Source organism: Metopolophium dirhodum, chromosome 1 (assembly GCF_019925205.1).
Source record: "Metopolophium dirhodum isolate CAU chromosome 1, ASM1992520v1, whole genome shotgun sequence".
In the NCBI taxonomy this organism is placed as follows: Eukaryota; Metazoa; Arthropoda; class Insecta; order Hemiptera; family Aphididae; genus Metopolophium; species Metopolophium dirhodum.
Window position 1 is genome coordinate 95,355,198 of NC_083560.1, and position 144,179 is coordinate 95,499,376.

General features: G+C 28.6%; 10 protein-coding genes across 20 annotated transcripts; 4 read left to right on the forward strand and 6 right to left on the reverse strand.

Annotated features, from left to right (window-relative positions):
• Window positions 1–25,816: 25,816 nt before the first annotated feature.
• Window positions 25,817–30,486, reverse strand: LOC132937549 (uncharacterized). The gene is made up of 3 exons (XM_061004373.1): window positions 30,300–30,486; window positions 28,120–28,258; window positions 25,817–26,151 (listed from the first exon to the last, which is right to left on the reverse strand). The coding sequence occupies exons 1-3, from the start codon at window positions 30,394–30,396 to the stop codon at window positions 25,938–25,940; spliced, it is 450 nt and encodes a 149-aa protein (XP_060860356.1). The 5' UTR covers window positions 30,397–30,486; the 3' UTR covers window positions 25,817–25,937.
• A 4,232-nt stretch (window positions 30,487–34,718) lies between these two features.
• On the reverse strand, window positions 34,719–38,051 carry LOC132946709 (uncharacterized). Its single transcript, XM_061016769.1, has 3 exons — window positions 37,934–38,051; window positions 36,870–37,008; window positions 34,719–34,902 (listed from the first exon to the last, which is right to left on the reverse strand). Exons 1-3 carry the CDS (start codon window positions 38,028–38,030, stop codon window positions 34,719–34,721), a joined length of 420 nt encoding a protein of 139 aa, XP_060872752.1. The 5' UTR covers window positions 38,031–38,051.
• A 3,811-nt stretch (window positions 38,052–41,862) lies between these two features.
• LOC132946719 (uncharacterized) lies at window positions 41,863–44,881 on the forward strand. The gene is made up of 2 exons (XM_061016780.1): window positions 41,863–42,043; window positions 44,553–44,881. The coding sequence occupies exons 1-2, from the start codon at window positions 41,863–41,865 to the stop codon at window positions 44,879–44,881; spliced, it is 510 nt and encodes a 169-aa protein (XP_060872763.1).
• Window positions 44,882–46,304: 1,423 nt separating this feature from the next.
• Window positions 46,305–48,647, reverse strand: LOC132934478 (uncharacterized). The gene is made up of 2 exons (XM_061000777.1): window positions 48,372–48,647; window positions 46,305–46,424 (listed from the first exon to the last, which is right to left on the reverse strand). The coding sequence occupies exons 1-2, from the start codon at window positions 48,645–48,647 to the stop codon at window positions 46,305–46,307; spliced, it is 396 nt and encodes a 131-aa protein (XP_060856760.1).
• Window positions 48,648–53,083: 4,436 nt separating this feature from the next.
• LOC132946728 (zinc finger protein 436-like) lies at window positions 53,084–57,038 on the forward strand. Its single transcript, XM_061016790.1, has 2 exons — window positions 53,084–53,284; window positions 56,556–57,038. The coding sequence occupies exons 1-2, from the start codon at window positions 53,084–53,086 to the stop codon at window positions 57,036–57,038; spliced, it is 684 nt and encodes a 227-aa protein (XP_060872773.1).
• A 2,618-nt stretch (window positions 57,039–59,656) lies between these two features.
• On the reverse strand, window positions 59,657–73,852 carry LOC132934330 (calcium channel flower). Of its 4 annotated transcripts, none has more exons than XR_009663014.1 (7): window positions 73,442–73,852; window positions 63,068–63,188; window positions 62,924–63,005; window positions 62,718–62,843; window positions 62,478–62,585; window positions 62,159–62,323; window positions 59,657–61,868 (listed from the first exon to the last, which is right to left on the reverse strand). XR_009663014.1 is itself a non-coding variant. In XM_061000627.1 (7 exons), the coding sequence occupies exons 1-6, from the start codon at window positions 73,442–73,444 to the stop codon at window positions 62,209–62,211; spliced, it is 555 nt and encodes a 184-aa protein (XP_060856610.1). In that variant the 5' UTR covers window positions 73,445–73,852; the 3' UTR covers window positions 59,657–61,868; window position 62,208. The 4 variants fall into 4 exon arrangements, 3 of the variants coding, with proteins under 3 accessions (XP_060856610.1, XP_060856611.1, XP_060856612.1); XM_061000627.1 differs by having other exon boundaries at window positions 62,208–62,323; XM_061000628.1 differs by having other exon boundaries at window positions 62,183–62,323.
• A 242-nt stretch (window positions 73,853–74,094) lies between these two features.
• Window positions 74,095–81,118, forward strand: LOC132934329 (macro domain-containing protein CT2219-like). Of its 2 annotated transcripts, XM_061000626.1 has the most exons (8): window positions 74,095–74,238; window positions 74,318–74,604; window positions 78,564–78,719; window positions 78,797–78,913; window positions 79,709–79,812; window positions 79,891–79,921; window positions 79,994–80,067; window positions 80,856–81,118. In XM_061000626.1, exons 2-8 carry the CDS (start codon window positions 74,535–74,537, stop codon window positions 80,940–80,942), a joined length of 639 nt encoding a protein of 212 aa, XP_060856609.1. In that variant the 5' UTR covers window positions 74,095–74,238; window positions 74,318–74,534; the 3' UTR covers window positions 80,943–81,118. The 2 variants fall into 2 exon arrangements, with proteins under 2 accessions (XP_060856609.1, XP_060856608.1); XM_061000625.1 differs by lacking the exon at window positions 74,095–74,238 and having other exon boundaries at window positions 74,257–74,604.
• A 4,693-nt stretch (window positions 81,119–85,811) lies between these two features.
• On the forward strand, window positions 85,812–93,710 carry LOC132936591 (BRCA1-A complex subunit Abraxas 1-like). The gene is made up of 6 exons (XM_061003341.1): window positions 85,812–86,380; window positions 88,750–88,840; window positions 88,923–89,038; window positions 89,127–89,332; window positions 89,707–89,856; window positions 93,339–93,710. The coding sequence occupies exons 1-6, from the start codon at window positions 86,288–86,290 to the stop codon at window positions 93,523–93,525; spliced, it is 843 nt and encodes a 280-aa protein (XP_060859324.1). The 5' UTR covers window positions 85,812–86,287; the 3' UTR covers window positions 93,526–93,710.
• A 132-nt stretch (window positions 93,711–93,842) lies between these two features.
• LOC132936590 (E3 SUMO-protein ligase PIAS2-like) lies at window positions 93,843–97,170 on the reverse strand. Its single transcript, XM_061003340.1, has 2 exons — window positions 96,411–97,170; window positions 93,843–96,345 (listed from the first exon to the last, which is right to left on the reverse strand). Exons 1-2 carry the CDS (start codon window positions 97,168–97,170, stop codon window positions 95,342–95,344), a joined length of 1,764 nt encoding a protein of 587 aa, XP_060859323.1. The 3' UTR covers window positions 93,843–95,341.
• A 12,920-nt stretch (window positions 97,171–110,090) lies between these two features.
• LOC132936800 (E3 ubiquitin-protein ligase RING2-like) lies at window positions 110,091–120,309 on the reverse strand. Of its 7 annotated transcripts, none has more exons than XM_061003566.1 (9): window positions 118,662–118,957; window positions 118,313–118,387; window positions 118,148–118,220; window positions 117,436–117,543; window positions 117,151–117,346; window positions 115,819–115,980; window positions 112,170–115,707; window positions 111,447–112,051; window positions 110,091–110,965 (listed from the first exon to the last, which is right to left on the reverse strand). In XM_061003566.1, exons 7-9 carry the CDS (start codon window positions 112,364–112,366, stop codon window positions 110,760–110,762), a joined length of 1,008 nt encoding a protein of 335 aa, XP_060859549.1. In that variant the 5' UTR covers window positions 112,367–115,707; window positions 115,819–115,980; window positions 117,151–117,346; window positions 117,436–117,543; window positions 118,148–118,220; window positions 118,313–118,387; window positions 118,662–118,957; the 3' UTR covers window positions 110,091–110,759. The 7 variants fall into 7 exon arrangements, with proteins under 7 accessions (XP_060859549.1, XP_060859550.1, XP_060859551.1 ...); XM_061003567.1 differs by having other exon boundaries at window positions 115,812–115,980; XM_061003568.1 differs by having other exon boundaries at window positions 111,447–111,641; window positions 111,714–112,051; window positions 112,170–115,980.
• Between the last annotated feature and the right edge of the window lie 23,870 nt (window positions 120,310–144,179).

The window sequence follows — 144,179 nt, forward strand, 5'->3', positions numbered from 1 at the left end:
GGTATTGAAGTGGAAAAACATTATTTTTTTTTTTTTAATCTAAATGTTTCAATTTTAAAACTAAATTGTACCTATGTCCTATAGTATTACAAAATAGAACTAACCTATATTGATTGTATAATGATAACTAATAAAATTACTGATGAAAAGAATGTGCTAAGATTAGTGCCGGGTACAGTGGCGTATACATACATTTTGTATATCAGAAAAAAATTTAAATCTAGGTATCTGCACATTAAAAGAATAAATAACAAAATATAGTTAATATATAATTAGGTACTTACAATAGCGTGTCTATAAATATTTAAATTTATATTATAATTTAAGTACACGCTTAGTATTATTAGGTATACTATATCCATAATATATTAGAATATTAGATATATAAAGATTCTAATTTCGAAGATTCAAAAAAATGTTTTAGTAATAATTAATAATATAATTTAATCAGAACCAAATGTACTATCTCAAAATATCAAATTATTCAGGATAGCCATTTTAAACTATTTTCCAATTGAAACTGCAGTAAAACATTTATACACGTATTATCTTTTGTTCGTAATGAATGATTTTTAATGATTCACATCCAAAAATTCACAAAGTTGTTCTACGTTAACAATAGCTATTTGTTTTTTTTTTAAATCTTAATGTAACGTAAAAAAAATAAAAATGTATAAATATACGATAAGAACCAAAAAAGTTCTTCAGATAGAACATTCTGGTTGTTAGTATAATTTTTTTTCACTTCATTATAACTTTTTCGTTCTGAATTAAATGTATATTTTTACTAAGACATTACCAACCTCAAAATAATAAATAATGTGACATTGGCTTTTCATTTAAATAGATCCCTATTTACAAGAAAGTACATTGGGAGGGGGTTAAGGATTAAGGGTTCAACATATAGCACCTTTTGGTTTTGAGCCCACGATATATTATATTGGTCTGCTGGACTTTTTTTTGGCCTGCCTACCAGCTATAGTCATACATTTCAAAAAGTTGAAATGTCTTTCATGTTTTCACGTCTGAATTAAACAATTATAGTATACAATTTTTTTTTGTTAATTTGTAACGGGCTAACACTAAGAACACTATTTTATAAAATGTAAATAAAAAGGTTTAAGAGGGGTTCTGACCCTCTTGTATACGCCCCTAGCTAGATAGGCAAGATACCGGCCCATAGAGTTTTTATCAGGAATTCCAAAGTTTGAGTAAGTTTGATTACGGGGTACAGCTACAGCTACAGCACGGTTTTATAATTCAATTAAATTATATTATTTTCTTCTAATTTATCATCATTCATTATTATATAAAAGTAAGAATCCGGGCCTGCAGGCTGAGATCAGTGCCTGATTATTACTGTGGATGCAAGGGATGGACCGTGGACATAGGCTCACAAGATTCTGCAGATACTAACCATATAGATTCCTAGAATTTACATTTTTAATCTGTTATAGGGTACCTAATTATTATTCCATTTTTATAAATTAAAGAAAACGACAAATAATTGTCAGACACAGAAAACAATGCAAAAAATGTTGAATTGCTTTGATCCGATTTTAAATTTAATATTTGAATGCAATTATAAAAAGGTGGTTAAGTGGATGTCGCTCTGCTGTACAGTAGGTTACAAGTGGGTCACTGTAATGGATGGTGTTAAATTTGAATTCAATGATATAATATCATTGTATAAGAAAAACGATTCTGAGCGAAAACGGACGGTCAGTCTATGACATTACCAAGTATATTTGATGATATTATTGTGAATAAAGTCATTTATATATAACCTATATTTACGTGGAGCCTTGTTTTAAATTTTCAATCCTTAGTCATAAAAGTTAAACATTTTATACATTTTTAACTACAAAATAATTAATAAATTATAAATTTGATAAATGTTGTCAAAATTTTAACTTTAACAACTTGACTGCTACACAGGTTTTTTCAAACTTGTCAATCTTGCCATGAGACCCAATTTTGGGTCTCATTAAACTTTCTTAGATTGCCATGATTGCTCTATTTATGCTCTATTGCTTATAAAAAAAAATTGTGCCCATGTATTTTTAATATTTTTTAACTGCTATTAGAACGATATATTAGGAGCCTTATATTAAATTTTCACGCTTTTTTACCCAACAAATAAAATTGTATTGATATTTATAGAAAAAAAAGCTAACAAATTTGAAAACTGACAATGTCCGTTAACAGCTCAAAAAGAGTCAAAATATTTTCAAAATTTTATGGTGTATAGAAAATGCTAATATAAACATTCAGTGACATTTTCAAGTATCTACAGTCATTTGTTTTTTAATTAAAATAAAATAAGAAAATTGTTACATGAGAAATCGAGTGAATATCAAATGATATAAAAATATAAAATTCAGACGCTCATAAAAATGTAATTTAAGTTTCTTGTAGACATTTTTTTTTTTTTGATAAAGGTAGACAAACTTATGAGTAATCTTATATTACATTTTAAAATCTTAGATTTAAAAAGAAAAATTTTTATGAATTCTCAACTAAAAATTATTTGCTAATTTTCGTGATTTTTCCGTATTTTGTCAACATATGAACTTTAAATGCTTATAAATAAAAACTGTGACTAAGGATTTTTAATTTTTTTCATCTGCCTTTGAAGCAATAACCTAGGAGCCTCCTATTAAATTTTCAAGCTTTTTTACTCAACAGATAAAATTGTATTGATATTTATAGAAAAAAAAAACTAAAAAAAATGGAAATTGACAATGTCCGTAAACAGCTCTAAATAAGTCAAAATATTTAGAAAATGTTATGGTGTATAGAAAATGCTAATATAAACATTCAGTCAAAATTTCATGTCCCTACGGTCATTTGTTTTAGAGTTACACCAAAAACCAAAATCGATTTTCTCAAAAACAGATTTTGCGTAAAAATTCCCGTTTTTCCTTAATTTTTCTTTTGTTTTTCACGTCGCTTGTGAAAACTACTGGGAAATTTTTACTTTCGACCCCCCAAAGCACCAACTATATTCACTTTCCTTTCAGAAAAGTTACTGTTGAAGAAAATCCAAGCACTTTTACCGTCCTAAAAGGTAATGACAGACACAAAAAAAAAATAAAAATTTTTTAAAAAAACGCTGTCTTTTTTGAGAAGAAATCTAAACCTTTTTCTTTTTTCTGAGTTCTCTTATCCCCATCACCCACGTAAGTCATAAGTGAGTACATTCGATAATGATGTTTTATGATTCATTCAGAAACTGGCCAAGTGTTAAACAATACAAATAAAAGAGGAGTGCTGCTTTTTAATGTAGGAGTGCAGTGAGGTTATGAATTAAAAAATAGCAGTCTTGGCCACAATGTAGATTTTACTATTTTGATAGACCGACTTTTTTGGGAGAGAGTTTGGAACTTGGCCTTTTTTACTGTTCGGTTTTTGTTGGGGATATCATTTATTTGTGCGGAATTCAGCATCGTGGACGACTTGTTATTTTTATATTTTTTTTATTTTTAAATTTTTTTTTCATATGTCATAGATTTTCTTTTGTAAGACCGTTCTGTTTCCCGCGTTTTTTGCTAATATTTATCGTTTTACAAATTTTATCATCAGATAACAAGGCAACTGGTATACGTGTTAAGGTGTTCTGATCGTATTTAAGGAGTTTAGTATATGCAATAGTATGTGCATGGTTGTAGTGTCAACATAATAGACCACTCATTCTACGATATTACAAAAAAAAAATCAACTTTTTTATGAAATTAATATAGCGTATTTATAATATAAATTGTTATAGCGATATCGGTGCTCAAGTTTGAAATAATATAGTATTGTTCCATTTTAGGTATGTTAAATATTAATGAACAGCCAGCAGTACCAGCAGCAGCAGCACCTGTAGTACCAACAACACCTATAGCTATAAGTAAGAATTATATATTTGTTTATAACCGAGTATTATAATATTTAATATTTTTCAGATTATATAACATTTGAAGACACCGATGATGAATTGTGCGTTCAATTTTTGGATGAGACTATGCAAACAAATACTAGGAATCAAATTGGTATGGTTTTATCAAATGCAAAATATTACCACCAATCAAATTATATCATCCCGTATTTCCAGTAAAATCTAACAAATTAGTATTCACACTTTGCAAACAATGTCAATTATCATATAGATAAAATTAGACAATGTACACACACAGCGAAGATCAGAAGGCACTTACAGGAACTTAGACCACAGACGAAATGCAAAAAGCTTTAGAGAAAGATTATAAATACATAAAAATGTATTAAGTGCAGCATTTAAAAAAAAATCTAATACGTTGTTTAAGGAGTATATAAAACGATTTTTAAAAATTAATCTAGAAACTACTTCATGGAAAAATTACTATCGAACCGTTAATGATTATATTTTAGCAGTAAAAAACGCAATAGGGATCAATTTTGATATAGAAAATATAAAAGAAAATCCCAGATTAAGAGCACTTGCTAAAATATGTCTAAATTTGTTTTGGGACAAGTTTGGACAATGACCATATCAAACAAAAACTGAGATAGTATCAAAACTGGATAGGTGGTATCAAGTATTATTGGACAATAAACTAGAAATTCAAAACATAGTGTTTTTATTTTAACTTTTTAACTTAACTAGTTACTTTTGGCTTTTCATTAACTTAACTGTTAACTTATTAAATTTCTTTCTTAATTAACGTGAAATTAACGAGTTAATTTTTCATTTTAAGAAGTAAGTTAAGTTAATTTATTTTGTTTTTAATTTTATAATATTTCACTATTTCAATATATTTCGTTTTCATGTCAAAAAATATGTATTGTAAATTGTTTAAAGTTAAAAATTTATATCATTCGAATCTTACTTATATGGAAATCTGTATGAAGTATTAACACTATATCCTATAATTTAGTTTTGGGTTGGAAAAAAAATAATTACGATAGCGTTGTATAAACACATTAACATTTTTTTAACTTAATAAAAAGTTAACAAAAAATGTGTATTAACTTTTAACTTAACTGAGTTAACCCATAGTTAAATTAACTTTTAACTTTTAACTATATGTTATTGGTGCATATTAACTTAACTTAACTGAGTTAAAAAAAATCATTAACTTGCCCAGCCTTGCATATAACCGACTGGGTGTCGGCAGGTCCTTAAAGTATAACACAAACACATAATAAAAACCAGCCGACCACAAAAATAAAAGGATTTACACTTAGTTATGAAAATTTAAAAAAATTAAATAATGACGGTATGAAAAAAATAATGAACGACGAAATAAAGGACATAGAACTGCAATTTCAACAAATAACACGAAATTTTAAAACTAAGCAATTAGCAACAATATTTACATCAAAAACTTTCAAAATGGAATACGATAAAGTATAGCTATGCATTTGGAAGGTGACAGAATAGAAACGTTACCATGGGGGTAATTGAACAACTAAATGTTAAAAAAGCGTGTAAGTGGATGTCGCTTTGCTGTACAGTAGGTTACAAGTGGGTCAACGTATAACGGATTATATTAAACTTGAATTCAATTATATAATATCATTGTATAAGAAAAACGATTCTGAGCGGAGACGGTTTGTCAGTCTGGATTTTTTATATTGTTATTATTTATTATAGCCTGTTAGTTAAATTCATATTATAATATTATTATTTTTATTCGGTGCTATGGTGATAAACAAAGCGTTAGAAATTAAAATCCCATTTTTAGTAATTTGTCGGTAGTTTTCCCGGCATTAATTGAGAAAATCGAAAAATGACCTCTCTAAAGTACCATATTGATCCAATTTGCTATGAGATAAGGTACTATAATATGTTGAAATCAAAGCTCTCCTTCTGGTAGAAATTTTTTATGCAGGATAAAAAAAAAAAATTAAAAAAAACACCATTGTAAAACCATTAGCTTCCTCGATCCGCTCAGAGTCTAAAATAGTTATACTGTATACAAAATACATAGTAAATAATTTATTTTTTATTATCATGTAAATATCCGAGTGATTTTGTTTTCAATAATAATACCATGTTATAAAACAAAAAAATACACCGATGTCAAAATATTATTATTATTATTGTTTTCTTAAAAAGTGGGTAAGTGGATGTCGCTCTGCTGTACAGTAGGTTACAAGTGGGTCAATGTATACAGGATTGTCTCAAACTTGAATTCAATGATATAATATCATTGTATAAGAACATCCAAGATAGCTGATGACATATTGTAAATGTATTAGTTTACTTAACGTACGGGATTTCGAAATAATAATTCGGTGTACCGAATAGATTCACTGGAACTATTTTTTATTATCATTCTTATGTATCCATGAATTATGAGAATTGTCAAATCCCACCCACTTAAAATATATATCTGATTTCCATTCTTTCGTAAATTTTTTTCAATTAATAAGTATTAGGATAATTTGTTTTAGATATTTCTTCAGTATAAAAACAACCTGCTATTGATCATTATAATCATGTAACTGATAAGTTGATGGTATTGTTTTGTTTATTTTTACTATTGTGAATATTTCTGTTGACCAATTAGATAAAAATCCTTTAGTAAATACTCAATTATACTCAGTGATTCTCTGAGCACTCTAACCAGCATCCAAAACTTCTTCCAACCAAATAGCCATGAAAATCCAGAACCAAATAAGTTCCCTCAAACTCAACGCACAGACCATCACCATGATTTGGATCCCAAATCACGCTGGAATCCTCGGAAATGATTTGGCTGATACATACGTTAAACAAGCAATAACCTCATCTGACTCACGCTATCTTCTTATGAGCTAATTTCAGGATATAAAATAGTCCACCAACACGTATATCCCGAATCAATGGCAACACTCATGATCAACACTACACACCAAACTTAATGAAATAAAATCAACGATCCTCCCATGGCCAACCTTCCCAACTATCCAGACGTCAAGAAGTAATCATAAATCGACTCCATGTAGGACACACATGGCTGAGCCACAGACATCTCATGACCAGAACGGAACCTGACCTATGCCCCACATGCAGTGTTGAGCAGTATCTAGATAATGTATCTAGATAAAACTACAGCATCTTTATCTCATCTAGATAAGTAAAATATTAGGTATCTGATTGTCATCTAAGATAAACTGTATACCTATCTAGATATATTTATCTAGATAAATAAATAATTTTTAGTTTCGATTGATTTGTTGGTAGTTTGGTACTTTTAATTTTTAATTTTATCTTATCATTGATCAAACAAAATATTATTACACTATTTCTGAATTAAACGTGAATATATTTATTTTTTTTCATAGCAGTAATTGTATTGATAATAACAATCTAATACTATAAAATCACAATATTATAATTTATAATAATATAATATTCATACGAATGTGTTTTGTCATTTATTATTACGTTTCTCATGTAATGTTGATTACTGTTTTATAGAAATGGTTTCAATGAAATAGTATCGTTCTTGTCTATTTATATAAAGCTAAATAATATTGTTATTACGTAAAAGTGTAAAACCCTCGTCCAGCAGTGCACATTATTTCGTGAACTCGTAATGGAAATATTCTATACTATAATTTATAATAATATATTATTATTATATATAGTATAGTATAGTCTTCGGAATTCGGCACTGTCCCGCTAGACGTTCACAACTTCGCGTTATAATAATAATATAATGTTGATTTTTGGATAGTGAGGCGGTGTCCGGAGAGTAAATCGGACATAAATAGCTCAGAACATAATAATATTTGGTATATCTCGAAAACAATAATAATATTATATTCTTATTCAATTGCTAACGTTCACTCGCGGTCGTCGCTCAACGTTGAACCTTCAACCTTGGACGTATTAATGTATACTTCCATATTGGCTGTAAAACATTTAAGAATGTTTTTACCAATATTGTTTTTTTATAATTTATTACAATATGTAATTCTATTTTGAAGTGGATGTCATCCTAATGATACTTGCATGCAATTATTATTTATTAAATTAGGATAATAATTGTGGGTATAGCGTTTGGAGTTTTGACTTCTTAAAAAATATAACATAAGTTACCAATTAGTAATGATTGAAAAAAATTAATAACTCTTACAGTATTTCCATATTCGGTTTGAGTTGAAGTAAAAAAGTAGGTACACAGAAATAAATCATTGTTTGGCAATTAAAATAAGGAATTGCATAGAAAAATTTGTTTATTAAAATTAATGGTCATAAAATAGTAAAATACTAAAAGGATTTGTATAAAATAATTAAGCAATATATTTATTTTTTGCGCATTTTAAACAAAAAATAAAAATATCTATTATGATATCTAGATAAAAAAAATATGTATCTTTATCTTTATCTAGATAAAAGTAAAAATGATCATCGGAATCTAAATCTAGATAATTGTTAACGAAATTATCTTTATCTTATCTAGATATTATTTTTGTTATCTGGGATCAACACTGCCTATACATGTGGTGAAATTCTCACAGTCAAACACATTATCTGCCACTGCCGAATCTACACAGACATCCGATCCAATCATCAAATTGCTGACAGCCTCCACAAAGCACTTGGTCCAGATCCAGACAACAAATAAATTCTCAAATATTTGAAATCAACCAGTCTATACAACCTTATATAATGCTATACTAAAATGTGAAACATTTAAACTACTTTTCTTTGTGTAATAATCATTGTTGTTGTGGCTTCTTTCAAATAAAAAAAAAGGGTTTTGGTTTTCTTGGACAGTTCATTGAAAGCATATTACTTTATTTTAATTTAAAATTGTATAGATACTTATTAAATTTGTAGCATACTGCATATTAAATGTAATATCAGCAGTTTTATCTAATTAATTAATCATTAGGTACATTAAATAATATCAATAGTAGAGAACTAGAGAGTTTTCCTCGTCTACATGGTTGGGATAGGTTAGGGGCTCACACTTGAAATGTTCAGTGTTTGTTATACATTTACTTATAAAACGACTTTTTTTTTAAAATAAATGTATTTTTTGACTCGAAAAAATAATCCTAAACACATTCCTGCATTTCAGGGGTTCTATACATTTTACCAACGTTCAGTGCTACATTATAATCATACATATTTTAGCATTAATAATAGCTTAATTGAAAACACATTTTCAAAAAATTCAGACAACCATATACAATAAACCCAGAGACAAACTCAAAGTAAGCTATCTCATTTCAGAAAGCTTTGGACCAAATCTAGAAAATGGTATAAACACTATTCAATTCTTCTAGCAAATCAAAATACTTGAAAATCTTGAAAATTTGCAAGTTATATTTTAGTTAAGAATTTTTAAAATTTTTAATTTTCGTAGCCAAGGACTATGAAAGGCATTTGAAAATGCTTGTTATTACTTTAACAGTTATACACTGGCTATATATAACCATTTACTAAAACCATTCACCGATTATTCCTGAAAATCGTTAAAACCGTACATTTTAAGAATCATAGACAGTTCACCAATTCTATTGGGCAGTTTAGAAATTGAATATCGGTGACCGATTATCAAAAGTCGTATACTGGAAAACTGCAATTAACAATATCTCTGAAAATCGTTCATTTAGCAACTATAGCAATTCCTACCCGTTAACCAGTATTATAAGAAAAATTGTTTTTTGTAGGTAGGTACATATAATTCTTATAAACTGAAAATGTTCCAATGATCATATAATGTACAGTGTTACTTTATTATAAGTTCAACATAGTGTTAAACTAGGTATCTACATCACTGTATTAATTAATGTATGCCTTATTATTTAAAGAAAACTGCGAAGTGCCGAAGTCTTCATTTAAAGCTTTTTTTCATAGTGTCGTATACGCACCTTTCGGTGATATACCTCTATCGACACTTGAGTTACCAAAAGATCATAAATTAACTGGTTACAGTTTGGCTCTCTAGAAATCGATATCGCTACCTTACTGTTTAGTCTTCCAATCTTCAACGACCATAAATTAACCGGTTACAGATTCAAGGAGTACGGTAGAATTGTGTGACTAGTCAAACAAAACATATAATTTTACAGATCGGTTAGGTTAGATCGGAAACACTTTTATTAAAATTGTAAAAACAAACATAAATAATTCACTAATTCAAAATACTTAGCCCGTACTATACGACTGTCGCTTCACACGTACACTCGTCGTACCTACGTTCTCGCCCGTGCCTGCGCGTACGGCGATGTTACATAGTAAAATATTATTGGTGCTTCAACACATTTTGCTTCAATGGCCTGACCTATGACTATAATTTACAGTTTAAAATATTCCCTCTTATATTATAATATATATGTTAAGAAACATAAGAAATTTTAATGGGTTTCTAACAAGCTTTAGTAGCTCTATCAAAAAGAAAAGTTGACCAGAAAGTCACGCTATTTATAGCCATGCAATATTTTCGTTCTTTGTAATTTTTTTTTTAAATATACAAGTACCTATGCTGCCAGACTCGACGTCTCTGCTCGGAATCGTTTTTCGGGGGTTTGGTAAGTTCCCACACGAAACATAGCAGGTAAGCGAGTACATATTATTATGTAAGTTCCCTCACGAAAAAAATACGCCCGTACGTAAGTTCCCACAGGAAAAAAATACGCCTGTACGTAAGTTCCCACACTGAAAAAATTACACCTGTACGTAAGTTAAGTTATTAAGACTTAGGAATGACAACTTAAACAAAATTGGTGTGGTTAAAATTTGTTTTGTTTTTGTATTGGATAAAAAAAATCCAATTCAATTTTTTTAGGTATAAAATAATAATAATAATAGAAAAAAAATCAAATTTTATTTGGTTTATTGCGAAAGCTCAAATACTTCACATAGTCATAGTGTCATACTGTGTATAATTATTTTTAAGTTATAATCTGATTTTTTATTTTGTTTTTCTTCTTCCACACATTATTTGTATAGGTATAAAATAAATAATAATAATAGAAAAAATCACATTTTGTTTGATCTAATAACACTTTACAATATAGTCATACTGTGTTAATAAAAATATACCAATATGTATTTTCCCACGTGGCGATAAAATTAAATGCATTACATTCTATCTACAATTATCTTTATTATCTGTTGGCTATGATAATATGAAATAGTATGGACAGTCCATTTTATTGATTTCAGTACTCGTTCATTATTAACAGAGTTAACATTTAAACAGTTTTTATTATAATTTATAAAAATGAACCTAATTATTAATTACATGTTGAGTGAAAAGCGAAAAATTCTTTTAGTCCTTAATAATTATAAATTTTATAAGAAACATACCGCTGAAACAAATATATGTACGTGGATGTGTGTAAATAATAAGTGCCGTGCTAAATGTTACACCGATAGTGAAAAATTAGTTGAAAATAAAAATACGTGGTTTGTACATACCCATGAAGAAGAAACTACTTTAAATAGGCAAAAAATAAATAATTCTTGTAAAAGAAAAGCAGTAGACAGCGTTGTTGAAAAACCTTCAAAAATTATCAGACGAGAACTTACACAACATGAAAGTGAAGGTAATTTGTTAATGTCTGATATTAAGCTTATTTCCAGAAATGTACAAAATGCTTGAGCCAGTTGTTATCCTAAAATACCAAAGTCAAGAAAAGAAGTTCATAATACTTTGAGTTCAATTAATGTAGAAACAAATATAGGTGAAGATTTTATTTTTGATAATGACAGTTTAAATGAGATAATAATATTTTCATGTGATACTAATATTGAATTTTTGAAAAAACTGGAAATAGTATACATGGATGGCACTTTTAATTATTATGATAAACATTTTACTCAACTATATACAGTTAATGGTTTAAAAAATAGTATTTATATTCCATTAATGTTTTGCTTTTTACCGGATAAAACATTGAAAACATATATTGAATTATTAAAAAAAATGAATGCAGTTGGAATAAACCCAAATAAATTTGTCTTAGACTTTGAGATATCAATGCACCAAGCAATAAATATTATATTTCCTACAGCACAAATACGGGGATGCCGTTTCCATTTGGGCCAAGCTTGGTACCGAAAAATTCAAAGCTTAGGGTTTGCACAAGACTTTAATTTGCAAATAATGAATTAAGAAAGTGGCTGGTACATTTATTTGGTTTACCATTTCTTAATCCAATAGAAGTTGAAGATTGTTTTGTAGATTGTTTCATGGCTGAAAAACCAGAAAATAATAAAATAAATGAATTTTGCGATTATTTAGTAACTCATTACATCGAAGATACCAGTACGTTCCCCCCTAGTATTTGGGCTAGTGCTAGTTCTGATACAAGCCTTACTACAAACGCTTGCGAAAGTTTCCATTCTGAATTCAATTCAAATTTTTATCATCATCATCCTAATATATTCAAAATAATAGAAGTTTTAAAAATGTTTTAAATAAATACATATATAAAGATAAAAACATCAGAATTAAATAGACCTCAAAAAAAAAGTAAAAAAACAAAAGAAAAACAAAACTATATAAATAATAAAATTTCAGATTATAACTTACAAAAAATTACACAGTATGACTATGTGAAGTGTTTGAGCTATCGCAATAAGCCTAATAAAATTTGATTTTTTTTATTATTATTTTTATTTTATACATATACAAATATTATACACATTATATTATTAATTTTTATTATATATTATACGGACTAGTTCAATTCAAAATTGAATTGGACTTTCTTTTATGCAATACAAAAACAAAACAAATTTTAACCACACCAACTACGTTTAAGTTGTCAGTCCTAAGTCTGAATAAATTGGGAAGGAAGTTTGTGTTTGGCAAGTCTGAGCATTAACGAATTAAAAGTTAAAATTATAAGCAATTTATATAAACATTATTATGTGTCTGAAATTTTTCATTTTGAAAATAAGAAAATTTTAACTTTAAATTAAGTTAAGTTACTTTTCTTTGCCCAGCCTTGGTGTTTAGTATAATTATTTTTCGTGTGGGAACTTACGTACAAGTGTAATTTTTTTTGAGTGGGAACTTACGTATGGATATCCAGGGGTAATTTTTACCTGCTATATCTCGTGTGGGAACTTACAGTCGCCCGTTTTTCATACCTATACAATAATTTATCATCAAACTCAAATATAACACATCCATTACACCTACATGCTTTACAACTTCCTACTGTACAACAGAACAGTAGGCACGTGTACACCTTTTTTTTAATAGGTATGTAAATAGCCAATAATATGGTTTAAAATAGAAAAAGTATTAATGTTCATGCTATTTATGCATCCTCATTTCCTCAATAATAATTTTATTATCTATATTTATTATTTAATTCTATATTAATTAACGTAACTTGAATTTAATTAAAAGTAACTCGTTATTTATTAAGTATAAAAATCAGTTAAGTCAAAAATTAAGTTACCTAATGAAAATTAAATTTTTAAAAGTTAAGTTAAAAAATGTTTATCATAATTTTAAATTTTTTAAACTTATTTATGTCCGAGCTTGCTATTACTATGCCTAAAACTAAAAATCATAATATTTTTCCTGGTAGATAGTAGATACCTTATTATTTTGTTTAGTGTTTCATAATAATATTATTATTATATTATAAATATTGAAGATTTTCATAGTTATAGCAAAGATGGTGTACCTATATAATTTAATTAAACATTACATCAAAGAATACTATTTCTACATTTTTTCATTTCGAAAACGTTATTTGAAAAATAACAATATTTTTTTATTTTTTGTATACTAATTATTAGGTAAAATTAGCCATTAGGACACCACGTACACAATTCGAAAAGGAATTTAGAGTATTGGTGGGTACCAAGATTAAAATATTTCTCTGCACCACCAAAAATTGAGGCCAATTTACGCCACTGCATAAAGTAAAACTTTGGAGGTAGGTGTCTACGTTGAAGTGTATATTTAACGATCTTTAAATTCTCGTCTACATTATTGTAATCGTAATGGTATACTTACCTACTGTAAAGATTTACGTACCTGTCGGTGAGTGTGTTGATCATCGGTTAGTTTTTCATGCACGGTTATAGTTCATTGAGCGGTTTATCGATAAAACAATTTTTGTGTAAGTTATAGATGCATAATAATAATATAATACATTCATTATATTGTATGTGTACATTATAAATCCCAAGCGGTTTATGGTATGCAAATAAGTCCAACGCTATTTATATATTATATATAGTTTTTTTTTTTAATATTATTATTATTAATTATTATATTATTCGAGTTTGTAATAAACTTCAGCTTTAAGTATAACTGGTAATCTGCTATTGACATTTTCCTGTTCCGTCTATCTTTATTTTTCCACATACACTCATATTATTATTATAATATATATATGAAGGCGCTATCAAGGTCGAATGAAGTAATGGGCGCGGGGATCTCTGGGCAAATGGATCTAATCGAATGAATACAATTTATCGAACTACGCAATATGATTTTAAATTATTTTGATTATTTGTTCCATATAAATTAAAAGAGAAACATTTAAGCGAATAATTATGATTGGTACCATTAGGTACAATATTACATAATATTATACTATAATACCTACCAATTATTTAGGCACATTGTTTAACACTTCCTTTTTTTATAAACAATTAAACAAAAAATATAATATTAATTATTTTAAAATAAATAAAAATGTATAAATGTAAAGTGATATCGAATGATTTCTTACATACAGAATAGTATATTGTGTGGCAAGGGCGGGAAGCCAGCTATTTCAGTCGTGGACTATTTCACCCAAGACTGAAATTGCCTTCTCGCTCGAGCCACACATACTATTTTTTGTCACGCCTCTGCATTACGATCAAAGGTAATGCAGGGATCTATGCAACAACTAGACTATAATTATACGACAACAATATATTTCATGAAAGAAACGATTTGGTTTTATTTATTTTAAGGGTCACGCATGGAGGTTATAATATGATTATGAGATGTAACCAAAAGTTTATAATTTGTAAGAAACCGACGCCGTGGTATAGATTTCAGTGACTGTGCAGGGTATACGCGCGTCGCGCGTGAAATGTGCACGTGCACTTTTGGGGATTTCCACTTTACCGTCCGGCACTTTTTGGGATTTCCACTTTACCGCCCGCTGGACGGGAAAAGGACGCTTTCCAATGCTTCAACTGCTATCGAAAACCATACTTTCGGTGCAAGCGTGACAAATAAACTATTAAAACACTAGGTACGTAAGGTATAAAAGTTTGATGAAGTACTAGAAAAAATTTTTAATGATTGCATTGTGCTTGCCGAATGAAACTTAATTGAGTTATATTTCCTATTGTATGTCCTTTTAGCAGGGCCAGCGTTAGGTAATATTTGTGAGAGGTTAGGTTAACTGGTTAACTATTAACTGGTGATGTTAATGCCCAACGACAAAGTTCATTAGACATAGGAATTATAGTCCTTAATTTATAGGCTAGGTACATCTATAACGTTAGCTAATGATTTACAGTTTGATTAACATTTTCAGTTTGTAGTCTTAATATATTTATCTTACATAATGCGCTATTGAAATCTGTTACATTAGACATGTCACAGTTTTTCGGAAATAAAGAAAATGCCTTTTTTACACCTTTTACTGTTATATTTGAACTTATAGGCACCGATTACATATTTTACGTTTATTTAGCCCGTATAATTCAATAAATGTGAAATGTCGGTATTAATTTTAGCTGCGGGAACACGTGAAAAAAATCATCACATTGGCACATTAAGCTTAAAATAGAACATATTTTTCCTGTTTATTCTATTTAATTAATTTTTTTTATACCTATTTTTTTTTGTATTTTTATATTTTATATATATATTTTTTGTATTTGACAGTTTGAATGTGCAGACTGAAATATTAGGTTAAATGAGTGAGGGGTCGTGAACCCCCCCCCCCCCTACCTCGGACCAGCCTATTAGTAAGTACCTATCTATTTTATTTTGCTGATTTTTGATATATTCACTGACCAGCTAGTTTATTAGCAATTCGTAAACTATATTTTTACAGTATTGTATTTCAACACTTGCGTGTATTTGCATTATTAATTTTACTGGTCGCATTTGATAAATTTATTTCGGAGTATTCATAATGTAGGTACCTATATATTATATACAAAAATATTTTGATGTCTCGAAAAAAAACATTTTGTATTTTTTCATAAGGCAAATTTCTTTGATTATATTATTCCTTTACCATATTTTTTATTCAATAAATTGATTACATACATTTTATGTAAGTTCTATAGCTCCAATTATAATGTAGTATATTTTTTTAATTGACTAACATAATTATATTTGTTTACTAATTGTCCGTTCTTAATTATTTCTAATATGTAACAGATTATATCACTAAACACAACGTACATTAAATAATCAACATATGTACTTGATTGAAAAGTATAGTAAACACTATTTATGTGGGAAATAGGAGAGCGAGCACGACAGCAATAAATTGGGCAATATTATCAAACAGGTACACTTCCAGGAAAAGAGAGACGGTCAGCCAAGCGCTCACATTCCATCAGACGTAGTATTTTAAAACGCAGTATGATTTTGCATTTTAACTTTAAATATAAAAAACCACATCATATATATAAATCACATATTATATATATGATGACAGAATATAGGTACTATATAACACATATGCATATACGACACAAAGGTTATAAGCAAGTACATAGTAACTGGCATTTCATCATGTATGTTGAAATATAGAGAAACGGCGATATGGCTCTTGACCCGACTAGGCGTGCAGGATACAGTTAATGGCTTTATGCATTTCCGTGTGCACAGAGGATAAGTCGATGGACCAGAGGGACGGTAGGAGATAGTATGGGGTCTTAAAAAACCAGACCTGAAACATCCTGTATCCAGACGTGATTTACCATCGTACATACGAGCACCTTCACGAGAGACAGTATAACGATTTTCTCATTCTGGACTTGGTTTATTTTCTGAAGAATATTTACAATAAACAACTTTAACTTTTTAACGAGTCTATATTTTATCAAACATCCTAATAATCCCTCACATCAACGGTCTTGCAGGTTGCAACCAATAAGCTAGGCAATTAAGGAAATTCCTAGATTATTACAACTACATAAGATACATCTGATATTTGTTTTATTATTTTAAACAGACCATTATACCTAACCTAACCTAACCTTTTTTTTTTTTTTTTTTTCAGTTTATAACCGACGACGCAGCGGGAACTGCTTTCGCATTACTTCCGCGGCGCCGCCATCGTTTATTAAATTAGATAAATGTAACATTTTATAAATTTAATATTCACACCTTTGTTTTGTTTTGTCCCTTAATGGGCGCACATTGAAGTTATTTTTACATTTTATTAAGAAATGACATTGTTGGCTTAAGGCCCGCTGGTAGCGTTTGTTGACTTCTCGACCCGGCTTTGCTGCCCACCAGTCTCGAAGTCACGTTCGTGGTCTTCCCGGCCCGGCTTGTTAGCCAGTCAGCCTCGAGTCTCGTGCCTCGCGGTTCTCCTTCCGTTGTACTGGAGTTCGCGTCTCACCGGTGATGGTTTGGTCAGTTTTCCTTCTGTTTCCTCCGTTCGTTGGATCTTTCGTGCTGCTCGGTGCGTCAAGTGACCGGTCGGCGGTATCTTGAGGCGTTCTGACTAGCGCCCTTTCTCATCAATCGCGATCGCCCGGACGGTGACGAATTGTGCTACGGGCGTCCTACTAATGCCCCGGCGCACGCCTGCGCTGCAGGGCAGTTTCGGATGATGATACTGGGGCGCTGAGTTTACTAGCCCCTGGGTCCCCGTCTAACCTTCCCGGTTGTCTTCGCATCGAGCCTTCGGTCTGTTGTCGGTGGTTGGAGGGCGATGTTGGCCCTCTCTGGTCGCTGTTGTTGACCCGCCGGTGTTCGGTTTTATACAGTTTGCCTTCTGTTTCCTCCGTGTCTAGTTTGCTGCGTGCTGCTCGGTGCGTCGACTGACCGGTCGGCGGTTTCTTGAGGCGTTCTGACTAGCGCCCTTTCTCATCAATCGCGATCGCCCGGACGGTGACGAATCGTGCTACGGGCGTCCTACTAATGCCCCGGCGCACGCCTGCGCTGCAGGGCAGTTTCGGATGATGATACTGGGGCGCTGAGTTTACTAGCCCCTGGGTACCCATCTAACCTTCCCGGTTGTCTTCGCATCGAGCCTTCGGTCTGTTGTCGGTGGTTGGAGGGCGATGTTGGCCCTCTCTGGTCGCTGGTGTTGACCCGCCGGTGTTCGGTTTTATACAGTTTGCATTCTGTGCCTCCCCCGTTGGCCGGAACCGGAATTCCGTTTCCAGTCGGCACCACGTGGAGGTGGGGGTAGGACTCTGCCGACCAACCTAACCTAACCTAACCTTTTTTTTTTTTTTTTGAATCGGCAATACACTCACCACCCGGAAACGCCGTAAAGCAATACTTCGGGTGGTGAGTCGCCATCGTTTATTTACAAACAAAAACAACGATTTACATACATGACCGTGATAACCAGGGGCGAGCATGAATGGGACAATACCCCACCCAGTGCCCTAACCCCCAGCAATCGCGTGTCTTATTATAGTGGGGCGGGGTCGGGACAATCCCCCGAACCCACCCCCTCACACAAGTAACAGCAACAATAGAATATAAAAATAATCATCTCCGACGCCTTGACGGAGCCACCCCCTGCCGGAACTGCCTGTCCCGCTCAGCGCCCTCCTTAAGGACCATCACATCCCTCGCGAAGCGGGCCACCGCCTCCCAGTTTGCAGGACTCTCCAGCATTCTGGATAACCTAACCTAACCTAACCTAACCTAACCTTTTTTTTTTTTTTTATGGCATCACTACATGGAGGCCGGACTGTTTTCACATTACTTAGCCCCCATGCAGCATCGTTTATTATCAAATCAAACAAATCAAATTTACACAAAAATGGTTTCGGCTCGCAAGGACTGGGTACACCTTCCTTAGCTATCGCTAGTATGTATGCGTGTACCCAGACCAAGATGCCTTACAACAGTTTACATGGCCGAAGCCGCAATGGCATTAGTAGGGACATGCCCCATACTAATGCCTCACATAGGTTATTAAGTATTACATTTGCCGGAGTCTTCACGGGTCGATCTGGATGTCGCGTTCCTTAGCCTCTTCGCGGACCGGTCTCACCAGTCCTCCTGGACGTCTCGTTCTGAGCCCTCTTCGCGAGCCGGCCAAGCCCGCCGCTCTGGATTCCCGTGCTAGTCCGCCTCTGCAGCCTGACGGGCCCTCTCCTCCGCCTCTTTGAGAGTTAGGATCTCTTCCACCATTTTGTAAAAGATCCTAAACGTCTCTTCGGCTTCGTTGAGGGCGATCACCTTTTCCCGAGGGTCCGCTGGGAGATCTTCGAAGACGGGAAGGAGATCTTCGAAGGCGGGGGATCTTCGAAGGCGGGGGATCTTCTTAGACGGGTGATCTTCGAAGACGGGGGATCTTCGAAGACGGGTGATCTTCGAAGACGGGAGATCTTCGAAGACGGGAGATCTTCGAAGACGGGGGATCTTCGAAGACGGGAGATCTTCGAAGACGGGAACCTAACCTAACCTAACCTAACCTAACCTGTAATTAAATTTTAGTTTTCTATTTTCATCTTTAATTAGCATTTTTTTGTTATATTTAAATTTTACACAAATACCTTATTTGAGTCATAATGTGTATTTTTTAAGTATCTGTCCGCTAATAATGTTGGGAGTTCGTCTCGAATATTTTTTAATTTTTCTAATTCCAGTAAAATTTCGGGGGATATTTCTGTACGTATAAAATTCTGGTCAAATTTAAATTTTGAATTATATCCGTGTATTAGGTAAAACGATGTATTTTAGTTGTATCATTATTTTATTGCTTTGTTATAAGCAAATAACGCATATTTTAAATATTAACTCCATTTTTTTGGTTGTTCCTGGATAAAGTTGCTAATCATATCTATCAAAGTCCAGTTAAACTTTTCTGTCTGACCTTGGATATGGGGACGGTATGCAATTGAATTTGTGTTATTTATGTTTAGGGATTTTATAATGTCTTTCACCAATTTATTTGCAAAATGTAAGCCTCGGTCAGAGTGTATTTCGCTTATTGCTCTTGAAATATTTTATAATAATATGAATCATTTAAAATTATTATTAGTGTGAGAGTGGTTTAACATGTAGGTGGACGTGGCGACTATATAATATGTTCTAATGTTATAATTAGTACTCGTACGTGAATAGATGCACATTGCACAAGTCATGGAAGGCACTCGAAAATATTTTTTTTACCTAAGTGACAATAAACAATCCCAGTAAGCTGGCAAAAATAATTTTACTTTCAAAAGTCCAATTTAAATTTTAAAAAATAATTTGTATTAGATAGCGTATTCTCTATGTTTTGTATAGGCAATAGATTTTCGACATGTTGGACAGTTTATAGAATATGGTTAAGGATAAAAACCGGTATGGTTTTTTTTAACAAACATTCATACATAATGTAATATTTATACATGAAAATGACCAATGCTAAATGTAGCAATTTAGTACTAAGAAACAATAACATGACAAAATTAACACATTAACAGTGCTCCCATAAAATGATAAACTGATTTATTTACGGTTTCTCGCCCGTGTGGGTTTGTCGGTGACTTGTCAATGAGCCACTTCCAGTAAACGATTTGCCACATACATCACATGCGTATGGTTTCTCGCCTGTGTGGGTCCGTCGATGTGTTGACAATTGGCCACTTTAACTGAACAACATGTCGCATACATTGCATATGTATGGTTTCTCACCCGTGTGGGTCCGGCGATGACTTGTCAATGAGCCACTTTGACTGAAAGATTTATCGCATACATCGCATATGTGTGGTTTCTCACCCGTGTGAGTACGTCGATGTGTTGTCAAATTGCCACTTAGACTGAACAACATATCGCATACATCGCATATGTATGGTTTCTCTCCTGTGTGGGTCCGGCGATGTGTTGTCAGTTGGCCACTTTTACTGGACAACATGTCGCATACATCACATATGTATGGTTTCTCTCCTGTGTGGGTCCGTCGATGACTTAGATGACAAAACCGTCTATATGTGTTTTCAAACATCGTCATCGAATGAAAATTGAAAATACTGCTGCACGATTCGTGATAGTTTGGCACGGATATCTACCTAATAATATTGCGCGATTACATAAGTAAATCCTACAGATTTTTTAATGGAGATTTAGGTAAGAAAAAATATATATTTTTCAAAATATTCTCATTACGTGTTTTTGCAACTTACCGATACGACCACAAAGACCCCCTCGGCCCCTCACCCATAACTAAATTGAACTTTCCTATCTCCCATAACATATTATGTTTTTACCCCCCTTCATTATTAAAGTCACCGTGCACATTAAGTTGCCTACCCACTCAGTTGTAGGCGTAGTAAGTGGAGTTGCCAAGTCGGTCTACAAGGCGCCAACAAATATATTATTGCTCTCGGATATTCCCAAATAGTCCTTCGGGTTCAATGGTCCATTTGTCCAGCTCCGCCTGGTTGCTGTAACAGATGCTTACTACAGTACATAAATTATGGTATCGTTAATAGTAGAAGATAAAAAACCTGCAGTTATTCTTGAACCAAACTCAATTAAGCTGCAATAACGAGAATAAAATACGAATTTATTAATGTTGTTGGTTCTTATAGCTATCTACCGAGAGTATTATTGTACGCCGCCAGAAAACCGCTCACTGAGCTTCCTATCTATAATATTTATATTATTATATTATCAATGATATTAGCATAGAACAACATAGAAGTGACTCTCATCCCTATACTTAAATTATTTTAACTTCGTGGTGGTAAAGTTGATGTTGTAAACCAGTAACCGGTAAGACAAAACGTAACGATGGGCGGAACACGATTCCGCACAATATACCTCATTAGTTATTACCTACCCTATTCCGCACATTTTCGTAACACAAAAAATTTTATTTATTTAACCCAAATTTAACACGACTTCGCAAAAAAATTGTTGCGACGTAGCCAGTTACGAGGAAAAATAATTATAATAATAATATTAAATAAAACAATTAATAATTAAAAATATATACTCTATTATTAGTCAAATTAGTTAAAATAATTAATTAATTCCAATATTTTCCCTTGATATCGAGGACCAACTTGTGATAAAAATTGAATAATAATTATAATAACAATATTTAAAACACAAAAAAAAGATAGCAATATATACGTACTATGGGGAATCTAACAGGTAACTGATGAGTCTAGATAAAACATATATGTAATACACTGTAAACTATTCAGATAAACTAGTATTTGGGGAAAAACCAAAATAATGTTATCATCTTAAATGACTTATATGTAATATTGATATCAACTATTTTTATGTTTAAAATCATTTTTATAATACAATCGGCAACGTCGCAAATTAGTATTGTGCGGAATCGTGTAAATGAAAAAGTATAATATGCGGAATCGTGAATTGCCGGTAACGATCTATTTAAAATCCTCGGCTTATTAACATTGGCCGCCCGAGAGTGTCGTTTCTATATTTGTCTATGATATTACTATATTAAGTAAGTATAATATTGTACTATTTGTTTTTAATTTTTTTGTTTATTTTTATATTGCATTTATTTTCATGTATAAATAATCTCACTATATTTTTATTTTAATCATATATAATAATACAGTAATATTCATTATAATTTAATATAATTTTTCAAAAAATTAAGAAGGTTTAGGTATATTTTATTAATATACCTACAATAACAGAGGTATGTTCCTGTTATAGCCTTAAAGGCAACTCATTTATTCTGACTTAAGTTTATACTTTTGAAAAATAAATTATTCGAATAACAAATAATATACATTTTGTTTTTTTTCCAATATACAAAATAGAAAGTAGAAAAATGCAGTTTTAACTTTTAAATTAAAAGTAAAATACTTACATACCTATAGTATCTTGAAAATTGAGGATCTTAATTAATGACTTGGTAATGTTGCACAGAACAGCAATATTCACTTTCACTAGTCATATACTTTTGTAAATACTAAACTGTAATATTTATTCAAGTAAGAAATAAAAATAATATAAATTATGTCAATTAAATATTTAAATATTGCATTAGGTATCTAATATAAAATTGTATAATATATGTATTACTTATCACAATTATAAATTAACTTATAACAAATATCAAAATTAATAAAACAAAATAAGGGGATTGAAGAGACAAACCATACTGAAATTGAGAGATATTGTTTCCCCAGATATACCAGAAGCTTCCTAATTATCTGACAGTTCACAACGAATCTTGAAAAATATCTATCATGGCTGCAATAGTTATAGTATGCCAGTATGGATATAAAGTATTTTGTAGATAAAAATTGCTTAAGCAATTCCGGCAGCGTCGTCAATGCCACAAAAAAAAAAAAAAGATAAACTAAGTTAAAATATAAGTTAAGTTCTTAAATTTACCGAATTTCTAACTTGGTTAGTTAGAAGTTATTTTTTTAGTTTAAAATATAAATTTAAAAAACCTTTTTTTCAAATGTAATGTATTACATAAATTAATTATTAAGTAGCTAGGTAGGCAACTAACTTGAATTAATAGTGATGAATGAAAAATTGAATAACTGTCAACTGATAATTTGATCAAATGTTTCAAATAAGTAGATAATAACCTTAATTTCTTGGAATAATAGTCATTAGAATATGGAAAGTTTAACAAAATTTGAATAGAAAAAGGTGGATAAGTGGATGTCGCTCTGCTGTACAGTAGATTACAAGTGGGTCACTGTAATGGATGGTGTTAAATTTGAATTCAATGATATAATATCATTGTATAAGAAAAACGATTCTGAGCGAAAACGGTCAGTCAGCCTATGATTTTACCAAGTATATTTGATGATATTATTGTGAATAAAGTAATTTATATATAACCTATTTACTCGGAGCCTTGTTTTAAATTTTCAATCTTTAGCCATAAAAGTTAAACATTTTATACATTTTAACCACAAAATAATTAATAAATTATAAATTTGATAAATGTTGTCAAAATTTGAACTTTAAATGCTTATAAAAAAAAATTGTGCATATGTTTTTTTAATATTTTTCAACTGCTATTAGAACGATATATCAGGAGCCTTATTGATATTTATAGAAAAAAAAACTAAAAAAATTGAAAACTGACAATGTCCGTAAACAGCTCAAAAAGAGTCAAAATATTTTCAACATTTTATGGTGTATAGAAAATATAGAAAATGCTAATATGAACATTCAGTGAAATTTTCAAGTATCTACAGTCATTCGTTTTTTAATTACAATAAAATAAGAAAATCGTTACATGAGAAATCGAGTAAATATCAAATGTTGTAAAAATATAAATTTCAGACGCTCATAAAAATGTAATTTAAGTTTCTTCTAGACATTTTTTTTTTTGATAAAGGTAGACAAACTTATGTGTAATCTTATATTACATTTTCAAATCTTAGATTTAAAAAGAAAAATTTTTATGAATTCTCATCAAAATAATTTGTTATTTTTCGTGATTTTTCCGTATTTTGTCAAAATTTGAACTTTAAATGCTTATAATTAAAAACTGTGACTAAGGATTTTTAATTTTTTTCATCTGCCTTTGAAACAATAACCTAGGAGCCTTCTATTAAATTTTCAAGCTTTTTTACTCAACAGATAAAATTTTATTGATATTTATAGAAAAAAAAACTAAAAAAATTGAAAACTGCAAATGTCGTAAACCGTTCAAAATAAGTCAAAATATTTGGAAAATGTTATGGTGTATAGAAAATGCTAATATAAACATTCAGTCAAAATTTCATGTCCCTACGGTCATTTGTTTTAGAGTTACACCAAAAACCAAAATCGATTTTCTCGAAAACAGATTTTGCGTAAAAATTCCCGTTTTTCCTTAATTTTTCTTTTGTTTTTCACGTCGCTTTTGAAAACTACTGGGAAATTTTTACTTTTGATCCCCCAAAGTACCAACTAGATTCACTTTCCTATCAGAAAAGTTACTATTGAAGAAAATCCAAGCACTTTTACTGTCCTAAAAGGTGATGGCAGACACAAAAATAAAAAAAAAATAAAAAAAAAAACACACATCATTGTAGAATCAATACATTCATCGCTTCGCTCAGAATCTAAAATTCAATAAATGAAGGGAAAAACTACAAAAATCACTAGTTTCTTATAAAAAGTAACTTTCTAAAGTTCTAACTTAACTTTAACTTTTTAACTAGTTAGTGCCCAGCTTTGTATATTATTATACTTTATACACACAATGACATTTTCAAATGAAATTTCTTGGTAAAAATGAAATAAACCAACTGTAGTACTAATGACTAATAGTAAAATAAATTACTTAAATCACAATAAGTTCATAAAATATATATTCAGACCGTCTTCGATCAGAATCATTTTTCGTATAGTGATTTTATGTCATTGAATTCAAATTTAATACATCCATTACTGCGACATCTCTAGACCTACTGTACAGCAGATCGGTACCCACTTGTCTGCTTTTTATATACAACCTGTATAAAATCATTTCATACAATGTATATAAAAATATATCATATGATACAATTTTTATACCACTGCATAATACAACATTTACTTAATACTCACATTTATAAAAAAAAATTAGGTAATAAAAATACTCAATCTTTTTATTTATAAGAATTGAATATATATTTTTTTTTTTATTAATTTCAAGAATAAAAAATAATACAAGTAGGTACATATTTAGGAATACATATATACCTAATACCTATTGTGTAATATCTTTAGGAAGGGTTTCTAATATAAGGATATAATAAGACTTTCAAAATATAATACTAATTCAACATAACGTCTATCGTGATTAACGATGAGATGTTTTTATTTGACGATATGTATATTTGCTTTTGAGAACGATCGTCAATTTCTGTTTTTTACATCGGATTTCTGGACCCGATTCATCATTTCAACCATCAGCTGTTGACGAATCCATTTTAATACCTCCATGTTGATCTTGGTATAGTCTACGACATCGCCATTAGGAAATCTTGGCACATTTAACAAATGTCTAAAACTAGTGAAAGACATGGCTGAATGAGGTCCGTTGTCTGCACATCTGGCTTGTCGTTGTTCCCTTTAAAGTTAAAAAAAAAAATTATTCCTAAAGTTAATGAAAACAGATACGCAATCAATGTTTTTTTTTTCAGTGGTTGTAAGTCACCACTCGCCACCACTTTAAAATATGTACAATATATAGTGCATTAGTGCGCAACAGATACCCCTCAACACAATACAAAAAAAATCTCGTTACTCTTATGCAAATTTAAGTCACCCCCAAGCCTGGATTAAGGGGGGCAAGGGATCACGGTCCCGGGGCCCATTGATTTTGGGGGCCCATCTTTATCCCCAAATCATATTTTTTTAACGCGTCCAATACAGTTCAAAAAAAAAAGTATTTAAGTAGGGATAGTACCTATAGTAAGTAAATTATTATTAATAATTATAAAATAAAATTGTTCTCATTTTATATCATGAAAAATTACTATAAATAATGAACTATGTTTGCCAAAAATTTTGTTTGTTATTTTTTTTTTTGAGCATTTTAGATTACTGATTTAATTATTTAAGTATAAAAAAAGGTAGTTATGAGAAAAAAATTATTTAGCTCTTGTAAATTAGGTTTTCAGTTAAAAGTATTAATGCATATTATACTAAACTTTAGAGGATCATGGTTAATAACCTAGCAAACCAAAATTGATAATTTGACTGTCAAAACGCTCTACTAGAATCTATCAAAAAATATAGTAGTTACCATTTTAAAAAATAAAGTCAATTTTATTATTGGTACAAATGAGTGTTTAAAAATGTTATGAAAAAATTGCCTGTTAAAAATAAAGAAACACGTCTTTTTTTTAACGAAATTCCATATCTTTGATCCATATAGACCACAATTGTTAAAAAAAAAAAACCTGAATACAATGACATAAGATACACCCTGTATTTTTTTGTATATTAAATAATTATACAATAATTTAAAGTCGTTAATAAATATGTAATGATACAATTATTTGAAGTTAAAGTTGAAAGGGGCCCACTAAGTGTATGGTGTCCCAGGGCCCAATTAATCTTTAATCCGGGCTTGGACTCACCCCATTATACGCTACCTATTTTTGTGATTTCAAATTATATATTTCAAATAACTATAAAAAAATTTTGTTTTTTCTGAACTAATATTAACCCGAATAATAATGGTTATTAACACCCAAACGTTTGTTTAAAATTTTTATTTTGTTATGATTCGGGTGCAAAGCCCTGAGTTATTTATTTAAATAAACCAATTTAGAACATTATATCTCAAGTGCAACTGATCACTCCGTCTTTATTCACAAAATGTGTAATTAATGTTTAAAACACAGGTTTGCATATTGCCGATTTCAGCCCTATTTTGGGATGTGCCAAATTCAACAATTAGAGGCCAATTATTGTTAAGCAAACATGAATTTATGGTCAAAATTAAATTAATTGATGGTCTAGGAGACGGAACCGAGATATTATTGCATGGGCTTAAACTACGATTACATTTCCAGTATAAAAACCAACCACTGCACATTTCCATAACCATAAATAGTAATATTTTAACAGTCACAAATCACAATTGATCATAATGATTGATTCTTATAAGATGTAATGATTATCCATACTTAAAACCATGCGATGACGTAAATCACCCTGTGGTTAATTAAATTTATCATGCATCGAATGTCAAAAATATAGAGAAAAGGAACTCCGAAGAATTCATAGGCGCAAATAGATGGGCATTAGAAAAGATAGATAAAAATAGATCACCACAAACAATTGAATGGACTCCCCCCCCCCTCCCAAACGTTTCCTCTTTTAAGCTTATTCAAGTTTGTTATAATACAGCTTCTGCATTACCCCACTCCAAATCACAAATGCTATTTGCGCCTATAAAAAAGATTACCTACACAATTTGGTGTAAAGGAAAGACTATATAATATTTTTGTTTTTAATCGATATTATTGAATGGAAGAGGGTGGGAACGTCGGTTCCATAACAACATGTAAAATCAGGATATATTTACTGCTGGTTTCCATGCTGGCTGACGATCGACTTGGTATTGGTAGTATCTGCCTTAGGTGATAGTGGTTCATCGTCTTCGGGGGCGATCAGCTCCAGGCGGGACAGCGTATCCAACAATTCGTCACGGTAGGAAACCCGAGCTGAAATTATGATGGTATAGATTATAATCAAACAACGAAATATAAATGAAATATTATTGATTAAATACCTACCTACCAACTTAAAACTTTCAACATGAAATTTAATGCAAATATATAAATTTCAAATAAGCAAAAAGTTTTCCGAAAAAATATTTCAGTTACAAAAATGTGTTCTTAAAAAATAACAATAATAATATTATCAATATAGTTCCAGTACCGGCAACGGTGGTGCGGCACACGATTCTGCACAATATACCTTATTGCCTACCCGATTCCGTACATTTTCGTAATATAAAATATTTTTTTATTTAACCCAAATTTAACACGATTCCACATAAAAATTGTTGTGACGTTGCCAATTATGAGGAAAAATAATCATAATGATAATATTAAATAAAACAATTAATAATTAAAAATATATATACTCTATTGTTGAAATAAAAATAAAATAATACAAAAATGGTCAAATTAATTAAAATAAACAATTAAAATAAGTAGTTAATTACAATTTTTTTCCTTGATATCGAGGACCAACTTGTGATAAAAATTGAATAGTAATTATTATAATAACGATATTTAAAACACAAAAATGCAATATATACGTACGAACGGGTATCTAACAGGTAACTGATGAGTCCAGATAAAACATATATGTAATACACTAACCACTGTGTGACGGGGAGTTATATGTAATACACTGTAGACTATTCAGATAAGCTAGTATTTGGGGAGAAACCAAAATAATGTTATCATCTTAAATGACTTATATGTAATATTGATATCAACTATTTTTATGTTTAAAATCATTTTTATAATACAATCGGCAACGTCACAAATTACATTTATACGGAATCGTGTAAATTAAAAGGTATAATATGCGGAATCGTGAATTGCCGAATCGGTGGAGGTAGCCGGGAAGAGTAGAAGAAATCCCTCATGACTTTTTTTTTCAATAGGTATTTTTAACATTTATCTCTATATATATAAAAATAAGTGTACATTTTGAATACATTTTATAACTCAAGATCCACCCAACCCATTTTGATAAAAATTTCAGGGCACATTAAGATTGATAAGTGAATGGTATCTGTGAAGTTTTTACGCTGTGCAATAAGTGGTTCCGGAGTTATGGCCTCTTAAGTGCACACCTGGTGATATCGCCAAAAAAACAACAACGTCTATTCCTTGGTCATTGCATCACGCGTGAACGGCTGGACCGATTTTGCTAATTCTTTTTTTGTTGTGTTAGTAATTGCCAGAAGAAGGTTCTTATGTAATACAATTTTAGGAAACTTAACTGGAAAAGTAGGAAATATGAATGAAAAAAACAACAACAGTAACGCCATATGTCCAGAAAAAAATTAATTAATTAATCTGATTTTAGTATGGTTAGGTTAGGATTTTGTATTAATTGATTATATAAATCCACCATAGGTAGAATATGACAAACTTGGTATAACTTTTATACTTTAGAGTTAAATCATACACTTACGTGCAAACAGCATGGTGTCCGCGATCTACCGCAGATAGATTGCCTACCTGATAATATACTGCTGCGAATCAGAATTTTTATTCTGAGCAATGGAAAAGTTAAGATTAATTTTGAACACCGAATATTAAATAACGAATTGAACAAAGTTTGAGTCATATAGAGTTAATACATTTAACGGGCTACGAAGTGCACGAGTTCAGCTAGTATTATATAATATTTAGGTATGCGTATATGTATACCTATCTATTATATTAATATTTTTAAACATTGGATGAACTAGCGAAAAAAAAGATTTAATAATTGCATACAAATATTGTGATCAATACGTTAATAAATAAAGTGTGTATTTACTATTTACTAACATTTGAAAATGATATAAGTTATAACCATAAATTATATTTGTAATTTTACTGTCGAATACTGCATAATATATTATGTTGAAAAATCAGCCACATCATCCCCCCCCCACCCCATGTAAAAATGACCGTTACTGGCAGACGGCAGTTCTTACTAATAACGAAATAAAAAAATAAAAATCTAGGTACTCACCGCTGGGCTGATCCGTATCGATAATGAAGTCAATAGTCTTCCCGCTGACGGCGGTGATCGTCGCGATCAAAATTAAAATTTTTGTTATGGACGTCATGACGTTGTAGTTGTAACTTGTACCTAGGTCTGTAAACTGATAGTTAGAGAGCCGTCGCGTTCCCTTTTATAACATACCCGGGGCGTGGCAATGATGAACAGCGTTTACAGAACTAAGGCATGATGATATGCGCACCTACCGGCTAACTAATAAACCACACACGAGCATATAATATTATAATATATTAGAGGTTGTCACACCCGCATGTGTTGTCTCCGTCTTACACACACGTACGAAATAAAGAAAACGCTTCGGTCTGAGCAGAACTCGCTGAATTTTGGTTCTAGAGTAAAAACACCTATTATACAATTGAATTGTGACAATATTTATGAGGGCGAGTCGTTGCGTTTTTTTTAAAAATGTTGACATTTTTGATAGGTACAAAAAACGAGAAAAAACTCAACGACTTGCCCTCAGAATTATGGTCACAATTAAATTTTATTATACCTAGGTATTTTTACTCTAGAACCAAAATTGAACGAGTTCTACTCAGACTGTGTAAATGCGTTTTGTCTATGTCGTACGTGTGTAAGACGATATTAGGAAAAAAGTTCACGGAAAAAGTCTCGGAAAAAAGTTCCTTGTAATTAAGTCCCCGGTAAGTAAGTCACACGAAAAAAAAGTCCCCTCGTAAATTAATTTAAAAAAAAAATATCTTATAATAATAGTATTTAAAATATAAAAATGCATTTATTCAGATATGTGGTTTACAAATTACTGACTAAATTATAGACTATAGTGTTTATACTTTATACAGTATTTCCATATAAGTTAAATTCGAATGATATAAACTTTTAACTTTATACAATTCTCGGTAAATATTTTTTGACATGAAAACGAAACTGTCTGAAATAGTGAAATATAATTAAATTAAAAACAAAATAAACTAACTCAACTCTTTAATGTGAAGTTACATTTTTATGGAAATATGAATAAGCAATAAAACAATTAAAATGATTAAAAATACTTGTTCTCGGAGAATATTTTTTTAGATACAACACTTATATTTTAATAATGTAAATTACGTTCAATAATATGTTCTTGTAGACTATTTGGTTTTATCGGGTTTAAACTACTTCTTTGATTACGAAGACTTCTTTTTATCGAATCTTTGGATGGTAATTCAATTAATATGTCTTTTGGCACATTTTGTATGGCTTGAGCAAAAATTTGTCCTGGATTGTTACAAGTCTGATGTAGTGATGTGAACATTCTTTAATAGTTTGTTTGATTTTCATGGCATGATTTTCAGCATGACAATGTCATTCTTTAAAACGTATGATTTTTCGTAATTTTCAAATCGGTAATTAATATTGCTGCACATTTCATTGATTATTTTTTTGAAAATTTCCATCGAATGATACTTTGGTATTTCTTTTTTATAGTATAAGTACACCCATGTAGTGCAATTTTATCATTTCCTTTATTTGATTTTAGAAGTTCCATGGTTAAACACTCGAAACTGGATACGTATGATATAGGTACTTGTATATTATGAACAGCGTGTGTGTAACTGTCAAACTACAGCTTATGTCAATAAATTGTCATGTAGGTATTATCTACGGATAAGATTTGTCAACCCAATTTATTTAATAAATAAAATAACAAGTAAAGTGGACATATCGTTTTATTTATACTGTAACGCAGCGGCGTATTTAAGAATTGTTATAGGGGAGGAATGAGCCATTGAAAAGTATACGTAAAAGTGAGGGGCTTTGCCCCCCACACACCCTTTAAGGTTTCTGAAATTGGATAACATTGGTGTAATTACAAGCTATTAATTACCTTACTTTTTTTACAAAACTGAAAATACATTAATCTAGTAAATACTAAACACTATTTAGTGTCTAGATATATTATATAGGTACTTATTTTCTAAAATCATAGCAAAAAAAAGACCAATAAGGACAGGGATTGATCCACCAAATCCCCCCCGTAAATATGCTGCTACTGCCCGTTAATATTCCGGCATAGGTATAAGTACTATGATTTTTTTTACCCATCATTTAAGATTACTTTGAAAATCAATAATTACGTTTTAAATCGGAAACTGTAATAATTTACAGATGAATTGGCTACAGTTTTAATATTGAATGCATATTTTAAAATATTTAGGTAAACCATAACTGTTTTTCTTACACTATTTTAACTATACCTATCTCTAAACTTGTATATTAGGTATAATTAATATTATTTCGTAGTGGTTAAAAAATGTGTGCAATGATAAATATTCCGATTCCATACAACAACGATTTAACAAACAAAAAAAGTGATACTGAATATATGATTGATCATTTAAAAGGTAAAGAAGACGCAGTATAGCTTTATGACGATAGGATAGGTTAATTAATTATAATTCATACCAGAATACGTATGAACTATGAATGTAAAACTATGAATGAATAAGATATTCGAAAAATAATAAACAAATAAAGAAACAAAAGATGCGTGATAATGTGAACAACTGTGTACCTAAATCTCTAAATATAATTACTTATCTACAAAAATTACAATAATTAATTGCATAAAACTATTTATTAAACAACAATGTACCTATGCAAATATTTTCTTATTTTCAAATTAATAATAATATATACACATACAATTATATTATTATAATATTTAATCATACTTATTTTCTAAAAAAAAAATAGACTTAGGGCCGATTTCACCAACACAGTTAATCACAGTTAAAGTTAACCGGAGTTTTAATCGGCCGAATTTGGCTGGTTAAATATCTGTTATCAGCCGATTACGCGTTAACAGTGATTAACTGTGTTGGTGAAATCGGCCCTCAGTGTGTTTTCATGCTTTGTGGTCATTATTAACATCTTGTTAACGATAGTATTATTACTAATATGCGTTGTAACTTGCAGTAATGACCATAGTTGTCTACTTATATAATTACCTTATTTACAGATATATAGTAATGGAACTAATAACCAGTGATTCAATAATAGTTTAGATAGGTAGGAATGTGCCTACGTGGTAAAAACCTATAGTTAGTATATGGCTATTTCAGAAATAAATGTAATATAATATTATAGTAGTACCTACCTACTATAGATAGTGATGTGCGATAGGTCTGTAGACATTGTGTATAGACTATAGATTGACGGTTTTTTTACACGAATTCCAAATCCATTAACCATGAGGGTTGGGTCAGAAACAGCCTATTGTTATAATAATATAATATACCTAATACCTATTTCTGCAGCAGTTACTATAATGCAGTGTAATCTTATATTTAAGCACCATGAAAAATATATATTTTTCGTAAAAACCAGAGAAATATTTTATTGAAAAATAAAACAAATAAATAATATGCAGTATGCAAATAACAGTATTTAAATGGATTTATATTATGTTTACCGGCTTCGTAAAAACGGTCTATGGCAGTGTGGCATCGGTAGGTAGAAAACACATATAGGCACGCTGGACTGGAGCCACTAAACTAAGTGTAAAAAAATGATTAAAACGACTAAACCTCGGATGGTCTCCGATTCTTAAAATCAACAATGAATCAAAACCGGTCGCAAACTCGTAAAAATGTGCTACAATGCACATATGGTAATACATTAACCACATATAGTCTCCGGGGAGATGACCGCCGCGCTCCACTCTGCAGTCGGCCAGCTGTCACTCCTACAGGGTACCATTTATTTTTTATTTTTGGCTATTGCTTTCTTTAAGATAAACAGCCTCGCCAAACATTATAGAATATAATATTAGGTGTAATAGTATTTACTGGACGAATAAACATAAAAATGACATACAAGATTTATTTTTAGCCACTCTCTGCCTCATTCTAAAATTCTAGTAATATCAAAGTAAAAATAGAAACGTAAAAAAAGATTTTACAAATTTTAATATAATGTGAATCTAAAATGTTTGAAATGCCCATGTGTGTCCATCTAGCTCACCAAATGACCAAACTCCAGGCACAATGATGGTTTTCACATGTTTTATTCAAATTATTATTAAATATTAAATGATTGTAAATATAACTATTGAAAAAGATGTAGTATAAAATATTTTCATCATAGAGATACAATAAAAAAATACAGGATAAATAACTACGATGGACCATACAGAATGTGCGATGATGCAATATACATATTCATAGGTAGGCATAAATATGCATAAATATACGTATTCCTTATAAATACGCGTCACATCACACATGCGTTCTATAACTGATTATTAGAATTGTGACGGAAATTCTCTGGACATTGTTCTTACATTCAAATTAGTAAAAATTATGTAATTAATAATAAATTAATTATTTTACGAAACTTTATTTTTATGTATCAAAACATAAACTACAAACATGTTATCCCGGTATTTGCACAAAAATACTGCCAAAACCATCTTAAACACTCCACTTTTCTCTTGTCTACGACATCGCCCTTAGGAATTTTTGGCACATTTAACAAATGTCTAAAACTAGTGAAAGACATGGCTGAATGAGGTCCGTTGTCTGCACATCTCGCTTGTCGTTGTTCCCTTTAAAGTTAAAAAAAAAAATTATTCCTAAAGTTAATGAAAACAGATACGCAATCAATGTTTTTTTTTTCAGTGGTTGTAAGTCACCACTCGCCACCACTTTAAAATATGTACAATATATAGTGCATTAGTGCGCAACAGATACCCCTCAACACAATACAAAAAAAATCTCGTTACTCTTATGCAAATTTAAGTCACCCCCAAGCCTGGATTAAGGGGGGCAAGGGATCACGGTCCCGGGGCCCATTGATTTTGGGGGCCCATCTTTATCCCCAAATCATATTTTTTTAACGCGTCCAATACAGTTCAAAAAAAAAAGTATTTAAGTAGGGATAGTACCTATAGTAAGTAAATTATTATTAATAATTATAAAATAAAATTGTTCTCATTTTATATCATGAAAAATTACTATAAATAATGAACTATGTTTGCCAAAAATTTTGTTTGTTATTTTTTTTTTTGAGCATTTTAGATTACTGATTTAATTATTTAAGTATAAAAAAAGGTAGTTATGAGAAAAAAATTATTTAGCTCTTGTAAATTAGGTTTTCAGTTAAAAGTATTAATGCATATTATACTAAACTTTAGAGGATCATGGTTAATAACCTAGCAAACCAAAATTGATAATTTGACTGTCAAAACGCTCTACTAGAATCTATCAAAAAATATAGTAGTTACCATTTTAAAAAATAAAGTCAATTTTATTATTGGTACAAATGAGTGTTTAAAAATGTTATGAAAAAATTGCCTGTTAAAAATAAAGAAACACGTCTTTTTTTTAACGAAATTCCATATCTTTGATCCATATAGACCACAATTGTTAAAAAAAAAAAACCTGAATACAATGACATAAGATACACCCTGTATTTTTTTGTATATTAAATAATTATACAATAATTTAAAGTCGTTAATAAATATGTAATGATACAATTATTTGAAGTTAAAGTTGAAAGGGGCCCACTAAGTGTATGGTGTCCCAGGGCCCAATTAATCTTTAATCCGGGCTTGGACTCACCCCATTATACGCTACCTATTTTTGTGATTTCAAATTATATATTTCAAATAACTATAAAAAAATTTTGTTTTTTCTGAACTAATATTAACCCGAATAATAATGGTTATTAACACCCAAACGTTTGTTTAAAATTTTTATTTTGTTATGATTCGGGTGCAAAGCCCTGAGTTATTTATTTAAATAAACCAATTTAGAACATTATATCTCAAGTGCAACTGATCACTCCGTCTTTATTCACAAAATGTGTAATTAATGTTTAAAACACAGGTTTGCATATTGCCGATTTCAGCCCTATTTTGGGATGTGCCAAATTCAACAATTAGAGGCCAATTATTGTTAAGCAAACATGAATTTATGGTCAAAATTAAATTAATTGATGGTCTAGGAGACGGAACCGAGATATTATTGCATGGGCTTAAACTACGATTACATTTCCAGTATAAAAACCAACCACTGCACATTTCCATAACCATAAATAGTAATATTTTAACAGTCACAAATCACAATTGATCATAATGATTGATTCTTATAAGATGTAATGATTATCCATACTTAAAACCATGCGATGACGTAAATCACCCTGTGGTTAATTAAATTTATCATGCATCGAATGTCAAAAATATAGAGAAAAGGAACTCCGAAGAATTCATAGGCGCAAATAGATGGGCATTAGAAAAGATAGATAAAAATAGATCACCACAAACAATTGAATGGACTCCCCCCCCCTCCCAAACGTTTCCTCTTTTAAGCTTATTCAAGTTTGTTATAATACAGCTTCTGCATTACCCCACTCCAAATCACAAATGCTATTTGCGCCTATAAAAAAGATTACCTACACAATTTGGTGTAAAGGAAAGACTATATAATATTTTTGTTTTTAATCGATATTATTGAATGGAAGAGGGTGGGAACGTCGGTTCCATAACAACATGTAAAATCAGGATATATTTACTGCTGGTTTCCATGCTGGCTGACGATCGACTTGGTATTGGTAGTATCTGCCTTAGGTGATAGTGGTTCATCGTCTTCGGGGGCGATCAGCTCCAGGCGGGACAGCGTATCCAACAATTCGTCACGGTAGGAAACCCGAGCTGAAATTATGATGGTATAGATTATAATCAAACAACGAAATATAAATGAAACATTATTGATTAAATACCTACCTACCAACTTAAAACTTTCAACATGAAATTTAATGCAAATATATAAATTTCAAATAAGCAAAAAGTTTTCCGAAAAAATATTTCAGTTACAAAAATGTGTTCTTAAAAAATAACAATAATAATATTATCAATATAGTTCCAGTACCGGCAACGGTGGTGCGGCACACGATTCTGCACAATATACCTTATTGCCTACCCGATTCCGTACATTTTCGTAATATAAAATATTTTTTTATTTAACCCAAATTTAACACGATTCCACATAAAAATTGTTGCGACGTTGCCAATTATGAGGAAAAATAATCATAACAATAATATTAAATAAAACAATTAATAATTAAAAATATATATACTCTATTGTTGAAATAAAAATAAAATAATACAAAAATGGTCAAATTAATTAAAATAAACAATTAAAATAAGTAGTTAATTACAATTTTTTTCCTTGATATCGAGGACCAACTTGTGATAAAAATTGAATAGTAATTATTATAATAACGATATTTAAAACACAAAAATGCAATATATACGTACGAACGGGTATCTAACAGGTAACTGATGAGTCCAGATAAAACATATATGTAATACACTAACCACTGTGTGACGGGGAGTTATATGTAATACACTGTAGACTATTCAGATAAGCTAGTATTTGGGGAGAAACTAACATTTAAAAATGATATAAGTTATAACCATAAATTATATTTGTAATTTTACTGTCGAATAATGCATAATATATTATGTTTAAAAATCAGCCACATCATCCCCCCCCCCCCATGTAAAAATGACCGTTACTGGCAGACGGCAGTTCTTACTAATAACGAAATAAAAAAATAAAAATCTAGGTACTCACCGCTGGGCTGATCCGTATCGATAATGAAGTCAATAGTCTTCCCGCTGATGGCGGTGATCGTCGCGATCAAAATTAAAATTTTTGTTATGGACGTCATGACGTTGTAGTTGTAACTTGTACCTAGGTCTGTAAACTGATAGTTAGAGAGCCGTCGCGTTCCCTTTTATAACATACCCGGGGCGTGGCAATGATGAACAGCGTTTACAGAACTAAGGCATGATGATATGCGCACCTACCGGCTAACTAATAAACCATACACGAGCATATAATATTATAATATATTAGAGGTTGTCTTAGAGGACTTCTTTTTATCGAATCTTTGGATGGTAATTCAATTAATATGTCTTTTGGCACATTTTGTATGGCTTGAGCAAAAATTTGTCCTGGATTGTTACAAGTCTGATGTAGTGATGTGAACATCCTTTAATAGTTTGTTAACTATACCTATCTGTAAACTTGTATATTAGGTATAATTAATATTATTTCGAAGTGGTTAAAAATTTGTGCAATGATAAATATTCCGATTCCATACAACAACGATTTAACAAACAAAAAAAGTGATACTGAATATTTGATTGATCATTTAATAGGTAAAGAAGACGCAGTATAGCTTTATGACGATAGGATAGGTTAATTAATTATAATTCATACCAGAATACGTATGAAGTATGAATGTAAAACTATGAATGAATAAGATATTCGTAAAAGATTAAACAAATAAAGAAACAAAAGATGAGTGATAATGTGAACAATTGTGTACCTAAATCTCTAAATATAATTACTTATCTACAGTCTTGGGTAGTATTCCGAATAAAGTATTCCGAATACAGTATTCGGAATACTATTTAGGTATTCAGAATACTTTTGAAAATACTTTTCCTAAAAGTATTTTATGCAGTATTCAGGATACCTTCGAAAGTATTCCAAATACTATATTCGGAATACTTTAATAGTATAACAGTATATTTTTTTTAGGATTTTGATTATACAATATAAAACGTATAATTTGTGTTGGCAATTTGTAGGTAATTGATAACATCTCTCAATATTTAATATCATACATTCATACAATAATAAAATTATGACCGGTATTGGTTCATATCATGTTTACTGATTAGTGGTTATCGATCAGCGATACCGATTGCAATAACAAGAATGCTATAAATAAATTTGTATATTAAAGACTAATGGGTATTTCCGTATTGGCTTATGGTGCTTATCTTATACATTTTATCCACTGTAACTGAACGTCTGTGTCTCTGACGTCTCTGTAGTCTGCACATCGTTGTACCCATACTAACTATGGTCTATGTTCTATGACAAGCCAATAAGCCATTTAGAAATGCAGAATAAAGTGCAACAGTCGGATAGTGACACATCACACATTATACTGAGTACTGACATAATATATTATTATTATATACTATTTTACGTATTTTTGTTTACAACGTGTTAAATCATTAATTTGCGAGTTCACAATTATGGCAGATAAAACTTTAAATAGTGTAAATAGTGACTACCGTCTTCCTTGGATTAAATATGAAAATCTTTAACAAAAAATATTTTAAAAGTATTTGGAATATTTTTATAGTATTCTAAATACTTTATTCAGAATACTATTTTTATGGTGTATTCGAATACACATTCGGAATACTATTTTTCATCAGTATTCGAGTATTTATTCCAAATACTTTTAAAAAGTATTTTACCCAAGACTGCTTATCTACAAAAATTACAATAATAAATTGTATAAAACTATTTATTAAACAATACCTAATGTTGTATGTGCCTATGCAAATATTTTCTTATTTTTAAATTAATAATAATGTATACATATACATTTATATAATTATATTTTATCATACTTATTTTCTAAAAAAAAAAATAGACTCAGTGTGTTTTCATGCTTTGTGGTCATTATTAACATTTTGTTAACGATAGTATTATTACTAATATGCGTTGTAACTTGCAGTAATGACCATAGTTGTCTACTTATATAATTACCTTATTTACAGATATATAGTAATGGAACTAATAACCAGTGATTCAATAATAGTTTAGATAGGTAGGAATGTGCCTACGTGGTAAAAAATAGTATGGATATTGGTTATAAAATAAAAGTAAAAAATGTCAAAATCGTCTGCTTTAATAAAAGTCCTGGAGTTTTATTTGTATTGATAAATATAAACTATATTATAAAATATCTAACACTCTGGAAGACATTACTACATAAAAAGTAAGCGTTTAGCTCGGCAGGCACTTAGTGACGCCATTTATAAAATAGGTACGGGAGACACAGTAGATACTATGTGTATAGGTTGACAGTTTTCTTATCCCAATTCCGAAACCATAAATCATGAAGGTCAGTCGGTCCGTTACCAAGTCTGAAACCTATAGTTAGTATATGGCTATTTCAGAAATAAATGTAATATAATATTATAGTAGTACCTACCTACTATAGATAGTGATGTGCGATAGGTCTGTAGACATTGTGTATAGACTATAGATTGACGGTTTTTTTACACGAATTCCAAATCCATTAATCATGAGGGTTGGGTCAGAAACAGCCTATTGTTATAATAATATAATATACCTAATACCTATTTCTGCAGCAGTTACTATAATGCAGTGTAATCTTATATTTAAGCACCATGAAAAATATATATTTTTCGTAAAAACCAGAGAAATATTTTATTGAAAAATAAAACAAATAAATAATATGCAGTATGCAAATAACAGTATTTAAATGGATTTATATTATGTTTACCGGCTTCGTAAAAACGGTCTATGGCAGTGTGGCATCGGTAGGTAGAAAACACATATAGGCACGCTGGACTGGAGCCACTAAACTAAGTGTAAAAAAATGATTAAAACGACTAAACCTCGGATGGTCTCCGATTCTTAAAATCAACAATGAATCAAAACCGGTCGCAAACTCGTAAATATGTGCTACAATGCACATATGGTAATACATTAACCACATATAGTCTCCGGGGAGATGACCGCCGCGCTCCACTCTGCAGTCGGCCAGCTGTCACTCCTACAGGGTACCATTTATTTTTTATTTTTGGCTATTGCTTTCTTTAAGATAAACAGCCTCGCCAAACATTATAGAATATAATATTAGGTGTAATAGTATTTACTGGACGAATAAACATAAAAATGACATACAAGATTTATTTTTAACCACTCTCTGCCTCATTCTAAAATTCTAGTAATATCAAAGTAAAAATAGAAACGTAAAAAAAGATTTTACAAATTTTAATATAATGTGAATCTAAAATGTTTGAAATGCCCATGTGTGTCCATCTAGCTCACCAAATGACCAAACTCCAGGCACAATGATGGTTTTCACATGTTTTATTCAAATTATTATTAAATATTAAATGATTGTAAATATAACTATTGAAAAAGATGTAGTATAAAATATTTTCATCATAGAGATACAATAAAAAAATACAGGATAAATAACTACGATGGACCATACAGAATGTGCGATGATGCAATATACATATTCATAGGTAGGCATAAATATGCATAAATATACGTATTCCTTATAAATACGCGTCACATCACACATGCGTTCTATAACTGAGTATTACAATTGCCACGGAAATTCTCTGGACATTGTTCTTACATTCAAATTGGTAAAAATTATGTAATTAATAATAAATAAATTATTTTACGAAACTTTATTTTTATGTATCAAAACTTAAACTACAAACATTTTGTCTCGGTTATTGTACAATAATACATCCAAATTTTTCTTATAATAATTTTCCGATTTCGTATCCGATTACTTTTATGCGGTACCCGTTATTTAGATTTTTTGGTAGTATTTTTAGTAATTAGTAGTCAATTTGTGTTCATCGTCATCGTGACTAGAAGCATATTTTTTATTAAAATTTTTTCTACAAAACAAAAAAAATATGTCTGAATCTGTGAATCTAGAACTTATGATCACTATTATCGAAGAACGGCCAGTAATTTGGGATATAACTCTAGACATTTACAAAGACAGAAACTTAACGAGGAATGCATGGAAGGAAATATGTTTGGCATTTGTTGAGGATTTTGATGATAAATCAGAAAAATACAAAGATGATATTAGTAGGTAAGTCTTAACAAATATTAAAATAGTTTTATATTCAAGACCAATTATAAGTACCATATATTTAGATTTTTATAATTTTGTAAAGAAAACAATTGTTAGGATCGTATTGTTTGTGTAACCTATATAAACTTAAATAAACTAATTGACTTATTTAATTATATTGTAATGTTATATACTTGAATTTTGCCATGGCACTGATCCTGCATCACTTACGAAGTATTCAGCATACTTATTTCGAATTTCATTGGCATGTCGTCCTCCTCGTACATAGTTTGCTTGATCAACCGCGTCTTCAAATCCCATTATAGGTAATTCATTAATTTCGTGTTCTTCGTAATGAAGTCCGTCTTTTTCGCGAGTATTATTATGTACAATACAAGCAGCTTTGACGATATTAACAGCAAAATCTGTGGCAACATTCAATGGCCGATGCAATACACGCCATTTATTACTAAGTATACCAAAGGCGCACTCTACGTATCGCCGTGCTCGGCTTAGCCGGTAATTAAAAACTTTTTTAGTTGTAGTTAAGTGATAGCCACCGAAAGGTCTTATTAAATTTGTTGTAAGTCCAACTGCTTCATCACCCAAAAAAACATAAGGAAAATCTTGATCTTGTAATTCATTTATCGGTTCTGGATCACAGTGGCGTAAACTGGGGGTCGCACGGGGTCGCACTTGCGACCCCTGAAAATATCATAGGGTCGCAAGAGTATCTTTTTGCGACTCCAAAAAATCACGATTTCAGTTTTCAAAAAGTTTAAATATCAATATAATAATAAATTAACAAATTTATATTTTGAGAACCAATGTTTAACTTTGTTTTGAAGCACTGGAATTATTATAATATTATATCCTTTCCACATTTCTTTATAGTTTTGTCATTAACCATTTTCTAATATTATTATACCAATATGTATATTTATATTTTATTGTGATCGGCCGACTCGAGTCTCAATGGCAGCTGATAGTAAAAACGTGTCATAGTTTAAAATTATTATTTATTTGTTTTATACATGCATTTATTTTTGACACTTGTATTATTTTATTTCTTATCCGCGAACGATTCAAAATTAAAAGTGTTTCGACAACTTGCTAAAATGGATAAATTTATTGTAAAAATATCGAAAAAGTCGAAGGTAAGTGTCTATTTTTTCTTTAAATTCGTATAATTGTTTAGTACATATACCTATTTAGTATGCACTAAGTTTAAAGTAGCCCTTAAAATATATTACTGATTTATATTATACTAAAACTACTATTTTGACAAATAAAAAAATATATATTTGATCTGTAAGTTAATTTTTAAATTAATTATTAAGATAATATTATATTATTGAGCAAATTAAATTTATTTTGGTATATATTTTTTGTATTATTTCGGTACTAATTGTTGTACCTGCTTAAGAAAAAATACTAATACAAATGCTCAGAAAAATGTTAGCTTATCTGAAGAAAACCTCCATTTCCCAGGAAAAACAATCAAAAATGATACCTAAATCTAGTGAATAATTAATTTCCTATCATATATTTAGTATTCGTATACAATTTATTGAAATTATATTTGTAATAATTTAATATCATTAAATATTTAAGGATATTTTGTTAAATACCTACTTCTACCAATTCAAAGTGAAAATTCTTTAACTAGTTACCTACGTAAAATAAATAATAGTAAATGTTTTGGTTAATTTGTGTAGTATAAAAGTGATAGATATGTATTTAAACATACAAATTCAAATACAAATATAAACAGTACATATTATAAAAATCTAAATAGCAGCTGTTATTTAAAATATTAATTTTATGAAATAAAATAATTGTTGTATTTTATGTATTCATATATTCTTTAAGAAAATTATACATATTTTATTGACGGTAGTCAGTAAGTAATTATTACCCTACTAATTATAGTGCATATTCATAATATATACCAAATACCAATAGATACAATATGACAATATGTGTTTTGTGTTTAAGGCGTTTAAGCTTTTAGGGTTAAAATAGTTTTGTTGAGCTTATATACTTGTAATATTAAATATAGAATAAAAGAAAACATTTTTGGGGAGGTGTGATGGGCTAAGCCCTCCCAAAAGTCTGTCCAACCTAGAAACTTATTGCAACCCAACAATTTAGACCAATTTACGCCACTGCTGGATCAGGTATATGTAATTCGTTTTTCTCCATTAATTTCCACAGTGACGATTCTTTAAATATTGTAGAATCACATTCTTTTCCATACGCTCCAATGTCTACGTACGAAAATCTATAATTTGAATCTGCTACAACAAACAGCACTATAGAAAATTAGTTTTTATAGTTGTAGTACATAGATATTTGCTGGCCATGTAAAAAATACTTCAATATTTAAATATAAGGTTGAACATAAGTTGATCTATGAGTGATTAAAAAATTATTAAAAACATAAACACAATTTGTTTAAGATTTTTTACCTTTTGTGGTGTGTACTGTGTATAATAATTAATAATAATAAAATATTTTTAGGGAAAATGTATCTCAATAAGTGGTCCAATATTAGGGACAATTGGGTTCGTTCATACAAACAATTTAAAAGTAATGAACGATCTGGATCTGGTGCAAATAAATCCAAAAAATATATATTTCACGAACAGTTAAGGTTTTTAGAAAAAGTAGTCGACCAAAGACCTACAATTTCCAGTTTGGCGAAAAAAAATGATAACTCTGAAGAGGACAATGACCGCAGTATAATTAACGAATGTTGTTATGCTATAGAAAATGAAAATACGGCTGAAGCAACTGTTTCAAAATCTCCTCGAAAATCTCTGAAAAGCTCCGACCAAAAAAAAAATTAAAATTTGCCTCGAATTCCAACCAACCGACCACCTCAATTAGGCATCGGATTGGAACTGATAAGGCCACTTTCAAATGAAAGGAGGGAGATAAAGTGGACAAACAAGAGCGGATACATATTGTTCTAACGCTCCTGACGACTTGAGTCCCCGAAATGGGACGAAATAAGTTACCTGACCAGTCAAATTTATACCTTTCATAGGTACGCAAGCAGTGGCGTGGTGAACGGGGTTTTATGACGCCCAGGCGTCGTGGTGGAATTTTTTTTGGGGGGGGATGGTTGGATACATTATGGTAACCAATAACATAAAACAAAAATCAAAATATTTACAGTCACATAATAATTATAATATTATGTACTATATATTATATTAAGAGCCAAGGGGGATAAAGAGTGGGTAGGTACTGAAATATATACTGGGGCATCATAGTTTATAAATGTTTACCACGCCACTGTACGCAAGTAATATGCAGCAGAGCTTGAAAAAAAAAATTTGGTTTTATGTTATTTATAATTAAAACGTCACATAATTTTTGAGTTTATCGGTATTTAAAATTACAACGTAATTCAACTTCTGCGTTTATCGTTTTTCAGAATTAAAACGTTATCCAAGTTATACGTTTATCGTTATTTAGAACTAAAACGTTATACAAGTTTTGCGTTTATCGTTATTTAAAATAGTGTTAATACTTATTAAATTTAAAAATAATAACTAATGCGGGTAGGTAATGGCCCGGATACGGAATATAATATAATCAATTCTTAAATTGTTTGCATGAAACAAATGTTTCTACGAAACCAATAGACACCTTTTAAATAAACACATTTTAAAATATTTCGTTTTCTGTTATTTTTCGTTCAATGATATTCTATAAATGGCCTACGTTTTGCGTTATTTTTCGTTTAATGATATTCTATAAATTACGTTTTGCATTATGTTTTGTTTAATGATGTATAATATATTTTGTTATGTCTTGTTTACGGTATTTAATTATTTTTGATTATCGCTTTCCTTTATAATAACAACGCTTACAATATTATAATCATAACGTTATTATAACATTTGCAAGCTCTGGTATGCAGTCAAAATGTATGATAATAATTAATTTAAAGAATAAAATTCAAATTGATTTATATGTAATATAAGTAATTTTTTATTGATAAAATTAAACAAAATTCCAGGAATTGCTTCCTTTTATTACATATTAAAACGTATCACACCTTCCACCGGTACTACTTCCGCGTTGTATGAAGTGACCTACACATTCGTTTTTGAAGCTGCACCTGTTTAAGCGTAGCTACACAAGATTCCGACGCTGTTTGTTCATATCCCTATATGGTTTCAAGTGTTTTTTTGACTTATAACAATTATCAGTACCGGGGCGGTTCAATCCGATATTTAATTTCTTCTAGATAATCGCTGACTAATCTAGTATTCTCCTATTATTTCTTATCCTCCCAGGTAATGGTCCAAGAGTTCCTGCTTTTGTTTGCTCCATCAATACGGCCACATATTTAGTTACAGCACCAGGTGTCCACTTTGTCTAAAAATGGTTAGAAGCATTTTATAGTAAGTTGTATAAATATTTTGTACACTGCAATACTCCATTACGACATTATAGCCACTAAGGGTTTCTGCAACTATGCAAGTACAATTATTGAGTTTGGAAAATAAATATATTATTTTTAAATTTTTTAATGTCAATGTAACAATAAATTAGGAGCCCTGTATTAAATGTTCAAGCTTTTTTACCCAACAAATAAAATTATATTGACATTTATAGAAAAAAAACTGAAAATGTCTGTAAACCGTTCAAAACAAATTTAAATATTTTGAAAATTGTATCGTGTATAGAAAATGCTGATATAAACATTCAATGAAAATGCCATGTATCTACGGTAATTTTTTTTAGAGTTACGCCAAAAACCAAAATCAATTTTGTCAAAAACCTATTTTGCGTAAAAATTCCCTGTTTTCCTTAATTTTTTTTTTCCCGGCACTTTTGAAAACTACTTGGAATTTTTACCTCCCCAATATACCAACTAGATTCACTTTCCCATCGACCAAGATACTGAAGTTTAAAATCGAAGCATTATTACGACTATTTAATATTAAAATTAAATTAAAATAAAAAAAAAACACATCATTATAACATCAATACATCGCTCATCTATCGACTGCGTATCGTGTGGACTGTGGACTAAAATAATTTTTCAAAATTTGGTTTTTATATGGCTTTCTGTAGAGCTGCAGTGTAACCAATTAATTGTATTCTTATAATGAATTTCATTATTATAATATTTTATATAGTTTTGGACCATTACGCAAACATATACATAAAAATATAATTTAATTCTTTTGTTTAGATTTAATCATTGGTTAAAGTACCTATATAAGTAGTAAGTACCAAAGTACAGTAGTTAATTTTAATATCTACAGTTATTTAAAAATTATAAAACATTTATTGAGTTACTTTGTTATTTGTTAGCTTTAAAAAAGGGTAGTTATAATATTATTAGTTTTATATGAAAAAAAAGTAACTAATTTTTAACTAAGTTAAGTTACATATATTTTCTAATTAACTTGTAACTTATCCAAGTTAAAAAAAATAAAGGTAACTTTTAACTTTAAACTTAACGTACATTTTTCTTTACTAACTTAACTTAACAGGTTAAAAAAAATAGTTAACTTGTCCAGCCTTGCCAATCACAACACTAGTGACAGCCTAGCATTATGTCATATCCGTGAAATAATATAATAAAGTTTTATTCTATTATATCTTTAATTAAATATAAACTAAATTTAGGGCAAGGTAATATGAACCTTAGAATTTATTAAAAGCAATTGTTTGGAATACTCAAATATTTCATTGGAAAGGTTTAGGAAGGTTATAAAATACCTGTACAAAACACCTCTCTCAGTGAAGTGGATATTGTATGTGGAATTGAGTCACTATAAAATAGGCGTTCAGCTATTTGAAGAAAAAACTTATCAATGTAATGGTATATTATAGTATATTCAGAATCAATAGAAATAAATAAGTGGAAACACTTTTCTTCATGGGAAAATCTCTAAAAAAAATGTCATTTTGAGCATGTGAAAATTTTTACAAATACTGACGGCCGCATAGGTTCAATAAGCTTACTAGACTTAGGGCGGCTATGCACCCCATTTTTTTTAAAACATTTTAGTTTGAAATATTTATTATCAGGTTTTGTACTGCTAGTACAATTTTAGCCCCCCTCCCAGAAAAATGTCTCTAGTTGTGACTATGACGAGTGGAGATGTTGGTTGCCAACATTTGGTGGATGTCAATCCCACCTTAGAATAACCTGTCTATTTAATCACAATTTTGGTCGTTTTAAATTTCTACTAAAAATCATACAGACATTTATAATTTATAATATTTTCAATAACTAACAGTTATTATGTACAATATTCCTGTGTAATAAGTAATAACTAGATAATAAGTTAATAACACTATAATTACACTATAACTTTCCATGTCTGACAAAAATCCCTTGTGCTTGGGTGTAGTCGTCGGAGATTGAATGCAGTTTTTGTGACCAAGGATGACTGGAGGGTGAACCGATGATAGGAATATCATTCTCTCATTAGCGACGATTTTTTCCAAAGATTCGTCAGGACGTAATATCCTCGAACAACATACACATTTTCTTTTCTTCTTCCGTTTGTTCTTAATAACATTCCTATTATTGTTCAATAGTTTGGCTTGGCTTAAATCAATCGATTGTTTCGACATCATTTTGTAATTTAATATATTATATAAAATTGTTATTTGTAAATTTAATTTTCTTTACATTTAATGTTAAAAAAAAATATTTAGGCGTTATTTACATTTATGATGGGTTGCTATATAGAACCGAGTCTAAGCTACATATTGTATAGTTGATCACAATAAATATTTTTAGTACCTATACCTACCGTAATATAAATAAAGGTAGGTATGAAAGTTAACCTAATATATTATTTGTATTACTTTTTCCTATAAGAGGAATCGTACTATTAAGAAGCTCGTGAATTCTGGACTAATTTCTATAACATAGGTAAATTATAACCACAGACTTTTCTATACCTACTACTATATAGAAATCTATGATTATAACTTGTCGATAGAAATAAATGGTTTGATGATTTAATTTCTTACCTGTCGCGAATTCTGAAACTCTTTGCTCGTTCTGAAATGTACCAAATATGAAGAACTTCATAGTTCCAGGAATATAAATGAAATAGGAATCATATAATCGTAATAAATTAACCCTTCTTTTTATCTTACAAAAGTTAAAGACGACGCGTAGAGACGACGATTTGAGCCCAGTGACGGCGTCAACTCTTTAATTTCATAAGACAAATATAGATGCTCGACAACTACCACCTAAAATTTATCACCCAGACTAGTGGGGGCTTTACCCCACGCCCCCGATTCACAATATACTTTGTAATGTTAGTATCAGAATATAATAAAATTACTTATGTTTATGTGCCTCGTATAGCTTTCGTTATTTTGCTATCCATGAATCCAGGTAAACAACTACAACAAACATTAAATACAGAGCCAAGTGATGTGATTAATTATCACACGAATGTAGGAGTCAGTGAGATTTTTTTAAATATAAATTTAGAAAATTTAAAAACGATCAATATTATTTTATCAAAAACGAAACGGGTGAAATTGAAAACATACCTCAGTAAATATTTAATCATAATAGGTATAATTACTGTGTTACATTACTTTTACTGTGTTTCAACCATTAGAGCCAATTTGGATATATCCAGTATACTGGAACCAACTTGGAATTAATTATAATTTTAAAAGTTCTATATTTTTACTTAATGCCTACTGCAGGTTACTCAATAAATACTAGTTGGATCGGTAATTTAACTTCCCGATTTTTCAAAGCAAGTTACCGGAATGTAACATTAATTTTTTATGAGTGTTTGAATTTAAAATTTTTACGGTAATGGATTTTCATTGGTAAATTAATTAAGTTTTATTATTTCGTGTAATTTAAAGTGTACATAAACGGAACGTTACCTAATTTTTTATGAGTGTTTTAACTTATGATTTTTACGATATATGATATTCAGTGGTAAGCTGAATAGCGGTATTCAGCTTATTCAATTGTCCACCTTTTTAATTTTAATTATTTTAAAAGACGATTTTTTTTTACCACAATAAATTGGTCACAATACATCAGTGCTTGAAACCGTTATTAATTTAATTTTTTGAATACCGATTACCGGTTTTATACCAGTCCTGTTATTAGCGGTAACCAATTACCGGTACTAGATTCAAAACTACAGGTTACCGTTAAGTGATAACCGCTTCCAAAAATTGTCGGTCATCGGTAACCGATTGAATACCGGTTTTCTAAAAAAAAATTGTATTACACCTTTGTACCCGTATACTTCATACATTATTCGTGTTGTTATAGGAATCAAGCTATTTTTAGATTTCTTAGTATAATATCCGGAGACCGGGACTATCGACTATCGAGTACCGTCATTACTCATTACCAACAAACGATATTTTATGTTATAGGTAGGTAGGAAATAGAAATGTAGAATACCAATTATTTGAATTATTATTACAAGAATTGAGACTAGGGAAAAAAACGAAGATATAATAGTATGATTTAAGAATAGTCTTAAGAAGTAATTATTTATTATATCATTAGTAGCTATACGAGCGTATAATCAGCTAAAATAAATTAAACATAATATTATTATAGTCCATACGTAACGGTGGTCAGTATTTATAAATACTGGTAATCGGTTCTTAATCGGTTAAAACATATTACGTTATTATAACGTTTTATGTTAGCTGAAAAATTGTCACGGTAACCGGTAACCGATAACCGGGAGTACAGATAGGTTTGTAATAACGGTAACCGAATATAGGTTCTCCAAAATTCCGAGAAATAACCGGTTTTCGGTAAAAACGGTAACCGGTTTCAAAGCCCTGCAATACACTTAATTTTGGTTTGTCAATATTTCATCTTTTCGTTATTTTCAAAGTCGGCATTTCAATCTGTCAATATTTCGTACTTTTCGATAATTTGACTACCTATCGACATTTTACTCTGTCGATATTTTGACTAGTTTTAACCGGATCCCTTTATTATACAGTAGGTATACAAAATATGTTAGTGTATTTCCAGTAACCGTGATATACAATGTTTTCTAATTATTCTAATATTAGTATAAATAGTTTTAGTTGATCATATTATGTGGTTTTTATATTCGTTCCCGTAAGGGCGTAAGGTATCACCACGTAATCGGTCGTGAGGCAATTGCTTCATGAAACACCCTATCATGCCATACCACTGTTTGATCCCATAGGCCAATATAGCTTATATAGTATGTTAAACATCTTTTGGCAAAAATAATGATGCATGTCTGAGTGGACAAGTGAAGACTCTGCGCTCCCGTTTGTAGGGGCGTTTTATGCTATTTTTTGGAGGTCGAAACGTCCCTAACGTGTTATATTTTTAGTAGGTATATTATTTTATTTTATAATTTTACAATCATTATTATAATTACATATTATCTTAGTGTACATATTACATTGATATGAAATTATATTATCATAGTAGGTACTTTGTACATAATATGTTATTTACCTACTTGATGGTGATATTTCTAATAGTATATCTAATGTTTAATAAGATTGTTTGTTTGACATTTCAAATATAACAATGTAAATATGTATAAATGTACAATATAATGGTAATTCATATTGTTATGATTAAAGATTATTAATTTAATGTAAATAGTACTTTGTACTTTGTACATTGTACCTACATAATGTTATTGGGTATTTTTAATATTATAACTTAATATCAAATAGAATAATAGTGTTGATATATTATACCTAAATGATATCGATATATCACATAATGTATTGACACTACCTTATTGTTTCCAATTATCTATTAAAAGTAATGTTAGGTTAGACATGTTTGTTTGTTAAATAAATGTCTATAGTTATAACTATAAGTTATTTAATTTGTTTTAAATTATTTTTGAGTCATGAATGTTTAAACTATTGAATTGTGAAATTTTTACCATATTACACAATTTAAAATGTATTTTAAAAGACCATATTTTCAAATTCCTGACAATTTTGTACTACTCAAAGAATGTTCTGTGGCGATCCAACTTCGATTTTTCAAATGAAAATCCCCCAATTTTTACTCTAAATTATTTAGGTTACATAATGATTAACCTTAACCTAGTTAATAGTTTTAATTTTAATATTTTAATATATTATGTGTGATACAACATTAGTTTTGACACACGGAATTACCAACTAGATTCACTAAATAAACACATCATTGTAAAATCAATAGGTTCTTTCGCTCCGCTTAAATTCTAAAATAGGAATTATATTCAGATAGAGTTTAAATAAAATCTTAAGACTCATAAAAATTATACATAATTACGAAATATCATCAAGCGTGGATTCAATGAGAGGAGGTATGGTGGCTAGTCAACCCTCCCGTTCATAAAAAAAATTAATTAAAAAAATCAGCATCGTAAAAATGTTTTTGTCACGCCTTCAACAAAACTTTAGTTAGTATAGATAGATGAAGCGTTGGAAAGCCATATTTTCCCGTACAGCGGGTGATAAAGTGGAAATCTCGAAAAGTAACCGGCGGTAAACTGGAAATCCCTAAAACTATGGTGCGTATACCTGCGCAACCGGACACTGATCAATGAACGTAGAGGAATGACAAAAAATAGTATGTGTGGATCGTGCGGGAAGGTAATTTAAGTCTTGGGCGAATGCGGCTCTCGCCTAGTTTCGGCTCATGCCCATTTGCCCACCCTTGCAGTTTTAATTTAAGTGCTCCCTCCGTACACAGATTTTAGATCCATCCTTGTATAATATATTGACATATTGTATTTTGAATTTATAATAAATTACTTTATACGATAAAACGATAAAAACTGGCTTAAATATCTGATGAAGTCAATAAATTCTAATTGATCATAATAACAGAATAATATAGTAACCAAGTAGTTTTACGAAAAACTAATACGTGTTGTTATAAGGACAAAACAATTGAGTGGTTTGTTCTACATATTAATATAACAACAGTATCTATAGTTTAGAAGCTTCCATTAAATATTTTTATGACAGTTCCATTTTAGTAATTTGGATTTAATGATTCTAAAATGAATGACCTATCTGGTTGTCATGGCAAGAGAGAGTACTCGTTTGATGTTTACAATAAATGCCTTACGACGAGTCATCGATGGACCCACACAGGAGGGAAACCATATGCATGCGATGTATGCGACATGTCATTCGGTCAAAGAGGCACACTGACGACTCATCGACGGACCCACACGGGTGATAAACCATACATATGCAATGTATGCGACATGTTGTTCAGTCAAAGTTGCAATTTGACAACACATCGACGAACCCACACGGGTGAGAAACAATACATATGCGATGTATTATGCGATGCATCTTTTAGTAAAAGTGGCACTTTGACGAGTCAGCGACGTACCCACACGGGCGAGAAACCATAAATAAATCAGGTTATCATATTAATATGGTAGTACTATTAATGTGTTAATTTTGTCATGTTATTGTATCTTAATACTAAATTGCTAATTTGTGGGTGAGCAATTTCCTTTTTAAATTAGTCTATGACACTCACAAAGAATGTGGCTTTCTATTGGTAAAAGAATTTTCGAAATCGGTTCAGTAGTTCCAGAGATAACCCTCAACAATGGTAACTAACAACTCCTCTTAGTATAATAGTATAGACTAGCTGATCCCGTGCACTTCGTTGCCCGTTAAATGTATCAACTCTATTTGACTCAAACTTTGTTCAATTCGTTATTTAATATTTGGTGTATAGTATTTAAAATTTATCTTAACTTTTCCGTTTCCCGGAATAAAAATTCTGATACGCAGCAGTACTTTTTCTGGTAGGCAATCTACCTGCGGTAGATGGCGGACCCTTTGCTGTTTGTACGTATGATTTAACTCCAAAGTATCAAAGTTATACCATGTTTGTCGTTTTTACTTAATATAATCAATTTATACGAAATCCTATGCTAACCTAACCGTACTAAAATCCGATAAATGAAATAAAAAACAAATTTAACCCTTTGTAAATATTAACCTATCTTCTTCACAGAGGTCTAATCTACCAACTAACTATATAAATACACAGACTATAACTATACAGAGTAAACTCTGGAACTACTTACCAGATCTTATATGTATACTGCAAAAGACAATAATACAAATCAACAAATATGCCCGATTAACCAATAGCAACCAATATATTATACACAGGTGGATTTTCCTAAAATTTTCTTTTATATAAACCTTCTCCGTGAAATACTCTTTCGTTTAAAAAAAAAAAATCAAGACATTTATAATATATACAAGAAGATCTGATAAGTAGTTCCAGAGTTTAGTCTGTACAGTTATAGTCTGTATATTTATATAGTTAGATATATATATATAAATTAATGTTTGTGGGTAGATTGGACCTCTGGGAAGAAGATAGATTAATTTACAAAGGGTTAAATTTGTTTTTCTTTTATTTATTGGATTTTAGTACGGTTAGGTTAGAATAGGATTTTGTATAAATTGATTATATTAATCCCCTGTAAGTGGAATTAAGTAAAAACGACAAACTTGGTATAACTTTAATATTTTAGAGTTATACACTATAATCATACAATTACGCACAAACAGCACGGGGTCCGCGATCTACCGCAGGTAGATTGCCTACCTGATAATGTACTGCTGTGCATCAGAATTTTTATTCTGGGCAACGGAAAATTTAAGATAAATTTTGAACACCATACACCGAATATTAAATAACGAATTGAACAAAGTTTGAGTCATATAGAGTTGATACATTTAACGGGCAACGCAGTGCTCGGGATCAGCTAGTTCATATATTATAAATATTTAATTTTTTTATGAATGTTTGTTAAAAAAACCATGGTGGTTTTTATGTGAAATATATGTTACATAAACTATCCAGAAAATCTATTGCCTATAAAATATAGAGAAGAAGCTATCGAATTCAAAATATTTTCAAAATTTAAATTAAACTTTTAGAAGCATAATTATTTTTTGCCAGCTTATTGAGATTGCTTATTGTCAAGTATTTAAAAAAAAAATTAGAATGCCTTACATGACTTGTATTTATTCGTGTACGAGTATAGAACATATTATATAGTCGTCACTCGCCACATCCACCAGCATACTAAACCACACTCACGCTAATAATCATTTACAACCCACTCAAATATTTTGCCGTTGAAAGTGATTCGAATATGATATCTGTGTATAAGTTATATCCAGTCGATCAATAAAAAGGTACGTGTTTATTTTAATTGCAAATCTATTTTAATAAGCATTTATAGTATGGATAGTTGGTTAAAAATGGGAAGTTTATTAGAAAGAAAAAGAAAATCGGAAAATAATAAAAATCCTTTGAATAAAATTAAAAAAACTAATGATATTATTTTACCAGAAATATCTAAAACCACCGATAATGTAACGTTATTGAGTCCTAGAAGTAGCAACACTATAACATCGAAACAAAAAATGACCAATGTTATGGATTGAGTCTCAATGGATCGAATTTAAAGAAAAATATCCGTTGATTATTAGTGCAGATGGAAAATTAGGATGTACCTAATATTAATTATTCATCTATAACATGCTAGGGGGCAGTCTTGGGTAAAATACTTTTTAAAAGTATTTGGAATAAATACTCGAATACTGATGAAAAATAGTATTCCGAATGTGTATTCGAATACACCATAAAAATAGTATTCTGAATAAAGTATTTAGAATACTATAAAAATATTCCAAATACTTTTAAAATATTTTTTGTTAAAGATTTTCATATTTAATCCAAGGAAGACGGTAGTCACTATTTACACTATTTAAAGTTTTATCTGCCATAATTGTGAACTCGCAAATTAATGATTTAACACGTTGTAAACAAAAATACGTAAAATAGTATATAATAATAATATATTATGTCAGTACTCAGTATAATGTGTGATGTGTCACTATCCGACTGTTGCACTTTATTCTGCATTTCTAAATGGCTTATTGGCTTGTCATAGAACATAGACCATAGTTAGTATGGGTACAACGATGTGCAGACTACAGAGACGTCAGAGACACAGACGTTCAGTTACAGTGGATAAAATGTATAAGATAAGCACCATAAGCCAATACGGAAATACCCATTAGTCTTTAATATACAAATTTATTTATAGCATTCTTGTTATTGCAATCGGTATCGCTGATCGATAACCACTAATCAGTAAACATGATATGAACCAATACCGGTCATAATTTTATTATTGTATGAATGTATGATATTAAATATTGAGAGATGTTATCAATTACCTACAAATTGCCAACACAAATTATACGTTTTATATTGTATAATCAAAATCCTAAAAAAAATATACTGTTATACTATTAAAGTATTCCGAATATAGTATTTGGAATACTTTCGAAGGTATCCTGAATACTGCATAAAATACTTTTAGGAAAAGTATTTTCAAAAGTATTCTGAATACCTAAATAGTATTCCGAATACTGTATTCGGAATACTTTATTCGGAATACTACCCAAGACTGCTAGGGGGCTTCAAAGAAAGAAATATTACGTATTTCTTATGAGTGGAGTAATGGTTTAATTGAGGCTTCTGGAAAAGATCGTACCAGCCAACTATCAAATCTTCGTACCAAAATTAAAAAACACTATGAATCTGTTCAAGGATTAAGAGCCTTTACAGAAAATAATGAACTGATACCAGATCATTTTGAACCCATTTTAAATACAATCACATCATTACCATGTTCGACAGCTGAGTGCGAAAGATGTTTTAGCCTTATGAATAATATTATTACAAATTTGAGGGCATCAGTTTTAATTTCAGACGTATCAATTTTAATGTTTATTAAAAGTAACGGACCACCTATTGAAGAGTTGAACCCAGAAATATACGTGAGGTCGTGGCTAAAAAACCATCGCTCAACTGATGATAACCAAACAAGATTGAGAAGAAATAATTTAACCAAATCGGAATCCAGACAACATTTATGGAATATTTTTCATGTTTAATGTGTATAAATCTAGTTTAGAGCTCACGTGAACTTTTCGATTTTTTTTGGAACGTAATTATATTTTATATGTAATTCAATGAGATAAGAAGAACTGAAGAACGATGGAGTAAAATGAAACTGGGGGAAAATCATTAGTTTTTAACTTACCAATAGCCTTACGAAGTTCGAAATTTTCAGTTTTTTACGCGTGCGCACAATACTTTTTAGTTTACCGAAACCTTAACGAAGGTTGTATATTTGTAAATTATCGTTGACTTATGCTGACAAATTATCGGTAATGGGTTGAAAAATAATTTCTAACAACCTACAGCCTACATAAAATTACCTGACTATTAAACTTACCTGCATTTGTATTCGTAAAATAAATATTAAATTATATTTAATATTATAATAATACTTTATTTATTAAATATTATTAATTTTGATAGTAAAAAGCAGAATTGTATGGCGATACGCCGATACAAGATACTGGTTACTTCATATAATTGTATAGAGATACAAGATACAATTGAAGATAATGCCCAACCCTGGTTACAGAGTAAGTCTTGAGTCGGTCACTGTAATGAATGTGTTTATTTTAAATTTGAATTCAATGATAAACAATGAATAATGATACAAAAAAGGATTTTGAGCGGAAACTGTCAGCCTATATTATGGGACCTCACTACCGCCGTCAATTTTAGCTAAAAGACCTAAAGTATTGATAAAATTAAATTTATCCGATTTTGATTCTGAAAAAAAAATTTTAACTCATCAGAAAATTGTCTATAGATCCCACGAAGCATTTTGTAAAAACTAAATTTTAAATTATTGTAAACTGTAATTAAAAACTTAAAATTTTTTCGAATCATAATAAATATTAAAATTAATATTAAAAACGGAAAATGTTTCGTACAATCTACAGACATTTTTCTGCCGAATTCAAATATTTTTTCAAAATCAAAATCAGAAAACGTTAACTAACTTTAATTTTGTCATAACAATAAGTATATTGTTGTGAAATTGGTGAAGTGAAATCTGTATGGTTATCGAGTTGTTGACATGTGCATCATTTACGTGAGGGGTTTGATTGTGTGGAAGGAAGCGATTTAATTTCACTCACACTAATAATCATTTACAACTAACACATGGATCCCGGGCGGCTATGACAAGATTAGAAATTGCCTAAACGTTGCCCCTTAAATAATGACCGTAGCGAGGCATATATTATTTAACATTGATATGAAACTAATAATTTATTTAGCTTTAATTCAATCTATTTTATGCTATGGTATTGTCTTTTGGGAACAAGCGTATGAGTCTCATATTTATTCTTTAAATATTACTTTAAATAATGTAATCAAATTTATATTCAATATACTAAGGCTTACCAATAATGAATTTGTATACAATGTTTTTAATCTACTTAATATTAAATGTTTATATTTTAAGAAATTATTACTGTTTTCATCAATTTAAAAATAATACTGTTTATGGTGATCATATTAAATATAATTATAAATTTCATAATACACGTTATAAGACGAATATTAATCTAAATGTACCTCTATACCACTAACAGTTTGGCTTGAAAATGTATATTTCAATTGCAATCAGATTAATGAATACCAACTTAAAATAAATATATATAATTTTAAAAATGTAAATGATTTGAAATTGTACTTAAAGAATGTTGATCTTACACAAATTGATTTATGATTATTGGTTAATAGCAGATGATGTAATTTTTAACTATATTTTAGAAATATATATTATTGTCAATAATTGAAGTAAAAAAATCACAAGCTATGCTTATAGGGAAGTTGTAAATCTTTGTATTTGATCTTATATATATACCATTTGTACATGTTGAATAATAAAATATATTACTTTAAAAGCAATGATATAAAATATACTTACGTATCTATAAATATAGATGGACAATCTTTACTCAGAAGAGTTTTTCTGATACAATGATTTTATATCTTTGAATTCAAATTTAACACATCCATTACAGCGATACTTCAACACACTGTCTATTAAGAGGACATCGCACCCTCATATGTTGTCTCTGTCTTAAACACGTCTTAAAAACAGTTGTGCACGGAAAAGAACAGAGAAGACTACAGTCATAACTTAGAAAAGATTTCACCACATAAAAAGGAGATCTTTGGCTGTGCAATATCGTTTATATTTCTTTGATATCACTTATACAAAAAAGTTCTTATTGTTTTAAAATCCATTTTTTGTTTTCAAACTTAAATAACTTATTTTGAAGTTTTGATATCAAAAAACGATATTGCACTGCAAATACCAAAAAAATTAATTGGTTATTCATTAAAAGAACAAATTAAATAATTTAAATTCAGCAACATTTGAGTTCAAAAAATTAATTAATGTAAAAATTACATACTTCATTTGTATATGTAATCTGAAAACTTTCGATTTTATCGATTATATTTCTATGATCTTCAACCTTTATATAGGTACACTTTACATAATATGTATTATGTATTATATATTATGCATTATATTATTTGTATAATTACATATATTATAGGTTAAAATGGATACAAAGTGTGTAAAATTATACAAACTTTAAGTTTGTATATTATGTTTTAATCGAATACAATTAAATATACTTCTAATTTTTTATTTTCGAAATAACTTTTTTAAATGTCATATTAAATAATACAATAGTTAATAATTTGTTTGAATACTGATGAAAATATTATTATAAAACCCATAAAATTGTAGTAAGGTATGCAAGTATAGTGATATATTATTATAATATTAATAAACTCTACTATTATGTGTATTAATTTAGTAGGTAACATATGTTTTGCCAATTATACAACAATTCATAACAATTATAAGTTTACAATGAATATTAAAATAATTTATAGTCTAAACTTATAATTAAAACTATAAATAATAATCAATGTTTAACTATGACATATTCAAAAGTCAAATTAATTAATAGATAATAAGTTTTTGCCTATATTTCATAAAAACAGTTAATATCTAAGGGCTAAATTCAATTAATATGGTTTATTAAAAATAAAAATATTTCTATAAAAAGGGACTTAAAAAGCTTCCATTCAATTTTTAGAATTTAAAGATATTATTATAATAATTTTATTAAGTAACTTACATATTATAGTACATTATTGTGAAGGAAAAAACCCAAATTGTCTATATATTTGTACTCACACAATTGATATAATTAAAAGTAAGAAAATGATAAGTACAAAAAAGACCGCTGACATTTTCGAAAACAATAAATATTAACAAATAATTCTTATACTTGGGAAGATGGGTTGCGCTTGGGTCAGAGAGAGAAAAGAAAAACTGCGCTTACATCCTCTTAACATTGTGAAAATACAATTATTATATTTTATTCAAAGATATTAAAGATATGGATAAGCTGCATGTTTATTAAACTGTCTTAAATTGTAAAAAATGTTTGTTTTGGAGAATGTTACCAACATTGTTAAAAAATAATAAAAGGGAATACATTTAAAATTCATAAAAAAATCATCAATTCAAGTCCTTATCATCTAAAAACCTGAATAACCTGAATGTATATTAGAATATACATGGATTATACATATCTGTAATATCAAATGATACATAATTGTATTTAAACACATTTATTTGCTTTAAATAATTTAATTTTAAATACATTTTAAATGTAAATAATTTTTAAATACATTTTATAAGTAAATAACAATGGTATGAAACATTGCGTTTTCATAATTTTTGTTACACTTTAATCTTTGAAGTTAAAATAACAGTAATGATGAACATAATTATTATTTGTGTTTTTATTTAATTAATTAATTTTAAGATAACAATTTTGTTGCTTTGAAAATTATTTTTTAATAGTGTCATTTAAAAAACACAATAGAAAATTTTGAATTTTATTCGATAATGTTTAATTATTAATTGATTTCTAGTATAAATTAAATAATATTACACTCATGTTAATAAATAATTATATAAATATTTGTTATTAAGGATGATATATATATATATATATATATATCATATAGTATATAAATTTGTTTTTATTATAATATGATAAATTGATAAATATTATAAATTAATTCCAGGAACATATTCAAGAGTTATAACGGTGCGAGTATGTTCTTTGGGATGATTAAAATAAGTTAAACTTAAGGGAAAATAGTAATAACAAAATATTTAAAAGTAGTTAATGTTACTTTATATGTGACCTAAAACTTATTCAACTAAGTAAATAGTTTTAAGATTACAAGTTAATAATATTGAATATAATTTATTATAAGAATGATTCAATAGAGATTCTGCAGTCACTTTCTAATTGTTATATTTATATTTTAGTTATAAAATTTCAATAATCCCATTAAAAATTGTTTTAAATCATGACAGCTAAATTAATGTATATTATATTAATGGCATGCAATAAGATTAAAATAGAATAAATATAAATATAATCTTATTCAAGGTTATTAGATATATATGTGAATCCCTATTATAAATTTGAATGGGGTGAAATGTAGAGGGATACTATTAATGGGCATCAAAAATATCTATAAAAAGATACATATTGAATCAATTTATTAATTTTGTTGAACTTGATTACCATAGATAAATGAGTATCATTAATTAGGAGACCATGGTATAATGGAATGCATTTGGATAGTGGTGGTAATAAAATCACTAGGGAACCAACACATTATTTTTAATTGGTTTTAGTGAATTCTAAAGTATTATACTGTATTATATTGTATATATGTCACTAATGTTGTATATGTCTCATGGCTCTAATGTGGATGCAGTTGTTTTCATTTGTTCTGCTGGTGCTCTATAACAAATATTATTAAATTATTATTAAAATAGTAAATATATATGCATTTATAAATCAATTTCACACATACAAATATGGAAATACAAAATAGCACATTTAACTTTGACGTGCAATTTTTTGAATTGAAGTTAAAAAAAAATATTTCTACTTTGATATTACTGTGGTAAAATAAATGTTGGGTCACTACAGTAATGAATTATGAAAACTAAAACTATAAGTATATCAAAATCCTATTTATCTATTTAAAGTGCATATTTTATATGGAATGATTGTAGTGGATGAACTACCAGTAACATAAGCAGCAATAATACACTTTAAAAATTTAGTTCAGTTTGCCTTAAGTGGGACGCCACACATCTGGATCTTCCATTAAAGTTGTGTGATGTCCGCCCATGGGTTGAGAGACGTTATCAACAGGAGAAGCAATAGCTCCCATGTCTTCCCTAGATCCTCTATTAAGTAGTAAGTATTGTAACAAACACAAAACAAAAAGCCAGTGTTTTTAGAACAATAACAATCAAACACAAAGTAAATAAATATTTGACATCAACTTAATTATATAGTCATTAAATAAAATGTATAGATACAACATAAATAAGAACTTACTTTTTCCCAACTGACATAAGACCATACAATAAACCAGTACAAAATACTAAAGCACTAGCTATTAATGTACTAGGGCCAAAACATAAAAGAATTGGTATTAACGATAGCCTGAAAAAAATTAATTCAAATGTAATTTAATGCTGGATTGACCAATATTTTATAATTTTAAAAAAGTTGTAATCATGTGTTCAAAAACAGTTAGTATTAAATTATTTAATAAATAAATTTCTTGATTCTTACCCAGCATATAAAATAGCTCTAGTCCAGTAGGGTTTATTTTCAGCAACATCACTAACTTTCTGCATATAATCAATAAACACACAAAGGAAAGGTGCTTCTAATGCAATTAGTAAAATACCAAGAAGTCTGAAATTACACATAACTCAGTTTATTATAGGTATTAATTTGTATATAAAAAATTAATAATTACTACTTGATATACATACAATTGTATAATTCCACCAAACAAACAATCTGTGTTTAAAAAAATCAATCCTAGTCCATTCCAAACACCAGTGAATAAATTAACTGAAAAAAATATGTTACAATTATTCAGAAATACACCATTTGCCATTTGTTATGATACATACCAATGCCTGCAAATGTCCCCAATGTTCTGCTACCATATTTTAGGTGCCAAGGAATTTCATCCCTATTTTCTCCTTCATCACTGGCCCTTTTCCAAAGATTTGTAACTTTATCTCCCATAGACTATTGGAAAAAAAATATTATTAAATATAGGTAATTAATTATTACATTGTACATAGATCAATAAAACATGTACCTACATGAAATTTAATATTATTTTTAATTAAATTAAAAAATTATAAACGTGTTTTTCGAGTTTGTTTAACCATTATGTAATGTACCTGTGTAATATAATAACAACACAGACCAATTCAAAAAAAAGAAGCAATCCTTGTATTATGATATTATATCACACTCTACTGACTTCAATAGATAGGTGTTATGTTACCTACATACATTTTTATGGCCAGATAAAATCAATATAGGTTCATAATTCTAATTGTTATGATTGTTGTAAAAAAATAAAATATTGAAGAACCAACAATGATATTTTTAACTAAATTAAATTGTATGATACCTACTAAAGTGTAATTATTTGTCAATTTGTCTTTAATAACTTCATATTTCATACAACATTGCAAAGTATTCTTTATTTCTTTATTCTTATTTAGAATATATATATTTATGCTATTTTGCTATAGATAAGATGTTAAAAGGAATAATGTATATAAAAAAATATAGTTATGTGTACCCAAATGAAGTAAATTTCAATACAAATATATTCAGAAAAAAGTTTCATACCCCCATGGTCTCACATATTTTGTAATTATGGATTTGAATCAATATGTATAGGTATTTTATTACTTATGTTTTCTAATTTGTATTCTATAATATAAGGACGTTATGCCCACATGTGTTGTCTCCATCTTACTAGCACACAGCAAATTGTATGTTAAAAAGAATCTGTTTTACTCTGTTATTTTTAATATTTAAGAGAATTTATCTATTCTACAATTTAAAGTTGGGAATATTATCCAGGGCACCTCAAAAGATTTTTTTTTATATTTTAATTTTAAAGCAAGTTATAAACATTTAAGATTGGAAATTGTATGATAAAATCAAAAACTATTTAAATAAAAATTACATAGAAATGTACAACAACTAAATTTTTACTTTTAACTGCATTATTAATACATTATTACATTTAACTACATATTGTTATGAAAATCTTCAACTTCTTAAAACGGAGGGTTCCCAAACTTTTTGTAACATATTGGAAAATTTTTAATTTTTGACAATTCACAATATACTAATGACCGTTTTTTTGTTGATTAATTGTTAATTAATGTATGTTATATTTGAGATAACACATTTAGTACAGCAGCATTGGTGACACTTCACTAGTACACTCGTTATCATCACAGATAATGATAAATCAATTCAATAATCACATGGAAACTAAGCTGCATTTATAGATTATACCAAAGTGAATAAATGTACAATATAGTTACATGGAAAATACTAAATTATATAATTGTATTTATACATACAATTTCCTTATTTTTAAATTGAATTGTGACCTAAATAGGTATAATACAAATATGGCAAAAATAAGAAAATTGTGTTTTTACTTGGTCTTTTGTTTAACATGTTAATAAACAATCATTAATGATTTGATTTCATATCTGTATTAAAATTTATTCTGATTAACCAAAATAAATATACCAAATTTGACATACATTATTTACCACTTTCACAGGATATTTTTGAAGTATTCCAACTAAAACAAATTATTAATTTGCTTTGTTTGAGTTTAATATATATTTGTGTGTAAAATAACAAAATGCACAAATATCTAAGACAGTTATTAATTATAAATAATTGAAATATATAGTTAATCTCAATTTAAGAAGTTATTCACCGCTTATCAGGTTGCAGAATAATTAAATGTATTTAATTGTACTCCAATTAGTAATAGAATTAATTGTCATTTATCAATATTGACACAGCTATTATAACTGTCTCAAATTAAACATTATAAAAGGTTATGAAAATACTACTATTCCAAATTGAATTATTGTTACAACCAGATAAAAATTTAGTAGATTTACAATATAAACATAGTTATAAAACTATTATATTGCATTGCCTATAAACTAAAGAGAAAACTAGTGAAAACTGAGAAGGCTTTCGAATATATTGAATGTTGATACAATTCTAACACTCTTAAATTGGTTATTTTTTATTTAGCATAAGGTTTGTAATTACATGCATTAGTCTTTTCGCACCATTTTATTTTTATTTTAAAAATTATTACATGGTCAAAATAAAAATTCGATTACTCTTATTATGTAGTTTGGTTTTACATATATTACCGAACGCGGTGGTACTCAAAAACCACAATGTTTTATCTGCAGAAAAATTCTTGCAAATGGAAGCATGAAACCAACTAAACATAAAGAACATCTTGCTTTGGTACATTCTCAACATGCTTCAGATAGTCTGGAAGTCTTTCAAACAAAAAAAGCACGTTTTGAAAAAGCTGGTATATTATCCAAACTTTGATTTGTACCTCCACAAAAACCTTGTCTCGAAGCATCTTACAAAGCAGCTTACTTCATTGCTAGAAGTAAAAAATTTTCTACAATAGTCACAATTAAAACTAAAGCAAGAAATCGATTGGACATTAAGGACAATATGCGTGTTGCTCTGTCCAATACTTTCCCAGATTTCAAGGCAATATTGCAATCAAAACAACAGCAAATGTCACATTAAAACTTGTTTTTGGGTATAAGAAAAAGTGATTATTCACAATAATTGAATGTAGTATTAAGTCTTAGATATATCATTAAAAAGTAATTGAATATTAAAATAAAAATTATATTTTTTTATTTTGGTGGAGAGGGGGTCCATGATTATATTTTATACTTCAAAGGGGTCCATAGCCCAGAAAAGGTTATGAATCTATGCATTACAATGATAACATAAATCAGTAAATTGAGTTAGTGTACAACAGATGAGTAAAAATACGAATACAAATACAAATAAATTGGTTATAATTCTGGTAAGTAGGTGATAATTACAGAACTATAATAATAGTAAGAAATGTAAACTATATTTATTAGTATTATAATTTACAAATACCATCTGACCATTCAATTTTAGTGTAGACTGATAAAAATTGTATTTAATAACATTGTTATACAATGTGTCCCATGGTTAAGTTACCAACCAGTCATATAATAGTATACCTAGTTTTTTAAAAAAACCCTATTAAACCCTTTAACCCACAGAGGTTTTAACTTTCTTATTTTTTTAGTTATGAGCAATTAACTTTTTTTAAACAAAACCATACAGCACATTTGCTGATGAATCTTCAAATCTTTTCAACTTTTTACCATAATTATTTTTAAATCAATATTTCTACAGAACACTTTAAACATTTTATTTCAGTGTCGTTCATTGATTTCTTTTTAAAAATGCTTATCTTTAGCTTGTTTTAATCCAATTAAAATGAATTGTACATTTCTGGATGTGACTGGTCATTGTATATACCACAATAAAATAGCTTTAAAATATAAAAAAATTAATATGATATAAAGCTTAAAAGTTTTGAAGATACATCAGCAAATGTGCAGTAGGTTTAGTTTTGTTTTAAAAAAAATTGAATCGCCCATAACTAAAAAAATTTAAACTTTCTTTAAAGGAGTTTTTTTTAATAACACAATGTACTTATTTTTATATGATACCTGCCGGTCACTTCCTATAGGACACATGGTCTATTAATTTTACATAGTATATTATGTTTAAAATTATATTTAAATAAAACTATTTTATATTTTATAGCAAAACACTGGTTAGTAAACCAATCTAAAATATTACTACCCCCTTAACATATTATTATTAGATTTTATAATGAAGCAATTTGTAAAGGCACTTTTTAAAAAAATGGTCTGTTTCCAAAAGCTCTGTAAGAAATTCACAATCTTATATTCTTATTTGACGCAAAGCTCAAAGAAGGCATATTTGATGGGACAAAAATTAGAATTTGCACAAAAGATAAAAGGTTTCAAAATTGTATGACCAATATTTAAAAATAAGGGTGTTAGTTTTAAGAATATAGTAAGTATCAACATTTTTATGCAATACATAAAAAATCCCTCAAAAGATCCCATACAAACAATTAGTGATAAATAATATATTAGAACATGTTGTAGAACTAAAATAATCATTAATTTCACTTTTTAAATTCACATATTGACTACTTTCCAGACAATTCGAATTCATTAAGAGGTTTGCGCACCATTTGTTTTCTCTCACTGAGCCACACTCAACATGACAAATATGCTTTCAACAACCAATCTTGTTTAGTTAATTTTAATAAAAGAGTGAATACACCTTTAATAACATCAGTATAAAAATTGAAAAATTGTAACGGCCAATGTACAAACACAACTAATATTCCTATCTTCGATAAATATGTCTATTCAGTCTAATATTAAGATTTATTCTGCTAAACAAAAGTTTGCTACGTTGGGTGTGAGTTGGAGAGAGAAAACAATTAATAGTGCTGACATAATCTGAAAAACGAGATTAACATTTGTATAAAGATATCAAACTATAAGACATTAGTATGATTACTGTTGGAATTAACAAAGGGAAGAATAAAAATATTTCCATAAATAAAAATTTATTAAGCTTCCAGCCTCCAGGAGCCATTTAACAAATATCTAATAACATAAATATTTTGTAAAAACTATATTAGTATTTAATTTAAATTTAGTTCCAAGAACAGAACATTTTAAAATGTAATATTTGTTAATACAACAATAACAAACTACGAGGTCATCCATTTAGCATAAGACACTCATTTCTGAAAACACTTAAGTTTTTAAAAATATATCTTTTACATCATTTTAATTTTTAGGTCTACATAACAACATATTTGGAAAAAAATTATCATTATCATTAAGTTTTTATTTCTCTGTAGAAATGTAGAATGACTACATACATTTGTAGTTTCATATTCTGCAGCACAATATTATCCGAAATATTTCAATCTATAAAATCAAATTTTGGACAAATAGTTTAAACTTTAAAGTATGTATAGACGAGTGGAGTAGTAGACCAACATTTTTCAGGGTACCTCTTAAAAAAGCATAACATTTAAAAAGCACCTAGTAAAAATATATTTGTTTTAGAAATATATTGTTTTCTAACTAATTAAAACTATATAAGAAAAATATTTTCAAAAACGTTATTAGTTTTTGAAATAAAGAGTTTCTTACGTTAAATGGATCACTCTGTAAAGACAATATTCCTATTTAAACTATACACCTTGTGGCCTGTATATCCAAGTTGCAAAAACATTACATGTGATAAAAAGAAACTGTTTTAATATTTTTAGGCATAACTGCAAGTTTGGAAATAATTTGGTATTTATATAGTAATTTTAATCATTTTATTTTGAACTCAATTAAATGCTGTGTCAATCAGATAAATAGGCAGCAACTAGTATTCATTAGTGATTACTGATTACCTACTGATTTAGTACCTATCATCAAAATATAATTTTATAAATACTAAATTAACCAAAAATATGCAGCAGTAGAATATCTATAAATAAAAGGTTATGGGCTATCATTAAATTGATTAATAGTAAACACAAGTAGGGAAAACTGTAATTCAAGCTTGAATTCCATGTTTATAGTATTGGATTTCTGTAACCTTTTTTTTCTTTTCTATAAACTACAGTTAAATTGTTAAACACATAATATGTTGTAAAACCTCAGATTAAATAAATAGTAAATACATACCTAAACGTTTTTAACACCTTTGAATACAATTTTAAAACTAATATGTTGGCTTGTATATTTCTGCATAATAAATCAATGTCTAGTGTAATATTTAAAACAACATTGCACAAGATTGCTTCTAAGTCTGTTCTGAAAGGCATGACCTATATTTGTTTTTATTATTGAAAATTGAGTTTCATAGAGATATGTCAATTTAAGAAGATTTAATCGGAATTAATAAAAATAAGGCAACACTCTTGTTGTCTTGACTAAAGTCTGTTAGTTCTTTTTCGTGAAATTCGGATTCAATAGTGGAATTTGCTCATCAAAAGTTTGATAAAATTCTTCCAAGTAATAATAATTGTATTGTTATTATTCTTCACCATACTACTGTTTTTTGAAGCAAAATAGACCTAACCACGTTTCAACATAATGACTTAAGTTTTATTCTGATAATAATTTTGACAACATATTTGAATTAATTTTAAATCCTTCAAAGAGTCAGATTTATAACAAATGAATACAATTTAAAACAATATTTTTTTTCCATTCGAGATTTTTTTAAGAATAATAAATCAAAATTATGGTTGTTTAAAAAATTATGAAGGTTTAAAAATTAAATTACAAAATAAAATCTGTTTTCAAAATTATTATCAGAGTAAAACTCAAGTCAGTACGTCGAAATACATATAGGTATAATTTTCTCCAAAAAATGGTAGTAGAATCCCCTTATAAATGGCCTATAAAATAAAATATATTTCAACCTCCTCCTTCCTTCAGATAAAAACAGCAAATTAAATAGAGTATTTTACTCAAGAGTTATGACTCGTGAATGGGTAAATAATATATGACCAAATACTGTAAAATCGTAAGTTCACCAAAATAAATTAAAATAAATTAGTATAAATACACAACATCTTTTAAACTTGGAAATGTATGTGTATTATATATGTCTACAATATTTGATTAAATAACAAAATGATACTTTCTAGTAACCATGTAACAATATGTTATATTTCAAATAAAAGTAATCATAACTCTAAGCATTAAAAAATGTGAATAATTTAAATATAATTACATTATGTTTAGGCTTAAAATTATTTAAGTAGGTATTAATTTATTAATTACAATATCTTTACTATAGAAAAAATTGTTGTTGCTAAGTAATTTTAGGATCATAAATCCTCAATGAATTTAAATAAAACATTACAATCATAAAGTGGTTGTGAACACTTAACATAAAAGTGTACCTATATTAATAATTCACGTTGTTAACATTATGACTAATTAACTAAAGGAAAAAAAAGACTAATATCTAGGCATCGTGTAAAATTATAGTAATAAAACGATCTTATATCTACATTTTCAGAAAATTTATCAAATCTTAAATTATTCCTGGCCTTTACAATGAGATAATATCATCCCGTCCCTACAATACACAAATGTCATACATATACAGGCATGTATTAAGTAGAGACAATGAAGACCTTTGATGTGGATCAGTGGTCTGTATGTGACTTGTAGGGTCATGGTTTGATTCATTAACAATGGCTTATTGCTGAATCAAATAATTATTTTAAACGAGATTTTAGAATAGATAAGCCAACAATTATTTTCAGTAATGTAAAAATTGATATTATGGTTTTCTAAGAACTATTCTAATCTTAGTACCTAGTCTTTTCAACTTTTATTTAAGGTGGTTCCAGTTAATAAAAAAAAAATTGTTTTTAGACCCTCTGCTGTGACAAGATTGTGAGACTTTAGATGGTTCGATTTTAATGCTGTAAAAATAATAACATTTCTTAACATCTCCTCTAGAGAACGGTCGGAGCTTTTTTTAAAGTTTGAACTTTTGACAATATTATAATATTATACAAATTTCAGTATTTACAACATTTATATGTATTGAAGAAATTAATATTTCCAAAAAATCCTTCGACCGTTCTTTAGAAGACGTGTTGATAATTGTTAGAACTGTTCCAGAATCAAAATCGCACCAACCCAAGTACCACAACAATCTTGTCACAGCCGAGGTATGTTTTAACTCGAAAAGTAACCGTTTACTTTTTCCTAATTTAATATACTGATATGTGCCTGCGAGTGCGAGAACACCAGTTCTTTGAATGTGGATACAGGTCGCGACTCGTTGATATACACTGCGGTGTGTGCACACACACACTAATGTTCATTTACACTCACACACATTGACATGGCTCGGTTGTACTTGCCACATAATTGCCTAATTCTTACTCCTTCGAAAATGACCGACTGGAACCCCTTAATATTTTATAGCAATAAGATACACATGTCTTAATAGAAGCAACAACTCCCTCGAACTACCAACATATTAATTATTATTTGTTTATTTCAGATCTGTGATTAAAAATATAAAATATATACTATTCAATTTACCTAATAAATTAATTATTTAAAAAAAAAAATTGGTTGGTTTCAAGGGATTTGGATCTTGTTTTTTATTTCACATATTATTAATTGGTATTTTGACATATTTAGGTACCTATATTAAAACAGTTTTAATTATTCTAATTGGAAATATTAATTTTATTATTGTAATGCCAACTTAAATCATTTTGATAACAGCTATACCGAACTGTACATAAGTTAAATTAATTAATCTACTAAAAGGCTATTGAGGTTATAAATAATTAAGTAAAGTATTCCGTTTTCATTTGCTTAAATTAAATGCTAAGTATGTCAAAAGTGTTATATAAAAAGCCCATTTTAAAATATAATGTTATTACATTTCTTGGAATATTATTAAAATAAGCTATTTGAAAAATCTGCCCAATTTTAATCATCCTTATTAACATAAGATCAATTTCACTTTACATATTTTGCATATATTTAACCTTTTTAATACATATTTATAATTTTATAGTGCATGCTCTAGATTAGGTATTATTATTAAATTTTGGAATAAGAACTATTTTAAAATCTCATGTAACAACATCCCAGATTATAATTAAGTGTACTTTATTTGCAGTTCACAATTAATATCAATACAATTATAATCAGATCATTATTATTCATTACTTTTGAAATATAAATTATTTTGATTGCATCGTTATTATTTATTACTTTGGAAATAGTAAATTATTAATAGTTGAATGTACCTACTTAAACTAATAGCAACCGCAATTTGTAACTTTTAAAATTCATTATGAGTATTTTTAAATTCTGTGTGCAAACCTACCTATTCATTTTTTTTAAAAATACATTAATATACATTTCTAATTTTATATCATATTGGGTATAATATTTTATAAATCATATTTTGAAAGTTTTTTTTAGCATATTAATGTATTTCCTAATCATCCATATCAAATAAATATAAAAATTAAATATTACCAGGCAGTATATAATTTTCTGGTTAAAATAATTATCAACATTGATTGAGTAAATTATAGAAAATACGACTTTTAGGTATCTAGGTAAAAGCCTAGGTGCAAGTTTAAAAATAATAAAAATTGGTTTTCCAGATGTTTAAAAACTGCATACTTATCAAAGATGCAAATGTCCATGATGAATATTATGATACATAATACAATATGTATCAATGTTTCATACACAATATAGGTACAGGCCGTGGCTTTCCCAGCAGGTAGACCTGGTAGACTAGTAAATAGTCATCATTATTATGTCATTACTACATTTTTATATTATTAATATTACATATAATAATACAAGCTATTTCATAATTAAACCAATTGGGACAAAATATATTTCTGTATTTTACTTTTGGCATTTGTCACGAATATATAATATATATTGCCAGAAAAGAATAGAATTTATTAAACTACCAACAAGCAATCTATGAATAACATAGTTCATAGTTGACAAGTGAGACGAGAGGTTTGTTGTTTTGAATTTGTTTGACGTTTGTGCCTTTGTGTTTTGTTAACAAAATGTATAATTATTGTTTATTTTATAAACAGCTTTTATTAAGCTCTCATAATCTTGTGGGTGCAACACAGTGTACTTAAACATTAGCTGAGCCAAATTATTGTCAAAAGACATTTTAAGGCAATGTTAAGGTATTCCCCAAACTATTTACCATAAGGGGGTTAGTAGTTTAATACATTTTTTCGACATTAAACGACTTGCCATCTGGTCACGTTGTCTATTCAATATGTCCAACATGTACCTATTCTATTAATAATTTTGAATTAATATAATTATAGTTAGACTATATACGTTGTACTATCCATATTGGACAATTATAGAAAATATTTAAGCATTAGTATCACAGTCTTGGGATGTAAAAGATCCTCGAGAAGGAATTGTACCGAAATAATCAGTACCTATTTATTTTATCTTTTTATTATTATTGGATACTACCCAGTCAATATTATTATAAATCTAGAAACCGTCGGGGAAATTCAAAAGTCTGTTTACCCACAGCTATAAAATTTCAACGAAATTACGCCTACCTATGCATGTTAGCCTACTTGGAACTTACAGAGGAGTGTCAAGTACTACACTCGAAAGAAAAATCAATAATTCGATGCAATAAAAAAAAATAATAATAATAATAATAATAATAATAATAATAATAATAATGATGAACAAGAACAATAAGAATCTAATGAACAAGCGTCGGCGACATTAATACGGACTCACCATGGTCGAAGAGCGCGGTCGTGCGTGGGCGGGTGGAGCTAGTAGTCGAGCTTAGGGGCGCGAGTGTGTGAGGGTCCGTCGTCAAACGGGATGAAAACGGATCTGGACCACCAAGGATGCTGTCGATTGATAATTTGTCTCCGCAGTCGTGCGTCGGTTGAAATAAAAGCAACGGTTATCGTCAGAAAATGATAAAACGAAATATTATTATTACTGCTATCGTGAGACGATGTCCGTGCGTGCAGTAAGTAAGACTGGCGACAAGCCGACAACTACAACGTTCCGTCCGCAACGGCAAAATATGTTGTGACTACTGAGTACAACTGACTCGTGATTGTGAACTGGAATACTGGACTGGGGTCGTCGTCATCGACGTTATCGCTTTTATCGTCCGAGATAAGACGTCCCCGACGACGGCGGCGGCGGCATTAGCAGTAGTCGTTGGTAGCACTAGTGGCCCGTCGGCCGGACAACAACAACACTAACGTGGAACATTTTCCACTCCTTCCCGCGACTGCATTTCGCGTCAACCACTACGACGCCGTCCGTTATCAGTGCGCTTACGCTCTGTTATCGGGAAATTTCACGTATTTAAAATAGTAATAATTACGATAAATTTTTCATACACCGTCGTCGTGTAAATACCCAAGTCTCTACGCATTACAATAATATTACATTATTATTATTATTATTATTATTATTATTATTATTCCGCGTTCGTTGTCGGTTCAATCCGCTTCGCGTCGCTTTTCTCGTGTCGTATCGGCTCGCGTCGACTCCATCCGTCCCGGCCGAAAGTAAATATAATAATAATAATAGTAACTGATTATTAAACATTATACTTTCGTGGAGGTATACCGCTGTGTATTATTACAGTTATTACGTCAATTTCGTCAGCTCCGCGGCGGTTCTGTTCCCACCCGACCACTACGGTTTCCGGTGTTACTTCTGTCACTGTTGCTGCTGCTACTGCCGCTGTCGTTGCCGCTCACATCGTGTGTTTGTCCGTTGGAGTTTGATCTGTTTCACTGCTGCGCTGGTGCTCGGCCGTCGTTTCGCCGCCAACAATTATTTTGTTCGGATTTCCCGTAAAATGGCTACGGTTAACTTGGAATCCATTTTACCATGGCCGGAATACTTTAGACAGGTCTTGAACAGCACGAGTAAGGATCACATCCGTATTTTTTCCAAAATGTCTGTCCCCGCCCCGGCCGCCCGTCCCTCGCGTTCCGTTATTGCGTCGTTTGTGCCGACGCGAAAATGATTGATCGCGAATCGCGGTTTCCGCAGTCTCTGTCCCCATCGCTTTACGATTGATTCTGAACTTTGGTTTTTCAGAAAAACTTGGATACCCGATCCGCGTCGGAAATTTTGGAGGTTAAGAGGCACGCGGGTTATTCTTTTAGTTTATTATTATTATTATTATTATTATTATTATTAATTATTATTATGGCTGTCGATATGTGGTTGTCATGATTCCGTGCTCGTTTACCGACAAAATATTTACGATGGGTTACAACCTACGTGTAGTTTTTTAAATGCCGAGTGTTCCTGATTTGCAATGAAACATATAAATAAGAATATTTGAGTTTTTACACAAACAATATTATTATCTCTATTTAATTGGTCTTATTAATATTATATAGTTAGTATCATCATATAAATGATAAATAGAGGAAACGAAATATACTTTTTAAATAATTCAATGGGAGCTCAGCAATAGTGCTTGTGATTTTTTAAGTACATTATATTTTTTTATTATTATTACGATTGGTAGTTGAATTTTAAAATATCAAAATTATTTTACAAAATTACTAGTAATTTCATAACTCAAGTAGGTATTTAATATAGGTATATTATAAAGAACAAGTCTCAAACAAACATGAATAATGATTTGTTATTGTACAGTTATAAAGCATATATAAGGAACCTCGACATGTACATCTAATAATATAAACTGTCATAATTTTTTATATAAGTTAGTTTATGTGTAATGCTAATTCTTTGCTACAGTGTTGGCCTGGCCTGGGCCGCAAACGCTGCCGGGGCCCCTCCGTTTTTTTAGGGTCTCGTACATTTTTTTATTTGCTTGGCGTGTGCCTATTCTGTTTAGGGAGTAAGGACCCCGTAAAGTATTTATCTATATATTTAACCGTACGCAATTTTTCTTTACAGAGCCCAGATGCTTGCCTATTATAGTGTGAGCAGGTCACTATAATAGTACAAGTGTCAAGTAATAAGTAGGAGGAGGTTTTTTTTGGATTAATTGTGCTACTGCAAGTTAAGATAGGTTTTATATCTCTCCTTAAAAACAATGGGCTCAGACGAATCCACGATGTCCCCGCTCATCCACCCTGCAGTGGCTCCGCTGTTGGATTCAGCGATCATGAAAATGTTGCATATAAAAATATATATGATTTATAATACTATACATCTACTTATACCTATATATACATAATTAAATATTAAAGAATGATGAAGATTTTACATTTACTTTTGAAAGTTTACGTGAATAATATCATTCATAATATTATATATAGCTTATGGATTTGTTTTAAAAGTTAAAATTCTATTGGTAATATAAATATAGTTTTAGTTTTCGTAATTTCGTTTCTGTGTAATTAATAATTATTATTTTGCAGTTTCAATTATTCAATAATTTCATGGTTTATTTTACTAAACAAATGATTCCCCCCTTTAGGCTTCGCGTTAATATTAAATGGAGTGATTTTGAAGTATACTCATCCTATATTTACTTTTAAAAAAATGAAAAAAAAAATGAATAAATTTAGATACATCTGCGTTTACTAGAACATCATCTGCTAAATGATTTGCAGTAAAAAATAAGATTCTCAAAAATAGAAGTTGGTATAGCCATCAGACACTCTTTAATAGTAGTACAAAAAATATCAGGAATTTGAATATAGTAAAAGGTGGTGGGCTTTTTTTCACCAAAATGTCAAGTAAATTTGTATTTCATGATAAGGCCCCATAAAAAAAACTGCCTTTTGTGTGCCAAGCCGACACTGTTTTGCTACAACCAGAATAGTCACCAAATGTTTCAACGCCTTTTAATAATGATAATAAATCGTAATCTCAGGACTTGGACTTATAAAAACATAAACATAAATCATAACAATGAATAATCATAATTTGTGACAAACTAAGTTTTTAAAAAATTAAATTTTGTACCATGTTATTATAAAATAAGATTTGCACTTGAGAGGTATTATCACTAATTATATTTTATTAGAAAAAACTAAGGTCGTATTTGTAAAAATTATTACAATTATTTCTAATAGTCATTAGTCACTATTAGGTTAATAATCGGGCATCGCATGGAATGCAATAAAATATGCTTATACATAATTTCAATAGTTTTATATGTGCGTATAATGTATGCCATAGGCATTAAAAAAAAATTTCATTTTTCATAAAAAATAGTCACTTTTCAATGAGGTATTAGTTATTACTTATTACAAATAAAGGTACCTAATAAAAAACAAATAAAATTTTTTTTTTTATTTCTATTGCCTTCCAATTAAAGAAAAGTTTGAGGTAGTTTTATTCATATTATTTCATAAATAGCATAAAACTGTAATATTAAATTCACAAAATACACCTGAAATAAAAGTCTGTACTTTTGACGTTATGGATTCACTGTGGATGACTCGAAATGGTATAATTTAACATTGCTTGCAAAATATGCTGAATGACACCAAATGTTATCATGTACCTTGTTTTATTAAATGCTCAATTTGAACAATTTGGTCAGCGTTTCATTCACATTTCAATTTGTTTTTTGTCAGCTCTCATTTAAATACTTATTATTTCTATAATTTCCAAGTCGTACATTAATGTTTTATTTATTCAGTGTCATTACAATAAGTAAGATACGCAGCAAACATGTTGATGGTTAACATATTTTCCATGTAATTTTTTGAACTGTATATTTTAATTATTTTAGTCGTTTTCAAAATGTGTAAAAAAAAATTAAATATACCTAAATGTTCATTTTGAGTAAATTTTATTTATTTTTATTAACTCAAGATTTGAACACTTCAGAAATTGTTTTTGGTTTTTCCTGGTCAGATATTGATTAAGATTGTGGTTTCATCCAAGTAACAAAATATCAATTTTATAGTAAATAATATAATATGATACAATATAAATCAAAAGGCCTAAACCCTATAACAACAATTATTTGTCTAACCTTTTTTAAATAAGATTACTATTCAACCACTTAAATGTAATACAATACACTATAGTCGGCGTCAAATAAACTGGCTGTTGGTGACTTCGCGCCGCGTGTCGTTCTTACACTTGGTACCATAATTTTATTTGGGGCGTTATACCTAAACCTATTTTTACAAATCCAGTTTCTTCATGTGCCCGTTACATAAAATATACAGTTTTGAATGGCTAGCGTTGACTGGGAGCAGGTTTACCAGCCGCCAGTTTTTAGACGCAGGCTCATTATATTACAATACACATTTCCAAGACCTTCAATAGAGTATATAATAATTAAATCAAACAATTGTTTAAAGTAAAACTAGAATTAGAATTTCTTTAATGATTTGACTGAAAAAGTACTTAAAAAGGTGATATTTTAAAAGTTTGTCAATTTTTTATTGATTACTTATATAAAAATAATATGTTTTATTTATTGTTATAAACATATTTTGTTGTTTTTCTGTAGATAGTTATCTTAGATTGTGAAATTTGAGTTTGTTTTAATTGAAGAATATAGAATAATATTGGTAATTAGACATTCATATTTCAATTTTGTTTGTACCAAATATTTTTAACTGACTGTCAAAAAAAAATTTTTAATTTTTTCCTTTTTGAGATTCGTTTTAAATATTTCAAATGGTTTCACACTTGTGTTACTTATTTGACCATAGAATTATACATCTTTTCTACATTTAATTACTTTTTTAACTACTCATTTGATTAATTAACTATTTTGATAGTTTGATAGATCATATTAAGTTTTATTTTTGATATGTTAAGATAAATAATTAATATATATATAATTAACTAACTAGTTGTAGCTATGCTTCAACTATATTTAAATAAATTATATATAAATTTGTTAGTAAGTTTATTCTTTCTTTTACAGATAAACCAGCCTTTTTGAAACCCATTGATGGTCCAAAACCAGAGTTTAATAAAGAGTTAAATGAAAAAGTATCTTTGTATCAAGGCGACCTTACAAAATTAGCAATAGATGTTATTGTTAATGCAGCCAACTCTAAGTTAGCTGGAGGAGGAGGAGGTAAAAATATATTTAAATTTTTATCTCATGCCAATATCTGTAATCAACTATCTAATAAATATTTAAATATTTCACAGTTGATGGCGCTATTCATAAGGCTGCTGGCCGAGAACTTCAGGTAGAATGTGCTGCGTTAAATGGTTGTAAAACCGGTTGTGCCAAAATCACCAAAGGGTATAAACTCCCTGCCAAGTGTAAGAGAAAAACCCCATTAATAGTATTATTACATGTATTTATATACAAGGTGTAACAGGAATACCTGAAAAAAAAATTTATGCTACATCACACTCATTATTCAAAAAGTATTAATATTTTTGAAAATATTTTTTTTTACATAGTTTCATGTCTTTACAAAATAATGTGTTTTGTTTGTTAAAACATTATATTTTAAATATTTTTATCCTTAAATATTTTCTGAATTAAAACAGTTTTAATTCATCTTTGAAAGCAAAATATTTTTCTGAGTTATTTTGATACATAACAATCAAATTTAAGATGAGTAGTTCATGAGTTATAAGTATTTAAAGTTTACAGTCGTTGAGTAGTGGACCAACATTTAAAGGTGGGCACGCACACTTGACGATTTCCTAAATTTTATTTTTATGAATCGAAATACTTGGAAAAATATTCTCTTTTGAAATATGAAACTAAAAAATTTGTCATTCAAAAGATAAAAAAACTTCAAAACTGTAAAATGGATAAAAAAATATTTAAAAAACTAAATACATTTTAAAAATGTTGTTTTAAAGACTATAAATAAATTTTTTTATAGATTATACTTTTTGAAATAATGAGTGTTAAATGATAACAGAATCCCCCACATACAGCCTACATATAATTTGGACAAGAAAACAGAAAGATCATTTTTCTGTTTTAATTGTATGATGTTAAGTCATTTATTTAGTGCTAATAATTTAAGAGAAAATAATAATTCCTTCCTTTGTTAATATTATTTAACGTCTATAAATAGTTTAAATTAATCGTTTTAGATATCATACACACAGTTGGACCAAAAGGAGAAAATTCCGAAGAACTGCAATCAGCTTATCAAAACAGTTTAGATTTGGCTGTTGAAAAGAAGTTAAGAACAATTGTAAGTATTTAATTACAAATTAAATTAATATTATTTTTATTTTTAAATTTTTTTTAATATCAATATTTTTAATTTCAGGCATTTCCGTGTATTTCTACTGGCGTTTATGGTAAATTGACATATTTTAAACTACATTACATAGTTTCAATTTTAAATATTAAATGTATGAAAACATGTTTAGGGTATCCGCAAGAAGAAGCATCCATTGTTGCCTTGAAAGCCATAAGAGACTTCTTAGAGCATGATCATAACTTGGTAATATATTAATTTTTACATTAATAATTGTATACATGTTTTTAAAACTATATTATCAACAAAAAAGCTAGTAAAAATAATTATTTTAGTTTAAGTCTAAAGTATATTTTATAAAGCATAATATGGATGCAATAAAATATTTAGATGATTTTTCTATTTCTGTCTATCAGGTGCACAATATACCAATTAATTATATTTAATAATATTTTTTACACAATAGTCCAAAACTGTGTTCTTGGTCTGTTATTATTTATAAATATTAAATATGAAAATTATCACTATTGTAAAATTGAGTTCATGACTTATATTATTTCAATTGTAAAATCTAATAGTATACTATTTCAGATACTTTCATAATCTTGTCTTTTAAATTTATAATAATACTTATTAAATCGTATACTCAGATCCTAAAGTGTTGTTCTTAAAATTATAATATACTATTTTACTTGTGTAATAGACAAATTTAAAAATAAGTTATACATTCATATTTTATCAAATTGTATTACCACAAATTGTTTTCTCAATTAAACATTCTCTTACTAAATACTGACTAAAAGATAAGCTCAAACTCAAATATCTGTTTTACATAAAGTCGTGCTATTAGTACCAAATATCTAAAAAAAAAAAAGTTTATTTTAATAATAATAAATATCTTTTTCCAGTATTATCAAAAAAATATTTTAATATTATTGAATTGAATTGAATTACAATTTGTGCCTACATGATGTTGAATTGATTATTTTTTGTTAACTCAATTTATGTATTTTGTATTAATATTTCTTTTTCAGATTGAACGCATAATATTCTGTGTATTTCTCGATACTGACAAAGAATATTATGAGAAATATCTACCATTATTTTTCCCTCTCGAGTAAGATTTATATTATGTATTGTAAAATATACTAACCTTTTTTACAGCATTAAAAATAATCATTTATACATTGTTTTAATTCGTTTTCATTTTTTTATATTATCAATATTGTAGTGTATTAATACAGTATGTTAATTGTTTAACTTTAAAAAACATTTAAATATATATCAATCTGATGAATTTTTTTTTTAAATTCTTATATATTAATATGTGTTCCATGTAACTTTTTCTATTTCCTAGCCCTATAACTGTTTGATAAATTATGTTGCAAGTATTTTAAAACAATTACCCATTTATACCTATAATATAAAAGTTCATACATAACATTACCATTGAGCTTATGTTGTGCATTATAATATTATGATGTATAGTAAACAATATACTCAATAATAATAAAAAATAACATTCTGTGTTATGTATTACACCTTTCAGAAATTAAAATAATATGTGTTAAAATGCATGTACGTACTTCTTAATATGTAATTTGAATTCATAAATATCTGAAAGATAATAAATATATTATACAAAAAAAAAAACTCATTATTTCTATGAATTATTTATCCATTCTATTATTATTTATTTTATTAAATCTCAATCTTCAATATGTTAGCAACCGTCTATCTTATGTATCTCCTGATAATAAAACTTTATTTAATCTAATATTTGTCACATGTTGTTTAAAATATAGGTTCCATAATAAACTAACATATTTTTAAAATATTGAACCATGCACACTATTTTGGCCATTACCATTTTCCTCCAATAAGGAATTAAGAATATAATAAATAGATTATTATATAAAACGGAAAAAAAAGAAAAATTCCTTTAATTTCTATTAATAATATTATAATATTATTGTTTTATCATATTATATTTACAAATAAAATAAATAAATATTAACAATAAATTATACACCAAATAAATGTGTATGTATTTCAATTAGGCTTAATCAAAGTTACTATGTTTTCAACTGTTACTCTCCTCCCTATTTATAATAAGGTACATTAGCTGTGTTCTAACACAATGCCTTTCTTAATATATAGTTAAGAAACACAGTCTTATTCAAATCAAAATAGCCAATCTTATACCTTAAATTGATCACATAAGTTAAGCGGGCTCCAAGTGCATCATGTTTTGAGGAGTAATATTTAGGCAATTTACACGACATGTACATTTGGGCTGTCTATGTGTTAGTAGTAAATGAACAATAGTGTGTTTCCGAGAATCGCGTCAAGTAACCACCCCGGATGGTACTCTCGCACTCGCACGCTATTGTCAATACTTCGCGAAAAATGAAATATATTTGTGTTTGCATAATTATAAAGATTACTAAAAGCGCTAGTATATTATATTATTATACACACTTCCTGAAGTTCGATTGTAATTTCGAAAAAAATGGTTGAATTTATAAGCTTCTAAACTATGCTCTTTATGAATCACTTTTTTTATTTAAAATCAGATGTGCACAAAATAAATACAAATGTAATGTAATTATTTCTTGGGATTTTTAAAACAAAATCTTAATTTCAGGTCCTTTAAAAATGAAAATTGAAAATCGATTTCTTAAAAAACCTGGATATTTTGTTAAAGAGTTGGTACATTTTTAAAAAATTAATATCAAATATTCCGAAATATGTGTAATTTACAGCCGTTTATCGGTCTAAAACGTGTGAAAAATATGTGTGCTGCGTTCCCCTAATGATACATCGGACATTTTACCAACTACTAAAACAATTTACCTTTGCCGTATAATTTAATTTTGACATTGTCCCTTGTTGCGCCAAGCCAAAAAATATTCATCCATGAATATCAAAATTAAAATATTTCATGATTTTATTTCATATAATATAAAAGATCAAACAAAGTTTTGTAAAATTAAATTTAAAAATATTCAGCAGCAAGACTGTTTATTGCTTTACAATGTTATATATATTATCACAACAGCCGTTAATCGCGTAAGTCAATGAATAAAGACGTTATCGAATTATCTAAATCAAATAGTACGATCGACAAAATATGATAAATTTTCGAAACAACACTTCTTGATCTAATATTTTGAAATACCATCATCAATACGGACCGTTTTTAAGGAGTTCAATATAGGCAATTTTTATGTTTATAGGCACATGGGTCGTGTAAATTTGTGCATAACTAGTAAGTGATCGTTTGCGTGAGTGAATGTATAAAATAAATATTGGAGAGCTTCTGCACGAGCACGTACAATAATATGCCAATAAAGCAGTACTTTACAGTTTACACTCTAATTACAAATGTAAATTTTAGTGAAACACTGAAACTTAGTTTCGTATTTCCAATAATAAGCTTACTGAGTGACATTATATAGTATGTTCACTTATTATACAAATTGGAGAGAAGACGTTTATCTATAGGCCTGTATAATATGAGTCGATTTTCGATATTTATTGTTTTCAATATCCAGTATTTAGCTCTAAACCTTGTGATATTTTACTATTAGAATTATCGAAAATTAACTTTCTTTCTACAATATTGGTATAATAGGTGTTTAAGTGTTTTTACTCACAAACCGCTCACGACTAACTGTATTTTTTTTGGAAATACAAAATTTAATTGTTATAAAATATGTCCATACTATTGATACCGCTTAAGCATAATTAATACATACAATTCAAACCAGAAGCTATAATAGGAATATTGTATATTAGTATTATAGCGATGAATGTATTGATTTTACAATGATACGTATATTTATTTTGCGCTTATTTATAAGTAGGTACCAGCTACTACCCAGTCTAAATAATGCTTCGATTTTAAACTTCAGTAGGTATCTTTACTGGTGGAAAAGTGAATCTAGTTGGTACATTAGAGTGGTAAAAATTGAAATTGTTCAGTAGTTATCTAAAGCATACTGCATATAGGGTACTGGGTAAAACAAAAACAAACATTAAAAAAAAACAGGAATTTTTACAGAAAAAAAATTTCTGGAGGTTATACGACAATGCATTTTAGATTCTAAGCGAAGCGATGAATATATATTGATTTTATAATAATGTGTTTTTTTTTTAATTTTAATTTTTTATTTTTGTGTCTGTCATCAACTTTTAATACAGTAAAAATGCTTGGATTTTCTTCAACAGTAACTTTTCTGATAGGAAAGTGAATCTAGATGGTACTTTGGGGGGTCAAAAGTAAACATTTCCCAGTAGTTTTTAAAAGCGACGTGTGAATAAAAGAAAATATTTATTTTTACAATATTGGATATTTACTCGATTTCTCATGTAGCGGTTTTGTTATTTTATTGTTATTTAAAAACGAATGGCTGTAGATACATGACATTTTGACTGAATGTTTATATTAGCATTTTCTATACTCCATAACATTTTCCAAATATTTTGACTTATTTTGAGCTGTTTACGGACATTTTCAGTTTCCATTTTTTTTAGTTTTTTTTCCTATAAATATCAATGAAATTTTATTTGTTGGTTAAAAAAAGCTTGACAATTTAATAGAAGGCTCCTAGGTTATTGTTTCAAAGGCAGATTAAAAAAATTAAAAATCCATAGTTTTTTTTATAAGCATTTAAAGTTTAAATATTGACAAAATACGTAAAAATGACGAAAATTTGCAAATTATTTTGAGTTAGAAATTCTTAAAAATTTTTCCTTTTAAATCTAAGATTTGAAAATGTAATACAAGATTGTCCATGAGTTTGTCTACCTTTATCAAAAAAAAAAAATGTCAACAAGAAAGTCAAATTAAATTTTTAGAAGCTTTTGAAATTCATATTTTTACAACATTTGATATTCACTCGATTTCTTATGTAACGAGTTCCTTATTTTGTTGTAATTAAAAAACAAATGACTATAGATACTTGAAAATTCCACTGAATGTTTATGTTAGCATTTTCTATACACGATAAAATTTTGAAAATAATTTGGCTCTTTTTGAGCTGTTTGCGGACATTCAATTTTTTTAGTTTTTTTTCTATAAATATCAATAAAATTTTATTTGTTGGGGAAAAAAACGTGAAAATGCAAGGCTCCTGATATAATGTTACAATAGCAGTTGAAAAATATTAAAAATACAAAATACATAGGCACAATTTTTTTTATAAGCATTTAAAGTTCGAATTTTGACAAAATTTATTAATTATTTTGTAGTTGAAAATTTATAAAATGTTCAACTTTTATAGCTAAGGATTTAAAATTTAAAACAAGGTTCCACGTAAATGGGTTATAATATATAAATTACTTTATTTACAATATTATCATTAAATATACTTGGTAATATCATAGGCTGACTGACCGTTTTCGCTCAGAATCGTTTTTCTTATACAATGATATTATATCATTGAATTCAAATTTAACTCCATCCATTATAGTGACCTACTTATTATCTACTGTACAGCAGAGCGACATCCACTTACCCACCTTTTTGTTTTTATATTTATTAGATTTACACGTCAATTGTCCGGTAGAGTACAAAATAAATGTAAATATTATAACTATACACATATAATGTGCATTTTAATAATTAAATATCGAATAGACCCAAAATCTGATGCTTCTTCGTGCATTTACGATTTCTTCGGTCTTCCTCCGTAGTCCGTACAAATTTAGAATTGTACAATAATGACTATGATTGATAATAACACTAATAAGCAATAGGTAATAGGTAATATACTAATATTATTAACGTTAAAACATCCTTTAAATGTGTCTAGAATACAGCTAAATAGAAAAATTATTGGTATTTGTTCTTTTTTATATTCCGAGTTCAGGCTTAATTATAATGTAAGACTAATTATTACCTATCGATTCGTGCCGTACTGCCGTCGTAAAGCAATGGCACGAACTTATCAGTTTGCTGGCTTAGAACTTAACTCTAGTTTTTAGTCAATAACACGATTATAAAGAACTAAAGTTTATACGGTATAAGTATATGTTAAACCGTGTAAAGAACTTTATAATCGTGGTCAATAGCCATAACATTATTATTAATTATGGCCAATGGCCATAGACAATATCACGGTCTTCAAATATAATAATATAATATAACACGTAAATGTTAATAATGTTATGTATATTGTCTATGAGTATAGCAACGTTATCTCCGTTGACAATATTATTGTTTTGTTATTTCTTATCATCACGTTGAATATAATAATATAATAATAATAATATTAAAACAAAATAATAAATATTATACAAATAACGCACTCCGTCCGACGTCCAGAATTGTCGGCAATCGCCAATCGGCATTCCGCCATTTGCCGATCGCCGTTCGTGTAGATCGAAAAGGCTGGTAACGACCAAACGGATTGTCTGGTAACCACTATAGCTTGCCTGCGATCGCAATTTCCCATCAGTCATGTCACGGGAATACTACAATTTGCGATTCGTCGTCACCACACCGACGCTGTCCATCACCGAGTACAACTGCCTAAAAGAACCTTGTAACCAGGTACGTGCAATTGTTGGAATTCTTTTTTGAAAAAATCTTGTACTTATGTATGAACGGTGAATGCTGTGCGCCGAGGCAACGAAACACGTTCCTTACAACACTGTTAGAGTTATTCTAATTTAAATTACATTTTTAACTACCCGCCAAAGTTGAAAATGTAAATCATTTCGGTTTGAGGTTTCCGTTGTTTAACTATCAACAAATTATAAAACTTTATTATGGACTTTTTTTTATTATCATAGGCCCAATTAGGTGGTGGCTCCTGGTTTCCCACCCCCCTGACTTAGCCCCCCAAATATTTACCAGACTCCACATAATAGGTACAAATATAAATTATGTTTAATACTATCATCAATATAAAAATTTTATTTACAAAGCAATTTATGGCAACAAGCTATTTTTCTTATCACCAAATATCATAATAAATAACCAAAAATTTTTTATGTCGACAAATTTGAAGTTTATTTTAATTTTAATTTTTTATTTGTTATAGGAATTGGGAAATTTCATTTTCAAATTAAAAAAAACCTCAAATTCGTTCACATTTTTTTTCTTAAAATTATTTTATCAACTTGTTATGAAATATAAATCTGTATTTTGGTGATAAGAAAAATAGCTTGTTGCCAATAATTGCCTGGTTAAAATTAAAGAAAATTTTAATATTGATGATATTAAACAAGTAGTTGCTGAAGATGTATATAAATTGCAACAAGTAGCTTTCACTATACCTGTTAGTTGCGCAACCTGCAAAAGTTCATTTTCTTCAATGCGGTGATTAAAAACTTGTCAGAGAACAACAATGAGACTAAAACGATTTAAAAAATGTATTAATATTGAATATCGAAAGAGATGTAACTAATAGTCTTGACACAAAAACAATTATTGATACATTTTCAGCAACTAATAGAAAATTAGTATTGATTTAATATTATTTTATGTGATTGATATTAATTTATATGCACATTTTGTATTTGAGTAAAAGTTGAGTTAAAAACGTGTTATGGTATATATCTATACTAATATTATCAAGAGGAAAGATTTGATTGTTTGTATTGAATAGGCTCCAAAACTACAGAACCGATTTAAATGAAATTTGGTACATAGATAATTTAGACACTGAGAAAAAACATAGGCTACTTTTTATTACTAAAAAAGGGCTGGTAGGGGCTGAAATGGGCTTAAAGGGGCTGTAAGGGGCTATACTGGTTCGAATTGAAAAATTATTTTTTTGTTGGATAGTCCATTCATTGAGGAAAGTCATAGGCTATATAACATCACGCTACATTCAATTAATAGAAATGCTCAAACAGGGATTTTGAGATTTATGATGGAAATATTTGTTTATAAATGATTGCTATTGGTTATAGGAGAAATAATTAATAGAAATAGTATTTATTTATTATTGGTTGCTATTGGTTAATCGGGCAGATCAGGTACAAGCATGCATCAAATCGAATTTTCACACATTGCGTACCAGGGTGGCTGAGTTGCACTTACTGCAGTGAGTTACACCAAAAAGGAGTTGAACAATCACAATTTGTTTAAAAGTTGTAATTTTTTAAGGGCCACAAAGTGTGCAGGATCAGCTATAGCCTATATTAAAATATATACGTTCGTGTGCAGATCTCTGTGAAGAAGATAGCCTAATTTAAAAAGAGTTAAATTTGGTTTTTATTCGTCGGAATTTAGTACGTTTAGGTTAGGTTAGGACTATGTATTAATTGATAACATTAATCCGCCGTATTATATCAAAATAAACTTGGTATAACTTTGATACTTTAGAGTTAAATCATACACTTATGTACAAATCGCACTGGGTCCGCGATCTACCGCTGGTAGATTGGCCTACCTGATAATATACTGCTGCGAATCAGAATTTTTATTCCAGGCATCAGAAAAGTTAAGATAAATTTTGAACACCGTACACCGAATATTAAATAACGAATTGAACAAAGTTTGAGTCATATAGAGTTGGTACATTTAACGGGCAACAAAGTGCACAGGATCAGCTAGTTTATTTATAATTTTAAATAAAAATTTTTAATTTACTACCTAGTTTTATATGAATTTATTTGTGTATTGTTAGTAGCCAGCCGGTATATTAGTTAGGCCTGTGCTGTTGATAAAAAGCCCCCCCCCCCCCAAAAAAAAAAAATTAACCCTAGTTGCGCCTAAGTCTATTATTTGATTACAAGTATGAATGTTGTAGGTATGTTTGCTTACGCCATAAAATTATTTTAACTGAAATATTTAAAATAAAACAACTTACCTACAATTGTACTTTTTTTGAAAATTGTGATTTAGCTATATGATTATTTATCAATAATTAATAATTATCTACATATCTATATTTCTATAATTGTTTTTAGATTGGATTCCTAATTGGCGATAAAAAAATTAAAGTATCAAATGTTATAACTGATGAATCGTTAAACAACACCATCACAGAAGAAACAATATGTAATCAACAGTACTTTATAAATACAAATATTATTGGATACTTTGTTCTAAAGAATTTTTATTATTTTATTTTTGATTCCAGGTGTCCATGCTTCATATCCACTACCAGATTTTTATGAACAACTATGTTCAAACCCATTACAAATAGACTACAAAAAATTGAAATACTTCTTACAGAAATGTCCAGCAAATTATGAAGTGAGTAAATAAACTATTTTATACCTTTGTCTAAATGTCTAGATTAGATTTTATGTTAAATTAATTATGTACACCTACTTTGTTTTAGAAATCTATTGTTGGTTGGTACAGATTTCGTAGAAATGCTGTATTATCTCCCAGTATTGCTGATATTCGTTTCCATGCACAACTCAGTAATATTTTTGATAAAATGAGCGTATCATCAAACAAATTTCTGTTTTGTATGTTGAACCATAACTATATTGGTTCCATGGATCATAAATTCAATCATATTTTTTACAGATGTGACACTGGGTAAATACTACAAAACATAATTAAATACCTAAATTGTAGACAAGCAATAATATATTATTATTTAAAGTAGTGTCGGCCTAGCCATGGGTCTCGTAAATTTATTTGCTTGGCGTGGTTCCTCTTGGTCTATATAGGGAGTAGGAGACTCCACAAAGTATTTATAAATATTTTTATCATTACGTAATTTTTAGTTGAAATTTTTCTTTACAGGGCCCGAGGCCAATTATTATGGGGCCTCTTAAAAAAAAACTGATCTGTGGGCCCTTGGTGTGCCAGGCCGACACTGGTTTCAAGTGTATTATACTATTATGAATACATCGTATATTAGTTTATTGTGAACATTTTAATTTGAAAAATTATTTTGTTTTCTTTAGAAAATGCTTGAACCCAGTTAAAGTTGATATTGTGAATTTGAGTACAAAACCTTTCATCGAAGATGATAATCTTGGATATAAGACCAACATTAATTTAATCGATAACTGCAAAGCATACACAGACACTATAAATAAAGTATTTGGAAATGGGTAAGTCAACAACTAAATACAATTAAAATAGTAGTAGGTAATATTATTATTTCCAGTGCAAAATCCATTTAAGATTAAATTATTGAAAAAGTAATGTTATGAGGAACTTATGAAATGACTTTATTATAAAATACCTGTTTAATCATAGCATCTTGTTAATTTGCATGATTCTCATTAGTAAAGAACAGACTTCAGTTCACTAAAAAGGTTTAATATAATATTAGACACAGGCTCTACAAAATATCAAAACATGCACTAAAAGGTTAAAAAAATATTATTTTTTTTTGTTTTGTTATACAAAATCAAATTTAATATGTTAACCTGATTAAGCTTTACTTGAGGTGAGGTTAATGAGTTAAAATTTCAAAAACAAATTAAAATTAGTACACAATATTTTATGCATACATGTACACTGTACTGTTATGAATATCTTATAAGATGATATCAATTATAATCGATAATTAAGCATATATACATTATTCTTGTTACTCTCACTATTTTAACAAATATAATAAGTTATAACTTTAATTTACATAACTATAAGAGTGAATCACACGTTCATTGATAGGTATAATATTAGGTACCATTTCTAATTAAATACGCAAAAAAAAATGTTTATTTTTTAATTCATTTCTACTTCATTTACCCTTAATTTTCCTTTAGTTTGTACAGTTTCTCATGTGTTACTATAGTGTAGTAAGCATGCATTGGCGTGCTGGGTCGAACTGTTTGAATCTTGAATCGAACCAAACCTTTGATGTTCGGTTCGGTTTGAAATTGAACTCTGTAAGACTTTTCGGCCCAAATAGTTCAAACACCAAATATTTGTAAAATTCTTCAAAAGTTATTTAAAAAAATGTATAATCACTATTTACTATTAAGAAATAATTAGACCATTAGAGATCACATACCTACATTAAATGCTATTTTAATCATATTTATTGTTACGGGACAAATCTATTTTGGGTTTACCCATGGTAATATTCCAATAGCGCGGCTGTGTTGATAAAAACATGTTCACAATTTACATTCTATACGTCTTCTATAATAGGTAATACGAATTACTAAAGTTCAAATATAATTGTTATTATGATTAATGGTTGATTTAATTTTCACATGGTAAAAAATGTTGAGTTTGAGTTTGAGTTTGACTTAAAATGATTCTATGTTTGTTTCGTTAGAAAATATTAAGGTCCGGCAACATTCTTTTTTTAAGGTATGTACATTTGTGGTATCAAAATTTGAAATGTTAGCTATGAAAGGAAAAACTTTTATGAATTCTTACTGACAAATAGTTTGAACATTTTCAAAATTTTGATTTTTTCTTTAAATATAAATGCATATAAAAAATAATTAAGCCTATTTATCTTTAATATTTTTGAACTTCCATTAATGAAATTTATAAAGAACCTAGTATCGAATTTTCCAGCTTTTTTTATCAAGTAAAAAAGTTTATATTGAGAATAATTTTAAATAAAAGGTAGGCAAGTGGGTGTTACTCTGCTGTATAGTAGGTTACAAGTAGGTCACTGTAATGGATGGTGTTAAATTTGAATTCAATTATATAATATTATCATTGTTTTAGAAAAACGAGTCTGAGCGAAAACGGTCAGTCAGCCTATGATATTACTAAGTATATTTGATGATATTATTGTGAATAAAGTAATTTATATATACCCTATTTACATGGAACCTTGTTTTAAATTTTTAATCCTTAGCTATAAAAGTTGAAAATTTTATAAATTTTTAACTAAAAAATAATTATTGCCAATGGATTTTTAATATATTTCAACTGCTATTGTAACAATATATCATAATTAAATTTTTACGCTTTTTTACCCAACAAATAAAGTTTTATTGATATCTATAGAAAAAAATTGAAAATTGAAAATATCTGTTAACAGCTCAAAAAGAGTCAAAATATTTTCAAAATTGTATGGTGTATATAAAATGAGAATATTAACATTCAGTGAAATTTTCGTGTATCTACAGTTATTCGTTTTTGAATTACAACAAAATAACAAATTCGCTACATGAGAATCGAGTGAATATCCAATATTGTAAAAATTTGAATTTCAAATGGTCATAAAAATCTAATTTGACATGCTTGTAAACATTTTTTTTTTTTTGAAAAAAGTAGATAAATTTATAAATAATCTTGTATTAAATTTTCAAACCTTGGATTTAAAAAGAAAAATTTTTATGAATTCTCAACTCAAAATAATTTTTTAATTTTTGTAACTTTTTCCGTGTTTTGTCAAGATATGAACTTTAAATGCTTATTAAAAAAAACTGTAACTAAGGATTTTTAATAATTTTTCTTGTAACATTATAGTAGGAGCCTTGCATTAAATTTTCAAGCTTTGTTATCGAACAAATAAAATTTTATTGACATCCATAGAAAAAAAGGCTAATAAAATTGGAAATGTTCCTAAACAGTTCAAAATATTTTTAAAATTTTATCGTGTATAGAAAATGTAAAATGAAAATGTTCATTTTTTTTAAAGTTACACCATAATCCAAAACTGATTTTGCGTAAAAATTCCTGCTTTTCCTTAACTTTTATGTTGTTTTTCCCAGTGCTTTTGATAACTATTGAGATTGTAGCATTTATACAGCCAAAATATTATTTAAAAATTTAAATTAAAATTATTTAAGGAGACACTGGAAAACAGATCAATATTATAATAATTAACTAGTTGCATTAATCTATTTATAGGAGCATTTTGACCATAGTTAATGGGTTACTATTGGGAATTTAAAAAAAATTTGACCTCCCGAATGCACCAACTAGATTCACTTTCCCATCAAACAAGATACTGTTGAAGAAAATCGAAGCAGTTTACTGCCCCAAACCATGATGATAGACACAAAAAAAAACACATCATTTTAATATCAATACATTCATCGCTCCGCTCAGTATCTAAAATAAAAAAAATAAAGAAAACACACATTATTGTAAAATCAATACATTCATCGTTCCACTCAAAATCTAAAATATAGAAAATTCAAATAATTTCTCTAGGCTTTAACTAGCTCAAAAAGAGCCAAAATAATTCAATAACGTTACCATTTATGGAATATTAATAGTGCTAATATAAATATTTGATTAAAATGTCATTAATATTTGAGTTAGTAAAAAAAAATAAAATCAATATTTTTCAAAAATTAGTTTTGTGTAAAAATTACCATTTTTTTTTTGTTTTTCTAAAATGTTGCTCACTGACAGAAAAACACACACACATACATCATTGTAAAATCAATACTACATTCTTTCCCTCTGCTCAGAATCTAACATGGGGAAATATATTATGTATATTAGATGATAATAAGAAAACTTTGTATTTAATTTAACCATTTTACAAAACAAATTTTTATCTTACCTAGAATATAGTACAACCACCACAATAATAATAATAATAAAAAAAAACAATAAATACAATTTTCAAATATTTATTAAATGGTCTTATTTACAATTACAGGAAAGAACAGTGTTCAAAAGTCTCTGTGTACAACATGAGAACTGCTTTGATTGAGGAGATGAATAAAATGGTTAAACGAATAGTAGAGAATGAACAAGAAGTTATCAAACTAAACACATCTATAGAAGCAAAAAAACAAGAGATAGAAATGAAAAAGAACGCTAAGCCTTGTATTCCTAAAATATAATGCTTTTATTAGAAAAAAAAATGAATATGTTTGTAATTTTTAATTACTACATACTTCCTTTATTTAAGGCTTACAATTTTTAAACGCTTATTATTATTATTATTATTATTATTATTATTGTGTACTTTAATGTTTCAATTCAGCAATTTTTGTTATAAAATAAAATAGAAGTTACCTTTATGTATGTATTTTTTTAAATTATGAATATAATAATACGCTTCATATTAATGTGATAAACTTGAATAATACAATTGTGAACTGTAATTAAAAACTTGAAAGTATGAACTTTTTCGAATCATAATTAAAATTAATATTAAAAACGGAAAATGTTTGGTACGATCTACAGACATTTTTTTTGCTGAATTCAAATATTTTTTCAGAATCAAAATCAGATAATGTTAACCAACTTTAATTTTGTCAAAACAATAAGTATGTTGTTGTAAAATTGGTGTATTGAAATACATGGTTATAGAGTTATTAATATGTACATGCGTGTACGAGATAGGTTTGATGATGTGGAAGGAAACGATACCCGCATTTAATTCCTCTCAAACTAATTTAAATAAATCATTTACAACTAACACATAGATCCCGGGTGGCTATGGCAAGATTAGAAATTGCCTAAATGTTGCCCCTTAAATAATGACCGTTGCGAGGCGCCTTAACTACAAAATGATTTGGACATTTTCGTTATATTGACTAATTTTGTCAAAATTTGAACTTCAAAAAAATTGCACCCATGTATTTAAATATTTTTTTACAGCTATTAAAAACATATGTGGGTCTTTACCTAACCTAGGATTACTTTACCAGGGTTTTATTATAATTACATTTTACAATTTTATAATCAAGTATAGTCATATTGACATATTATTGTAACAGAAACAATAAATAATAGTTCATAACACAACGAGTATACTGTATAAGTATATACTGGTATATAATTATAAACAATAATATAAAATTATGAATGAATTCAAAAAATGAATAGTTGTAAATAGCCACATAGGTAAAAATATGTTCAAATACAAAAAAAAACATTATTAATTAAGTTGGTTATAATTATTTTATAGGTACACATGAAAATATTATACGTACAGCGATCAATCAAAATAATAATATACTAATATGAAAGGTTCAAAATAAAAGTTGCCTAGATAGTTAAAATTAAAAAATACAAAAAGAGTATTTGATAAAAAAAAAATGCTAATCATACAAATTATATGTTAGGTTACATGTGAAAATATAAGTACATGTAAGTTACAAAAATAGTGAGGAATGAAAGATTGAACAAAATTAATCTGTTCACGGGTGAAAATGTGAAAAAAACATAAATAGATAATTGGGCGTATGAATATAAACAATAAGAAAAATTTGAATCATATAGTTATGAAAAAACTTAATAAAAATAAAATTACTAAAATAAAAAAATACCTACCCATTATCAGAGCACACATTTATATTGATTCGAGTAAATCGACGGTACAAGTTAGTAATAAGTAATAACCATGATTTAAAATTAATACATTGATTATGACCAAAATTATTATGACAGAAAGGATATTAAATATTTTTATCTTGTTTAAAATAATAGACCCTATCATCTTTTGAAAAGTTTGTGTCCAAAATTGTTTCACTTATAAATTATAATAATAATAAAAATAATAAAAATTAATATAAAAGTTAAGAGGCTTCAGTTGTAGTGGTAGGACTTGAAGGAAGGGACAAAATGTTTATTTTAATGTTTACTTGAAATTGTGGTTTTAGTTCATCTTTAGTAACTGGCTGTCTAGCATCTGCTGCCTGGGCCACATTTTCACAGTTTATCTTTTTGCTTTGATGGTTCTTCATCCTCATCCTTTGTCATACCGACAAGATGTGGTTTCAAGTTTTCAGATTTCTGGCATTCTGAACCTCCTGGCCTAGGTTCTTCTTTTGACTCAATGCATTTTTCATCGTCAATGTCATCTAAATCGATAAAATCAATAGGTTTTACTTTATTATCAATAGTTCTATTCATATTTTTTGTATCTTCATTTTCTTCAGGTATAATCCATGAACCATCTGCCAAAATTTCAATTACATTGATGTCGTCACTAAGTGTAGGACTTTTTATAATTTCCAAAAAATAATTTTCTATTTGTATGTCATCGTACAAACACGATTTATTACACGTTGGGCACATCCATTGTGGCTTTTTCTCGTTCATTAAAATGAATGTACCTGCATCAAAACACTGAATATGATCACAATGGATAGATTTTGCAGGTATCTTCATTCTAACTTTACTCAATGGACAGACCAAGGAAAAATTATAAGATGATGTAGCGGTCAAATCTGGATCAACATTTGTCAACTTTTTAATAATGTAATTTTTTGTTTCTTCTGAACTCCTCACTTTTTTATCATGAAGTTTTTTCATCAAAGTATCTAGACTTAATTGTTTTACAATATACATTGCCAAGGCGTATTTTTTCCCATCAGGAATCCAATTTATAGAGATAACATTTTTAATAAATGGACAAAGTTTTAAAAACTGAGTAATATTGATAGGTCTAGCAGCTCGTCTAGACTTCATTTCTGATCGTTCACGAGTAACAATAGGTGGCAATTCACAATAATAATTACAAACTCGAATATGAAGTCCAATGGGCAAATAATCAGTTACCTCATCATACACGTAATTTTCCAACTGACAAATCCTTATTTGGTACTGAATACCATAATATTCAGGTTTACCAGGGGAAATGTCCCGGTTCATTGAAATAAGCGTTGCTTGTTCGACTGACATAGTATGTTCAAATGTACATTCTCTCATACCTGAAATAAAATATATATTAAATATATAATAAATTTAAAAAGGGTAGTCATAAAAATGTTGCTACCTTTAGCAAAGTTTGATAATGTACATATTTCTGAACCATCTAGAAGAGTTGGCTTAATGATATCATCAATAACATCATAAAATGGTAGATTTTTAAACTTGTAATTGGCTACAATTTGAGGAGATGGGATGAGAGCATTATTGTTTCTACCAGTGGATGCATTCAAATCAAACCTCAATGTATTTTGTATCATTGCATACATATTTTGTTGATTTGAGGGCATTTGGGATGGACGAGGGGATAGTACAATAATTTGAGGTCTTACTGACTGATCATTGCCAGACACATACTGAATGTGATTGTTAGCCATAGTGTTTTTAGGAATAGTATTTGCACCAGTGAGGTTTCTATATATGCCTCCCTCTCTTTTGGTCATAAGATGTGGCAATCTAGCTTGGGGCATATACATTGATTGTTGATGATATTGTGGCGGTCGGTACATTCTTTGTTGTGGGCTTATAGGAATCATCTGACTTTGTCGAGGCCTTTTTTGAGTTTGCATGGAACTGTGCATCATATTATTATTAGAAAAACCAGATCGATTACATGGCAAGAGATGGTATATATCATATATTTTTGATAGATATGCTACATAGTTAAGGTCATTTGGTCTAGAACTTAACAATTCAAGTGCCCGTTCTCGTAATTCAGTTCTTTGTCCTACATTATTTCCTCCGAAAGCTTCCAATAATGCTCTCAAATCACTATGCCGGAAACATTTCAGCATTTTTCTATAATCTTCATCATGTAAATTATTCATCATCACTAAAACAAAATTAAATCTTTTTTATTAAAAGTATAGTATTAATGATAAAATATTAAAATAAAATCCACTTTAAAATATAATATGTAATATGGGTTAATGTGTTATTAATTTATTATCTCTGTAATATTTTAAGATTCATTTTAAATTAAAAATGTGGTAACTTGATAAAAAAAAAACCTGTAAAGTAGGACAAACATTTGAAAAATTATCCACAGACTATGAAAACAGATAGCTCACTCGGGATATAAACAAAAACTATAAGTATTATAACCACGATATATTATAATGCATAACCAAACACTCAATTTAAATATGTTTAAAGTATGCCAAAACTTTTTGTAGATTCTTAATTTTTGTTATGTTTTTTTTTTTAAAGCGTATGAAATTGCTGAAAAATTAACTATGTCTACAAGACACCATATTTAATTCCCATAATTTTATGTTGGGTTAAGATTGATTGATTATAATATTATAGGTTGATGATTTCGCGTTACTAACTATACCATCGCTACAAGAGAAACGTCTGACATAGTTTTAGAAAATCACTGGATACATAGTGACATATTATATTAACAATGAATAAATACAGTAACATAAGTATAAAAATATAATAAAAAGTATAGTAAATATAATAACAAAATTATACGAGTTACATTTGTATAATGACCAAAAAATTGATATCAATATTATATTATCAGGGAGATTCCCACTAATTTTTTTGGAGTAAAATAGACATTAATGCATTCCAACATACTGACTTGCCTTTTATTTCGATAATAATTTTGAAAACATATTTAAATTTTTTTGAATCTTTTGAGTCAGAATTATAAAAAAATTTAATTCCACATTTAGTATTTACTTGAAAATCCGTTTTTAATGAGTTATCAACCAACTTTCTAGCTGTCATAGTTAAGGAGAAAAGTTAAAAATAGTCAAAAGACATTTCGGGACTGTTCACGCTGACGTTTTTATGGATTCAAGTGGTTGTACCGATTGAGTGTGATATCAAATCTGTCATTAATATTTTATATTAAAGCTAGCTAAATTACCCACCTACTCATCATTACTGAGTTACATTTATATTATTTTTCTGTTTAACACAAATTCTTGAAGTTTTCAAAATTCAGACTTTTTTCATTTCAATTCCCATACTTACATGATTAAAAATCAAGAAAGTAAAAACCGGGATTTATATTTTTAAGATTTTTTGGTTACAGAATAACCTATTTACCTGGAACCATGTTGTAAGTTTTCAATCATTAGCTATAAAAGTTGAATATTATATAAAATTTTAACTACAAAATCATATTTTAAATTTAAATTTGATATATGTTGTCAAAATCAAACTTTAAATGTTTATAAAAAAAAACTGTTCCTTTGTATTTTTAATATTTTTCAACTGATATTTGAGCATTATATCACGAGTCTTGTATTAAATTTTTACACTTTTTGGCCAAACAAATAAAATTTTATTAATATTTATAGAAAACAACTAAAAAAAGGTGGGTAAGTGGATGTCGCTCTGCTGTACAGTAGGTGACAAGTGGGTCATTGTAATGGATGATGTTAAATTTGAATTCAATGATATAATATCATTATATAAGAAAAACGATTCTGAGCGAAAACAGTCAGTCAGCCTATGATATTACCAAGTATATTTAATAATATTATTGTAAATAAAGTAATTTATATATTATAACCTATTTACGTGGAACCTTGTTTTAAATTTTCAATCCTTATCTATAAAAGTTGAACATTTTATACATTTTCAACTACAAAATAATTTGATAAATTTTGTCAAAATTCGAACTTTAAATACTTATAAAAAAAATTGTGCCTATGTATTTTTAATATTTTTCAACTGCTATTGTAACAGTATATCAGGAGCCTTGCTTTAAATTTTCACGCTTTTTTACCCAACAAATATAATTTTATTGATAATTATAGAAAAAAAAAACTAAAAAAATTGAAAACTGACAATGTCCATAAACAGCTCAAAAAGAGTCAAATTATTTTCAAAATTGTACGGTGTACAGAAAATGAAAATATAAACATTCAATAAAATTTTCATGTACCTACAGTCATTCGTTTTTTAATTGCAACTAAATAAGAAAATCGTTACTTGAGAAATTGAGTGAATATCAAATGTTGTAAAAATATCAATTTCAAAAGCTCATAGAAATTTAATTTGACTTTCTTGTAGACATAATGTTCTTTGGTGATTCAGTAGGTATTTATATGTCTAACTGTTATATGATAATCTTTGTGCCGATTATATCAAAGTCTTTTCAATATCAATGTGTGTTAATACTTGCTACCTACTCTAATTGTATCTATTTATCAAATAATCAGAATTATATTAAAACATTTAAATAAAGCTAGACAATAATTACCAAGCCTGGGCAAGTTAATGATAATTTTTAACTAAGTTATGTTAAGTTGATGGAAAGCATTTTAAAAAGTTAAAGTGAACAGTTAACCTAATTCTTTTTTAACTCAGTTAAGTTAAAAGTTATATGAACATTTTCAATTAACTTATTATTTTTTTTTTTTTTAATTTATATATAAATACCCAGCAGTAATATTATGGTTTAAAACAATAAAAATCATAAATATTATTGAACACAGGAAATAGCTAATAGCTTTTCTATACATAGAATTAAATTATTAGGTACCTACTGAATTAACAGAATTATGCAGTAGGTACAAAAAGCATACAAAATTTAAAATGCCGAAATAAATACAATCTTTTGATTTATAAATAAATAAATAACTTATTTATGGCGAAAATATTTAATAGTATGTTCTTGAGAATTGTACATTTGTGATTTGTATCTATATCAATAAAATAAGATAATATAATTTAACTTATTTGTTATTAGTATTTATTGATTATTATTATTAAAATATGCCTGTTTGCCGCAGTATGGTATGGTATATATTTAATCTTAACATTTATGATATACGTATATATTATAATAAAATATTTACCTAAATGGCTTTGCTGTAATATGTATTTACTATTTAATTAAGTTATTTTTCTTGAAGAATTCTGGTCAATGGAACAAAAAATTAATTTAACTATATTTCTAATTTGCTATTCTAGTAAATGGTTATGTAATGTGCAACATCAATAATAATTTTATTTTTATTATACTTATTATTTAATTATTTATAAATTAACTGAACTTGAATTTGATTAAAAGTAACTCGTTATTTATTAAGTTTATATCAATTAAAATAAGTTAAATTAAAAATTAAGTTAATGAAAATTAAATTTTAAAAAGTTAAGCTAAAAAGTCAAAATTAACTTAACTTTAACTTTTTAACTCGTTTATACCCTGGCTTGATAATTACCTGTACTAGTATTTATTTTTTCTTCTTTAAACTTGACTGTACATCAATAATAATTTGATCAATGATTATTGTAATCTGCTTTAAGTTGCTGTCGTGTTTGTCGTTGGAATTTTAACGCATCCGTCAAAGCGTCAACTATGAAGTCGTTTCACAACTTTGGTTTTGGTATAATTTCGAAACACAAAGTATGGAAAACGGAAAAGCCTTAAAACACACATTTTGAAAAATAAGCATTTATTTCCTATGTATGATTGCAAAATTATATTAAGACATTTAAGATATTTGAAAAGAGCTACGCAATAATTACCTGTATTAATATTTCTATTTTCTTCTTTAAGTATGACTGTATGTCTGTACGTCAATAATAATTGGAACAACCTATACGGTATTATTACGGTCGTGTTTATCGTTTGTTTGTCAACGACCAACGTGTTTTCCAACTACGAAACTATGCGAACTGTGTAAAACCGCTGACATAAACATATACAAGGGCCCACGGGCCACAGGGAAAATCCTTTTTAGTTTTTCCCTATGGATCATGGGCCAATCAACTTTTGAATATGTACATAGATACACAGATATAGGACATTATGGTGGTAACACTGGTAAGGCGTGTGTCCGAAGTGAATAAATGTTACCGTACGGCCGCACGGATGTCTACTTGTTTACCATTCACTTTTTCACGTATGCCACGCACTCTATGGAGCGGTTTTCAAGGTCACAATCCCTGATTAGGCCAATTTGGACAGTGTCCCTCCCTTGATATTACGTATTATTTATTGTATACATAGATAATAAAAACATGGATAGATTATTTTCATTATGTGCATAACAAATTTATTAAATAGGTATGTCAGCGACTCGTGATCAGGGGCGTCATTTGGGGAGGGGAAGGGGTGCAGGGTGTACATTTGCACCAACTTTTTTTTAAAACGCCTTCTTTGGCCTGCGAACCATAAATAAAAGCGCCGATATACCTAAGTGTTTTATATTATATATATTTTATATTTTTTCAGTATTAAAAAAAAAAAATGTATTGCACTAATTTTTGTTTTCCAAGCTAGCTATATTATATTTTTTGAGTATGCAGGGAGAAAAAATGTGTATTGTCACTTTTATACCCATACATTTATTTACCAAGTGTAAAAACACTGTATTACACTGGTATCCACAACATAAAATAAATACATTATAAGTACTTAGTACCTACACAGGACACATAATTTGTCAAAAATAGTAACAATATTGTGATATTTTCATACTAATATAAGTGACATATCAAATTAATTATACAAATATTCTACAGTTCTTGTACCCACTTAACCCCCCACCCCCCCCCCAAAAAAAAAAATGTTTTCTATGTAGCCTGGTAATGATTTGAATGGCCTGCCAACATTTTGGCACCAACAAAAAATAAGTTGAAATGACGCCATTGCTTGTGATCACTGAAGAGTGAAGACTGAACTAAATTAATTAATTTAGTATTTAGTTCAGCGCTCGTGTTACTCATGTCTATGACGTAAGCATATTTTCTCCAAACGGGTGAGCGGTGTAGTGGTGGTGGTGGTGGTGGCGGCGGATCAATGAGAAACGGAGAAATGCCTACGTCGCAGTACTACGGCTGGGCGGAAGGTGGATGCGCGATTATACTCTGTTCCATCTAAGAGTGAATCACTCGGCTGACCAAAACACGTTTTTACGCGCACTCCCACCACAATCCGGAGATCGGCGAGAGTTAGACGACGGCCGGCCATGACTGTCCGCCAATCATAGAACGCATAGACATCGCATAGGGGGTCAGGCACTGTTCGGCGGCTATGTCTGCGCGCGCGAAAGCGGTTCACTTTTAGACGGAACAGAGTATAGTTTCAAAACCGATATATTGCTGATATGTCTATATTTAATTTATCATGAATATCAAGATTTTCAAGGAAGAATTTGGAGTTTAAGAGCGTTTAAGAAGTTACACGTGTAATGTACAAGCGATTATGTACCGAGCCCGTATCGGACTCCAGTGGCGGATATAGGGTTTAATTTTTTTTTTTTTTTTGGGGGGGGGGGCAAAGAGGGTCCTCTAATATCGGACTCAGATTTTGATACGAGTCGGTACGTAACTATTCCTGTCCGTACGTAACTATTCCGTATCGATACGTACCTAATTTTTATTCTTGAAAATCATCGCTGTGTTAGTTTTGCGGTCAACCATAGATAAAAATTGATGCTTTCTGTTTACATTTTTGTATAGTTTGATATTATATACTAAAATATTATGATTATAAACGATAATAATAGTAATAATACCATTTTTTTAAGTGTTTTTTTCTATTAATATCGATAATAAGAGCTAAAAAGCTTGAAAATTGAATTCATAAGTTCACAAGTTCCTCATAAGTTATTATTAAAGCTATTTAAAAATATTAAGATATAAGATATACAGTCATGATTTTGATAAGCATTTTAAATTCAAAATTGACAAAATTTGTAAAAACCACGGAATAATATCTAGGCATAAAACTATAACATTTTTCAAAACTGCATAATATCATATTTAATATTTAAAAAGAATTATTATGGAATCCGGTTTTTACCGGTAGCGTATGAATAGTAAATTGTTTAAACATAATATACAATAATATAATAATAAACCACATGTCTAGGTACATAAGTATTAGGTACTTTATCTTCAATTTTATGATATTATAAAAGTGGTAATTTTTAGAATTATTGTCATATTGTTCTAAACATACACTTCTATAGTTTTATTATGTGCTGTATATGCAGAACTGACGTGTGCTTTTGTCGATACGTTCGCTAATCGTTTCTGTCTGAATTTTTTAATTGTAGATATTTTTGAGAACCTGCAGAAGGACAAAGAAAAGCTATCAGCTTTCGAAGGGCATATGACGTGTGTTGTACACAATTTTATTTACTAATTTATTTATACAGTGGAAATGCTGCAAAAAAATGTCACAAATATCCATGCATTTTAAATAAATAAATTAAATACAAAATTAATTGTTTGCAGACCGTGAATAACTTGTTATCCAAAATAAAATAGGAGAATCAAAAACAAAATGTTTTACAGTTAAATTCAAATAAAATTGAAGTGAATAATATTCTTAATAAATTATTCATGAATCAGTATTCACATATCAATATTCTATATAAACATATTACTTTTCTGATATTTTTGAATGATATTTATAAAGGAAAATTATTTTTATTTTTATCTACTGTTTTTAGGGGAGAGGAGCTTGAAAGACTTTTGAGTGTGCTAATTCTCTATTACCTAGATATCCACCAACACTATATATAATGGACCATATATAAGGCCTAGAAAGACGTACTTTTTTATGAATTTAGTTAAAAAAATTTGTCAACGTTTACATAATTGTATATGGACATTTTATTAACTTGTATATAATAAACTGTCTGACTAATCGATACCTATATTACCTACGTACTTTCATTATTTTTATAATATTATTTAAATGTATGTAACATGTAATAAAAGTGTTTGTTTTACCGGTAGTGGCTATTATTGAAATAGATTTATGTAATAAAATAATAAAAAATACATTTGTTCAACAAATGTGTAGCAACAGGTGTGTGGTTTTCGAGCGAAACAAGTGACTTTGTGGGGTGTGGCTTTTTCATGTGCTATTTAAAGGCTTCCCGAGGTTTTTGAATGATGAATTGGATGATTGAGTGGCAGAACCTCAGCTAGAATATTGAAACACATTTTTTAATTGAATTCAGCGTCACTGCATAAAATGGCTATATATTAGACCCCAGCACTCAACGTATCGCAAGATTGTGTTATAGGTATTTTAGACTTTGTAAGAAAAATTACCTACACTCCATGCGCCCGATGCGCGAATATAATCGATAGCTAACTCATATTTTGATGACCTCTGATAGCTACTACCACTACGTCGTGCGTCACTCAGCAAAACGTTTTTTTCAGCAGCTGGTCTTTTTATACTATGGGACGGGACCACAGAGCTAATATAGTTAAAGCTGGGCCAAATCACATATAATAATATGTATTGCCATTATAAATTATAATCTATATTATTACATTACCTATTGGCAATTATATTATACGAAAAACACGTTCACACGGATTACACTTATATTATGCAATAACGTAACATAATATTATATATCATATATTCATATCATAAAATCATAATTATGTATTCTATAATGTATAGGCTGTTGGCATGACTACAACAAGATACATTTTTAAATAAATTATTTTTTAAATTATTTTATAGGAATAATAATATATTATTATACCACCCGTGGGGTGTGTTTGAAAGGGTCTAATAGGTATATGAATATACCTACACGGCTACACACATAGACGCAAATAGGTGGGGGGCTTCACCCTTTTGTGAATGGAAAATCACTCTGAGCTTCAATTGTAATAACAGGAAGTACCTAATCAGGAATCAGTATTACATATATAAATTATATTAGTAGTATTATTGTTATTTCTTCTATATTATTGCTATCCAAGTATAAATTTCATAAAGCCACTTTTGATTTTACAAGATCAAAGAGAACATCAGTAGTAACCTCGTACCTAGCATAAAATTCAATGAGTTTTCTAGTTTTTCTTTGTTAAATACAGGGATTGGAACCGAACCTATAAAAACCTTTTGCTTCAATATTTGCTAGTTTCTTTTGATAAATTTACACTTGATCATTTTTTTAACGCTTTGTTAATTTAGGGTTTTCAATTCTAAGTCGATATAATTCAAACTTCTATTAAGTTCCATTAAATATAATTTGTTAAACTACGTTTTTCACACAATCGAATTAATTTTTTTATCATGTATTTTACTGTCTAAATGTGGAACTATTTCAAAATTGTTGTTATAGTTGATATAAATATTATAAAATAAGTTTACATAGGTAGGTATATTTTATTATTATATTATTATGGATTAAATAAATAAAAAAAACTATCTTATAGCACTATGATATGTTTAAAAAGGTTTGTCAATCATCATTTTAAAATGTTTGACGATTAAACGTAGATGAAAATTATAAAATGATATTGTGTTTTATAAGTGCGTACCTTATTTTGAATCTATAATATTATAACTTTTCCCTCTATTCATAGATGAAATTATAATGTAATATAGTGTCGCGGAGAATAATATTAACGTTTACTCTCTATGTATAGAAAGTAGAAATGGGAGATCGATGGGAGGACCAAGTCCAGACTTCCAGAGTCATAGTAAGACGCTTAATCAGATTCACCAGAATTATATAGGTCATTGGCTTTTGCGAGCAGTAAAACGAAATTGAAACGAAACGAAAGTACAAGTAGCAAATAGTGGCCTATGGCAACGGATCACACGCTCATCCGTCGCCCAGCAACCGTGTCGTCGTCCGAAATCAATACAATCCCTCCCTAACTTTACCAACGAACCGATAGGTATATAGTGCAGTTTTTACACTAGTGGCAACATTGACGAAATATTGTTACATTTTAAATGGTTTGTGCTTTTTAAAATGCTCATAACTAGCTTTAAAATAAAAATATAAAAAACCCACGAGATTCACAAAAATACTAATTAAAATCGTTATTCTTCGTTTTAAATTTGAAATATCTAATTTTGTCCAAATTTGAACTTAAAATAACTAAAAAATACAGTATTTATACATTTTTAGATATTTTAGTTTTTGATTACAGAATGAAAAATTTAAGCGAAACCTTGTTTTAAATTTTCAATCCTTAGATATGGAAATTTAACATTTTATTCATTTTTAACTACAAAATAATTTGTAAATTTTTAATTTAATAAATGTTGTTAAAATATGGACTTTAAATGCTTAAAAAAATCTTGCCTATGTATTTTTAATATTTATTTAATAAACTAATATTGTAACAATGTGTGAGGAGCCTTGAATTAAGTTTTCATGCTTTTTGACCCAAGTACCCAACGAATAAAATTTTATTGACGTTTATAGAAAAAAAAATGAAAAAAAATTTTTAATTTAAAAAGTCCGTTAATCGCTCAAAACAAGTTAAAATATTTTGTGTACCTAAAGTATAGAAAATGATAAAATAAACATTTGGTGTAAATTTCTAGTATTTACAGTTATTTGTTTTTGAATTGCAACAAAATAAGAAAATCACTCCATAAGAAATATAATGAATACCTATCCAATTTTGTAAAAAAAACATCAAATTCTCATAAAAATGTAATTTGACTTTCCTGTAGACATTTTTTTTTTTGACGAAGGTAGACAAATTTTAAGTACTTTCGTGTGGCTCGTGTAAATGTGTGCGTAAAAACTAAAAAGTGATAATTATAGTGTGTAAAAGAAATAGCGGAGCACTCCCGAATTTGCACTCACATATAATAATAATTAATAACACATTAAACAAATATTAGTTAGTTTGTCTTAAGAACTTATCAATCTTTTACTAACTACATATTTAAATTCGTCACAGTTGAAAACGACTTTCCAACATTTTAAAATCATTTTCGCATAATTTAAAACTGAAATGTTGAAAGGTTTTAAACTTCAGTTTCAAAAAAATTAAAGTAATTTTCAAGTACCTACCCAAACTTTATGACCAATTTAAAATTGTTTTTAGAAGTTGTATTAGGATAGTTAACCAAACCTACCTACAGGCTACAGTGAGCATAAGATTGCTACACTTCAGTCACACTTAATAATTACATAGTTAATACGCATAAATTTACACTATACATGCATGCATGCATGCAATAAAAAAATTGCCTATATTGAACTCCTTAAAAACAGTCAGTATAACACAATAACAGTATAACCTAACGCTGCTAACCTATACGATGTCATCAATATAATATACAAATTACAAATGTTGTGTTGAATTATGATTTATGAACAAATAAAATGTTCTAATACTCGTATTACTGACATTACTATCTACCTATAACAAGCTATTTAGTATTGCATGTGGTCTTATAAGACTATGCATATCATTCAGAATAAATTGGTGGTAATGGATAATTTTGAAATCCCAAAGTGACTTTTGTAGTGTTCTGAGCACACAAAGGGGTACCTAGCTACCTACCTACCTTAAATAAGTATTTAAAAGTCTCACTATAAGATGAAATTTGGCAAGCTGATTTAAAAGATTATAGATATGCATTCCAGAAAGAAAAATGGTTTCAAATACCTACTATATTTTATTTTTTTTTAGATAGTGGCGCTAAATGAAATTAAAACCAGGGTTGAAACGTACAAATTTACAGTACAGTAAAGTATAAAATATATATAAAACTTACAATATAACTACTTAGCTTTACACGTTTTATACTGTAGTATACAATTTTTTTTTTATGACTGCACTAAACACTAATTATTAGGTAGGTATAATTCACTAAGTTTATGTGATTTGTTAATTTATTATATTAATTTATGAGTTTATACTTATTAAAATTTAAAATGTATTATAACTATTATAATAAATTATACATTTTAAAGGAAATTAATGTATGTTTAATATTCCTTTTGTCCAAGTTGTTATAAAGTATTGTACCTACACGTTTTAGTCATTTTATATGTCTTAAAAGTTAAAAGGGTATTATACGTGTAAGGTATAAAACATTTTATAAGCGTATATTACCAACCCTATTTAAATCTATTAGTTCAAATAATTTAATGACATTCGTGTGTTTAATAAAATTATAGCAGAAAGACTTTGCGTATACCTACTTTATTATTTTACCCATTCAATCGCCACTGTAGTTTAACTAAACTACCTGAAGTTTGTGTTCGGTGCCACTGGTTATAAGTAGTATACGTCATATAAATATATAATAAAAATATGTCAGGGCTGAAGCACGGAAAAATAAAACAGTAGAAGAGAGTACAAAAGTGCTTGTCCATAATTTTTGGCAGTATTCAGCAAACATTACAAACAGATAATGGTAGAGAATTTTAAAATTAAGAATTTTAATATAATGTAGCATACAATATTAAACATTCAACATACAGATGTAGTATAAGGCTGAATAGTTGAACATGTTATGAGAATAATAGAAAATACAATTTACATAACATAAACATTTTACATGAACATAAAAATGGAAATGGTATAATTCAATTTCAAAACATGTGTGTAATAACAACAATAAAATATACACCACGTCATGTAAGTCTATATCGGTCCTAACTTAAATAAGATAAAGTATACTATAAATAAACTTAAATTAGAAATGTATGATAAAGTTAGAATTTCTAAGTATAAAGATAATTTGGTGTATAATAATATATTTTGTAGTAATGAACACAATAATCAAATGCATAACATATTATTTATAATGTATTATATTATATCTTTTGAATCATTTGTTTCAAATAAATTGACCATTTCTAGACAAACTCTAGTTATTTCACTGTTATTAATCCAGTTGTATACTTTTAATTTTCTATGAACTCTTGTAAGTTGAAACCACTATTATAGTATATTATACACTCATTGCTCATTAATAAAGAATGTAGAATTTCAAGATATTTATTGTTTAATAAGAACAGTAAAAACACAAATTAATTTCACAATGCAACAAATTAAAATATTTTATCCCAAAACTGTACATTTTTTCTGATGATTGTGAACACAATAAAATAGGTAGATAATGATATAAGTCTTCATCATTTTTGAAATGATTAAATTACAGTTTATTTCTTATCACAAGTGAACCTATTGTATTACATTTTCAAATTTCTTTTTTTTCAATCTAATGGTAGCCTACTATTATATAATATTGTTGGTGCTAATAGGTTAGATCCAAGAAATATCCACTATCTACCCTATCATCCCTCTCCATCAAATACACACTTTGGATTGAATAGCTATATTGATGAAATGTACTGTGTTAATATTATACAATCTTTAAAAAAAAAATTTATACTGGCTATCAAATTTTTAATGTATCTACAATTTGTTCATTAAATCTATAGAATATTAATTTAATGCAATATATGTTTACATAACATGTATTTGTGTATATCAGTTTAACATAATAAAATAGCTACCACTTGATTTCTAATTAATCAACATAATTATTACAATTAAGTTCTACAATGTTGTCCATTACTGTATCAACAGTTGTACTTTTCTTTTTAATAATTAATTAAACACATATCTCTTACTATTTCTTAAAGAATTGTTATACCTTAATCCAAAAATATATTAAGTAATAATAATAAAAATATTCGCTATTTATTAAAAATAAATGTTAAATTTTGACAAAAAAAAATTAATACTGAGATATACAAACAATAAAAAAAACCATTCATTTATGGTACATAAAAGTAGAAATATAAATATTTTCAAAAAATGTAATTTATGTTTTTAATTATAAACTACATTACTTAAATTATTCATCTTATTTAAAAGGGTGAATTCCTAAAATAATTGTTATACCTTAATACAAGAATATAGTAAGTAATAATAACACAAATATTTACTATTAATTTTAAAAAAAAATGTTAAAATTGACAAAAAAAATTTGATACTGAGGTATACAAACAATAAAAAAACCTATTCATTTATGGTATATAAAAGTAAAATTATAAATATTTTTAAAAAATTTAATTTATGTTTTAATTATAAACTACATTACTTAAATTATTGAACTTATTTAAAAGAGTTATGTACCTAATTACCAAGTAAATTACATTATGTAAGGTATTATACATTTTTATTTTTATTAATTTTTGTTAGCAAATAAAAATATATTATATAGGTACTTATAAAATGTACTAGGCAGTTATAACTATTTATAAGCAAGACTGGACATTAACGGGTTATAATTGAGTTATATTTACGAGTTAATTTATTTCATTGTCATGTCAAGTTTATTTTATTCCTAAACCACTGATTAAAAATATATTCAATTTGTAAAAATAAATTTTATAAAAAAAAATAATAATAATCAGAAATATTACCTAATAAATAATAGTTATTATATTGCATATTCATAGAATATATTATATACCTATATTATAAACAGAAATGTTTTATGGGTAACTGCGTCATCAATAAAAGATAAATATAACTATTTACTTTCAGTATCTCAATCACGTTTGTATACCCATTACTATTAGTCATTACCTTATATTAACTTAACTTAACGAGTTAAAAAAAATAGTTAACTTGTCCAGCCTTCTTTATAATAAACTAAAGAAACCAATAATAAAAAAAAAATTTAAGTAAAAGAGTAGAACATTTCCAGCGGCTTGTTAACTTTCCAATACTTATCGTGTACATTTCGGAGTGTTTGATTGCCATTGAGAGGAACCAATTGATCAGCAGTTGATGCAACATAGATAAGAAAATTGAGAGTTTGTTCGGGAAGTTCTGAGCCAAGGTCTACCGTCAATCGCATAGCTAAATACTTACTCAAATGATCAACTGGAAAAAAAAAAAATCATGTAAATGTAATGATTATTTTGAATTTTGACTAGTGCTACTTTATTACACAGAATTATTGGTTATATTATTCATGGCATTAAATCTACACATTTAAAGTTCAAAGCTTTTGAACAACAACTTAGAATAATATACAATTTAAAATGTCATTAAAATACTATTTATGTTTTAACTTTTTGACTCATACATAAATAAGTGTTAATCCATGAACATTGATCGTTCATTTTAGATTTAGGCTGTACATGTAGCACTTGATTACAACTAAAACTCTTTAAAACACAATATGATATTCTTAAAATTATAATAACTTAGTTATTCATTGCAGTAATACGTTTTAATGTTTGGGTTATGCACAAAAAAAACCAAGTATGAAAAACATCTGCACCATAACAAAAGAATATCAAAGGACATTTAATTCTGTACTGTTTTATCGTAATAAACTAATTTAATTTAAAAGGCTTACCAGTTGCATTAGCCGTTGTTTTTATATAACGAACAGAGTTTTCTTTCAAAATTCTGATCAACTGATTATCATTGGCCATTTCTGTAGGATGAGGTTTAAACACTAGTTCTATTTCATCTGCTGACACACCTTTTGGTGTACCATCACATTCTGTTATATCTGAGGTGTCAACAGTTGCAGAGGGTCCTTCTTTTTCTGAAATCATAACAGACTTCATCTTCTTTGCCACTTTTGTTTGTACCATTGTTCTTGTTACATTATCTTGACCTGAACTATTTGAAGGTTTTGGAGTAGTTGATGAGTTACTCTCATTTAGTTCTTCATTTTGGTTTTTTTTGGTACGTTGTAGTCGATTTTGAGTTTGTAATTTAATACCTTCATTTATTGACTGAACTAAATTAGCCTGACTGTGACTATTATTTAACTTTTCCAACACTCTAGTTTGATGTGCTTCATATTCATCACGGTTAGGATAAATCTTAGATATAAGAAGATCAAAATTTGGATCAGGACGTAGCGATCGTTTAGATACTAGTTTCTTACGACAGGTAGGGCATTCTTTATTACCTGAACGGAGAGCAGTCACAATGCAGTCTGAACAGAATCTAAAAAAAATGTATTAATTATAATATTTTATACATTAAATAGGTAAAACATGTAATAATGTTACTAAGTAGCAATTTTTATAATTTTGTAAAATATATTAAAATGCACTATAATTACCTATGGAGACATTCTTTAGTAGTCATTGTTTTTTTCAACATATCCAAACATATTGGACACATTAGTTCACTATGTAGACTTCGTGGGGATACAGCAATTTCGGTGTTATCTGTAATAGCCTCTTGAGGAGATCTATGTAATTCGTATAGTGAAAGTTCCCAAGTTTTGGTAACACCCGTTGGATCCGCTGAAGCCATGATGAAAACAATTTTATTTTTTTACAATCAGTTAAAAATAATAATCAACTATGAATGTTACTGTATTACAACAAATTTATAATATTTAATAAAATACTCAATAATAGTAATAATAAAAATTAATTAATTATACTACACAAATAAATATCATAACTTTATAACTTAATGTTAACTTTATGTTTAATATACAACCAGCATAATTAAAAATTGACAAAAAAAATGTTTAGTGCATAGACAAGTAGACAAAGAAGTCAAGTGTTTACAAAAAATACTGTACTGTTGTCAGTTGTCATAATCAACATAATATTACAAAGACCATGGACTGAAGACGACTACTAGACTACATCACAGTAATACTACACATTACACAGTACCAAATACTATAGATTAGTAATATTATTTTGATTAATTGATTTTAGTAAACAGTATTACAGTATAAACAGTTTCCACATAAAATTATCATCAAAACGATTTTTTAGTATACAGTTTGTTTTCGGTAGGTACCTCCCATAAAACAAGCTTTATATTTGTGTGATAAACATATACATAGGTATCTTTTTTATCATATACAAAGATATAGTGTTGTTATTATTATTATTATTATTATTATTTACTTATATTTTATTTGGCAATTACGTCGTACCGGATTAAACAAACAAATTCCTAACACCAGTTTTTTTAAATTTATTAATGATTAATAAATGTAAAATACTTTTAATTGGATAGTAAGATTGAATAAAATAAATTTTTTACCCATAAAATAATATTAATAAATAAATGAATAATAAAATTGTGCAACATGATTTTTTTTTTTATACATATTAATTATTGAATTTTCGATTTTACAGGTTGTATATTAGGTATATTCGTTTAAAAAAAAATACGTCTTATAAAAAATTTGTTTTATTAGAATGATGCATAATAATCAAGAGATCAGTTGTTTATAATCATATGCAAAATTATGATTCTTGTCAAATAGTGGCACCATTGATTTTATGATATTGTATACCTAATAGTACATTATTTAATCAATGGTAGCACTGTATTAGTTCATCAAACGCCATTGCGGCAAAAAAGCGCTAAGGTCATTCTGGATCATTGAATTCTATATTATGAACTCTATGATGTTCTGGATTTTGGAAACATTTGTCTTCGCCATATAATCATTGAGCATCATGCTTACACTTTACTGACTTTAAGCCCTATTTCCGATTACAGTACCTTTATCGCTGTAAATTGTAATGTCATGTAATTATTTTATTGTACATATTTTTATTTTTTATCAATTCAAAATGAAACAATGACAAATCATATAGGTATTGTTTTGAATTTTTAAAATTAAAATTACGGCGATTTGGTTTACACTGACTTATACTTACTAATAGAGCGTTACACATCACAAGATTTTATGAGTGCATACTTCATGGCATTTTTTCACTAGGCGAAAGATTGAGCTCCATCGTGTTTTTATTCGTAATACCACAAAGAATGTTTTCTATATATTTAATGGTCTTCAGTCCCGAATTTTTATTTAAACCGTCGTTCATTTTTTCTTTAATAGTTTAGCTGTTGGACCCTCTAATTCATTATTTTTTTTAATTGATAAATCAATAATTTTTTAGCTTTCACTCAACGGAATCTTGGTATTTTCTAACTTTGATACTGATTCACCCAAAAAACTAAAATTAAACACAATATATAATAGAGTAGACTTTATATCAGGTCTCTGAAAAATTTCTTTTCCCTTGGAAATTCAGTATCAGGATCCAACATAGATATACTTTATTTTTAGTTTCATCATATTATTTGGAATAATAATTTGCGGTATGTCCCCCATCTTGTTATTATTGGCTCTAGAGGATGAGGGATGTATTTTGCCAAATAATTGTTGAACATAAAGTATAACCTCAATAGTCAATACCTCTAAGTCCTAAGATCATTAAAATATGGTTATCGAACAGAAACAGATACGATAAACTAAAGTCGAGTTATTCAAACAAAAAATATTATGACTATTGTCTATAAATATTAATAACTTAGTCTTATGGTCTGAAAATAATTGCCTTGCATCAAATATTAAAATGCATGCGTTACACCATAACAAAAAACCAGATTAATTTTAATTATTCTATTTCAGGAATAACACACAAACTTGTATATAATATTAAAGATCATGTAGTAATGTTCGACTCCAAATTGATTTTTTCAAATCACACCGGAATTATTAAAAATAATTATTTGTAAATAAATAAATAAATATCGTGCTACACAGTTATTAATTATTTTGCATTATTTTATGAATTTTATTATTTGCCAATTGTATTTATTTGTATTATATTTAATTGCACCTTTTTATCAGATAAAAATTTCTGAAAACATTTTAATTCGTTATGAATTAATTGAAACAAAGTTTACTTCAAAACTATTTATTAGTGTATTGGGTTGTGTTTCACAGACATACGTATCAGTCGACAATCACTTAAGTGTTAGTAGCTCAAATTTATAAACATTATCATTAGTATATGTCTTAAAGCAAGTACAATGTGATATATTATATATAAAAATTCGCAGTTTAAATTTAAATAATAGACACCAAGAAATATTATAAAAACAAAAATTTATAAGTTCAGTGATGACGGAATTTCAAAATAATGAAATCAATAGAATCATTAAATTTATATGTAGAAAAGTTGGCATACATAGCGTGCCAACAGCAAAATAAATAAAACAATACTTTTTTAAACGTTTAATATATTATGACATTGAATATGACAATATAGACATTAGACAATATTATACGTAATTCATTATTATTATTATTGTTGTTTTTTAATTTATTATTATTATTACATTTTAACCTCATTTTTCATTATAATTTAGGTCCCTAAATAATTTTAAAATATTTCCACATTAATATTAACCGTTTTACAAAATGAAATTTCTGATTACTATTTTATTATTCAAAAATATATAATGTGCCTGGTATTAGTATTATTAACATTATATATTTGCTATGTTGACATATTATTTTATTATTATGAATTACCTATCATCTTTATTATTCTATATTATATTGTATATTGAAATTGTAATATTCTATGCTTGAAAATGTCAAAAAACTCCACCAAATTTTACCGCGATGGTGTTGCGGTTGGTTGTCAGTAGTGGCGATAGCAGTTGTAACTTGTAGATACTCTAGATACTCTTTCAACAGCCATCACAATCACAGCCCCAAATTAGATATGTATCGTCATAGTTGGTTGTAATTTTTTTCAGTATGCACATCTGTTTCACCTCCAGCCCATGTCATAATTCTCCACTTCTGATTGGTTGATTTTTTTCTGTGTTATATAATTATACTTAAAATGCAATTATATTGTCTTAAGGAGTATCAATAGTATGGGAAAATTCTATGAAAATGAGGAAGCGCTCAGCTACCACTTACTACGCACACATTAACATAATTGTCTATATTGAACTATCTTATTTGTATTATTTAAATCACTCTTCAACCTCCGGGACCAATGGACGGTGGTCGTGTTTAAATTATTAGTCGGCCGAGTGTTTTGTGAGGACACCATGATGGTGCACCATAAAGAATCAACGTCGCAGAACTGGAACAAAGGCGAAGGTAATTGAATTAATGTTTGAAAATTAGAATCTGTTATTGAAAAGAAATGTTATTATAACCCGTTGTTGGTTGGCATAGGAGCAATTTCAGTTTTTGACTTAGAGGGGCTTTACGTATTTAAATGAAACAGGTTAGTGGGGTGCTCTCGAGTATCGACTATATTTTAAATATATTCTTCTCGTGCTCTTAAAAACCTTAAAATATGCATTTATTTATTCTCTAAAAAATCACTAAATATACCATTAAAATATGCCTTAAAACCTAAAATATTTTGACTACGCTATACACCAGAAAAATATTTTGATTGGTAATATTATTAATTTATTTTGTAAAAAATATACACTAATGTACGTTATATATAAATTTAATTTATTTATTAAATCGATATTAATAGGCCTGACGAGTCAAGCATATTTTCTATTTTTACTAAGGTTATGATTAGTGCTCAGGACTTCTAGGAGTTTGCATGTTTTTAAATAATTATTAAAAACATAGCTAAGTAATATGGAAATTTGTTTCATAGCAATACAAGCTTTTATTTAAAATTTATAGTTGCATATTTTGCATATTTGACCATTTTTCATTTATAAGTGCATATTTGACAATTATTTATATGAAGGAGTAAGTTTTTAGTTTTATAAAAAAAACTTAATTTTTAATAGATTTCCTAGAATATGGTATTATTTGTACAATATGAATATTTTAAAATTAGTGTTTAATAGTCCAATGTAATTCTCAAGGCAATTAGTACTATATTAAAAATAGAAAAAATGTATTCAATATAAGTTGGTTTTTAAAAAAATTTAAATTTTTTTGTTTTAGACACAAACTCGGTATATAATATAGCTAATATAGTATAAGATGAGAACAAATCTGAAAAAAAGAAAATAATTATCTCAGATTGTCATATCTAAAAATATTATTATTATTTATTACTAATTTAATTTTTTTAGTAAATTAATTATTACAAATATAATTTTTTTTTAATGCATAATTTAATAGCATATTTATTGATTCTTTAGGGCATTAATGCATGCATATTTTAAGGTTTTATAGGTTTTACTAGACCTTAGTTATGATGGTATAAGGTATGATGATAGTAAACAATTTTGATCATTATTTAAACTTGGTTCTTTAAACTTTTAATTCTTACAGGCTTAGCAGCTTCTACAGTTCTATACGTGGACACTATAGTCGTTGACTAAGTTGTTTTTGAATAAAATAATTTGTTTTTGCGTCATTATATTTAATTGACTATAAATATTTACATATTGAGGAACTGTATTTATCACAGAAACTTCTTCATTAGTATTGTTAGGAAGACTGCAATCTGTATGTTTAACAGCATTCTGTAAATAATAATCATGTAAATTATAACAATATAAATTAAATCTAATAAAACATTTGAATTTATTAAAAAATATTTATATAAAATTACTTTATTATTTGAAGAGCAAGTAGTACTTGATTTCCCATCAGAGTAATTATTTTGAATACAGACATAAACAGGAATAGATTGATTATTGTTTTTATGTTTAACAGTATTCTATAATAAATAAAATGAATTAATAAAAATAATATACTGATAACAAATGTTATGGATTTAATACTTTATTATTATCAATTTCTATCATATTGGTATTAGTTTTCAGTAAATATGTTCAATTCATTCATTAAATCGTTATACTCTTTACGAGTCACTTCACTGATTTATCAATACAAAATTTGTCTATATCAACTATGTAAATTACAATTCATTTAGTAATTAAATTTCACAATTTTTTTTAAAATTAGAGTGAATTGACCTCTTATAAAATTTAGCAGTAAGAATATTATCTAGTGAACCTCATAGGTTTTTTTTATATTATAATTTTAAGGCAAGTTGTAAGTATTTTAAAATTGTAACTTGTTTGTGCAATTTAAAATACTCATAACTTGCTTCAAAATTAAAATCTAAAAAAAATCTATGAGGTAATAATAATATTATAATATTAATACCTAATCTTACCTTTAAATTTTATAAGAGGTCAATTTGCTCTAATTTTTAAACCAACAAAGCTGAATGTGATGTGCTGAGCGTACAATTTAGTATGTTATGCGTTTATAAGACAGAGAGAATGCATGTGGGTGTAGCGCCTCTAAATAATTACCATTATTAAAATCATCATCAAAAAGAATATTACACACTGGACCATCCTTCATCATCATCATTTTGAACAGTCTCTAAAACAAAACAATAATACATGAACACATAAATAAGTACCTATAATGTAAAAATATATATTTTTTTTTTTAATGTTTATCAATATACTTACAATCCATACTAAGTAAATTTGAGAGAAGAATTAACAGTGACAGGACGTTGAAGAGGAAACTCACAGTAGAGCTACCTGTACATGAATAAAATATTAGTTATATGTCATTGAGAAGATAGTTACATTTAGAAACCAATATACATTTAGACATTTATTACTTAGGTACTATTGGAATATTATACCTAATCATTTTTTAAATTTATATTTGCATTATGTTATGTGTATATTAAATATAACAAAATATATACAATAAATACTAAATATAATATTTTTTACACAAGTGAATTTTGATTCCAAAAGTTAACAACTATATTAATCATAAGTAATATTTAACAAATATTAATCATACCTAAAGGCTTTGCAGATTCACTGAAAAACTTCACTAATTTATTATTTTCACAAGCTGAATCATACATAGTCTAGGGGTTATATCTGGTGATATAAAAACTTGTTAATAGATAGGTAAGTATACTGTATACCTTGAGCTTGTTCAGTAATTAATAATTAATAACGTCGAACGGACTGTTAGGTACAACTTTTTTTATCCCTTCATACACGAAAACGAAACATAAGATTAAATTGAGAAAAATTAGGTGAATTATCTTGAACTGTTGAACACAAAAAACCATGGACATAATATTATAATAGCTGATAATATTATTATATTATTATGTTATGTCTATGCAAAAAACGATAGATTGATATTCGAATTATGATAACATTAATGATAATAGTGTAACGTTTCGTTACGTTCTGCACATTATGAAAACAACAATTACGCTGCAACTAAACTTCTAGATTTTATACAAAAAATATATCGGGCGGTGGTAAACTCTCCCGAAGGTAAACTCTACCGGGTCAACATAATGTTTACCTGAACAAAATGTGTAAACTCTCCCTGGCCAACATTTGAGGGGTAATGTGTAAGCTCTCCCTAGTTGTTTTGAATGTTATTGGCAGGGCCGGCTTAAGCGAAAATAGTGGACTAGGCAAAATAAAATTTTGTCGCCCTTAACAATATAATATTATCAGTATTTTGAAAATTCCGCCCTCTTACTAAAGTGCCGCTTAAGTGTCGCCCTTGGCGTGGCCGCTAGGGCCTATGTCGCCTACCCTTTGAGACGGGCCTGGTTATTGGTTATTGCTACACTATGAATCAGTTATTTCTTTAGACCTTTATAGTAGGTACTCATCAATTTATATTTATATTTATTAATGCCCTAACAGATTTTCAAGTGAAGTGTACATAAAAATTATATGTTACAATAAACAACATTTTTTGAAATCTGTATGTTCGTACTATCATAAAAATTAAATTTAAATGTTTAGTATTAGGTATGCTATAATAATATTATATCTCACAGCAGGGCCGGATTTAGGAATGTGGGGGCCCTGGGCCCACCTTAGAAGTATATATTATTTTTCGATAACATATATTTAATATTTTAATATATTATTATAACTTTATAGGTGAATTTAATTTAATAATAGGTATATTAACATTTACCGAAAAACAATATTTAATTAGAAATAAAATTATGGTTTAAAAATATTTATATTATAATGCCAAAATAATAATAACAAAAAAAAATGTTATACCCGATTATACCCGTTAGTGTGGCAGTCCGTGCAGTGGCGGACTGTTTAATTTATTAATTCAATAAAAAAAATTAACGCACTACCATAGGTATAACCATGAGCCGCCACTGAAATTTAGTAGATATTCAATAATATAAAATAATTAATAACATAAAATAATAATAAATCTAAAAAATGCTCATATAATTATTCAGTGAATGTTTCAATCGGGTAGGAATATTATTTTAAAAATAACAATTAAAAAATAAAAATCAACTAATATCGTCGGAATAATAAATTTAATAGTGAGAAATAATACATTAAACTAACCTGGATACTCGGGTACTCGTGTGGACGTATGGTTGAAGATGAATAAAGAGGGTAATTTAGTGAGTTTGTGAGCTAGAGACAACGCAGCGAATGTACCGTCGTCAGCGAACCATTTCACTTTCTCCCTATTTCTCAGCATCTCTCTCTTTCACTCTCTCTCTCTCTCTCTCTCTCTCTCTCTCTCTCTCTCTCTCTCTCTCCCATTTACATTTACTAGAACCAGCCTTATGTTGTTACTTTTAATATCTGAGTGAATTCAACTACTATCAAACTTTAAGTTAAGAACATTACATGTGCCGCTACGTAGGAATTTTTACGATATTTAAATTTTTATGCAACTCATAAGTCATAAGCATTTTTAAATTATAATATTTTACACGTTCATCGCTTACATAAAAATTAAACAATATCATAAAATAATCTACGTAACGACACAGTAATGTTCTTAACTTTGAGTTTAAACTTAAGTTTGATAATATATAGCTGGTGAATTCACTCGAATATTAAAAGTAACAACATAGAATTGGTTCTACTGAACGTAAATTTATTATGTCGCGTATGGGGTCAGAGAGAGAAAAAAATAAATATTCTGCTGAAGTCCACTAATAAGCTGATTATATAAACATTATAAACACTGGTTATATACGAAATTTTAATTTTTAAGCAAGTTATAAAAATGTTATATACTTTAATATTTTACGTACCTACCACTCCGTACCCACTCACGATTACCTACCTATTAGCCTACTATTTTCTTATTTACCTCAAATGGAAAATAAGTAAGAATAAGTACTACCTACTCAATGGCAAATAAGTAAGAATTAGTTTATAATGAATTAATTGATTAGGTGATTATAACTATATTATTCAATATGGATGTTCACTTGTTAAATTAACAACAACATTTTATACATAAAGAAAATAGTTATATAGTTTTAAAGTATATTACAATCTTAAGGATCAATTTTTTTTATATTATAGTTAAAATATTTAAATATGGATCGAGTGGGTATATGTTGATGATGGGATGTTCAAAATTATATTATTACCTATATCATTTTATTACATACATTAACTTAATAAGATTTTATAATTGAAGACCTGGGGGTAACAACAAGACATCTCCATATTTTGTTTAAAATTAGTTTTTGATTGCACATTATCAAAAAAAAAAAAATTACGTTGTTTGGTGCAATAACCAGACAAATTCGACGGTTAAATACAGGGATATTATATAAATGGAGATGTCTGGTTTTATTTCGTGCAACAAGACACCTCCAAGTATTTAATTACGGAGCAACAACAAGATATATCCAAACAAGTTTTTATTGTTTCCTTAACTTATTATTAAAATTTAAGCAATATCTATAAGTATGCATATGTTGTATGTACCCTAAATCTAAAATCTACCATTTTTCAAAAAATTCTAAAAATTTTTTTTGGAATTTACCATGTTTTTGTTGTCTGTTGAACAATTTCAAAAAAGGGTATGTCTAGTTGTTGACCCTAGGTCTTCGATTTAAATTTGTACCTATCAAATGTAAAATATAGATATAAACATAAATAATAACATTAATATGTAATAAGTAATAACATATTATTAAAAATAAGAATTTGATGAACACAGCGGAAAAAATTAACTTCCAACAGTTACATGACAAAGTTAATGATACGTGGTCAAACATAGCGGTAAAGTACGTTTTACCTTTTTGGGAACTAGTATCCGTTCGATTTTGATCAAACAATGGATTGTCAAAATGACCACAAAAACAATACGATTACGTGAGATTTTCTGAGCATTGTGCAATGATGCCATTTATTATTTTCAATAATAATATAGAAATTCAAAATATTGTTTGTTCAATATTGGTTTTTATTTATAAAATATTATAGTGCCGTTGATAATGAATTGACCAGACATAGCATGATAATACAATTGCTGTGGTACTACCGGGAAATTTCACTCCAATGGTACCTAACATTAAAATTGTTGAATTTTTACCTACGCAATACGGATCTAATTTTGAAAGCGACACAACACATACATGGATAAGTGCTTGTATTTAAATCAATAAGGAATATTGTTGGGGGGGAGGGGGGCTAAATGGTAGTCAGGTGGGGCTAAGCCCCCCTAGCTCCCCTAGTTGCACCACTCGGTACCAAACGTATGGAATTGTGTTTTACACAAAAATAGTGGGGGCCCTAAGGTATTACCCCAGGGCCCGTGTTTCTCTCTTTACGGCACTGATTATTGACAATAAACATAATATTATATTTATAGACAATAATAATAATATAAATCAGTACGTTCTGTTTCTCTGGATTATGACGAAAATAGACAATAGAAATAATACAACTCAATAATTATTTATTTTATTTTATTTTATTTTATAGCGAGTTATGAGTTGTACAAGAAATTTAAAATTTTAAAATTCCCATTACTTGCTTTAAAATTAAAATATAATAAAAAGCTTTTTAAACTATAACGGAGCTGAACGTGATCTGCTGAACATAAAATTTGCAATGTTATGCACTTGTAGGACGGAGCAACACAGGCGGGGGCCACGTGCCAAGTTCGCGGCTATACGTCGTCTGTCGTGTCGTGTCCAAAAAATGACTAGGGCGTTAAGCCCAAGTGTCGAAATTTCCCGGTCGATCATGGTTAGTGAATGATAGTATGATACCATAATTACAACGGCCAATCAGAATTGGATAAAAGCAAAACGACACGACAGATGACGTATTGTAATTTATAGCTGCGTGAACTCGACTTTAACTCGCGTCAAAATTGGGAAGACACTTAGATTAGACGTTAATAATAATTAATATTATTGCTAAATATTATGCGGGCATATTGTTTTGAGTTTATTTAAAAATAAAGTAAGGCGCGTAAGGAAGTTAAAGGGTTCAATAAAATGTAATGGAGGGCCACTAAATCATATATAAGGGACCATTGACTCACTATTGATTCATTAAAATATGTTTAGTGATTGCTTACGAAACCCGCCATTAAACCAATTACCAATAAAACAGTTAAATATTACGAATGCTTAATAAATAATAATGCATCTTAATGTCTATGTCAATTTAAAAACAATAAATTAAATTACGATTTGTGATTTTTGTTCGGGATTAGTTTATATTTTTTCCGTGCGGATTTATCTAAACTTAGTAGGTACATATTTAGACATTTAGTACTTATAATTTAAAATTGGCGAAAACGACGGGTTGCTTAAAACCAAAGCTGGGCAAGTTAGTCACTTTTTCAACTAGTTAAATTTAAGTTAATTTAATATAAATAGTAACTAAGTTAAAATATAAATTATAGTTTCTGAAATATACCAAATGTATAACTAAGTTAGTTTGGTGAAAATAGTGACTAAAGTAAGAGTAGAAGTTAGACGTTATTTTTTTTTTAGTTTAAAATATAAATTTAAAAAACCGTTTTTTTTCAAATGTAATGTAGGTATTACATAAATTAATTATTAAGTAGGTAGGTTACTAATTTGAATTATTGGTGATAAATGAAAAATTTAATTGAACAAATGATAATTTGATCAAATGTTTCAAATATATAAGTAATAACCTTAATTTTTTGGAATATTAGTCATTAGAATATAGAATGTTTAAAAAATAAGAAATTAAAAAATTCAATAAATAAAAAGAAACTATAAACATAACTAGTTACTTAATACTTATTATTTTTAACGAGTTAGATTAGATTAGTTTACACATTGAATTCAACTTAATTTAAGTTACAAAGTTAATATGAATTAAAACTAACTAGATAGTATACTTATTAATGCCCAGCTTTACTTAAAACTATCCCTGGTGGGATGGCTGTAACACGTTTGAATAAATAAAGATATTTTTTACCCAAGAATTGGGTAGGTATGTACATTTTTTTCAGGCACAAAAAATTAATACAAAGTTTGAGTAAAAGTTTTAAAACAATTTTTTTCCGATTTTACTTTTTGTAGCTTATAATAGGCTCCAGGAGACACCACGAAGAGGTTGGCTCTTTTGTTACTCAAAAACTTTTTTTGCAACATTATGATCATCATGTATTCCGCGTATAATAAATCTATGAAAATCAAAAAACTTAAATTTTATCTTTTGCTTTTTTTTGATTAGTGGATAATACAATAATAGTATGTGTATTACGTATATATATTTATATATGTTATCGTTTATTTTATTGTTACTAAACGTGTCTTGTATATTATGTGTACAAATGTGTTGGATTTCCTTTTACTAATGTGTGGGATTTTAGGTCTATTTGTTCAAACGTTCACCGGCGGGGAATCGATGTAACTTTTCCCCCTATAAATAAAATAGGTCTGGCACTTAGCTATAGTCATAGGACTATGACTATCTGATGATTGATGAATGGTTCCAGAGAACATACGTGACAAATTAATATTTCCATTTTCACATTTATATTTATTATATACAGAGTGTTCCGTGATGATATACCCATTAGCCGTAAAGGGGACTCGCAGCCCGGACAAAAACCGGTTCCTTTGCTGTTTTACCTATAAACTAAAAAAATTATTAAAAATCATGAGATTAACGAAAATAAAATGTTGAAGAGACAAAATTTTCACTAAAATAAACTCTATAAAATGGCTATCTTCGATTGTTTCAAAAAAATATTTTTTTCAAACTTTTTAACCAAAAAAATTAATTTAATTAAAAAATAAAATGTGTGTAGTCCTTGTCTCTGTGAGTCTAATAATAAAAACAGATTTATGATATATATATATTATCTCAGGAGATATGGCAATGGGTAAATCCTCGCGGGACACTGTATATAAAAAACACTCTGTATAGATTTTAGATTTAACAAAATACAATAACACTATTATACATTACCTATATAATTATTTTACACACTTACACATAACAATTATTCAATTATACAAAATATATTATATTTACAATAATAAGTAGGTACAATAATAAAGTTAGATGAGCTCATTTAAAATGTCGTGGAGACGACCACGTTGGAGTCTGCGTCTTTTAGGACGGACATTCTGCCCGATATGTTGTGGACCGCTTGCTTTGTGTTAATTTTTGAAGAAGCTTACCGATAGGTGGTTGATGTAGTTTTTGGTTTTTGATATTTTGAAGACTGCGTGGAATGTATCATTTCGAACAAACCATGGAGCATTAGAAATCACACGCAGGACTTTGGATTATACAGGACTTGTATTCGATTTATGTGAGTTATAATTTGTAAGCACATTGACTCCAGAACGGGACATCATATTGTACCTAATTTATATCTGTATAGTTCTAGCGGACGAATAATTTGTTTGTATAACAATAATGAACACTTCCAGCTAAGTGAAGTTTGACGATTATAATTGGTGGATATAATATTTTTAAACGTTGGTATCCTTGCTGCCATTGGAAAAATCTTGTAAAATATGATTACTATGTAGACGATTTTTCCGAATTTTCGATATTTTTTTACCGGATTTTAACTTGCAGAGCTTATATTTAAACTCATTTTCTAGTATCACTGAAAAAACTATACTTACCTAAAATCTACTAACGTGGGTATATACTAAATAGACGTTTCGTCCCCCGCCCCGCCAAAAAACCAGTCCACGTCAATAATTATTAAGATAGGACATATTTTGGTACCATGGTATTTTAAATCGCTAATTATAAAAATCAAATTTGACTGATAAAAATTATAAATGTCTTCTATAAGCAATGAATTTAAATTTAATATTTTTGGAAAAAGAATAATCGATTTTAATGTAAATAATTATGGCATTGACTTCTGCTTTCGAGTACGTATGTTATAACTTATAAACTTACAACAAGTTGCCATATCGGCTCATGTTGAACCATACTCAAACTTATAATAATTTACATCAAACACAAAGAATACGGACAGTGACAACAAGATTAAAATTGCCTACATTTTACCCCTTAAAGGCTTAAACAATACGCTGGTTTGAAATGACTATTTAAGGAGATCGCAGCACACATATTTTCATAAGTTTTAGACCAATAAGCGGTGGTAAATTATACATATACTTAGGAATGTTCGATTTAATTTTTTTATACCATATGACCATATATATTTTATACCGTATGATCTCTTTGACAAAATATCTAGGCTTATTTTCAATTTTCAACTTTAAAGGACCAGTGACTTAATTTGGTCATTTTTATGGGAGGGGAGATTTGAAACATTTACACCCTCACCACCACCCATCAAAAAAAAAATTTGGTTTATACCTTAAAAACCTCTCAGTCCAATCATTGTGATCTGTAATCTGTATAATGTAAGTAGGGTTCATTTATAAATGCATGAATTAATGAAAATAAATAACTACATACTATTTAATAAAGTTTTAAATGTACTTTTTGGAGTAGATTCATGGAATAATCTGCATAGACGTTAATTACTCAAAATTGCAATCTTCAAAATGTTATATAACCTTGGAACTAAGTCCGACCAACAAATTCTGATTGTACCATTGTACTTAACTCGTTGAAATATACATATTTCCTATAACAGGTTCCCGAAAAAATTCCCAAAAATCTAGCTAAACTACATTATTTCAATAAATTTGTGTAATATTCAATTTGTGATTGTGATAAATGTTTATTACGAAGTAATATTATCTGAGTGACAGCTATCATAGGGGATTTTCATTTTAATTTGTTTCTATAAAAATATATACTAAACATACCAATAAATAATAAGTACATAAATAATATGGTTCACCAGTTAAAAAAAAGTGATGGGGGTTACAAAACTCAAATCCCTCCCCCCCGTAATTATGCCACTGTAAATTACCTTAAAATTAAGATTTTTTTTCAAAAATCCCATGAAATAATTGCATTAAATTTGTATTTTTTTGGAGCACATCTGATTTTACGTCAAAAAAGCGATTCCTAAAAAACATAGTCTAGAAGCTTATAAATTCAACCATTTTTTCGAAATTACAAACTTCAGGATATATTATGTTAAATTTACTTCCGCTTTTAGTAGTTTTTATATTTATGCAAACATGAGTATATTTGCCATGTGAGTGAATTAAATCCGGCGGTGATTGCCGAAACGGCATTATAGTGATTCTCGGGAACACACACGTTCATTTACTACTTACACATGAATTTAGCCCAAATATTCATGCCATTTGAATTGCCTAAATATTACTCCTTAAGGCGCCGGTGCCGATGCAATTTTGTCCTCAAAAATACACTCTGCGGTAATAACGATACCACCTTGTAGAATCAACCAAATTTCATAATTTTAATTACTAGAGGGAAATACTATACAGCCCTCATCAATCTCTGTCTTTCAATATTTTATTCACAAACTTTATGATAATTCTAAAAAAATACAAGATAAAAAGCATTTTTTACAAAATGTTTAATACAATTATTTGAAATAAAATACAAAATCAGAGATCAATGCGGGTTGTAGGAAGTCTTCTTCTTTCAGATAAAAAAATAATCATCAAAATCTGACAATTATACAAAGCCCGAGAGTTATTCCTGTGAAGTCATTTTTTTCGATATAATACACCCTATCAACCCCAGCCATATTTTTGTTGAGGGGCCCCGATACTACCTACTATGATATTGGATATTGAATATTATTAAAAATTAATGATATAAATAAAATCAATTACACAACTTGAAGTACATTAAAAAATATTAAGTTGCATAATATTATAAGGTATTATTTATACGATTTTTTAGAATTATAAATAATTACTATAACTATGTAGTTAACTTAAATGTGTATTTTAAATAAGGTACCATTAAAAAAAAAATAATATTTTGCACTACCTGTTTAATTAGCACTTAAAATACTTAGGATCATAAAAAAAATCTACAAAATTCGTTAAAAGCACCGGTGTATGCCGGCGTAAAAACAGAAATCGCCATCTTTGGAAGGATATAACTTCCAAAATAATGATTTCTGCAAATTTTTTAGTGGAAACCGATGTGAATTTGTTACTTTATTTAAAAAACAAATAACGTTTTATAATTTTATATAGGTATTTATAATTTTTATTTTTAACACTGGACATCCACCCCACACCTGCCGTCCTAAAAATGTGGCAGTATTGTATGCCCGAGGCGCTTAATTTTTAAATACAGGCCTGAGTGCGTTCGAATTTCCTATTTATTAACTATTGTGATACGGCGTAGATTTCTAATCAAAATTGTATGTAATTATTTAAATTAATACAATATTATCCATGGAGGTTAACAAATAGTCTACGACTACTTCTTGACAAGTGATTGTAGCCAATAGTTTTGAAGTCGTACGACTTTTCATTCGCTAGTGTGTCGTATGAAATAATACAAATCGTTCGACAATTCGACTATCGGACAATAATTATTAGTGAGGCCGTTCAATAATTGACTCTGCGACTGGCGCAACCTAGCGAAATAATGTGGTAAACCGAAATTATATTATATTATACTATTATAGTTTCGTACAACAGAAGTACATTTTGTATTGTTGTGTTTCCACCAAAATGCCGATAGATGGCGCTAGTATATACTGTTTTGGTGACTCAGTTTGATAGTCTTGAAAAATATATTACATAATAATATGCCGATATTTTACCTGTTATCTGAATATCTTAAATAGTGTTTGAAAATTGAAATCAAAGTGTTGACATGTGTGTCTATGTGACAATGTTAAAATTGTTCAGTAGAGCGTTTTTAAGGTTTAAAAATTAGAAAATGTACTTCCCCTCAAGCGATTTTGAAATTGTTTGTATCAAACAATCCACAAGTTCCATTCCACTAATTTAATTTTAGGTATTGCAAAAAAAAAATCTTTTTAAATACTCAAAATATTACAAGTTGTAACTAATTTTAAAACTCTGAGTTTGGAAACAATATAGATTCTACCGATAGAATTTGTCATTTGTAATTTTTTTTTTAAAGCAAATAACGTTTTATCAATAGAACATATTGATTCCAAATTAATTAATTTGTACTTAAAATTATATTCAGATATTGATATATAATCTTTGATCTCAAGTTCGCGAGTATTGAAACCAAGAGCCGCCATAACGTGTAAAAATAATACGATAGAGCGGTGGGAACTCAAAGGTGTACAATATTATCTCGAAGCAGGAACTTCCCTATTAAAACAATGTAAATTTTGAGGTTTTTATTCAAACGAGATTACTAATTATCGACTGAAACGAACAATGCATAATAACTGACAAAACATCAGAACAACTGTGCAGATGATCGTTTTGTAAAAATCATGTAAATCGTGTGATTAGAAATGAAGTTATTAAACAAAAAGTGTAATGTTTTTAGTGAAAAATCTTAAGGGGATTCGATACCGTGATTTTTTGTTTTTGTCTAACACACGCGTGACATAGTATTTTAGACGTGTTTTTTGCCAAACATTCCAATTGAACATTCCCATTCTATTGAAGCGATAAGAATTCTGAAAACAGATTTGAATTCGTCGACAAGTCTACTTGAAATCGACTTTCCCACATTTTTAATATTATCCTCCAAATTCCAGAAAACGTCATACTAAAAAAGAGTATTTAAACATTTTCGTATTTCAATTTTTGGAGAAGATTAAATCAAAAAATCAAAACTGTGGGATAGTCGATTTCAAGTAGACTTGACGACAAATTCAAATCTGTTTTCAGAATTCTCATCACTTCATTAGATCAATTGATATGTTTGGCAAAGAATCCGTCAAAAATCCTATGTTGCGCGTGTGTTAGACAAGAACAGAAAATCACGTTATGGAATCCCCTTCACGAATTCTGGAATCATGGCGGCCGCTTCTCTCGTTACCGCACGTACCGTCCCCCATTCGATTTTGTTTACGGCGTTTACGGCATTGTGTTTAGTGTATATCACGCGGGAGAACGACGGCCATAGAAAAGCAAGTAAAGGCGACAGCTGCTGCAGTTGATTATTATTATTACCGGACTGCCGCCGCCGCGTACCCGCACTGTTGCCAACACAACACGTCAAAATGTGTACTTCTTTTATGTTTAACCTATTTGATGTACAATGATTCCACTCCGCCCTGCCATCAATGCACGGGAATCATATAAGAGAAAGAAAGAAGAAAAAACGAAAAGAGAGAAAGAACATAAAGTAGTAATCATAGACCATATACAATGCATGTATTTCTCGTATACCGAGCTGTGTCCAACATAACCCCCCCATTACCCATTTAATTTCAAGGTACAACGAGTTATTGCGCATGCGTTTTGCCAACAATCACTATAAAATAACTAATAAGTGGGAGGTTAAGTTGGACACAGCAAATGATTCAAATAGCTCCATCCATTGTATATGATCTAAGTCATAGACCAATAAACTAACACCGTATTTCCCCCGCGTTCTCTTTTCTCTTTTACTCCATATCGTACCCCTCACCTCTCTCTCTAAGCGCTGTCCATAGGTCTACGCATGGGAGTATGCACGAGGTGTGCGGTGTGTGCAGCTGCAGGAGGGGCCTGCTCGTGTGTCTTTAATAAGGGGCAATATTTAGGCAATATGTAATTTCATTTCAGCCGCCCGTGGAGAGTTTGTTCTTCTAAACGTAAATGGTTCATGTTATGCGCCATAGGCCAGAGAGAGAGAGAAATGTATCGCTGACGGCGCTACATCCGAGCGTTATCTACGGCTTTCAAACTCACATAATAACATTGCCAACTGTTCGTTCTGAATAATCCATTTAAGTCTGTTGAGACAATGTTTTAATGGTTACCATTACACCACGTAACAATGATAGATATGAGGTATCCCATCATCGTACGTAGATACTTGCTAGTTGCTTGCAATGTGAACATACCTCTAATAAAAAAAATAATGATAATGATTAGGTAGGTACCTAATATTGATGACACAATGTCATGTGAAATAAATTACTAAATAAATAACTTATATGATCTATTATTATACTAGGATTATTTAAAAATTGTATTATTACTTATTTATCTTCACGTGATAACTATAGGGTGCCTTTATCAGAATATCACAGTCTATACATTTTCTATATGTCTATAATATGGCCATTTCCGATCTCAGATTCATAAAAGTAATAGCTATATGTTCATTGTTCAATGTTAATACAATCAGTCAATATATAATATTATAAACAATTTAACAATAATTTATGTTTTCGATTATTTTGTATAGCATTGTGCTATCTGCAATATTAAGCATACATATTAATATGGTTATTATAATTATTATTGTTTTAAAACATTCATTGTATATTTTTTTTCTTATTAAAAATAAGCCAGCTTCGGCATCGATGGCCATTGCTTGACATTTGATAATAATTTTTTTATAATATTAGTTATTAGTTAATACACATTCATTATAATATGATATACAATTAATTATCATTGTTTTAATATATTTTGTAGAATAATATAGTATAATTAGCCAATGAGGCAACAATAAAACTATATACATAACTTATAATATATTAATTAATTTGTCTAATGTTTCTGCATAAATATTATATAATTTTTATTTGTTAGTAATTATAAATTAAATTAAAAAATGTCTACAAAAAATTATTTATTTTTATTTACGGTTCAAATTGCCCGAAACATAATTATCTATTAATATTATATACATTCGTTGAAACGCCCGGAAAAATATGAAAAATAATCGTTATTTAACGGTTCGTATATGCATAGGGTCAGAGATAAAATAGCCATTATTTTATTTTACATACGCAGTCGTTAAAATAAAATATTGAACATGATAATATAACGATGAAACAATGTGCACAATAGTCAATAAGTGTATAATTCTTGAAACCATAATATTACAGTTGCTTCGTCGTCGGGTTATCCGTCGTCGGCTCAGTTACGAAACAACTGCAGATTGCCTATACACACATAAATTATTATATTATTCCAAATCGTCGGGTCATTGATCGGGTTATCTCGTTCGTCCATTCGAATTACTTTCTATAGTGTACACGTGCCGTCATCAGGCGTGTACGATTGAAAATTGAAATGTGAATAAAAATTATACAAGCAAATATAGTCGTTTTTTAAACTAACGCGTGTACAATGAATATTTTAAAATATAATCCATGGCTATAAAAATTACGATATTATAAACTATACGTAGAGGCAACTGAAGGCAAGTCCGGCAATATGTGGTGATTAAGTGAACCCGCATCATCATTAATTCTGCTTTGTGACAGTGTTGATTGAATCAAGTGATTCAAATCGGTGGTGTAGTCGCAGGGGGGGAGGTGTTATTTTGGGTGTTTAAACCCTTTGATCGTCTTCATGCAAAAAATATAATTGCCATATATATGTTCACATAATATGGCTCTATTTCATATTTTATATTATATTAATATACGAATATTGATGACGACAAATGACGATATATATACGTGTATATACTGTGTATGCCCCACAAAATTGTATTTAAGGGCATTCGATTCCGTCTGAGTTTTATTTTATATATTAAGGATTATAGAGGCTCATATTATTCCAACTGCACCGAGTATTCTAGTCTTTGGATAAAACCTTCTGAAAACATATTTGAATTATTTTCTATTTTTTGAAACTAAACTCCAAAGCGTTTTTAAATTTTGAATACTAAGAATTTTAAAATGATAACAAAAAACGGCTTTAAATAATAGGTATTATATGCGATTTGGTTATTACCAAAAGGAGCTCATTCTTCAATCTACCTATTATTATTATTTATTATGGCCATCTATGGACTATATGACTGAACAATTATACATGATGGGTTGTAAAAAATTATTTTAAACATTTGTATAACATATTAGGTTTAATACATTTCGGCAAAAGTTTTATTTTACAAAGCGAACGATTGTGAAATACTGAAATCAATTACACGATGTCGAATTATAGATTGACCATTTCATGAAATATTTTCGTATAGTTGGAAAAGCCATTTCCATTTTATTAAACGATCGATTTCAAAAAGTGGCTATGACATAAGTACATAATTATAATATTATTCGTGTCGTCGGTGGTCGTTGTCGGGTTTGATATTATACAAGAAAATTGAAACCCGCCTTGTTCATGCTCATAGCTGTGCATTGTGCATACCACGAAAGTGTTTATAAAAAAAGCATACGGCGTAGTGATATAATAATAATTGTACCGTAAGTCTTTATATATGAACGGAGTAGTGTACGAACATATTGCGAGTTCCCCTATACCACTCCACTCCGTTCATCTAAACTTAAAATATAATTAAAATTCATTATTCATAAACTATAATTTATTAATTATATGCTTTACCAGAATAGTCATTAAATATGCATTTTGTCATTAAAAAGGGTGAAAAACAAAAAATTATAATGATTAAAAATATAAAAATTTTTTTAGAAAAATATTTTTAACGACTTAAAATTAAGTAAACATAAGGTAACGCAAATAAACGTTAATATAATTGCTTAAATAGTATTAGTGTCTTGTGTTAAATGGATTATTTAGTATTTATTAGTTTTTCAACTATATAAATTATTATCAATTTAAGGCTCAGGCGTACTTAAGAGGACGCTACACAAAAATGTGTTGTCTCCGTCTTACAAGTACCTACGTAAAATACCAGACTTATGCTTAGCAGATCACGTTTAGATTCTTTATCTTAAAAATTTGAGTGTATCAACCTATTATGAAACTTGATGGTGAGAATATTATCTGTGTTTGTATTTGGGTTTTTTCGTTGATTTTATAAATACATAATTATAGCCGTGGAAATTGGGTATGCGCTGCAAGCGTTTTTGTGTATAAATTCCGATTAGATGACACACATAATAAAGAACATTAACGTCGTACCATTGTGACAACAGCGGCGCCAGTTGAAAAAACTTTGGATAATTTATTTTATAAATTGAAAATTAATATATTTATTTAGAAACGCTTCGTCTGCAGTGACTGAGTGTATTCGAAACGACCGTTTAAATTTTCACTGTTACAAAAACTGAGACGTCTGTGTTGTATGAATGCACTTATGTGCCTACCTATCTACATTTTAGTTTTTACCATTTAAGTGCATGTGATTTAAGAACAAAACGATATTAAATCGCATACAACGCCCAGCCTAATTATCTACAATCGAGTTTCCATGCAGAGTGTGTCTTCTATATGCATTCAATTAAGTATTAACAATATGTTCGCCTCTTGTAATGTAATTTATTATATTATGGTATTATTTTTTCGTGTGGCGCAGCACATCAGTACAACGATATAAGACGACACATTTCTGACACGAAAAACTCGATATTAAGTATATAGGCTGATTTACCAAACATTAAGCAATGCACATCTACTTACCGAGTATCGAAATAGTATACACCCACTATAGTGTACTATATTGTACACTTCTAAGAGTACATAATATATTGTACAGTTTTAAGAGTACATATTATATACTTTTAAGAGTATATATTGTATACTTTTAAAAGTACATATTCTATACTTTTAAGAGTACCTACATATTCTATACTTTTAACTTTTAAGAGTACATATTTTATACTTTTATGAGTACATATTCTATACTTTTGTACAATATTTATGCACTAAAGCCTGTGTATGCTTTATATTTATTTTATTTTTTTAATTTTAATTTTAATATCCATAGATGATCTAATTATTCAAGTTTAAAATAATGTGATCCGCGGTTTTCTCAAGTTGTACGGTTATCGAAAAACAATAATATTATAGAATACAGGAACGTGTACACAATACACGCTTTATATCAGAAAAAACAATCCGATCAACATTTTCAAAAACGTAATATTTTATTTATGTTTTACATAAAAAAACCGCGATTCGCATTTGAAAAATAGGAGTTGTTATCGCCATATATGACAATCCTTAATAAATGGTATACAAATCCATAGTGTAAAGCCGTATACGTATGTAACGGTATACAATCGTGTACCTATTGCGCCCATCAGACTATATTATATTAACTATATTCACCGTCTTTCAAAAATAATTTTTTGGATTAGTTAAAATGAATAAATTTAAAAATAAAAATGGAAAAATGCAATTTTTTTTTTGTACTAAATAATATGCTTGGGTATGTTATAAGTTGTCATTGATCTCGATAATATCATAACGATTAAAGCGATAAACGTTTGGTTTTCACACCAATCAATGTACACCGGTGTAAGGTGTTTAAAATAGATATCGATGTATGCAAGGCCTACTAGGTGTCTAGGTATAGTATGGAAATTGCGGCCTACTATACACGTCAGTAGCCATTTTAGAAACTGAAAAATGCCGGACCAAATTTAGTATATTATTTAGTATTTTATTTTTACTACATGTTTATGGTTGGCGCAATTTATTAAAACACCGTTCAAGAAAAAAACTACTCGAGGTATCTTTTTTAAGATATAGGTACCTATAGTACATATTACATAATATTAATATAATCAGTCTCGATAACTCGAATTCTTTTCTTAGTCCTTGAAGTGTTTTTAAGGAATATAACTGGAAAAATACATAAGTCGAAATTATTTTTATTCCCCTCTTGAGATTATCGAGACTAGAATGCATTATAATATAACGTTTACTAACACTGCAATAACATCAAGACCAGTTGGAATATTGTAAAACGAACAATATTCTTTAGGCACGTTTCATATTATATTATTTATTAATATTACAATGCGAGTGAATATAAAATGTCACTTTATTTAATGTAATAATATATGAGTATGGGACATGGGTACCTATAATATATTATTCTGAAAAATGGCCGCACGTCGCCGACGCGCGTCGTTAACTTCAGTTTACTTACCTGTGTTTATTCTATGTAGGTGCCACATAAATACATCCTAGTGTCTTGACGTCGCAAGCTGCACGATCAACAGTAATTGTCATTGGGTTTAGGAATTATATTCAATAAAAAATGGTAATATTAAATCTATATAAATCTATATAAGAATTTTATTTTTAAAAATATGAAAAATTAAAGGCACCTACTTATTTTAAATTTAAATTCTATCAAAAATAGTTTTTATACAAAAGTTATCACGTATAATATTATTATGCACCTATATATTTTACCATCAGTAAGGAAAATTCTTCAACAAATAAATTGTCATATTTAACACCTTTACTTTGAACACAGAGCATTCTTCAAAATAGCACTAATAATAATTATTATATACTATATAGATAATACTATACATGCCTATATAGAGTAAAGAGTGTTGGTCTGGCTCATGAATGGGCCCCTAGCTGGCCCAGGACTTTTTAATGGACCCCGACGCCTCATACAAAGTATAAACTTTAAAATATGTAACCTTTAAACCTCCTATTACGATACATTATAATTAAGTTATTTTATTATATTTTCAATTTAATTAAAAAGTAATGCATTACTTTAAAATTATTAGTTAAATTATATTTATTAGAAAAAAATTTAATAAACATAAATAACATTAATTAAATAAATTATAAATTATAATTTAAATAGTTTTTTTTACTAAAAATGTATTGCTGGAAGATACGCAATGCATATTAATAATTTTGTATTTGTTTATTAAATGGTGATTTCTTCAACAAACAGACAAGTTAAATGATTCAGATAAGCGTACTGTTGGCTTATCGATGATGTAAGTGTGGTTATTAAATTTAAAGTTTTGAAAATACTCGTTGACGCAGTTAATTTGTGTGCACATAAGTAGAAGAATGCTATATGTACAATGTGTTGAATTAATCAGACGTGTTCGTCAGTTCAAAAAGAATTTGAAATGACCCACTCGCGACTCGTAAGTGATTTAATTATTTAAATACAAATTTTCCCATTTGGCCGTCGCCCGTCGGTCGCCGAGTGGGCTAGACCGACACTGAAATACTATACATATATAGCTTCACAGTAAGGTTTACAGCCCGTGTAAAGCACGCATGGCAGTAGTATGTAATTATATAGTTTAAATTTTATTTGGAGGACGTCGCATCCGCATAATATAATGTTGTCTCCGTCTTACACACGTACCAAAGACATACCAAATTTTCGTTCATCTGCAGTTTCAATAGTGTGCTGTTAGTTTTGATATTAGAGTGAATTGACCTATTATCAAACTTTTAGGCAAGAACATTTATGTTTTCTCGTTGGTTTTTTACCATATTTTAATTTTTAAGTGAATTATATGAGCATTTTCAAATATTAATATTTTTATTTTTACTATATAATTACACTAAAGTAATCGGGAAGTAGTCAGTCTGAAAACATATAACCTGCAAGCCCGGGTTAAGATAATTTTAGGCATTTATTCAAACAAACTAAAATTATTAAAATAACAACGTGACGTGTGTACGTTTATGTGTTCTACGTTAAAGTAACGATTTGTAACTGTTATACCTATTGTAATATTTTTTATTAGTCAATTTAAGTATAAATATATAATTATTCAATTATTATAATCGACAGACTATTAAATACTGCTAATATTTGGCTTTTTATCATTGAAGCTAAACAAAAAAAACACGAGTATGACAATGTTATTTGAATATAATTTCCGATAGTCTCACTTTTATTTATTTTTAACGTTTTTTGTCGACTTATTTACTATAGGCTTATAACAAATCGTTTAAATCTTCAAAAAATATCTAATTTATGCCCGGCTAAATCTGAGACGTATTTTTTTTTTTTTTGTATAGTTTATGTAAATAATTTAAAAGTGGAATGTTTTTTTTTTTCGATAGTGGTTATAACCAAGTTCAAAACATTAATTTTAATGGATGGGTGACAGGTGAAAGAGGGATAGATAACTTGTTAGATATAGTTAGGTATATACATTATACTCATTTTATACTAAATTACAAACACACACGTACCCAGACACTCCATATCGTGTTTTAGATATTTTTTTTCCCAACCAAACCAGTTGGTAAAAAGTAAAAACACATTAAAAACCATCGACAATACTATATAGGCATATAAGATAAGACGGATCATTTTATGTAATTTACATAATGTAGATATCTATTGGACGCACATTATAATACATATATATGAGAGGTTCTAAACCGGTGTAATGTGAAATTATAGAAAATATATAGCTTTTATACATATATTATAATATAGTGCGTAAGGTTCCCAGGATTTTTTATGAAACGTCCAAGGCACTTTTGTGAGCAATTAAAGAGGTTAAGAACCACTGCATTGTATAATAATTTATATGCCTAAACCAACTACAGAGGAATACGTTCGTTTTTTTTTCAGCCACACTTCTTTCATACCTAATATTATATTAATGATATTTCCCTCCATTTTCATGTTCTTGTCTGTATAATATTATATCGTCTGTCCTTGACTTCTATTGTTATGCTTAAATATTCCTCAGCTTCCTCTATATATCTATTGCTGATCCTTTTATATTACTCGATTTCTCATTCCATCACCAATTACACATCGTGCACAATGAACCCGTTAGCTGGCGATTAATTTGTTTTGAAAATACCGATTGCTCTTTTCTAATTTATATTTTTGACAAATATAACAGTGATAAGACTATAACACATTCGTGTATTTTACTCGTACAGAATTTTATTTTGTTACCGTATGAAATCTAAATGTGTACATTACATTATATTCTTGTACCTAATTACAAATACATGTCCGTATTACATCAAATGAATTAATAAATATTTAATTCAACTGGATAAATATCACATATTGATTTATTGTAAGTAAGTGTACGGTATTTTTGGGTTTTGTGCACAGTTTAATTGTTATTGTAGGTACAATAATTTTATACTTAATATATAAAATGTAAGTGTATGTTACGTTACGCCTATTCGTTCGATATAATATATTCATTTCGAAACATTTTGTGTCGTTAAAATACACATACATAATATTATAAGCATTACACGACACAAGTGTACCGTGAGGGGGGGAGGGTAATCCAAAGGTTTTTTATTTAACAGGCTCCACGCCACTCATATATATATTATTATTTAAAATATGTTTGATTTTATTTTCGACCAATGTCGTTCTAGCTAAGTACGTGGTTTTAACACAACAATAAACGATGCCGGGTTACTATCATCACTCGGAACTAGGACCACCATTCTTATAGGTACTGTATTGTATCAGCACACGCCGTTACAAAGTTGCCCGAACGATAGTTAAATAAATTGATGGAATCCATAAATCAATAATGACTATCATATATTATATAACATAATATATTGTGTTCGTCGTCTGATTTTCTAACAGTGCTACAACACTTTTAGTCACGGCGATCACGGATCCATATTATAACTTATATTATACATTAAATTATACGAATTCGATATAATTATGTTTATTAGATAAAGTTAAATTTCATATGCCCAATGATTAATTATAATATAATCTTATTTTCTTACCAACAGTTTTTATAATCGAGCGATATCGGACGTCGCCGGTTACAGAGTTCATTAGATAATACATTTATATTGAATTTCAGCTCATTAAAATTAATCATCGTTCGTTATCGCTGGGGTCATGTTTTTCCGTTTTTTGTTTTGAAATATTTAACATTGGAAATTTGAATCGACGTTTTTATCTTTATTGAGTTTGACATTGATTGAGTACTGATCGAATAAAAATTGTAAATATAAAATAATGGGTGCTATAAGACATAAAACGAATTATCGTACGTTGCGATGATTGAACTCGACCAAAATGTTGACGAAGTTGGATATTCGAACGTGTAACAGCGATTCATCCTCAGCCGACATTTGTTATTTTGTTATATTTAAAAAAAAAATTGATCGTAGAAACTTGTAAAATAATATTCTACTGCTACTATTAAATTATCATTTTATACATAATACTCAATATAATTTCCAAAATATTTAGATTAAAAATGTGTAGGTTATTTATAAAGGTATTATCGAATTATTTTACAACCCATACTCCATATTTGTGGTGAGTTTCCAATATCCATACCCGATTGCAAGATCCCACAAAAGTTTTTCATATAGTAATTAAAAAAATATTAAAAATATACAACAGGATTTTTTTTATTAGTGTTTGAAGTTATGAAATGTAATAAACGTCTGTAGGTGCTTGTAGTTTAAAATTTATGAAATGTTTAATTTCTATAACTAAGACTTGGCAATTTATCGGGAAAAAATTAGATAATATGTACCTATACGAAGAATAATACAATTTTAGTTATATTGCTGTAATTGTAATTCAAAAATATTATTTGTTGAAACTATTACGTATACTATAATATTATATAACCTACACATAGATGCATACAGCCATTTTCAAAATGTTTAGATTTATAATGATATAAATATTATAATATGAAAGTTAAACATGTTTTTCAGAAATATAGTTTGTAAAAATTACGTACCCCGTCACAGTAAAATATATTACTATATTAATTATTAGGATAGGTCCGCTGAAAAAAATATAATTAAAATATTAGAAGAGCTCTCCCCTGCTCTACCCCCCCCCCCCCCCCACAACATCACAATAATTCGACCTTTGAGTTTCTAGGATTTAATTTTTATGCTCGTCTACATTTAATCGGGTGATGTAATTATTTTCGATATTTATTGTTTGAATTTCCGAGAACGAGTTTTTTTTTTATCTATTTAGGTACCATATATATATATATAGCCGTCACAGCATGTATAGGTATAGCCGTATAGGAGGTACCTACTACGAAAAAAAAATAATTCAATAATCACCGACGAATATAAATTATAATAATATACTCGACGATGTTTGTATTCCAAATTACGGTAAGCATAAATTATATAGTGCAGTATAGAGAAGTATTTGAGTTCACATTTCCTGGAGTGAAATCGATTACCCGAGACCGAAGGTTATTATATTTGTAAAACATCATGTAATCCTCGCGTGCTATATTATATATTTTATGTCTTACAGCAGAGGTTCTCAAACTATTTTTCACGTACCACACATTCGTTGAAGTCTAGATCAACAACGTAGGTACACAATATAATATAATGACTAAAACCAGAACTATTCAAAATTGCAATACAATAATACAATTATAATCAACAAACGTTTATATTGATATTATAAATAAATTGTTAATGTAAATGTACTAAATCTAATCTACTAAAAAATAATAATAACAATAAATCAATAAAAAAAATAAGTGATATTTCAAATTACCAATAAAAAGAATTGACTGACACAAAGTATAATCATTTTGAAATAGATTTTTTTTATACTTAACGGGATATCAATAGAGCGGTGCTGCCGGTGCATCACAAATCACTCCCATCCATTGTTTGTTTATTCCCAAACAGCTCCCGTCAAAAAAGGTTTTATGAACAGGTAAATTTTCAAACAATTATTCCTTTCAAAAAATGTTCACCCAAAACACTTTAACATTTTATAATATTAAATATTATTTAATTTTTAATTTACAATAATAAATAGTTATATTTTTATAATTTACATTGAATATAAAATTTAAAAAAAAATCAACACATTTTTAATCGCACCTCATTTATGACAGTCCTAAATCTGTACGAAATGGGAAGAAATTTGTGTTGTCAAAAACCAAAGCCGTTTGCGAATTTATCTTTTTTGTAAAACGGGAGCTTTTGGCTACGTCTAAATAGATTTGTTAAAGTGTTTTTGTTGGAATATACCTATATCATACTGAAACATTAAATTTGTATTCACAAAAATAACTATAATCTATATACCGTTATGAAAATGATTTTTTTTGTGTCACCAATATCAATGGCTAATATCCGAAATCCGAATATAAATTAAGGACAGCTATACGGACGGTATAATGCGGACACTGCGTATATATTCGAATATATTATACGTTTATTTAACGACATCTATGGACTGTTGTGACAAGAATATCGTTGTTAATTAAGGGAACAGTTGACAGGAGCTGTTAATTTAGTTAAATTTATTTTAATTTAAACTTTCAAAATACAAACATGTGGTATTATATTTAAATTGAGTAAATTAATTTGAAAACAGAATAACATTCCAATATACTGCCTATAGCTAGAATATCGAATGCTACAAAATTCAAGAATTGTGCCCCGGCTAGGTCTCCCATCTAAATCATGATGACATGATGTCTTCAACCATAGTGTATTCGCCCAACAGTACATATATTATAGTATATTATTAAACATTATACTAGTTATCTACCTATCTCACACTAACTGACAAACACATAACCTACGTCTACCTTAATAACCATTTGATATGTTATTTACTACAGTACCTAACAACCTCCATAATCTATACACATACCGATGTGTGACATAGGCATATACTATTAGGTACGGGGATTTTAGGTACATCGTTAAAAAATGTTCAGACGCCATTATTTTGTAGGCATATATTTTACCGTCGCGACATCAAGATAATTTCGATAATTCTTAGTCCAAAATAATGGAATACCATAATAATATAATTTTGTACACATAAATGGTCGTCAAAATCTAGCTACAAGTATTTTTGGTAATTTATACTCGTTTAAACTCGTTTTTCCATTTGTATACTTATACGGATTTGTATAAAATGTTCACATAATCACCACGTTTTCAAACGATGATTTATGATTTTGATTTTTGACTTGTAGAATAGGTAATGATATAATATTCGTATTAAACCACTAACTATTATACCTATACATTATTCAGTAACTAAGTGGCGTTCAAAATGCACAGTCGTAACTGTAATACATACTGTATATGTTATGTAGGTAACACATTATCATTATTTTATAAATCCATATAACAAAGGTGATAGTATACTGCAGGACAACTATTTGATAATACGACTAATAAGTAAAAAAAATCACCTGTCAGTTTTTTTTTCTTCGAAATGGATCGATGAATGTGTTGGTCTTACAATAGTGTGTCTGAAAGCACTTTATATAGTAAAAAAAATGCTTCGATTTTCTACTTGAGCAGTTGAGCGTCTTTTCTGGCAGAAAAGGCAATATCTAGTTGAAAACTTTAACGTATATTATCATATTTTATATACCTACACAATAACATTTTCAAAGCATTTAAATTTTAAAGTAATTGTATACTATTAACACTCTAATTTTACAATTTTATTTTACTCAAACGATTCGATTAATTAAAATGATTACAAACCAATTATATAAAAAAATATTCTGCGGTTGTAGATTAGGAACCAATATTATACAAATTTATTTATATATTTATTAATAATTTATAATTTTTCATTACATATTTGAAAAAAATTGTCATTTTATAGTCGTCCTAAACATATCCCAGGGAGGTGTATATGTGTGGAGTGTGACACTCGCGGGTTTAGTTAATAACTCGTTAGCATACATTTTTGTTATGTATATCGTACCTTTTTACATACTTCAATCTTATATGTACATCGATTTACTTTATAATTTATTGTAATTTTAGATTCTGAGCGGAGCAATTTATGCGTATTGATTTTAAAATTATGTGTGTTTTAAATTTTTTTTTATTTGGCACATTTTCTAGTAAAAATGTTCGTAGGATGTTACTGGTAGCAAATTGGGTATTGCTGGTACTTTTGTCGATCAAAAGAAACAATTTCTTAGTACCGACTTTAAATAAACGTAAAAAATAAATCAAAAAAGGGGGAAAGTACGTAACTGCTCTTCTGTACACTGCGTACAGTATAGCCGTATAGGTCTCGACTGTACCTCATCATTGAAGAATTCACTGTACCTGTACGTGTAATGTAATTATAGTATAATGTATGATATTATATTAAGTGGATTCGATACCGTGATTTTCTGTTTTTGTCTAACACACATGCGACATAGGATTTTAGATTGGTTCTTTGCCAAACATATCAATTGATCTAATGAAGTGATAATAATTCTAAAAACAGATGTGAATTTTTCGTCAAGTCTACTTGAAATCGATTTTCCCACATTTTTGATTTTTTGATTTTAACTTCTCCAAAA

Excerpts from the sequence above, each read along its gene's own strand:
- LOC132937549 (XM_061004373.1), bottom strand. The coding sequence starts at position 30,396 with ATGACGTCCATAACAAAAATTTTAATTTTGATCGCGACGATCACCGCC. Across the intron at positions 28,259-30,299 it reads CGATACGGATCAGCCCAGCG|CTCGGGTTTCCTACCGTGAC; the intron begins GTGAGTACCTAG and ends TCATAATTTCAG. Across the intron at positions 26,152-28,119 it reads AGCCAGCATGGAAACCAGCA|GGAACAACGACAAGCCAGAT; the intron begins GTAAATATATCC and ends TTAACTTTAAAG.
- LOC132946709 (XM_061016769.1), bottom strand. The coding sequence starts at position 38,030 with ATGACGTCCATAACAAAAATTTTAATTTTGATCGCGACGATCACCGCC. Across the intron at positions 37,009-37,933 it reads CGATACGGATCAGCCCAGCG|CTCGGGTTTCCTACCGTGAC; the intron begins GTGAGTACCTAG and ends TCATAATTTCAG. Across the intron at positions 34,903-36,869 it reads AGCCAGCATGGAAACCAGCA|GGAACAACGACAAGCGAGAT; the intron begins GTAAATATATCC and ends TTAACTTTAAAG.
- LOC132946719 (XM_061016780.1), top strand. The coding sequence starts at position 41,863 with ATGTCTGAATCTGTGAATCTAGAACTTATGATCACTATTATCGAAGAA. Across the intron at positions 42,044-44,552 it reads AAAATACAAAGATGATATTA|GGAAAATGTATCTCAATAAG; the intron begins GTAGGTAAGTCT and ends AAATATTTTTAG.
- LOC132934478 (XM_061000777.1), bottom strand. The coding sequence starts at position 48,647 with ATGATGTCGAAACAATCGATTGATTTAAGCCAAGCCAAACTATTGAAC. Across the intron at positions 46,425-48,371 it reads CAGACATGGAAAGTTATAGT|ACAAAGTGGACACCTGGTGC; the intron begins GTAATTATAGTG and ends AACCATTTTTAG.
- LOC132946728 (XM_061016790.1), top strand. The coding sequence starts at position 53,084 with ATGAATGACCTATCTGGTTGTCATGGCAAGAGAGAGTACTCGTTTGAT. Across the intron at positions 53,285-56,555 it reads ATAAACCATACATATGCAAT|GGGGCTTCAAAGAAAGAAAT; the intron begins GTATGCGACATG and ends CAAGACTGCTAG.
- LOC132934330 (XM_061000627.1), bottom strand. Across the intron at positions 62,844-62,923 it reads TTTGGTGGAATTATACAATT|ACTTCTTGGTATTTTACTAA; the intron begins GTATGTATATCA and ends GTGTAATTTCAG. Across the intron at positions 62,324-62,477 it reads CTTATGTCAGTTGGGAAAAA|AGGATCTAGGGAAGACATGG; the intron begins GTAAGTTCTTAT and ends ACTACTTAATAG.
- LOC132934329 (XM_061000626.1), top strand. The coding sequence starts at position 74,535 with ATGGCTACGGTTAACTTGGAATCCATTTTACCATGGCCGGAATACTTT. Across the intron at positions 78,914-79,708 it reads GTATAAACTCCCTGCCAAGT|ATATCATACACACAGTTGGA; the intron begins GTAAGAGAAAAA and ends TAATCGTTTTAG. Across the intron at positions 80,068-80,855 it reads TAGAGCATGATCATAACTTG|ATTGAACGCATAATATTCTG; the intron begins GTAATATATTAA and ends TTTCTTTTTCAG.
- LOC132936591 (XM_061003341.1), top strand. The coding sequence starts at position 86,288 with ATGTCACGGGAATACTACAATTTGCGATTCGTCGTCACCACACCGACG. Across the intron at positions 89,039-89,126 it reads AATGTCCAGCAAATTATGAA|AAATCTATTGTTGGTTGGTA; the intron begins GTGAGTAAATAA and ends ACTTTGTTTTAG. Across the intron at positions 89,857-93,338 it reads AATAAAGTATTTGGAAATGG|GAAAGAACAGTGTTCAAAAG; the intron begins GTAAGTCAACAA and ends TTACAATTACAG.
- LOC132936590 (XM_061003340.1), bottom strand. The coding sequence starts at position 97,170 with ATGAATAATTTACATGATGAAGATTATAGAAAAATGCTGAAATGTTTC. Across the intron at positions 96,346-96,410 it reads ATTATCAAACTTTGCTAAAG|GTATGAGAGAATGTACATTT; the intron begins GTAGCAACATTT and ends ATTTTATTTCAG.
- LOC132936800 (XM_061003562.1), bottom strand. The coding sequence starts at position 112,366 with ATGGCTTCAGCGGATCCAACGGGTGTTACCAAAACTTGGGAACTTTCA. Across the intron at positions 112,052-112,169 it reads ACTAAAGAATGTCTCCATAG|ATTCTGTTCAGACTGCATTG; the intron begins GTAATTATAGTG and ends CATTTTTTTTAG. Across the intron at positions 110,966-111,446 it reads AACAACGGCTAATGCAACTG|TTGATCATTTGAGTAAGTAT; the intron begins GTAAGCCTTTTA and ends TTTTTTTTCCAG.